The sequence below is a fragment of the Nelumbo lutea genome, chromosome 8 (assembly GCF_056320005.1).
Source record: "Nelumbo lutea isolate HS-2025 chromosome 8, American lotus-T2T, whole genome shotgun sequence".
NCBI classification, from domain to species: Eukaryota; Viridiplantae; Streptophyta; class Magnoliopsida; order Proteales; family Nelumbonaceae; genus Nelumbo; species Nelumbo lutea.
This window is the reverse complement of record NC_142691.1, coordinates 15631601-15775779: the sequence shown is the minus strand read 5'-3', so window position 1 is coordinate 15775779 and position 144179 is coordinate 15631601. Positions and strand designations below refer to the sequence as shown.

The 144179-nt window shown below is 40.1% G+C and overlaps 6 protein-coding genes and 1 pseudogene across 8 annotated transcripts; 5 read left to right on the top strand and 2 right to left on the bottom strand.

The window, feature by feature from the left end:
* The first annotated feature begins 12706 nt into the window (after positions 1 to 12706).
* Positions 12707 to 15504, top strand: LOC148842976 (putative clathrin assembly protein At4g32285 pseudogene; annotated as a pseudogene). The gene is made up of 2 exons (XR_016103736.1): positions 12707 to 13164; positions 13289 to 15504. The product of XR_016103736.1 is annotated as a putative clathrin assembly protein At4g32285 pseudogene (transcript).
* Positions 15505 to 24444: 8940 nt separating this feature from the next.
* LOC148842975 (uncharacterized) lies at positions 24445 to 24804 on the top strand. The gene has a single exon (XM_088959356.1). The coding sequence runs from the start codon at positions 24445 to 24447 to the stop codon at positions 24802 to 24804; it is 360 nt and encodes a 119-aa protein (XP_088815482.1).
* Positions 24805 to 34270: 9466 nt separating this feature from the next.
* On the top strand, positions 34271 to 35641 carry LOC148842974 (phosphatidylcholine:diacylglycerol cholinephosphotransferase 1-like). Its single transcript, XM_088958953.1, has 2 exons — positions 34271 to 34781; positions 34902 to 35641. The coding sequence occupies exons 1-2, from the start codon at positions 34380 to 34382 to the stop codon at positions 35349 to 35351; spliced, it is 852 nt and encodes a 283-aa protein (XP_088815079.1). The 5' UTR covers positions 34271 to 34379; the 3' UTR covers positions 35352 to 35641.
* A 4812-nt stretch (positions 35642 to 40453) lies between these two features.
* PIFI (post-illumination chlorophyll fluorescence increase) lies at positions 40454 to 44646 on the bottom strand. 2 transcript variants are annotated; one of them, XM_088957495.1, is made up of 8 exons: positions 44291 to 44646; positions 43588 to 43802; positions 42061 to 42145; positions 41886 to 41964; positions 41576 to 41689; positions 41379 to 41491; positions 41114 to 41224; positions 40454 to 41000 (listed from the first exon to the last, which is right to left on the bottom strand). In XM_088957495.1, the coding sequence occupies exons 2-8, from the start codon at positions 43638 to 43640 to the stop codon at positions 40881 to 40883; spliced, it is 675 nt and encodes a 224-aa protein (XP_088813621.1). In that variant the 5' UTR covers positions 43641 to 43802; positions 44291 to 44646; the 3' UTR covers positions 40454 to 40880. The 2 variants fall into 2 exon arrangements, with proteins under 2 accessions (XP_088813621.1, XP_088813620.1); XM_088957494.1 differs by having other exon boundaries at positions 43588 to 43708.
* A 4854-nt stretch (positions 44647 to 49500) lies between these two features.
* On the top strand, positions 49501 to 52152 carry LOC148842972 (palmitoyl-monogalactosyldiacylglycerol delta-7 desaturase, chloroplastic-like). Its single transcript, XM_088957492.1, has 5 exons — positions 49501 to 50574; positions 50707 to 50847; positions 50949 to 51089; positions 51522 to 51628; positions 51709 to 52152. Exons 1-5 carry the CDS (start codon positions 50014 to 50016, stop codon positions 51905 to 51907), a joined length of 1149 nt encoding a protein of 382 aa, XP_088813618.1. The 5' UTR covers positions 49501 to 50013; the 3' UTR covers positions 51908 to 52152.
* An 845-nt stretch (positions 52153 to 52997) lies between these two features.
* LOC148842971 (uncharacterized) lies at positions 52998 to 55449 on the top strand. Its single transcript, XM_088957493.1, has 3 exons — positions 52998 to 53131; positions 54067 to 54646; positions 54750 to 55449. Exons 1-3 carry the CDS (start codon positions 53064 to 53066, stop codon positions 54978 to 54980), a joined length of 879 nt encoding a protein of 292 aa, XP_088813619.1. The 5' UTR covers positions 52998 to 53063; the 3' UTR covers positions 54981 to 55449.
* Positions 55450 to 55630: 181 nt separating this feature from the next.
* Positions 55631 to 138956, bottom strand: LOC148842970 (uncharacterized). The gene is made up of 20 exons (XM_088957491.1): positions 137784 to 138956; positions 122768 to 123248; positions 115963 to 116050; positions 115691 to 115872; positions 91981 to 92117; positions 88323 to 88389; positions 87113 to 87278; positions 86873 to 86987; positions 77614 to 77689; positions 77319 to 77501; positions 74277 to 74437; positions 73112 to 73217; positions 72523 to 72733; positions 72127 to 72413; positions 70957 to 71078; positions 63467 to 63611; positions 63264 to 63356; positions 57468 to 57541; positions 56824 to 56877; positions 55631 to 56748 (listed from the first exon to the last, which is right to left on the bottom strand). Exons 1-20 carry the CDS (start codon positions 138785 to 138787, stop codon positions 56448 to 56450), a joined length of 4053 nt encoding a protein of 1350 aa, XP_088813617.1. The 5' UTR covers positions 138788 to 138956; the 3' UTR covers positions 55631 to 56447.
* Positions 138957 to 144179: the final 5223 nt, after the last annotated feature.

The window sequence follows — 144179 nt, the reverse complement described above, 5'->3', positions numbered from 1 at the left end:
CCCCCTGGCGACCCGCCAGAACCAGTTTGACGACCTGATGCAATGTATGTGGGCAATGCAATCCCAAATGCAACAATTCCAGCAACATCAACTCCAGTAGCACCAAGTACTGCACCACCTCTCTCAACATCACTATCAGCAACGGTTTCTCCAACTGCCCCTGAACCAGTCACTGCTTCCACCTCGGCACCCTGCTCAAAAGCCAGTTAAGGCTTCCCCTGAGGGTGGATGCCCTCACCGAGGAGAAGCCTCCCAACTCTAGAACCCCCTAACAGCCAGGCCGAAGGGAAAGAAGAATCACCCCCGCCTCGCAACTCGCAGGCGGGTCAGGAACCTCGCCCACAAAGTCGGTACCTCGTCGCTCCAAGCCTGAGTTCCCGCTCACAGAGAACTGATTCGGCGCACTAGTAGCAGACTACATCAAGTGGTTCAATGAAGCGTGCTTGTAGATACTGCGATTAGACCCCGCGGTACAGCTCGCGGTGGCCAAGAGAGGAGTAACGCACAAGGAGTTCAAATGGCACATGGTAGCCAGCTAGCCCGCGACCGTGGCTGAATTCCTCAAGCTCGCGGACAAGTTCATGAGAACAAAGGAAGAGATCAACCAAAGGACCAAAGGCGGGGTCGAGAAAAGGAAAAGAGAAGGCGAGCCCTCCAACCCAGGTGACAGAAGAAACTCGGCCCGGGAGGCGAAGCCAAGCCAGCCGTCCCGAATTCCCTTAGTAGTTCGAACGGATTATACACCGTTAAACACGAGGCGGACTAAGATCTTGATGATGATCAAAGACGCCCCATACGTAAAGTGGCCACCTCGCCTAAAGGGGAATCCAAATGAGAGAAATAAAAATATGTACTGTAGTTTTCATAGACATCATGGTCATGGTACCAAACAATGTAATAATCTCTGGGACGAGATAGAGAGACTCATCCGTTGTGGATACTTGAGAAATTTTGCACAATATAATTATAATAATAACAATAAGGCAGGTCGGCAAGGGGAGCACAGAAAGGATGCCCCCGAATCCAACAGTAGACCAGCTGAAGTGTTGCAACGACAGCCTTCGGAAGAGAGGCCAGTTCGGGGAACCATCCACGTGATAGTGGGAGGTTCGGTGGTAGCAGGGTGTACTTCGGCAGCAGCCTGGACGTCAGTTCGCGAAGCAGCCTGAGAAGAACAGAACCCTCCAAAGAGGCTGAAGACTGAAGAATCGATCTTCTTCACGGAAGACAATGCATGAGGGGTCCACTACCCCCACGATGACGCACTTGTCATAAAACTAAGGATCAACGACTTCAAGGTCAGGCGCATACTCGTGGATTCGGGCAGCTCGACAGACATCCTCTTCAAGTCAGCAGTTGACCAGCTACAGTTGCAGAAAAGCGAGCTGATGCCCGCGAACACTCCTCTGGTGGGCTTCAACGGAGAGGAAGTCAGGCCCCTTGGGAAAATAACAGTACCTGTGGAACTCAGCACATGGCCTTGTGCGGTCAGACTCAACCACAATTTCCTGGTGGTTGCGACCCCCTCCCCATACAATGCCATAATAGGGTGGCCAATTACGCATATCCTGCAGGTACTGGTCTCCACCTACTATTTGGCAATGAAGTTCCCTACAGACTTCAGTGTGGGGGTAGTGCAGGGCAACCAGCTTGAGTTCTGCAAGTGTTATGTTGTCGCCTTGAAGGGAAAAACCAAGGCGGCTGACAACCTTGAACTGGAGCGGCCTACGGAGCAAGGTGAGGAACGAGCTTCGCCCACAGAGGAAATGGTCACGGTCCTGACCTCGGCCACGAACCTAGCTCGCACACTACAGATCGGTGCTTCCGTCAAGGAACCTCTACGAACCGAATCGGTAAGTTTTTTACTTCAAAATTTACATTTTTTGCTTGGTCTGCGGCTGATATGCCCGGTATTGACCCCAACCTTATAACTCACAAACTTAATACCGACCCTGTGGTCAGACCCATTAGACAGAAGAAACGCAACATAGCCCCAGAACGCTGGAGGGCGGTCGACGAGGAGGTCAGAAAGCTCATCATAGCAGACTTCATAAGGGAAATTCATTACCCGATCTGGGTAGCCATCCCAGTGCTGGTGAAAAAGGCAAACGACAAGTGGTGCATGTGCATCGACTATACCGACCTGAACTGAGCTTGCCTGAAAGATTGCTTCCCCCTCCCCAGAATTGACCGCCTAGTGGACGCGACCTCGGGACATGAGTTGCGAAGCTTCTTGGACACCTACTCGGGCTACAACCAAATCAAGATAGACCAGTCCGATGAAGAAAAAAATAGCTTCATAATCGAGTTCGGCCTGTACTGCTACAAGGTCATGCCCTTCGGATTAAAAAATGTTGGGGCGACCTTCCAAAGACTTGTAAATAGGCTGTTTTACCCTTAATAGGCACGGAAATAGAATGTTATGTAGATGACATGATCGTCAAGATGCAGTTTTCACAGAAATTAATACAAGACTTAGATTCTTTCTTCCAAATTCTGCGTCAATTTAGCATGAAACTGAACCCAAACAAGTGCGTCTTCGGTGTCACCTCGGGTAAGTTCCTAGGGTACATTGTCAACCGGTGCGGTATTGAAGCCAACCCGGACAAAATAAAGGTCATCCTAGATATGAGACCACCCAGAAAAGTAAAAGAGGTTCAGAGGCTAAATGGTCGCATAGCCGCTTTGAGCCACTTCATGTCCAAATCGACAGACCACTGCCTGGCTTTCTTTAAAGCAATCAAAGGAAAAGGGTTCGAGTGGATCCAAGACTACCAGCTCGCATTTGACGAGCTAAAAAATTACCTCGCAAGTGTGTCGATCTTAGCCCGGCTCGAGGAGGGCAAAGTCTTGGAACTGTACCTCTCGGCAAGCGACGAGGTGGTCAGTTCGGTACTAATAAAAAAAGTAGATAGGGTCCAATGACCCATCTATTATGTTAGTAAAATTTTGTAGGGAAATAAGACAAGGTACCCACAGATAGAAAAGCTAGAATACGCATTGGTAGTAGCAGCTCAGAAACTCCGCCCATACTTTCAGGCTCACACTATCATCGTCTTGATTGACAAACCTCTGATGTAAGTCTTACTCAAGCCCGAGGTTTCCGATCGGCTGACGAAATGGGCCATCGAACTCAGCGAGTACGACCTCTAGTACAAGCCACAAACTGCTATTAAGGCCCAAGCCTTAGTAGATTTTATCGCCAAATGCACGTTTAGCCCCGAAGTCCCCAGGCCGGTCAAGCCTGAGATCCCTAGTTCGGGGGAGTACTGAGCTCCCAAGCCAACAAAGGTTGAACCTTGTGAAGTAGCAACTAGTGTGGCATCTCTCTTGGTTAGAACAAACGCGAACTGGGATGAGGAGCCAGGGATCCTTCACATAGATGGCTCATTGAACCAACAGGGCAGGGGGGCTGGAATAGTACTATGCGGCCCGGGTGGCACAAAACTGGAATACGCACTACGCTTTGAGTTTGCAGCATCCAACAACGAGGCAGAGTATGAGGCATTGATAGCTAGACTAAACCTAGCGCAAAGAGTAAGGGCAAAACACATAGTTATCTGCAGCGATTACCAGCTTGTAGTCAACCAAGTTACGGGCGAATACGAAGCGCGCGAGCTAACTATGATTGCCTACTTAGCGAAAGTAAAGGAGGCTTTGCTCAACTTCTAGTCACACTTCATCAGGCAAATACCGAGGTTAGAGAACACTAAGGCCGACGCCCTATCCCGGTTAGCCAGCACGAGTCACAACACCATGAGAACCGTGTACATAGAGGACTTACCTCGGCCTAGCATTCTCGGTGGGGCAGAGAAGGTCGCTCCCGTCCTTGAAGCAGAGCCGAGCTGGATCAACCCACTCTTGAGCTTCTTGCTAGATGGAACCCTCCCTACGGACCGCAATGCAGTCAAGAGGGTGCAGTGCCAGGTAGCCAAATACGTCATAATAGATGAACGACTGTACCGACGGTCCTACATGCTACCCTACCTGCACTGCTTGCGACTTGTCGAAGCCGAGCTTGTGCACCGCGACACTCATGAAGGTCTATGCGGCGGACACTTGGGAGGCAGAGCCCTCGCTCAAAAGGCACTTCGACAAGGGTACTATTGGCCAACAATGAAGGCAGAAGCCGTTGAGCTCATCAGAAAATGTTATCCACCATCAGCCTGCTTACGACCTCAAGTACCTCACCAGTCCATGGCCCTTTGCGCAATGGGGCATCGACCTCCTGGGGCCATTCCCGCCAGAAACAGGTGGGAGAAAGTTCCTAGTGGTGGTAGTAGATTACTTCACAAAATAGATAGAAGCTGAAACTCTGGCAATAGTTACAGCCCAAAACATACAAAACTTCTTTTGGAAGAACATAGTATATCGCTTTGGGCTACCTCGGGTATTGATCTCCGACAACGGAAAGCAATTCGATGATATCAAGTTCCAAGAATGGTGCCAAGATATGGGAATTCGTCAAAACTTCACATCGGTCGCACACCCACAAGCAAACGGTCAGACAAAAGTAATGAACAGAGCCATCCTCTGTAGATTGAAAGCACGACTAGACCAAGCTAAAGGGTTGTGGGCGGATGAGCTACCAAATGTTCTATGGGCTCACCAAACTACGGAAAAAACCGCCACGGGAGAGACCCCCTTTAACTTCACCTACGACACTGAAGTTGTAATCCCGACGGAAATCAAAATACCTACACTGCGACTAGAAGCATATGATGATCAGACAAACGGAGACGAGTTACGTACTAACATCGACCTACTGGATGAGGTAAGAGACATCGCGCACATCTGGACAACGGCCTACCAGCAAAAAGAAGCTCGGTACTACAATGCCAGAGTAAAGAAGCGGAGCTTCCGCGTCGGCGACCTGGTTCTTCGTAAGATCATGGTGCCTGAACCCGGCGTGGGCAAACTTGGACCAAATTGGGAAGGGCCCTACAGAGTAAAGAGAACGCTCGGGGGGCATACGAGCTCGAAACCTTAGAGGGCAAACAAGTACCCCGAGCGTAGAACATCATCAACTTAAGGCGATACTACCTATAGACCACCAAGCGAAGTGGACAAAATCGCTACCAGAGCCTAAGGGCTAGGATACCGAGCTAATGAAGACACTTCGGCATAGGCAAGCAAAGAAAAGTGTCGGCCAAAGGCTCAGGCAAAGCGGAAACAACGAACTAATAGGGACATCGGCATCTTAGAGACTAAGTACTAAACATCAAAATAGGTCGTGCGAGTGACCCGGGCAAGAAACAAATCGAGCATATGATCAGTTCGGCAAATATGGTCAGTTCGGGAGAAAGAACAACCAACACTTAATCAAAAGAAAGTCATTCCATTTCAAAATAAGTGTACATTAAAAAAAAATAGTAATAATAATATCGAGCTCGCAGGCCCGAAGGTACTTATTCTTCATCAGAAGGCACTTCAACAACACCCGAAGGTCCTGCCTCGCCCTCGGAGTCTGGCTCACCAACAGCAGCGTTGGCCATCTCTTGAGTAATGCGCGAAGTGGATATCGCACTAATATCAAGCTCGGGGTATGTATTCCGGATCATCCACTGACTTAGTTTAAAGCCTTTTCTGTACGAATCCACCATTAGGTCATCGAAGCGGGGCGAGGCGACGTATTCATCGACAACCTTCTTCTTAACGTCCTCAATGCCTTGGGAAAAGATCTGTGTCCTCTCCTTAATGTCCTCTTGAAGGTATTCAACCTAATGCTGCAAATCCAGCCTCAGGTCCGCCGTATGCTTCACAATAACTTCCATGGCCTCGACATCTCTCTGAGACCTCACCTGCTTGGTCAGTGCAGCGTGAGCAGCCGCCTCAGCAGCTCGGGAAGTCGCCTCGGCAGCACAGAAAGCCTCTTCGGTATCTTGCGCCTGCCTCGAGCTCCTCTCCACCTGGGCCGCCAAGGCATGGATAGAAGAGTTCACCTACCAAAAGGAAAGAACAAGTGATTAAAAGAACGACAGCGAGAGGGATAAAAGCAAAGAAGCTCGACAAGAAATCTGACTCACCACCATGGCATGAGTGGCAGCACGACAGACCACCTGGTTCAAAGGAAGATCGGTCCACGCCGTGACCTCCTCAGGGAAGGTGGCCTCCCTACTCTTCTGAAGAGCATAATTCAGCGACAACATGCTCCTGAATTTCCCTTGGGCTCCCAAGCCTGAGGACCTAGCTTGCGTATAAGCGGACCCAGAGTAAGTGGGAGCACCAGAGTAGGCAGAAGCCCCTGTGTAAGTAGTCTCGACATAAGGGGCCCCTGCCACTTCTTGCATTGGAGGAGCCACCTCGGGCTCCTTGGGCGGATCCTCTTACGGGTAGTCTTGTACCTCAGACTCCGCATCTTGGGGCAGCTCGACACGAGTTCGCTTGGTGACTCGCTTCCTCCTCTTTTATGCCTTGAAACAGGTGCCCACCATGAGTCCTTTCTGAGTCCATCACACCTGCAAAAAAGAGTTCGGCATTAGAAAAAACAAAAAAACAAAGCAAAACAAGAAACCTCTGAGCAAGGAACCTACCCGAACTCAGGCTGGCCGCAATGAGCTTGGCCTCTGTCAAATACTGATGGCATTTAGCCCAAGCCATGCCCATTGCCGGAGGCCCTTCACCGTCTCTTTATCAAGCGTAACACCGGAGTTAGGGGCGGCCATCCCCCACCCGGTCTGAAACAGCCACCTCGGTACACTTCGCACCCCGAAGTAGTCCCGCTTCCACGCTGGGACCTTGTTGGGAAGTTCATGTAAGAGCTTAAAACCCGGGCGAGGAAATAGGTAATACGCCCACCTACGCCTGAGAAGGGGACCCGCTTGCTTCTTAAGCATTAAAATAGAAGAGAATATCTCCAAGTCTAAAGGTAAGCCCTGTTCGCAAAATAGGGAGATTGTCCCCACCAAGTTAGGAATGGAGTTCAGGTGAAGCTGGCCGATAGTAACGCCGAAGTGGTTCATGACCTCGACAAGAAGGGGGTGAAAGGCAGTCGCAGCCCTACAGTGAGCTGCTCCCGGAATATCATGATCTCTTCAGGACCGTGTTCCCAAGGAAAGCTACCCGATGGTATGAAGTAGGCATACTCCCAAGGCAAGTTGTAATAGGTAATAAGGGATTGGAGCCCCTCAGGCGTCATGGTCGAGGGACCAAACTTGTCTAACGTCTGACCTCAATGAGAGGTGGACGCTAAACTACCCGAGGTGACTCGGCCTACGGGTTCGAACTCTTCCTCGAGCTCTACCTCTGGTTCGCTAGGACCACCAGGGGATGCAACTCGGTTCGTAGAACTTGCATCTAACCCACTTAAAGAACCGTCTGCGCTATCCGAGCTAGACATCGAGGAGAAAAGATGGATTCCAGGAAAGTACTCACCTGGAAAAAGGCTTGAACAGACTACGGGAACTGGAACACGAGCAAAAAACCTTAAGTGTGAAATAAAAGCTTGGACGTGAGCTAAAACTTGGACGCAAGCTCAAGAAGCAAAACACAGAAGTGACAAAAGTAACTAGGGTCCCCCAATATTTATACCCGTAGTAACCAAGAATCAACGGCTCAGATCAAAGCCAATCTGATGGTCCGCAGTCGCGCTGACCGCACGTCTCCTGAGACCAAGACGTGACTGGCCACACGTCTCTCGGAATTGACCGCACGTCTCCTCACATTAAAGGCGGTAGCGACACGTTTTCGCATTTGAAAAGACGCCCGCTGTCACATCTCCCAGCGGCACGCTTTCTGAATTTTGAAATAAGGCACGCGTTGTCACGTCTCCTAGTGGTGCATTTTTTGAATTTTGAAATAAGGCACGCTGTCACGTCAGTTAGCATTTGTAGGAAGATCGGCATGTCTCCCGTCTTTTGGGCGCTCGAGAAACCCAAAAGAATCCTGGCAACGCACCTCGTGCTATCACTCAACCAATTCAAAGTATGAGACAAATCCACCCACCACCTCGCGAACTCCCCGCGCCAGGGCAGGACCCTTAGCACGAGGAGTGGGGGGCAATTGATGAAGGAAGATTTTGCCCGACCTCATAATCACTCAACACGTGGCAAAAGCAACAACTTGGCATTACAGCTCTTCAAGGTGCGAGCTCCGAAGGGAGGAACCAGCAGTCCAAACTCTCCGCAAGGAGCCCAAACTCCCAGTACGGAGCCCGAGCTCTCCCTTAGACCCCGAACGTTATGAACACAAAGGGCAACAACCCGAACTGGCCTACCCCATGGCAGTTCGGGCCACACCTCTCTTCGAATTCAAGACTTCGCCTTGCACACCACTCCAACACTTTGCCTAGGACACCGAACTGAACAAACCGTACCTGACAACGAAGGAGTCCGTATCTAGGGGCGGCGCACCTGACTGACTTGGGATCTGATGCTTGACAGCCGCATTCCAACGGCCACCTGCCACCGCCACCTGACCCCGCCATCTCCAGTTGCAAAGATGGCTCTAATAATGAGCAGTGACGGTTCTGTCCCAATAGAGGGGATGACACCCAAACTGGCAGAAGCAAAGTAATCATACCCGACCTGACAGAAGCCTCGGAGTGAGTGCGCGAAGTGGTTATAAAAGGCTCCCTACCCCCCAAGAACAAAGTATGTGAACTTTGCACCATCTGGTTTTATCTTGCCTTTGAGAGAATACTAACTTGAGCTTCGGAGCAATCTTACTGGGTTCCCCCGAAGTTTCCTCATCCTCTTCGTTTCAGGTTCCTTGTAGCTCTGTTCAGAGGCAAGATCGTTGACATCTAGGACCGGCCGGATTGTACACCATTAGTATTGGTGGAAAATTTTTATTCTCATCAATTACAGGTTGGGGTTTAAACTATGTGAATTTTCATGGTATTTAAAAAAAAAAAAACAATCTAAATGGTTCCTAATAAAAGATGCATTAAATAGGGAAGAAATTTTCCCATTTCTTCAATCCCTACTAGGATCCACCTTGAATGGGGCGGGGATGGGATGATTTTCCCTAGGGATGGGAATCGAAAAATTAATTTCCATTCTTGTTGGTACAAATTGGGTAGGGATGAGGAGAGCACTCCCCTTCCTATAAGGATCCTCATTTACACTTATAATTAGTGATTGTGTTTGCCATTTAGGGCTTGTGTTGATTATTTATGCTTTTCTTATGAATTAGTTAACTATTTTAATTTTTATTGAAGCATAAATAAAATATAAAGTGAATTTGACATCATAAAAAATTAGCACGAATGGGGATCTCGAGAAAGATGGTGTCATATCCAAACTACATATCTTATGGTATCACAATGTGAACGGACTTGAACGCGATAGCAAAGTAGAGGGGATGTGGGGGTGCCATATCCAAACTATAGGTATGTATTAATATTTAAATGAAAATATAGGGGCTTCAAAAAAGAGATATTATAGGGGGATGTCTTAGTAAATGACCCTTAAATAATTTTAGGGCATCAAACTAGTTGATTTTGGTCCATGTCATTAGGAATGGCAACGGAGTAGGGCAAGGCCAAGTTTTGCCTATCTCGTACCCGACCCCAAATTCATATTCCCCACTCCGAACCCTGACGGGGCTAGGTTTTTCCCCACCCCACTCTGATCATTCTTACTTGTATACTAATTAATTTATTTTTTATGTTTTTGAAACTTACCTAGAACTATTTTATATTATGTAATATAATAGCATATATAAAATACCGTACCCACCCCATCCCCAACCCAGAGTTTTGGGTTTTCCCCGAACCTCGACCAGTGATAATAAAAACCCACCCCGATCAGGGCAAGGTGGGGGCGGGGCACCACGGTGGAATTGCCATCTATACATGCCATACAACCCAAGCTTGATCCATTTCTTCCATGATGCAACTTTTGTTTTTCCAAATGTCCCTTATAAAATTTTAAAATATGTAATCTATACATCAATATATCTATATAATGTATCGTTAAATTGTTAATTATTTACAATAATTCCATCATTGTTAATGGGTCGGGTCTATTTCAGGAAAGCCTATACTAGTCCTGTCCCAATATACTTTTATTTGTTCATGTATTTATTTTATTAAATCATATAAATTGTTATCTACAAAATTCTATTTATTTAATTTACTAAATTATTTATTTATTTAGAAATGATTTACTAACAAATTATTATTAGTTCAATATTTAGGATTATCAATGGCTTAGATTTGGTTTGAGATATCCTGTACTAGTCATGTCCCAATAAACTTTTATATATTCATTCATTTATTTTATTAAATTAAATAAATTATTATCTATAAAATTGTATTTATTTAATTTACTAAATTATTTATTTATTTAAAAATAATCACTATTTACGCTCATTTCACTCTATGAAATAAAACAATGTAAATCATTTATTTCTTCTCTCTTACTTTATTCTTTTCGTCTCAATTCTCTCTCTCTCTCTCTCTCTCTCTCTCTCTTCCCCTTGAATCCAATATTTAGGATTGTTAGTGGGTCAGGTCTGGTTTGGTATAGCCTATACCAGTCTTGTTCCAATAAACTTTTATTTATTCATTTTATTAAATTAAATAAATTGTTTTCTATAAAGAAATTATTTACTTAATTTATTTAGAAATAGTTTGCTAATAAATTGTTATTACTAGATAAAACAGAGCCCAATATTTAGAGCTATCAATAGGTTAAGTTTGGTTTAGGATAGCTTGTATCAATCTTGTCCCAGTAATAAATAAATTTCATTTATTTATTTATTTTGTTAAATTAAATAATTTATTTTGTTAAGTTTGGTTTAGGATAGCTTGTATCAATATTTATTTATTTTGTTAAATTAAATAAATAAATAATTATTTATTTTGTACCTGTCATGTCACAATAAAGTTTTATTTATTCATTCATTCATTTATTTATTAAATTAAATGAATTGTTATCTATTTGATTTACTAAATTATTTTTTATTTAGAAATAATTTTGTAACAAAAGTTAGACCCAGGACGGTCTAGATTAATACTCTCTCTATCTACTTTTGATCTAAATGGTTGTAAGAATAACATTTTGCTAATTTCCCAGTGAAAGAGGGTGACAATGGGTAATCGTCGCTATAATATTGCTAATTCCCCATATAAACAACATTTTTATTTTGTTTGTGTAATCGTTACTATATTGCTTCTAAGTATGAAACCTTTTTTTTTTTTTTTGTGTCATTTCCACCACTATCTAAACTTTTTCATTAAAAAACTAAGCCTCAACCTCCAACACATACTAAGATAAAACCAGTCATTCTTATTTAATGTCAGCTGACACCATTTTTGCCTTTGTAGTTGCAAAAAGAATATTCTACGGAAAAGTAAAAAGACAAATAGTGCTTGCCCAACTCATTGTTGCATTTTTTTTTTACTTTATTATAACATTATTTTTTTTTTTAATTTAACAAAAGTGATTATCCACTTTCTACATTTTGTTATTTTTGTTGTATAGTATAAATAATTATGGATTAGAATAATTATCATGTAATCGATTATTCCTTGAAGTTGTAATAATCTTTGTACATTAAGATTATGAAAAAAAATAATCTTTCATAATATGACTTTTCTTCTTGCTTTATTTTAACAAATGATCCTTCATATTAATAATTTTTACTATTATATATTTGTATTTTCACATTAGAAATATGTGTGTAGAACGTATCCTTCTGTTAGTCCTTTCTAAATGGATCAAGGGTCCCCTCTCTAGTGACCCGAAGTAGAAAGAAGGCTGGACCTTCAAACAGACGTTCATTTGGACAGTTAAACCATCAACCCATTTGAACTAGACTGTTAAATCCATCTTTTTTGGCAAAAAAATACTGACTTGGTCAAATACTAGCTGACTCAGATGATTGAGACATTGACTCGTGGATCAATTTTAACTTGAATACTTAAGGTTAGGGGCCACCCTTTATTGGTTCAACCCGAAAAGCGGACTCGACCCAAACGACCCGAACATGCGTGAGCCCGACTTAGACCAGACCCGACCGATCCGAACTCCAGGCCTACTACGGTCTACGGGCGATTTCACCACTATCCTCCATGACCAATGAATCAAAATGGGATGATTATTGTCAACTTCTCAACCTCATCCAATGATCCAACTCAAGCCTCAAAGGCTCAACCGCTCAAACTCAATGTCAATCCTCATTGGCATCGGCACCGGCACCGGCACGAGATCTTCGTTTTTCGCGTTCGCGGAAAAGTCAGACACTCGACTGTATACCAAATTATGTTCCATCACGCGTCCGTACGTCTATTACCATAAATTCGGTCTAGCAATGTCAGCTCTGCAGACTGCAATTGCTTCCCATTCTCTTTCAGCTCACCTGTACACCTGTCATCTCCACCATTAATGAAGAAAATCAATCAAATCAGTGACCGTAGAGCCTGTGAAATCCAATCAACACACTGTAGATCCGACGGCTGAAAGTTCCTCAAGTTTTACAGAAAATACGACCACACCCTGATGTTCCGTATTACGGTCCCTTGACTGGGCTCTAGATCTTTTCCCACCCTTAAAATATATTATATAGCAGGAGTGGACCGAGTGGTCCGAGGCTCCGAGTGGATTACAGGTCCCCCCCCCCCCCCCATTCCAAAAGTCCTAAACTCGCCTTCTTCTTTTAAACATTCTACAAATAGCAAACGATTAATATTCTAATCTCCCCGTGAAATGCACGCGTTGTATGGTGATAAAATAACACGAACTGCATCCCAGTTAAAACTCTCTCTCTCTTCAAAATGTCGGAGACTCGGAGTAGTTCCGGTTTGGACTAGAGTTAGTACAAACCTGATTTCCGACACGCCCCCGACACTTTCGCTAAAGCTGGCTAACTTTGATTCGGATTTCGGAAATCGGAATGCTCCGAAATCTTGATATACGATCCAGATTTAAACACATCCACTGGATTTTATTTTTATGTGTTCCACTTAAAAAGTTAAAGCCAGTTCTGTAGTTTTATTTTATGTGTTGGCTCCATTTCCGCTTCGGAGCACCACCAATGTTATCTATCACACACGCCGCTATGTTATCTATCACTCGCGAAACAACGCTGCTATTGCTATGATTGATCTACTGAGGTTGTAACCATTCTTGTCTGCAGTCGTTGTCGGTGACCTGATCCTGTTCTGATTTGCTTGTGCGCTCGTCGTCGGCCTCTTCGTTCTTTCTCGCTGCTTTTGAGGTCAGTCAATCAACTCAGATTGGTTGATATTTGTTCTGATTCAAAGAGTTCAAAGAAAATAGGCGGAACTAGTGGACTAGTTTCCATTTGATGGTCTATGACTATTTTCTATTTCGATTTTAAGAAGCTTGAGTACAGAAGTAGTTCTTGGAGGTGGTGGGCATGGCGCCAAGCATCAGAAAGGCGATCGGAGCCGTTAAGGACCAGACCAGCATTGGATTGGCAAAGGTCGCCAGTAATACCGCTCCGGACTTGGAGGTAGCGATCGTGAAGGCGACGAGTCACGATGACGATCCTACCGACGAGAAGTATATCAGAGAGATCTTGACTCTGACTTCGTATTCGAGAGGGTACGTCAATGCCTGTGTTGCTACCGTGTCGAGGCGGCTAGGTAAAACACGGGATTGGATTGTGGCGCTCAAGGCATTGATTCTCGTTCACCGGCTGTTAAACGAGGGAGATCCGGTGTTTCAACAGGAGATCCTTTACGCGACTCGCAGGGGAACTCGTCTTCTTAATATGTCTGATTTTCGCGATGAGGCGCATTCTAATTCATGGGATCACTCTGCCTTTGTTCGGACCTATGCGCTCTATCTTGATCAGCGACTTGAGTGTATGATGCATGAGAGGAAACAGCGAGGTGGTGGCAGTGGCCACGGCAGGGATGATAGGCTTGGGGACAGAGACGACCGGTGGAGGCCGCCACCGCGGTCTTATGAGTACGAGTATGGAGAATTCAGAGATGAACCTGGTTATGGAAACTACGGTGGACCGCCACGGCGGTCTAGGTCTTATGGGGATTTAAATGAATCACAAGGACGGGAGGAAAGGAAGCCAGTGACGCCGCTTAGGGACATGAAGCCCGAAAGAGTTTTGGGCAGGATGCATCAGCTGCAGCGGCTTCTCGATAGGTTCTTGTCCTGTCGACCCACCGGCACGGCCAAGAACAGTAGAATGGTGCTCGTTGCGCTGTACCCTGTTGTCAGGGAAAGTTTCCAGCTTTATGCGGATATATGCGAGATATTGGCTGTGTTGCTTGATAAATTCTTTGACATGGAATACCCTGAATGTGTGAAATCTTTTGAAGCATATGCTACTGCAGCCAAGCAGATTGATGAGCTTGTGGCGTTTTATAATTGGTGTAAGGACGTAGGAGTGGCAAGGTCATCGGAGTATCCCGAAGTGCAGAGGATTACCGACAAGCTTTTGGAGACATTGGAGGTGTTCATGAGGGACAGAGCAAGAAGGCCGAAGAGCCCTGAGAGACCCCGTGAGGAGAAAACGCCAGCGCAAGAGCCGGAACAGGATATGAATGAGATAAAGGCTCTCCCTGCGCCGGAAAATTGCGCTCCAGCACCACCACCACCTGAACCAGAGCCCAAACCACAGCAACAGCAGGTAACAGCGGACTTGGTGGATTTAAGGGATGATGGTGCTTCTGCTGAAGATCAGTCAAACAGGTTGGCGCTGGCTTTGTTTTCTGGAGGGCCTAATGGAAATGGCAATAACTCTTGGGAGGCATTCCCATCTGATGGAGGTGCATCTGGGCAGCCTGAAGTAACCTCAGCGTGGCAGACTCCTGCTGCCGAGGCTGGAAAGGCGGATTGGGAGTTGGCTCTGGTGGAAACAGCAAGCAACCTATCAAAGCAGAAAGCCACATTGGGCGGGGGGTTTGACCCATTGCTCCTGAACGGCATGTATGATCAGGGGGCTGTGAGGCAGCACATGAGAACTGCACAATTGACCGGAGGCAGTGCAAGCAGTGTGGCTTTGCCAATGCCGGGGCCAGGCAAGAGTGCAACGCCAGTGCTGGCCCTTCCTGCCCCAGATGGGACGGTCCAGACAGTTGGGCAGGACCCCTTCGCGGCATCGCTAAATATTCCACCACCGGCTTACGTGCAGATGGCAGATCTCGAGAAGAAACAGCACTTACTAACTCAGGAACAGCAGCTATGGCAGCAGTATGCCAGGGATGGGATGCAGGGCCAAGTGAGTTTGGCCAAGATCAATGGGACTGGATTCTACACCCAAGGTCCACCTGCAATGATGCCATATGGGATGCCACAGTATGGAATGCCGCCTCCTGCCACTGGTATGGGACCAGGTGGATACTACAACCACACACCTTACTGATTTTGTTTGACCCATGTATGAGAATAATCATTTGTATGCCATAATGTTCTTGAAACTGCTTCACAGTTTCTTTCTCTGAATTTGAGAAAGAGAGTAATGTGGGTTGGCTTTACATGGGGCTCTTTTCTAGGGTTTAATCAATATTAATCATGTATCCATTATAGTTCTTTACTTGTTCTTCTATAATATAAAAATTATCTTTTAACATCTTTGGGAACCTTATTGAATGTGCCCAAAACTACTCCGCCTATGTAATTGGGTCTTAGTTGCTAAATTATCTGCAGCAGCATGCCCTGATTCCAAAATGACAACAACTTTTAGTTGTTGCAATTGCAAATTCCAAGTTTGTCGGTGTTCAGGGACAGGGATGGGATATTCGGGTTTGGTGACCCATTTCACTTGTTGCGGTTGGCTACTTCTTGGCCCATTTAGAACCAATAATCTTCTGCGGTGGTTTTGGCGTTTTGTTGGGTTTTTGTTAGGGACTTGACCTCTGATGTTGAAACCTATGCGTGGCCATCTGGTTGGGCTTGGGACACCCAGGTCAACTGATTTTATCGTTTTACTCAAACATGGTTGATGGTTCTGTCTTCTATGAACTGTGATAGAGCACGATAGTGGTGGAATAGGAAGGGAATTTTTTTTATAATTAGAACAAGTAGTTGAGTTTAGGGATTGATTGAATTATGTTGGTGTTGTCTTTTTTTTTTTTTTTTAATTTGTAAAAAGTGAAAAAACACTCCCTCTCGTAGGATTGTGGATCTTTTCATAAAGTAAATACTTCATTCATACCTTGAGGAGTGACGACCAAAATAACATTGCACTCACTGAGTGGCCCTACCGCCCTATTATTCCCATGTGGCGGATGATACGACCAATCCGAACCGTCCATCAGATAAGGGCCACTTGCATTCCCAATTAAGTTAACCGTTCAGGTGTGTCACGTGTGCCAATGTATTTTGAGGCTTTCCTTTTAGCTTAAAAAGTGGTGTCTGACATGAGTATTGAGTAGGAAACATCAGGTTCGTTTTTGGTCCCAACTCCCAAACCCAAACATCTTGCCACACGTGGGAGATTCTTGGGCTAAAACATCTTGCCACCTGATCAATGACCCGATCCGACCCGACTACCAGAATCAATTAATCAAATGCCTTGACAATTAATTGCTCACAGAAGCGTCAAAAGAATGGTCTATTTGTTTCCAACATAAAACGTTAAATTGTTCTGCCATTTACGTGGCATTTGGAAGCTTGAAAATAAAACTTTACTACTTTATCTCACTAAATTGGCCCTTCATTGGGAATATCTTTGGAAAAAAAATAGAGATGTTCCCAAATGAGGTGGGTATGACCAATTTTCTGAAGAACAAATGTGGATTTAGAAAAAAAAAAAATACAAATACAGAGATGTTCCCAAATGCACAGTGCAAGTGTTGTAACTTGTAAGGACCGTGTGATGACAAATTTTGTGAGGGCAGAATCTCATCTCTTCAAAAAGTAACAATATAATAGTTTAAAGTTTAAACAGAGTTGAGGGATCATTCAAGCATTGAGACAAAACTCTTATTCCACAGGATGTAATTAAACTTGAGATATCAGACCAGTGAAGAATGTATATAGGTTTGCTGGAATCCTCATCAGAAGTACTGTTGAAAATTGAGACCACATGTACTTAGAAGTTAGAACAGCGGTGGTAGCTTAGCTATTATAGGTGGTTGGGACATATATATTTGCATTCTGAGTTTCTGTCCACAAATACTTCGCCATAAGTTAACGTCCATTTCTGTGTGTTTGTTGCGAAATGAAATTCAGTAATTGTTCCATCAACAAAATGTTGGTGTTAGATATATACATGGCATATGGCAACTATCTGACAGTCTATCCGACCACCAACCACGGTGGTGGCCACCGGTTAGACACAGTTTACCAAACACTACCTATCGAAATCAACCGACAATGGCCAGCTGAAAGCGTCGTGGGAGAATTGAAGGGGGGAACCGGGAAATGAATCATCATCCGTAATCCGATCGACCGACCGACCTACCTCTTTTCTCTGGTAATTGGTAAAGCATCAAAATATACGACTACAAGACCCAGCAACACCACCTTTTCCATTTCTTTTTATCAACTTTCTCCTGATTCAATGTTTCTCGTGTGAGAAGAGACAACCTTCCCAACAGAGTATGGTGGTGTATTCACGCCTTTTTAATAAAATTCAACGTGAATCTGATAGGAAAAAAGCAACAACCAACAATATATATCCGGTTCGCTCGGATTGGACATGTTGGTCAAACCAGTATACCGGTGACCCATTGAACTTTCTGGATCGCAATAAGCTATCGAACTCAAATGGTTTAAAGCCCCGTTCGGGAGTAGTTATTTTTAAGTCCCGTTCGGGAGTACTTATTCGAATAAGTAGTTATTTTTTAGGGACTACACCAATAAACACTTTATACAAAATAAGTCCATTTTTAAGAAATCAAAGTTTTGAACTTATTTTTAAATGCTTGTTCAATAAGCATTTAATTCCTACCTGGCCCGGCTTGGCCCATCGCATTGTATTAAAAATATCTGTACTACCTCTGTTTAAAATAAATGGCTTTCCCACCAAATATCATATTTCATAAGTATTAAACACTTATTTGTGAAATAGACACTCCCAAAGAGGGGCTTAAACTCATTTGTCTGATTCCCAAGCTTTTCAGGCTCATCTGTCCTTTGTGGTTGAGACATGAGGTGGAGATTTTGGGTACCTCAATCAAGTGGTTTCTGATAATTTTTTATCTTCTGCACGACGATCATTGCTTCGCAATTAATTTCTGCCACAAAATGCAGAAACATTATTATGGTGTGTTGTTTTTTGATTTCGAATTTTGGAAACTGGCTGTAGCCAAGAGATTAATTTTCAGTTGTGGTAGGGTGGGGTTAGAAATGATCACCACTTATTTAGGTCCAAGTTTATTTTAACTAACATGCCTACTATATTTTATATACTTATGATGGAGACATTTTAACCAAATAAGTCCAGAATGCCAAATGAATTAGAGTAGTAGTAGGGAATGCCTTTCCCTATCTTTTCTTTCAAACCAAATACAGCCTTACACAAATGCGCAAATTATTAAAGAGCGGTTGCGTTGCTAGCCAATCAGCACCTTGATTGGTGGTTGGCCTCTCAATAAATATGCTTGTATTCGATTTTCTCTTGTCCTATTCTTTGATATTCTATTACGAGGTCCATTATGTTTCAAGGTGATCGAATTTTTCTTGTAGGTTTTTCGCCACTTCCATTCTTTAAAAAAAAAAAACAAAAACTGAAGATGCGCTGCTTCTTTTTGCCATATCCATGAGCTTCCATCACCGCCCAGGATGGTAGTGTCTACTATTCATATTTCTCTATTTCATCTAATGCACCCAAAAATAGATTTGCCATCTTTTCCTTGAAGGACCAAAGTTGGAGCCCTCTACTTGAGCCAAATCCGGCTTCTTCCACTTCTTAATTTGTTGCAATCTACACTTTTATTTGCTAGAGATATTCCATCATGTGCCAAGTCTTCTCAATAATTTGGGGTAGATTTATTTGTTTGCACTTGAATATCACCTCATTTCTTGCTTTCCAAATTCCCAATGAAAATTAAAGCAATAGTAGGTTTTTTTGCCCCACCTTAGCGATGGAATTGCTCTAATTCTATTTTGAGTCCAATTATGGTGCATTTTTTAATATTTTATGGCATGTTACATCAATTTTCAATCAATCGTCTTATAGATATCACGTGATTTGCTTAATTTTAATTGGTATAGGCAATAGAGACCAATTCCATGAGTTGGAATCTTGGTCAATACCATCCATAACCTTTAGATTCAGGTTAACTAAGAGTCTACTCTCTGGACTCTTTTAATTATCGGTTCTCTAGATACCCAATTACTCAATTAGCTTTTTCCTTATTATTTTAAGGATAATCAAATATACAAATCTAAAGATCCAAGAGAATCTGAATTCAAGCTGAGTCTCTGTATATATATCCAATCAAATTTGTTATTGATGAATTAAGGGGATTTCGCTAAATTATGATTCACAATACAGGCATGAATCCCCCATTGAGTGGATTTTTTTTGGAGAAAAGCAATTTCATTCAAAGAGGAAAATACCAACAAGACATAGAAACAAGCCAGACTAACAAAAACCATAGACACACAGCAAGCTTAAGAGAAAAACAACAGAAAGAAAAAAAAAAAAAGAAAAGAAAAGAAAAACAAGACACAAAAACACAAAAATGAATTACAGAATTACAGATTAACAGTCATACTAGAGATGCTAGGATCAGCATTTGCAGCAAAAAAATCCTGTAACACTAGAATTGCCAGCTATTTTGGAAGAGCATCTTTCCGACAAAATTTTGAAGTTAGACCCATCTTGGCTACTACATGGGCTCTCTGATTTGCTTCACAAGTTGTCCATTTAAACAGAAAAATTTTTTCAACACATGGGGCTTTAATGTCTCTGCAGATCAATAAGAGATCCTGGTTGTCACGAGTGACTCCTTTGCCGCGCCATCAAGCACCTACCACGAGACATCAGAGTGCCAACCGCGTGCCTTTAAGGTGTCAGCATGAGTGTCATGGGTGGGCTACGCATGTATTTTGTAAGAGGGGAGGTAGGTAGTCGAGTGAGTTCATGAGCGTGTAAAGGTTAAGCACGAGATCCCCTCAACACTGTACTGTGTGCTTATGCTTACCATTGATTAATGCAATACAAGTTATCTTTTGTCTAATCTGTGTGCATTTTTGTTGCCTGGTGTGTGTTGTTGCTTGCTTTCGTAGGCTTTCTCGACCCCATCGAGCACCGCACGGGGCCTTGCTGATTATCCCCATGACAGTTGGTATCAGAGCAGGTTGCTCCTCAACGCTCATGACCCTTGCATAGCAACACTAGTGGTGGCGCAATGAAGCACAACAAGGAACTCACCAACGAGATTAGGCATGGCCTTGCCCATGCAAGGGAGACTGATGAGTCTCTAGGCGATGAAGCCGCTGTAGAGAAGGCCCCAAAGGGTCGCACATCCAAGACAAGCAAGCCTGACAAGTCAGCTGATATGCTTGCTGCCTTCGACACATGCATCCTTCGTTGTGAAGTGACTGTTGGGGAGATGCGTGACCGTGTAGAAGAAATCCACTTGAATGTGGAAACAATTGAGAGCTCCATGGTGGAGCTAGAAGCCCGTTTAAATGGCATTATGAATGAGGTCCAAGACGTCCTGAATAGAACCCTTAAGGAAGTCCTTGGAACAAAATCTCGACAAGAAGGGAGCTCATCTCGATCCGACATCCAAGACCAGGTGAATGAGATGAAAGCTGAATGGATGGCCATGAAAGTAGCCATGGCCTCTCCTTCCGACATCCAGACTCAAGTGGATGAACTAAGAGGAGACATGTCGCTCCTCAAGAGACTGGTGGCCAGCACTCCAAGCCCCTCCACAACGCTGGCCCCTACTCGTGTGAAGATTCGGGATCCCACACCTTATGCCGGCTCTCGAGATACTAGGGAACTTGACAACTTCTTGTGGCAGATGGAACAATATTTCCATGCCACCGGCATTGGTGATGACCTAACACAAATTCGTACAGTGATCATGTATTTGACTGACATTGCTATGCTATGGTGGCGCAGGCGATGCCAAGACATTGAATGGGGTACGTGCACCATTGAGACATGGGCTGATTTCAAACAAGAACTAAAGCGGCAATTCTACCCAGAGAACGTTGAGTACTTGGCGCGGAAGAAGTTGAAAGCACTCCAACATGGGGACTCACTCCACGATTACGTTAAAGAGTTTTCAGCCCTTACCTTGGAGATCACGGACATGTCCGACAAGGATCTACTGTTCAACTTCATGGATGGACTGAAGCCATGGGCCGAGCTAGAACTCCAACGCCGCAACGTACAGGACCTCGCCACAGCAATGGCAGTGGCGGAGCAACTCAATGAGACCAGCTTGTCAGATGAAGAAGCTCCTAAGCCAGAAAGCCCGCGTTCCCCTAATTTGAGTGGGGGAGCAAGTCGCTCACGCCCTCCGTATGACAACTCTAGCTTCAACAAGCCAGCAAGACAAGACTACGGGAAGAAGCCACAAGGAGAGCTAGGCCCTCAGCACCATTACAAGCCCAGAACCACTGGGTCCCCAATTTCTTGCTTCCTTTGTGGGGGAAATCACTTGGTTCGCAACTGCCCAACCAAGAAGAAGATCAATGCCCTTGTTGCCAAGCTCAGTGATGACGAGCAAAGTGATGAGGAAAATTCTGTGCAGGTGCCAAGAGTGGGTGCCCTTCAACTCTTCAATGCCATGGTGAAGAAAGAGGCCAATCATGGAAGGCCAAAGAGAGCCCAAAGGGGGCTGAAGTATGTAGACATCCTCCTCGGCGAGAAGTCGACTCAAGCCCTTGTTGATACAGGGGCCTCCCACAACTTTATTTCAGTTGCCGAGGCCAAGCGACTCAAGTTGAACACCGTGAAAGAGACAGGGTGGATCAAGGCCGTGAAATCTGGGGCAAAGGCGATTGAAGGCACGGCTCGTGGGGTTGACCTCCAAGTTGGGCCGTGGACAGACAAGATTAATCTTTCAGTTGTACCCCTAGATGACTTCCGAGTTGTCTTGGGAATGGACTTCATGAGACAAGTAGAAGCCGCGCTCCAGCCTCACATCAACTCTCTGTGCATCTTGGACGAGCGCTCCCCTTGCATGGTACCAGTTGTGACTTCTACCCGAGTTCATGGGAAGCAAGTTTCTGCACTACAACTTTTTCATGAAGAAGTCTTGTTCAACGCCAACATGAAGGAAGCAAAGAAGTTCCCCACTCTACAAGCTGAAGAAGCCGCACCTCGAGCCAACAACTACAGCAGCAGTAGGAAACAACAGGCCATCCAGCCGTCTACACCTCTCCAGCAACAGAGTTCGTGTGCGTCGACAGCCATCAAGCAAAGTAGAAGACCCAAGGCCGTGTCCAAGTTCAACATCGCCTATCACCACAACCACAGGGGAAAGTGAGTGCCACCCAAGCTGCCTAGGAGCCTTGTGAGTCACCCTTGGGGAAATATTCATGGGAACCAACACCCCAACAATCCAAACCATCATTTTGACCCTTACCTGGCCCAAACCTACCAAATAACCAAGTCGAATCAGCCATTAACATACCTTGAGGCCGCCAGGAAAGGACTTAGCCCTAGGAAACCACAACAGAGTAGGCCAACCCAACCATGCTACAAGACTATACACCTTGGCCTTGGACGATAGCAGGTTCGGGAGCAATAGAAGAACCTTCCTTCCGCAGTAGTGACTCTAAAGGACCAGCCGAAGCCGATCTCCGAGGACGTAGATCGAATTGAGTGGGGGAGAATGTCATGAGTGACTCCTTTGCCGCGCCATCAAGCATCTACCACGAGACATCAGAGTGCCAACCGCGTGCCTTCAAGGTGTCAGCATGAGTGTCATGGGTGGGCTACGCATGTATTTTGTAAGAGGGGAGGTAGGTAGTCGAGTGAGTTCATGAGCATGTAAAGGTTAAGCACGAGATCCCCTTGACACTGTACTGTGTGCTTGTGCTTACCATTGATTAATGCAATACAAGTTACCTTTTGTCTAATCTGTGTGCATTTTTGCTGCCTGGTGTGTGTTGTTGCTTGCTTTCGTAGGCTTTCTCGACCCCATCGAGCACCGCACGGGGCCTCGCTGATTATCCCCGTGACATGGTGGCAATTGTAGTCCTCTGTTGAGAGAGCATTTATCAACTAAGCCAAATCTAATTCAAAGCATGGTTTTCAAAACCAGACTGGACCAAACGGTCAGACCGGAAAAACCGGGAATCAGTTAGGTGACCGGTTTCATTTTTTTCAAAATCAGGATTTCTCAAAAAATCATTGATTTTGGTCAGCAAACCACTGACCCGGGCAATTAACTGTTTGAATGGTTTTGACCGTTTCTTTTTTTTTTTATTTTTTTATCAGAATGGGCCAACTGTTCGGTTCAAACGGTCAGGACCATTTGACCCGGTAACTGGACCCCTGACCAGTTCGATCTCCAGGTTGGTTTTAAAATCCATGATTCAAAGATAATTTTATCCCAACCTTGCTCCACAGCATAAGCTAGTGCTTGAAGAAGAGCTTTTGTTTCAGCAGTCAATGTAGAAGTTACAACACACGACCCAACTACAGCACCCAACAACGTTCCAAAGCATCTCTAATCACAAAACCATACTGTTACTAAAACCATCATATAAATTAACTTACAAGGTTTTTCCTATTTCTTTCATTAGGAAGCAAACAACTTCCTAACTTCACCACCAAGGTCCGATATGTCTTTAGTGAAAGGATTAGTATTTTCATTTTCCAAGATGAATAAGTTTCTATCCTTCCATATCTCCCATAGAGAGGTAAAAATATGGGCCAGTATTAGCGTAGCTTTATCCTTCTTACTGTATGAGTCCTATCTGGTGTATGAAACTTAGTTGTTATCTTAGTTGTTCTTTGTTTTGGCTTTCATTGTTCATGTAGGAGTTTGTATCCTAATCGCAACAGGGAGCTAACTCACCTCTATATATATCTTGTAATGTTCGGTTGAAAGGAAACACAGAGAAAGAAAATCTTTCCCTTCAAACTCGAGTGTCTTAGTTTATCATGGTATCAAAGCGTGGTTTGTTTGACTTTCGCACCGCCTTCTGAACTTGCTCGTTCGATCTTCTCTAAACCTCTGTTTGTAGAGCAGATCACTGAAGAGTTAGCAGAACTCTACCTTCTTTCGATCGTCAAGACTGGAGGCCACGGTATTTGTTTTTTTTGATCATTGCTCGTGAAGCGGATTCTCTTAGAGGAAACAGGGGTTGTCGTTGGAAGATGCAAAGCCGGTGATGGAACTCGGAGAAGACTTGGAGAGACGATTCCGATTAAGGTTTCGGAGCCGCTGTTGCTTCTTCGCTGGCTCGGTCAGGTTGGAGAGAGGAAGAGAGAAAGAGAGAAAGGGGACGGACTCCTATCCTATTTAAGCCCTTGGGCTTCCTTCTCTGAGGATTCTGCAGGGCTCTCTTTTCAACAACCGGTCGAAGCCGATAGTTATTCTTCGCTAAAACCAGGAAGGAAACACCTTGCTTTGACCAATTGATCATGGCGGATGGAAGAGAAAGGCAGAATGAAGGTGAGGGCGGAAGCAGAAAGGTAGTCTCACCGTACTACCTGGTGGCCAATGACAATCCGGGTAATATAATTACCCAAGTCCAACTGAAAGGAGATAACTACGACGAATGGACTCGAGCAATGCGAATGGCGCTCCGAGCCAAGAAGAAAATCGGATTTCTCGATGGAACCATATTTCAGCCCGCGGACGATTCACTGGAGTTGGAAGACTGGTGGACTGTGAACTCGATGCTGGTCTCATGGATCCTCAACATGATAGAACCAACCCTACACTCTACAATCACATACATGGAGGCTATGAAGGACTTGTGGGACGACATCAAAGAATAGTTTTCAATGGGCAATGGGCCAAGAATTCAGCAACTCAAGGCAGATCTTGCGTCCAACAAACAGGCCGATCTCCCAATCATGGCATATTATGGCAAACTGAAGCAAATCTGGGAAGAACTTGCTAATTATGAGCAAATTCCGACATGCGTCAGTGCAGGATACAACTGCAACATCGCCACAAAACTAGAGAAGAAACGAGAAGAAGAGAGAGTTCATCGATTTCTAATGGGCTTGGATGACTCAGTATATGGAACCGTGCATTCCAATATTTTGGGCACCGATCCACTACTAAACTTGAACAAAGCCTATGCAATGGTGATACAAGAGGAGCGGCTGAGAACCATGACCCGTAGCAAAGAAGAAAGAAAAGAGGCAATAAGCTTTGCTGTGCAAGTACAAGGTGGCACAAAAACAACAGGACACGATACAAAAGAGAAATCTGGAGTGTGCACCAACTGTGGACGAACAGGACATGAGGCCGAGAGTTGCTTTCAACTTATCGGCTACCCGGACTGGTGGGGAGACCGACCGAGATCTATTGGGAGTGGGAAAGCTCGAGGCCGAGGAACACAAGGTAAATCTAGTCATGGACGTGGAGGCGGACAGAAAGCGAATGCTGCACAAGTAGTGGCAAACTTCTGAACCGACCCATGCGACAGAGGGAGATCACACTTCATTCGGTGGATTGATTAATGAACAGTGGTCCACTTTCCTTAATCTGTTGAATTCTTGCAAACCCAACACAACCGAGAAGTTGACAGGTATGAATTGGATAATTGATACAGGAGCTTCGCACCATATGACAGGAAACCTGAACCTCTTGCGTAATACCGAGACCGTGACCATTTGTCAGGTTGGATTGCCCGATGGAAAGCATGTCATGGCAATAAAGAAAGGGATCGTCATTTTGAATGAGCACATGAAGCTTACAGATGTGCTTTATGTTCATCGTTTAAATTGTAACCTGATATCTGTGTCGTAATTATTAGAAGATTCAAATTATAATATCCAATTCACTAATAAATTGTGTTATACAGGACCGCACTTCGAGGATGGTGATTGGTGCGGGTGAACTACGCGGAGGGCTCTACTGCTTCAAAGGTGCGCACTCAAGCAGAGTTCACAAAGCAAAGGTTGAAGCAGCATACGAGTTATGGCACAAGAGAATGGGTCATCCCTTTGAGAAAGTAATTAAACTTCTTACTAATTTAAACATTAGATGTGATAGTAGAAATATGATATGTGGTGTTTGTTCAAAAGGCAAATAGACAAGAAGTGCGTTTGATTATAGTGAAAACAATGCTAAAGGGACTTTCAATTTGATTCATTGTGATTTATGGGGTCCGTACTCAGTACGGGCATCTTGTGGTGCCTCGTATTTTTTGACCATGGTTGATGACTTCTCAAGAGCCATTTGGGTATTCTTATTTAATGACAAAAGTGAAGTAGGAAAAAAACTGTGGAACTTCTTCACTATGGTAAAACGCTAATATGGAAAATTGGTGAAGATAATTAGAAGCAACAATGGTACTGAATTTACTTGCTTGAAGGAATATTTCTCTGAGCAAGGCATAATACATAAGACCTCATGTGTTGAAACACCGCAGTAGAATGGATGTATCGAGAGAAAGCATAGACATATACTGAATGTTGCCAGAGCTCTTAGATTTCAGGCCGATCTCCCTATTGAGTTTTGGGGAGAATGTGTTATGACAGTGGTTATTTGATCAACAGGACCCCCTCCACTCTCTTTTTGGGTAAAACATTGTATGAGATGTTGTATGGGGAGAAACCAAGCTACAAACATATACGCACATTTGGATGTTTGTGTTATGCATGAAACCTAAATCGGACCAGGGGCAAGTTTGCCAGTAGAGCCAGACGTTGTGTCTTTTTGGGATACCCCTTTGGCAAGAAGGGATGGAGAGTTTATGACTTAGAAAATAATGAATACTTTGTTTCTAGGGATGTGGTGTTTCAGAAACTGAATTTCCTTATGCTATTGAAGAAAAACAAGTCGAACGCAAACCCGATGATGGTAATCTTGCTTATGACCAGGAGGACACTGAAGAGTATGGCGAAGAGGATAGTGAGAGAGGAAGGGGTAATGGTACTCATGAGATCATAAGAGAGACAGATCAGGACGACAGGAATGAAAATAATGAAGGGGAGCATGAAGTAAGGGGGGGTTCTATGGAAGAAATGAATGCAGGGAATGGGCAACTTGGACGAGGCCATAGAGTGAAGCATCCTTCCACCCATCTCAAGGATTACGTCATACACCAGATAGGACTCATAATGGCAATGCCATACGAAGATTCAAGGAGTATCTGAGCCAATGCTTCCACATGAAAGATTTGGGAGCTTTGAAGTATTTTTTAGGAGTGGAGGTCGCCAGAAGCCAGAAAAGTATTGTTCTATGTCAGCGGAAGTATGCTTTGGATATCATATCAGAAACTGGATTGCTAGGATCTAAGCCAGCTAAACTTCCCCTGGAACAAAATCATAAACTAGCTCTGGCAGATGGTCCTCTGATGATGAAACCAGAGAGTTACAGGAGGCTTGTGGGTCATTTAATTTACTTAACCATTACTCGTCCTGAATTGTCCTACTGTGTACATGTGCTTGCTCAATTTATGCAGAACCCCTGTGAAGAACACTAGGAGGCGGCTTTATGTGTGGTGCGATATTTGAAAGGTAACCCGGGACAGGGAATTTTCCTTTCGGCTGATAGTGATCTTCGGTTGTATGCTTACTGTGATTCTGACTGGGCCGGGTGTCCATTGACATGACGCTCTCTCACTGGATACTTTGTGTTATTGGGACAAGCACCTATCTCATGGAAGACAAAGAAGTAACTTACAGTATCCAGATCATCGGCTGAGGCAGAATACAGGTCTATGGCAACAACTGCATGTGAATTGAAATGGTTAAAAGGGTTGTTGCATTCATTAGGAGTCGGTCATCCTGATCCTATGCGATTACACTGTGATAGTCAAGTAGCCTTGCATATCGCTGTGAATTTGGTCTTCCATGAGAGGACTAAACACATTGAAGTAGACTATCACTTTGTCCGCAATGAAATTCAGAATGGGAATATACGGCCTTCCTACGTCAGGACTTCCAAGCAACTTACTGATATGTTTATGAAGGCCCTGGGCAGGCAACCATTCGAGCATCTTCTTGCCAAGTTGGGCATTTCCCGTTTACATGCTCCAACTTGAGGGGGGGTATTAGCGTAGCTTTATCCTTCTTACTATATGAGTCCTATCTGGTGTATGAAACTTAGTTGTTATCTTAGTTGTTCTTTGTTTTGGCTTTCATTGTTCATGTAGGAGTTTGTATCCTAATCGCAAGAGGGAGCTAACTCTACCTCTATATATATCTTGCAATGTTTGGTTGAAAGGAAACATAGAGAAAGAAAATCTTTCCCTTCAAACTCGAGTGCCTCAGCTAGTAAATTTAAGGTTGTTTTTCATAGTCTTTTAAAATTTGATAGAACCAACCATTGAAGTCTGTTGAAACATCTTTTGAAGGTTTAAACCCACATCCAACACCGAACCAGATACATCTTGTTTTATCACAAAGGAGTAATGCACAAAAGATGGTCTCTTCTTCTACATTACACCTTGGACATAAAGATGAGCTAGTTAACTTTCTTCTAAACATATTCTTCCTCATTGGAATGCCATTAAGACAACAATTCCACAAAAAGTTTTTGATTTTTGGTTCAATAGGGATCTTCCAGTGAATATTCCATAGCACTCTTTCTCTTCCATACCTATTTCTACTACAGTCTTATGAATTCCACTCCTAAACTGCTACCCAATAAGCTGATTTTTCTGTAAACCTCCCTTTTGGATTATGAATCCAAATTAATTCATCCTCGCATTGATTCCTTGATAGATCTATTTTTAGGATTTTTTCCTCTTCTAAAGTAGAAAAGGAACTTCTAATTTTCTCCACATCCCAACTTCTTGTTTCTTGGTTTATAAAGTCCCCCACCCACACATTGTTTTAACATGGTCTAAGACCTATTGGTATGAAACCTTTAATGCCCCGAATCCAAGGATCCCTCCAACCATCAACTTTCTCCCTTGTGTTAATCTTCCAAAAGATCCCTTTCTCCAGTAATTTCCTTCATTCCATTATACTCTTCCAACCCTAGGAAGCATTGCTTCCTTGCTTTGCTTGAAGAAAATGAAAATTGGGAAAATACTTTGCCTTCAACAAGGAGGCACATAAGCTAGTTGAATCCATACAAAGTTTCCATGCTAGTTTAGCCAATAAAGCAATATTGAAAAGGTGGGGATCTGTGAAGTTCAATCCCCCATTTGATTTATTTCTATAGATCTGAGCCCAAGGGATCCATCTAACCTTTTTACCACTATTCGAATTCCCCACCAAAGTTTCCTTTGAGTCTTTGCTATCTCTTTACATATTTTGCAAGGCACCAAGAAGCATGACATGTAGTGTGTAGGCATTGCTGTGAGCACTGCCTTTTTGAGCACATCCTTACTAGCCTGAGACAACAACACTCCCCTCCAACTCTTGGTCTTATTTTCAACTCTTTCATTTAGATAGTTGAAAATTTGGCATTTTCTCCTCACTATATACTTGGAAAGACTTCAAAGTATAGAAAGGGATTGAGACTTTTTTTTTTTTTTTAATTCTAAGTGCTTGAGTGATGATCTTTTGAAGCCTACTATGCATGTTAGAACTAAAAAAAAAAAATCCAGATTTCTCAAAATTCACCTATTGAACTCGATGCCTTTCCATAGATTGGTAAGGCTTCTAACAATTTGTTTCCTTCCACAAGGTTTGCTTTTGAGAATGGATAATTGTCATTTGCAAAGAAAAAATAAGATATCACTAGTGCCTGTCTACAAATTTTGATTCCTGATGGCTCTTTCCTTTCTATCATATTGTTTAAAATAGCAGAGAGAACACCAAAGCAGATTAGAAAGATGTAAGGGGACACAAGATCTCCTTGCCTAAGTCTCCTCTAGGGCCAAAAATTTTTTGGAGAGAACTCTATTCACTAAGATTTGGTAGGAGACAAAGTTTACACAATTCATAACCCAATTTACCCACATTTCTCCAAACCCCATTTTAATCATTACCTTTTCAATGAATTTCCACTCCACCTTGTCATAGGCTTTACTCAGGTCCAATTTGATGGTCATGAGACCATTCTTTGCTTTGGTTTTGTTCATGTAATGCATGAACTCATAAGCAACCAAAATGTTATTAATAATTGACATCCCATGTATAAAAGCACTTTGATTTAAGGAGATGACCCTATTGAGAATAGACTTTATCCTATTTGCCAGAATTTTTGAGATTATTTTGTAGACTGTGTTACACAGGCTAATAGGTCTAAATTGAGCCGCACACTCTGACGTTTGACTTTTGGAATAAGAGTAACAAAGGTGGAATTTAAATTTCTATTTAGTACTCCATTCATTAAAAAATTTACTTCACTTACTACTCCATCATTAACCACCTCCTATTATTTTTGAAAGAAAAAAGGGGAAATCCATCTAGGCATAGGGCTTTTCTAGGGGTCATCTGAAAAATGGCTTCTTTAATTTCCTCCTCTATGATTTCTCTCTATAATTCATCATTACGTTCCTCCCTAATTTTTCTTTCCACATACTTTATGGCTAGGTCAATTTCTAAAGGGTTATATGAGGATAGGATTCCCTAGAAGTAATTTGTAAGCACACTAGTTACCTTCAATCCACTCCCCTTCTCTATTCTTGATCTTTAGAATCATATTCCTTGCCCTCATTCTTATGGTTGCATTATGGAAAAATCTTGTGTTCTTGTCCCCATGAGTCAACCAATTGATTCTAAATCCTTAGGCCCAATATACTTCCTCTTTTTTTTTAAGACCTTATCAAGCTCCCCCCCTCCCAACTGTTTAATTCTATTATAGTTGAAATTTGATCTAGCTTTTGTTTTCTCTTTTGCTAGTTGTTTCTTAAAGTTTTTTATTTGCTCATGGATCTTACCAAATTCCTCCTTTCTCCACTTCCTTAAGACATTCCTCATGTGATTACATTTATCTTTGCTCCATTCTTGATTTTTAGTATCCATCCAGTTTTCTTTAATTATCTCTTCACATTTTTCATGCATCATCCACATCTCTGAAAAGTTTCTTGAGATCTTTCCTTATAGGATCTGTGTTCAAATAAATTGGCAAGTGATCTGAACCATAAGAAGACAAAGACATAACTATTGCATGCAGGAAAATCTCTTTCCACCACATTACAAACTCCCCTATCTAATTTTGCCTTGATGTTATCCTGACTCTCTCTATTGTTTAACCAAGTGTACCTTGGTCCACAATTTGGGATTCTTTTACTTTCCAACATCTCAACAACTCTTTATTTCTTCTAATCTCCCTTAGTTTTGGATTTCTTCCTCCAATTTTATCATCCAAATTGAATATCAAATTGAAATCTCCTATACATAACCATGGCTCCCTTGTCCTTTCTACTAGACTTTCTATCTTGTCAGAAAAAAAAAAAAAAGAAAAAACTTCTTTGCTCTTTCAGGCTCCCCATATACCAATGAACAACACCAACTTCTACCCGTATCCTCCACAATTCTTATATGGATTAAGTAGATATCTGTTGCCAATATATCAACAACTTTTAATTGATCACTCCAGAACAAAGGCAGACCTCCAGAGAGACCTCTAGAATCAATCCTCCAACAGTTTCAATTATTTAGCATTTTGAGATGTTTCCTACATTTCATTAGGCCGCACTTCATTTCACTAAAAAAATACAATTTCAGGCTTCTCCTTCCTTAAGGACTCTTTCGCTGCTTAAATTGTCAGGGGGGGTGTCCTATCCCTTGGCAATTCCAGCACCAAACTTTCGTTTGTCCAAAGTGAGTTGTTTAGGGCCAACTCCCGCAAGCCCTCTCAGAAAACTATCCCCATCTTTAAATTTAGATAATGAACCCATCCTGAAATTTTCTTTTGGAACTGATAAACCACTAACATTAAGTTTTGAGCACTTCTAATCTTGCCCAAGTAAGTTTGGGTTAAACTTAACGAAAATTTTGTAGCTTTTTGCCACCCCCAATGTTTGCCTTTTCTAGGCAGAGGCTTAGCCTTCCTTAGTTTCTTCCTTATACCTCCCAGCAAGCCTCCAAGAAAGCAAAATGAATATGGAATTTCCTTTAGTTCAATATTTTTTCCATGTTAGCGCCAATCTTGAGGATTAAGATAGTCTAAAGACTCAAACAACATGTTATTCTTTTGAAAGCAGACTAAAATACTATTCTGGTTTGTTTCTATGGTGGGAATTTTTGCATGGGGAGAGGTTCTGTAAAGAAGTTGAATAACTCCTCCCCAACATTTTGACTTCTCCCACATTCCCTTTCAAGGGACATATAGTTTTTCCCATTTTATTAACGGCAAAGGCTTTTTTTACCACATTTACCCCAAATAAATGTTTTTTGAAGTTTATCTATACTTTTAAGATTTTCTTTGGAAAATAAACAAATCTCATCGGGAATTTCAAGATTTTATCTTGCTAGAGAAAAATAGTTTTGTTTCCACTCCCTCAACTTAGTTTAACTTGATTGGGTAAATTAATTGAAGCCCTTATAAAAATTAGGTAGTCATCAATAAATTTTAGGGTAGGAACCAGAGCACCCCTGCACCTATGCAATCTAGACTTTTCTTAATCATTGGAGTTGATCAAAATATCAATGTTTCCAATGCCAACAAGTGGGTATTAATGCTTAATGATATGACGAATACTCTGAAAAAAAAAAAAGACCAATACCCCAATTTGTTTTGTTTATTTTTTATTTTATCAACAATAGAGCGATGAATTCTATCATCCCAAAGTTTTATACTTCAAAAACCTTGTATGTATTGATGTATTCATGTGTTCCACGATCATTGATATGGACACAATATGCTCCATATGAGATGTATCATATTAATATATTGATCTTTGATCATTAGTGGTTTCATGGCAAACAAGCCTTATTAATGCTTGCTTGCATAGGACAAAAAGATAGAGGGATAAGGGGTCCCCTTGTCTAACTCCTCTACCTCTAGATGGGGTAAAGGTCCTTGATGGAAAGCCATTATCAGAGTCTAAAAAGATATTGAAGTGATGCACTCCACAATCCACCTGATCCATTTGTCATTAAATCCAAATTTAGTGAGAATTTTCTATGAACTTTCACTCAAGTCTATCATAAGTTTTCTCTATGTAAAATTTGCAAGTCTTTAATCCTAATTTTCATTTTATTTCCTTCTCACATTATTAAAGAGCTCCTGAGCAACTAAAATGTTTTCAGGTATTTGCCATTTTGGCAAGACTATTTTTTTAAAAGGTTTAACTGTATTTACTAGAATTTAGACAATAATCTTATAGATTGCATTACAAATAGTAGCCTAAATTGATGCAATCAAAATCCCTTAATAAAATGTGTACATGCCAACATTTGCAACAATTTCAAGAAATCACATCAACTAATTTTTATTTAACATTTGTCTATTCACATTTCATTGGGGTTCACATGTGACATGATCCAAAGAAATGTTTTCCCTAAAATGATGGACCGTCTTTGGATTTTGTCCTTTTTGGGACTAAGTGAATAATCTCTCTTCTAGGAATAGCAACTTGGTGGCTGGTGGGGAACCCCCTCCTCATCCTCGCCTTGAAACCAACATGCTTTATCCCGTTTTTTTTATGGTGGGGCAGGGCATCCATTCTCCATCGTGGACAGGATTCCCCAAATTTTTGTTGTCTCAAGGCAATACCTTTTAAGAATTGGATTATGATAATTTAAAAATAATTTAGAAATAGAATTATAAAATCTTCAGATTTTAAGATTTTAGGAATTTAAAGAAAATTTAGAGATGTTATAAAAATTAATATTAAAGGTAAATTCAGAAAATTATATACAAACCCCGTCAATAATTCAGGAGAAAAATATCTTCTCCATCCCTGTTAAGATCGGAGAAAACCTGGCCCATTCAGGGTGGCTCCGATTTTACGGGGACAATTACAAACATCCTCTTACTTAGAGGGGTCATTGACAATTAACCCCCTGGACAATGGACATTCATTTGCCACAAAAAAAAAAAATACGTTTTCATTTACCCCCTTCGTCAATGGACACGTTTTCATCACCAAAGCACATTCCATCGCTTTGACCCCTCTACCTTGGAAAAACCTTCCCAAATCCCAACTGATTTATACCGACTCATCTTGATTTGCGTGTTATGTATTTATCCTATTACATTATTGTACTCCCATGTCCAATTAACAAAAGGCGCCTTTGATGCTACTTTCGTGATTGATCTAATCCAGTGGTGCTCGGTGCATGCGAATTAGTGGGCCTCCAAAGCTAAGTCCAGATTCCAGCCCATAAGCACAAGGAAAATGGCAAATCCGTGGCAATACATTCAAATCTGTTGTCACCCATCACTTCCGCGCCTGTATGTGTTTGGTATTTCCGCCTTCCCTCTCTCATCATATATATAACGCGCTCTGGCATTTTGTCCATGGCGATTTTCGTTTGCTGCAACGACGATGGATGCAGAGGGGAGTCGTTTTCATAGCTACACCAACCTCAGGAAGAGTAGAGACCGGAAATCCATCAACGGCGTCACCGTCGGCAACCTCCACAGCCACAAGAAGGGTGACACCAAGATGATGAAGAAACCGTTCAAAGCAGCAGCGATGGTGGGACAAAATAGGAAGGTCTTCTTCCTGGGTTGGTCGATGGAGGACGCGGTGAATGTGGTGAGGTACCATCCCATCCCCTGCATATTCGCGGTTTCTCTTCTCTTCTTCATGGGCGTTGAGTACACCCTCTTCATGATTCCTCCTTCCTCTCCACCTTTCGATCTGGGTTTCCTCTTAACTCGTCCCCTTCACCGAGTTTTAGCTGCTCGTCCTGCCCTCAACACCGCCTTGGCCGCTCTTAATACGGTAACCCAGTTATCTGTTTTCCTTTTTCTTTCGAGTTTTGACGTTATTTTTCCAAAATCCAAATTCGTTAATTTATCTATGCCAATGAAATCTGATCGAGTTTCGCATTTTGATGGTTAGGTGTTCGTGGGAATGCAAACGATGTATATACTGTGGTCATGGCTCGTAGAAGGCCGACCAAGAGCGACCATATCAGCGCTATTCATGTTCACGTGCAGAGGAATACTGGGCTACTCGACCCAGCTGCCATTGCCTGAGGGATTCTTAGGTTCAGGCGTGGATTTTCCGGTAGGGAATGTTTCCTTCTTCCTGTTCTTCTCCGGTCACGTGGCGGGATCGGTGATTGCTTCTTTGGATATGCGACGAATGCAGCGGCGAGAGTTGGCATGCTTGTTCGACACCTTGAACGTGTTACAAGGGGTGAGGTTGTTAGGGACCCGGGGCCACTACACGATCGACTTGGTTGTCGGGGTTGGTGCGGGCTGGTTGTTCGATTCTTTAGCCGGAAACTACGAGGAGGACAAGAAAAGAAGAAGAGCAGCTGCAACTACCCACCAGATCCTACTTTAATTTAACCCGATTCATTCTAAACGAAAAATGAAAGAAGAAAAAAAAAAAACATAGTCCGGTGGGATAAAGATAGATAAGCAATCGCTGATATGTCTGTAATCCTTTCTGACTTTTCTTCTGATTTCTTCCCATCAACAGTGAGAACAAAATCTGTACCGAATTAAAGACTAATTAGACTAAACGCTGTCTTTGCTTTACTTTCCACTTCTTCTGGATTTGGGATTCTCTGTAGCTGGCACGCGTTGGTTAATAGTGAAGATCATTGCTTATGCTGCGAACCTACTACAATTCAGATGCTGTTATTGACTTTTTCATTCATGTTTCTTCTCTTCCTCTTTCTACGTTATTCGCACGTACGTAACTATGTATATTCAGGATGAGTTGCAGTATCTGACATTCAAAAGGGTTTCATACTGCTCCTTTGGATAAGCTTTTTGCTTTTATGTTTTCATTCAGCTTGTAAAACAAAATGAACCAGAAAAAAAAAAAAGAAGTGTTTGGTAAGAATTTGCTTTTGAAAACATAATAACATAAAATCCAAAAAACACTTTTAAGCCCCAAAGTACAAAAATTGGGTCTGAACTCTGAAAACCTTAAAATTTGGAGTAGTACAGTGAGACCCACTCGGGCAAGTAGATCTGTCTAGTATCACTCAAGCCTGCCAGTATGGAGAGACTGCAGCCCTCTTTGGTGTATTCTCTTGGACATAGATGGTATCCCACCCACTCAATCTTAATAAGAAGGGAAAATTCCGCTTTAATATCCTGAATTTTGGAGGTAGTGTTAAGTTAGTATGGAAATTTCAAATGTGTCACTATATTATTTAAACTTTCATAAAGTGTTAAGTCACTATATTATTTAAACTTTCAAAAAGTGTTAAGTTTGTCCCTGCTATTAATCAACTGTTAGTTGCCTATTAAAAATATCAACTGAACCATTTGAGGTATTCGAGATTCTAGACTAATAAAGTCATTGTCTTCTACCTTTAAATCTAAAGCATATTCTTATCTAGTAATTTCTTTGCTTTCAGTTATTATTTCCCTCTATCATATTTCATTTTTTTTCTCTCTTTTTCTTTGAGAAAAACTAGTTCAGTCTCAAGGTAGAAGACAATAAACAATGTCTTCTTTTGAAGGGTTGCTTTGACATTTTCAACATATAACTAACAGTTTATTAATGGCAGGGACTAACTTGACACCTTTTGAAAATTTAGATACAGCAGTGACAGATTTGAAAGTTCAAGTACTAAATTGACACTACCCAAAGTTCAGGGTACTAAAATAGAATTTTCTCTTAGAAGAAAATATTAATGGGTTTTGTTGGGTATCTCACACAGCCATGCTTGCCAACCAAGACAGCCATACCCACAGATCAGTCTCAATGTTTTTTGTCAACCTTTCCATCTCTTTTATCTCATATTGGCCTATGTAGGCAATAAGTCAATAGCAACTGTTTGATTTAAGTCTCTAAAGCTTTTTTATCAACTGATGGTCGGTTGACGAGATCTCTGACGAGATAGGCTTGATTCAGAACAGAGCATATTTACTGCCTTGCATTTAAAATATCTACATGGGCAGATATTTTCAATGCAAAATTGCAAAAGGCTGTTGTAGCAGTAGCAGAGACATGGGATGAAAACGTTGAACTTTGGTATATTTTGAAGTTAGGATACTAAGGTGAAACTAGCCTCAAAGTGGAATTTACCCCAGAAAAAAAGATAATTTTTAATAAAGTATTTAATAATTTAAGTCTTGATCTTTTATAATTTTGAATTTGTGAGAGTCGTTAATACACGTCTGGAATGGTTTTCTTTTCTATATCCTTTTTTTTTTAATTCTATATTCATTATATACCTTACTAGTGGGTCCTATTATATTTGATAGTTCAATTCGGCTATTAAGTGCTAGCCTTTCATGTTACTGTCAATGCATCTCACTTAGGGCCCCTAAGGACTAAGGAGCCTAACCTCATTAATTCCCATCTTGCCATAAAAAACAAGGGATACCTTCTTTTATTGGCTAATAAATGAGGGAAATCAATGTTCTTACTTTCTTGCTAACAACGATATAGATGAGGAAGTACATTTGAGCTTCAATTCATAGAACCAAGTTCCAAGAGATCTTTCTAACCCCTATCTGCATGACTGCATGTACAATTAGTGTTTCTTTTCTTTTGTTGATGTATTTGGGTGGGGTTGAGTGATTGAGGGAGTCCTTTTGTACTTTGGATTTTGGGGAGGTGGCCGCCCCAAAGTAAGGATTGGGGTTAAAAAACTAAACTTGGTTTTATTATCATTACCTTGATATCATTTGTCTTTTAATTCCTTGTCCTTTCAATCTTACCTGAGAGATTTGTCAACCAAGACGAGCCAATCTCTCATTATATTTTCAAACTTCTATTATGTTAGCATTTGGACCTAAAACCTTCTGTACTTCCTCATATTGCTATTGACTTCAGTGACCATAGAATTATCCTAAGTTCTAACAGTGCTAATCATTTTTCCTCTACTAATTTCTAAGGCTCAATTTGGGAAGAGTATAAATATATACGAACAGTGTAATTAAAGGTTTAGAAATATCATATACAAAGTTTTACACTGAACATATTTGTATTTGCACTCTTCCCAAATGTATGGGAGTACAAATAGTCAGTGTAATTCTTAGTTTGTTTTTACATTTGGTTTAATCTTGTGTTATATATTTGTGAGAAGCAATGTTTTCAAAACCAAATTGGATCAGATGGTCGGACCGGAAAAACCGGAAATTGGTCATCTAATCGGTTCTGTTTTCCTTCAAAATCGCATTTCCCCCTAAAATCGTTGATTTTGGTCAGCAAACTGCTGAACCGGCCAGTTAACCGTTCGAACCGTTTGAACCGTTCGAATAGTTTTGACTGTTTTTCAATTTTTTAATTTTTTATTTTTTTTGTCAAAACGGGTCAGTCATTCGGGTCGAACAGTCGGGCCGTTAGAACCGGTAACCAGACTCCTGATTGGTTCATTTTTAAAAACCATGGTGAGAAGTAAAATGACATGTGCCCTCACCTTAAATGAAAAAGAAAGGAGATAGGATGAGGAGGGTCATTTGTTTGGGAGTGTGGTAAGAAACAAGATGATGTGGTTCCCCACTTTATATGAAAGAGATTCATGTAGGGAGTTCACATCTCCGCCCCACAAGGAGCCTCCCCACATTGCCCCACAGCACATCTCCATCGTGTATTAAGAACATCTCTCAATGATGACATCATCAGAACTGATACTATCATCATGTAGGAGGGTGGTGGTGGAATTTTTGAATTAATTTTTAACAAACACATCCTAAAAGGTTCTAACTTCTAAATTGCTTAAGAACATTCTCTCAACTTTTTGTTTCTCTTATTTTCTGTCAAACCGAAAATAGCCTATATCAAAACATCGATGTGATTTGATGCACCTAGATACACATGCCTATACCAATACATACATCATTTAAAAGTTTTAAAACTTTGGGGGTGGAATGAGGGATATATATAGATCCCATCCCTACAATCCTTATAAAATGAAAAAAAAAAAATGGAACATTGGATCACCGATAGCCAACTTTGGTTATCAAGCATATCAATATTTTAATCTTTGAGCCTAAATTTAATCCACTCGAACTCAAATGCCCCACCCCATCCCCGGACAGGGCTAGAAATCCCAATCCTATCTCCCTTCTCGCGGGGAATGGAGATCCCTGAATTTGCTCCGTCACAACTCGATCATTCCTATTGTGTACTTAAAATTTTATTTTTTATTTTATTGAAACGTACCTAGAACCCGTCCCCAATCCCAGTGTTTCAAACCCATCCCAAACCCTGATCTGTTGTCAAAAAACCCAACCCAACTAAGGCAGGGCAGAGCGAGGCCCCACTGAGATGGGTCAAATTTCCATTTCCATGGACTCCCCACTAAGCACGCCCCACGGGTGCCCCATAGCCCATCCCCCTCGTGCTTGTTGTGGGAAGATGTTCCCAGTTCATGGGGAGGGATGGGCTGTGAGGCGTGCTCTATGGAGAGCCCATCCCGTCTCCTATTTAGGGGGCATTCTTTTTTTGGATTTGGAGAGGGGGAAAATTGGTCAATGGAATTTTGATTCCCATTGTCTAAGAATCTTATGTTCTTTTTTCAGCTTTATGTGGGGATCATGGAAAGTTTATTTTCCTGGGTATCTCTTACCCAAGAAAATGATATCTATCTCCTAGGTGGATAAATAACCTTCCCACATAGGGAAAAAGTTGTCAATATTTGAATGAGACAAAAATACCCCTTTTAATAATGGATTTCTATGGATAAAATGGCCATTGCCTTATTTACCTTGGAAATAAAAGAACATGGTAAATACACTTACTTGGATAAATAACTTACCAAAAAGCGAACGAGCCTTAGGGTTATCTACATACGGGCCATTCCACCATCATGATTTTCATTTTATTTGTATCAAATGACGTAGCCAAATTCAAACTATTGGATGGATCAAATAAAACAATAAAATTTGCGTTCATTTTTGTGAGTTAATTACCATTATGTTATTTTTTTTTTTCAAGTAACATCCAATTACATCTAGAATTCCCATGCGAAAATAATCTTTCAAGTAACATCCAGTCAGACCAGCGATAACGATCACTAGTAAAACTTTAGATCATTTCTCCCTGAAAATAGTAACACAAACAAACCATTCATCGATTAAGGAAGTTCTGCCCTACTTAACTGCGTATTTGTTAAAAGATAAATTGATAAGCAATTCAGTTTGGCCAATTCAGATGATATAATCATATAAGACGCCCCCTTAGAGTAGCTACTTAAACTCTGTGTTCTCGTGTTGGGCATTTAATCATTGACCTCCCTAAAGCCTATACCTGCATAGAATGCACAAATACGGAAACTTTGTGTACATCCAGGTTAGAGAATGCTTTCTTGACTATTCCAAGTTATGGATATGCCCCATGAAAGAGAGAGTCCACACTAGCAGTATGTACCGTATCAATTAGCCAGCAAGTAGCTATTTGCCTCATGAGTTATGATGAGATGCAGATTGCCTTATAATGTAACACATAAATTGAAGCAAAACTGAAACATAAAAGTGTGAAATAAAGCTGATTCCTCCATTTTTCACTAAATCACCAGTACTTTTTAAGCACCGAGTACAGAATAAGCTGCTTTAGGACCTGAGGCATTTAATGGTTTAGTTATACAGTTAAATACCCAGTTGGATAAAAAGAATGTACCTGGACAGCTGGACCTATAGCTTCGTACACCACCTTGGATTCACATTTCTTGGTGATTTTCAGACTTATCTCCTCATGCCTGCAGTCTTCACTCATGACTCATGAGCATGCTCCTAGGGAATGTCACAAGGCACGAGCCCTATGCTTCTCAGTTCTAACCATGCATCATAGAAATGCATGGTAAAACCCTGTTACAGTACGTGGATATAATCATATAATTGTATCATTTTTTTTTCTTTCTCTTTGATATACATGAAAAGGGTGGAAAGTACACTATTGAATATGCTATTCATCAGAGTCAAGATCTATTTCACATGACCCATCATCTACATTAGCAAGTGGGTTAAATAAGGATGAGCTTGGATCGGTGCATCCTGGAACAAGGTCAAGATTGCAGCGGTCACCCTGCAGCAGTATGCCATTGTATCAACAAATGTTGTCTTACAGTTCTGCACTCAATTAACTTGGGATTTTGAAAGACAGAAAATGAAAAGAATAAGAGAAACCTACATACTTACCCCTTCAACAGATAAATTACCAATCATGGAGCAGCGAGTAATGATAGTATTTGAATCTGGATAGATTGCTCTTTCACAGGCACCTTCCTTGCTCAATTCTTCTGCCAGACCCTGCGTGTAGGATATGGTTGTTATACTTTCATTAATAGGATTGAATGCTCAGTTCAAGAGCAATGTTCAACCAATTCCAAAACTGGTAAATGTTGTAACTAGTATAAATATAGCCCAATGCTGCCTGCATCATAGGTTTCAGTATTCATGATACCTCATTGAAGAAGTCTATTGGCTTGTTTCGCCATGGCTTAGGAACTTGAAATTGTAATCTATAGGGACCATCCCATTCAACACCATTAGTGAATGAGAAGATCAAATTGACAGCTGCCAAAGATGCAAAAAGTTAGCCCATAAGAAACTAAATGAGCGCCAAGTAGCATGTATAAGCATTGATGAAACCTCACTAACCATGCTTAGGAACAAATATCCTGATTGTGTATATTGGTGGATCAGCTTTTCCTCGAATTTTCCTAAGCATTACCCTGGGCTCACCACCACACATAATGGGCTGATTAAACCCCCCTGGAAAACAAATTGATAAATCAAACAGAAAAATGTTAGAAAATTAAGAATATAAAAATATTTTATTAAAAGGGATGGAACTTCTGATCAAGTAGTTTCCACAGGCCACTTTTCTGTTGAGCTGGATATCGAACTTCATAATGCACTGAACAATTCGTAGCAAAATTTAGAAGTTTATTATGATGAAGGAAATTACCATTAAATGCAATACCAAACTCTTCATTTTCACTAATTTTGTTTGCTGCCGGATTGTAGAAGAGTGTTAGTTTCTCTCCCTGTCAAAGGTCAAACCATCAAAGAACAGATTCAGTGGAAGAATTCAACAAAGCAAAACACAAGCATCTTAAACTCAGAAGCAGTGCCCAACATACAGACGAGGGTGGAAGACCATTCATAGTTTTCCAGAAGACAGGAGCTGTTCCTAGGTCAAATTCTGCCCATGTAGGAAGTGAATACCTGAACAAGGAATTTTAGAAGCTGTTAGATCAAGCAATGTTTCAGATTGAAGATGCTAACTGGCCAGTTGGTAGAGTCTGGGTAGGTTTGTTCCCCAGACATAAATCCAGTCTTCAGTACTAATGACTAACTGCTGGGCTGCTTTGCCTACCAAAAAGAATTATTACTATCAGATTCACAGAAGCAACAGTCAGCAAAATCTGAGGATTTCTCTTGAGATTGTTATGCTAAATTTCTTAGGGAGGGATAAGGGTGCAAGCTTCAAGTACAGGCCATGGAAAGATCCAGAACACAAACTGTATGACTAAATAGATAATGTAAGGAAAAAGAAGACAAGCACCCCTCCCTGCATGATAAACAGGTTATATATCCATGGTAAAATATCATAGGCAACTGCATTGTGTCTGTGATTTTTGAAGAATGATAGCATATGTAGTTTTTGGGTTTGAATATGATGCCAGAAAGACGATACTGGAATTACTTATAACCAATCAACTGGCATCATAAAAGTGGTAACCAATCAGGTGGGTTTTCATCAAAATTCACGGGGGGGGTGGGGGGTGGGGGGGGGGGTTTGATTGGCAAAATCTTTCTGGAATCATTCTTTCTGGAATAATAGATTTTTCCATTAGTTTTTATAAAAGAATTACATGTCTCACAATACTTAATATTGATAAATGAAATATTTAACTCATTGGCATTTTTCTACTTCAGAACAAGGTTCTTTTGTCTGTGGTTGAGAATCTTGTTGAAGGGTCCTAATAAATTAATGCTCTATGAAAAAATGACTTGATTGGATAACAAAAAGGGCCATCATGTAAGAGATGATGGTTACATTTCTGTTTGGGTAATTTTTTGGCCTATGAGATATTGCAAATTCGAAACATTAGAAAAAGGTCTCTGCCTAGCAGCTTGGTTGCATATGCTAACCATAATCTTACTTTGCATGAGTTTGGCAGTTTGCACCTCTTTTGACTTATCATCTTGAATTTGAACTATGCAGTAGCTGAGATGATCATAAATCAGATAGTCGCACTCATCCAATTTATCCTTCTGACTATTAGGAGATTTAAAAACAAAGGTGGTCCAAATAGACAATAAGGATTTAAAAACAAAGGTGGTCCAAATAGACAAATAACGGTTCACAATCATCCAACTGGACCAATTTTGGATATAGAAAGTCTCCATGGTTAAAACCATAGAGTGAATCCCAAGTTCCCAACCTGACTGCATGCTAACATCAATGGCAAGAATGACCTTCCATAATTGAAGAAGGTTACATGGACAGGAAATGAAAGACTGGAATACCTTCTAGTAAACCCAGTACTGGCAAGAGTGGAAGGGTCATGCCATACAAGTTCCTTATTCAAGATTACATATGGGGGTCCCAAGCCAAGCATTATTAAGTCATTAGAGGCAGAGACATCAAGGAAGAGACATACTCATTGATTTCCTCTGTGGCAGTTGTTGCAACAGCAGCAGCGCTTATTTTCATTTTGGTCTTGTTGGCCCTCCGCTTCTCTGGATGATACCCTCGCAAAGGAGCCCCAATGAAATAACTACCTGCTTGAGAACTTGTTAAGTTCCGTAACAGAACAATAATTTTTCTTGTATTATGCGCCTTGATCTAAGAAACTTTTTTTTCCAGTACCTATATCTGGGATAGAATCAACCATTTAGATGATATAAAAAAATATGAGTTTCACGCTTGTAAAATCAACTTGTATCAGGATCATGTTTGGAAAATACACTTTCAGAGCGAAATTGCGAAATTGAATCCTTGAGGAGAACTTTTATGGCAAGATCCTAATCGATGGTTACTACCATGTTGTTTGAATGAAGAACATGAAATGATGCAATGTCTATCTTCATATGACAATAACACCAACAAAACTAAATCCCCTTATACAAAATTCATATTATCATACATTAATGATCTAGAAACATGAATTCTAGGAAGCGTAATAAGAACAGGGCATCAATAATTAAAACCCTGTTGTCTACTAAATCATATCACACCAAACAGGCTAGTAAAATTGAAGTGGCAAGAACGAATTCGAATTTATCTAGTATCTACCAATTCTGCTTCTTGGCTTCGGTGCAATAGAAAAGTGAAGAGGAGGAAGTAAAACAAGGGGCGCGCACCATAAATGTGGGAAACAGATGGACCGACGTTGAAGCTAGAAACAGAGCTACGTTGCGACGGAGAAGACAAGATTGAAGAAGTGAACAACGCCATGGAAGCCAGTTCTGTTGCGTAGAAATCGCTAGATGTTTTGGCTTTTTTGTTGCTTTTCCAGCCAAATGAGTTCAACCTAGAGAACAGAAGTGCGGGTTAGAGAGAGAGAATGAAGTCACTGAACTGAACTGCAGGCCTGCAACTGCAACTAATCCAATAATAGAAAGAGGAACGTGGAGGAAGCGAGATTTAACCACAAAAACCAATGAAAAAAAAAATCTCCTCATAAAGAGAAAATATCAGGGTGAGATTAAAGAATATCTGATATAAAAAATCAATATATGGATTTTTTGCACTCCTAATCTCTTACCGACTATCTCTTCCCACATAACACTACAGCCATCCAAATAGAATATTTTTTTGTCATTTATGAGGAGATTCCCAATGCGCAACTGTAGTGTCATGTGGGAAGAGTTTGTAAGCAGGAGATACATAGGCCTCGTTCCTTTTTTTCTTGAAGTGAGGGTGGATAAGTTGGTAATTACAAAGGAAATTAAATATATCTATTTTATTGGGAAAAAAAGGATTCTTAAGCGACTCATTTAACTGAATAATAATACATTTCTCGGGTAAATTATTTATTTTTGCGTATAAAAAATGATTAATACTTGATGCAATAATAGTCCTTTCAAACACTTTTTTGAATAAATTGGTCACTTTACATCTTTAGTCCTTTATCTAGTATGTTGATGGGTCGAGTAGCCTAATTTGGCTTGGCCTAAACCCATTTTAAATTGGGATTGGACATGATTTTAGGTCTACAATCTTGAATTCAGTCTTGGGCCCAAAACACTAAGTCTGACCTTTTTTAGATTGGGCTTAGAATTTTTCAAAAAAGCGTAGGCCTGAGCATGATTTGATAATATTATATATATATATATAATGTCTTTTCTTTCTCTCATTTTTTCAAGTAGTAGTGAAATCTTTCATTATTTTTAACTTTTGAGGTCTTTTAATATAAATAAAATAGTGTTTATTAAATAAAAAAAAAATCAAAATTTTGGTCGGGCCCAAACATGAGCCCAGGCTTTACTGGGTTTTATATGAGGGCTGGGCTTAGGTTCAATCCTAAATGTATTCTATTAATACAGAGGCAAAACCAAGCCCAAACTAACAAGTCTAGGGAGTACTCTTATCTGAAAAGTGTTCATTAAGTGTGTTTACCCAAATAAACCATTTACCAAGACGTGAATGAGGCCATAACGCCAGAAAGGAAGAGCTTTGACCAATTCAAACTCATGGCGAAATTTGATGAATACTACCTGATCTGATTTGTTACCATGATGTCATTAATAACCGCTATTGCTATCTATATTATTATAAAAGCGGTACTCGTCTTGATTTTGATGCAGGTCATGAAAGTTAAAGTAATTAAGGTGATTATAAGGTAAAATCAATCTTAAAAATAAGGTTATGTTTGGATAAGTTTCTATTTTTCTGTTTTTCAAAACATAGAAGCACGAAATATGTTTTAAACATAATGAAGTGTTTGTGTTTGGTTGCTTTATCACAGAAAGGGAGGAACCCACCAATGCGGGATCTAAGGGAGGGGTTTTATCACAGTTGTTGCTTTATCATATATGACATGATAAATTCCACCAGTTGTCTCATAACCTAAATTTTGTTATGTAACATATATACATTTGTACTTTATGCATTATGATTTGGCTCAAAGTGTAAAGTAAAAGAGTTAAATAATCCAAAACGACTTCATGCTTTTCGTTGCACAAGTATTATTGCTTTTGATTGTTTTTGTTGGAAAAAACACGCATTACCGAACACTGAAATTTTGTAACACCTGTCAAGCTGTCTCACAAAATATCCTCAACCTACCCTTAAAATGATTTAAACAAAATTCTAAAGTAACTGTCAATATTTATTGAATGTGGTCACTGGTCACAAATATAAGCGAAACAAAAGAAAAATGTAATTTCGGAGGCACTAAAACGCCAATTCCCATATAATCCTCCTTGGTTCATTCATTGGTGCTGACTACTACTAATAAGTTCAAAGGTTTCATATAATCAAATCCATCCAATTAACTTATTACAAAAACACAACCAAGATTCTTCACCCAACTACAAGATCATCTCTCCTTCCACTTGTTGATTAGGCTTGTTGATTAGGTTGTATTTGGTTGCAGCGCAATTTTATTTGTATTAGTACAAATATATAGGAGTGCAAATAAAAAAAAATGCAAATTTTGGTTTAATTTTGTTTTGGGTTTTACTTTATTTTATTTTGGGATTTATTTTATTTTATTTTTATTGCAACCAAACAAGGTAGGGTAAATTTTGAAACAAAATAAATCAAAACTTGTATCTAAATCATTTGCACTACCATAGTTTTGCATCAGTGCCAATGAATTTGTACTGCAACCAAACACAGCCTTAAGAGATAAAGCTTCAGGCTATGAAAATTTGTTCATAATCAGATTGAAAAGGTTGTTACCCAAAGTGGCAGCTCATACTCGAACCTGCATTTTCATGATTATCATAATTAAAAAATAAAAATAAAAATATTTTAGAAAAGATAGAAATTTTGTAGGGAAAAGATAGATTTTCTAATGCTCAATTAACTTAGAACATCTCAAGTGAAGACCCATCGGACCCACCACCAGTATTTTATTTTCCCCATAATATTATTATAATATAATATTATAATATACTATAATATTCATATTATATTATTATTATAATAATAGTTCATTAACTATATTATTCATTATCATTTTATAGTGCTATTAATAATTACTTATATTAATTATTATAACTAATTATTTAGAATATTATTTACCAATTATAATATTATAATGAAACCAATAATTATTTATATTAAATAGTATTATAAATTATGAATAGTAATAATATAATATTAATAGAATATTCGCAATACTAATATTATAATATAATCATATAATGTTACTAACATTATAAATTAATGGTTAATATTATAATATGTTATAGTAATATTATAATAGAAATTAATTAATTACAATATTAATTATCATCGTACAGTTTCATTAATTATTAATAATATTTCATTAATTAATAATAATAATAATAATAATTCATAATTAAGTAATAATTAATTATTAATCAATAAATCAATCAATCAATCATTATTAATAGTAGTTAATTAATTATTAATAATAGTTATTAATTAATCATAAGAATAATTAATTATTATTACTTATTATTAATTAATTAATATAATAAACTACTATTAATAATAGTTAATTAATTGTTAGTAATAAATATTAATTATTAATAATAAGTATTAATTAATTATTAATTATTAATTAGTGATTAATAATTAATGAATTAATCATTAATTTATTATTAAATAATTACTAATAATAATTAATATTAGGTAATATTTATTATAATAAATTTTAATATTGTTTCTTTATTGAATTATATAGATAAATAAAAATTCTCTTATATGGGGTTAAATTGGACATTTGACATTTTTCAGAATTCATAATTCAGAATTCAGAACAATATTCTCTACATTAAGAGTTCAAAGGAAAGAAAAGTTCGCCAATACCAATATACCTCTTAATGTAATTATTGCACTTCCAGAGGTCAAACGTCAGATCAAACAAACAAGCCCTTAATATCTAATGTGTGACCTTGTTGATTAGTTCAAATGGTCCAATGATTCAATTTGTTAGGTCACCATTTGTTGATTAATTCAATGTTTTTTTTTTTGTAGGCAAGAAGTGTGGTGGTGAAATGGACCTAGAATCTTGGTCAGGTGATGGGTCAACTAGTTCAAATGGCAAGTAGTGTGGTGGTCAAATGGCCAATTTAATGATAAGATAAAAAGCATTAATAAAAGACCAATGCTTTAAAAACTAACCGGAATTGCATTACATTATTCTCTAGATCAAATAAATCAAGTTGTGATGTCATAAATCAAATAGTAAAAATGAAAAATACAAAAAAATCATAAATTTTGTAGAAATTTTGGGTGTCTCTCTAATATTACATATTCATCATATTAATATATATATATATATATATATATAATAAATGAGAATTATTGTTATTATGATGGAATGACTAAAAATGAAAAAAACCAAAATAAAAAGAGAATTATTGTTGTTGATAAAGTCAATAAATTTTTTTTTTGCAGCAAAATTTAGATTGAAACCGTCTCAGAAATCTATGCAAGTCGATTACAAATTACAAACATTGATATATATGAAGATAGTAAGACTTGAAATTCTATGGATTCTAATAAAAACATTGAAATTATTATTATTATCTAAAATTGCCTTATACAATGCATGTATACTTTACTCATAAATAGATCTTCCTCTGTTATTTGCTCTAATCTAACTTGATGTGGCAAATATTTCCATCAAGAGTTTTTGTGCTTATTAAATGCCCCAACTATCAATATACTTTCATATTCACATTAAATGATTGGATCCAAACAAAGGTAGCAACTTATTGAAAAAGTTCAATCTCATTTCATATATTTATCTATACTATATAAATCACATACCTATCATAATGTCAGTGCAGTTCCCAAAATTTAAATCCAAATACTATATATAAGGGAGAATGACCGTTCAGCACACCTTAAGAATTCTTAGCCTCACAATACCATTGGTAAGTGAACTTGAAATTGATGTCAACACACGGGCAGGTATTGATATTTTAGGGTGAGGTATTTATCATTTTGAATTGTGTAATATTGAAGTAAAATTCAGATCCGCAATATATACACTTTTCCATTATATATAATATTTACTTGCATATGAGGATAGCACGTACTATTACTAGTTTCAGCTAAACATAAAACAAATTTTTATCTGTCTCCAACAACGGATGCTCATGGTGTGAACAACATATGTGCCACCCTGATTCACATGTCCCAGTCCCCCCCAAAAAATCTAGAATGACCACAGAAATTTTCATTTTATTTTATTTCTTTTTGAATTGAACTTGCCGTAATTTTCTACTTTCTGAAGACCATATATAGAAAGTGAATGCAAAAATACCAAACTCAGCTGCTGAAAGGCTGATAAACCAACTTTCCATTCCATTCCATGTGTTTATTGAATTCTACATTGCTTTTTAGGTTTCCTTTTTGATTGTGGTTTGGACTTGGCTACTGATCTGATCTTATCATCAACCCAATATTCCGGCCCACACCACATGAATCCATTCAAATGGGCACTTGCTCTCCGATCTCTCTCTCTCTCTCTCTCTCCATTTTTCTACGTTTTTGATGCGTCATGGGCTCATGGCCCACTTCTTATTCACTCCACTCCTCATATTTATCTTTTTGATTGATTTCATGGGCCGAAGTCGAGTGGCACCACCTTATCGCCACTAGCGCCACGTTGGTGTTGTTTCCTCACCTCCAGTCTCCAGCTCTGCCATGAAATAAACGTATCTCGCTCGCTCCGCTCCGCTCGTCCTCCTCTCTCTCTCTCTCTCTCTCTCTCTCTCTCCCACTCCCACTCTCACACGTCTGGGATGAAATGGGGTTTTTGAAAAGAGACCCTCCCTCCAGCCTAGCCATGAATCCGTTCCTAAAACAGTAAAACCCATTATTATTATTATTTTTTAATTCAATCTACTCACCGATACAACCGTACTTATAGCCGTTCATGGCTCTCTTAGCAGCACCATCCAATGCCAGATTCAATCTCTCTTCTCCCTCCGTCCCTCCAACTGCGCTGCCCAGGCCATCTTCAGTATGTGCTTTTGGTGGGGCTCTACGTCTCCAATCCTTCAAAGTATCTGGAGGGGAGAATGTGGGGAACAGGAGGAGGAGGACCCTCTTCGTCTCCGACATTACCAGCCACCGCCGGAGACACAGAGAGACGAGGCCATTACTGGTTGCGGCGGCGGCGACGGCTGGGGATAAATTTGGGAGGATTCTGTTGTCGGATGTGGTGGTGAAGCAGAGGAGGAGAGTCTACTTTGGAAGGAAGTGGAATTCCCTGGATGTGGCCACGGCAGGGGTAGTGTTGGCGATGCATGTTCTGTGCTTATTTGCGCCTTTCACTTTCAATTGGGGAGCGTTCTGGGTGGCTGTGGCGCTCTATGTGGTGACTGGATTATTCGGAATCACTCTTTCTTTCCACAGAAACCTTTCCCACAGGAGCTTTAAGCTTCCTAAATGGCTTGAATATTTCTTTGCCTATTGCGGAGTTCTGGCCCTCCAGGTGAGAGAGTGACGCTCCGAGCATATTCAGTGACTACCTATTTCATTTTTAAGCTCTTCTCTTCTGCTTTGAAAAACGAGTTATGCGGTTATGCCTTTCTTTTCCCTAGTTAATGTATTTCATGGGTCGCAGGGGAATCCAGTGGATTGGGTGAGCACGCACAGGTACCACCACCAGTTCTGTGATTCAGATAGAGACCCGCATAGTCCCATTGAAGGGTTTTGGTTCAGTCACATGAGCTGGCTCTTCGACACCAGGTCTGTTGTTGAGAGGGTAAGAGATTCTCTCTTTCAATATCTCTGTTTCTTTCCAATATAACATATGATTTAACATATGATTTGATGGATCTGCTAATTCTAAGAAGAATTCTGCAGTGTGGAGAACTCAATAACGTTGAGGATTTGCAGAAGCAACCCTTCTACAGGTTCCTTCAGAGGACGTATATCGCTCATCCGATTGCACTGGGGGCTGTCTTATATGCAGTGGGCGGATTTCCCTACCTAGTCTGGGGCATGGTAAGGATATCACCACCTTTCTTTCTGTTTATTCAGCACTTAAGCCCATCTTGTATGAAAAGAGCAATTCTAACTTTGTAAACCTTTATCTTCCCTGGTCATACTCAAACGTCATACCTTGAAAAGATTGCTTATTTCTACTGTTTAGTGAATCAAGGCCCTGTTGGCCTGGTCCCATCTCATTCATGGTGTGCCTCTAATCCTTTATCTCTTGTATTATTAGTCCAGACCATTCAAATTGGGGGGTCAGCTCCATTTTGAACCCTAAATTGAGTTTTCAGACCATGGGCTGAGGGTGTCCTCCACTGATTCAGCATGTGAGTTTGTGGGTCTGTCTATCGTCCACTAGTTAGGACTAGACATTGTTGGTTTAACTGTTAAAGTTCAAAATGTGAAGATATTTCCTCCAGATAATTTCAGCAAATAATGCAGGGTGTGAGGATTGTGTGGGTTTATCACATCACCTGGCTAGTGAATTCAGCTTGCCATGTTTGGGGACAGCAGGCTTGGAACACTGGAGATTTATCGAGGAACAATTGGTACTGGATCGTCAACCAACTTTGTTCATTCTCAATTCATTTGAGTTCTCCTTCTCATTTGTGAGCTTGGATGTGTGCAGGTGGGTGGCCTTGCTAGCATTTGGAGAGGGATGGCACAACAACCACCATGCCTTTGAGTACTCTGCCAGACATGGACTAGAGTGGTGGCAGCTCGACATGACTTGGTATACGGTGAGACTTCTGCAAGCTATTGGATTAGCAAAAGATGTGAAGGTGCCAACTGAGAGTCAGAAGCAAAGAATGTCTTTTAACAATTGAAGTAATGTGATCATATGAGGCCGAGCTTTGCATGTTTCTATGACCTGGTTCACCACGACATTGGATGAATCTCTTCAGGGGACAGAACTTTGGTTTTGTTTCACTGTGTTTGCGCATCTCTGCTCCCCAAGTTGGTTATAAGGATTGTCGATCATGTAATGGAAAGAAAAATAATAATGAAGTAAAGAAAAACGTATGAATTTTACTCTTTTTCCTATCATAAGTGGCAATGCCTATTTCCTGGATTTCTGGGTTTCTTGGTCCAGGTGCTTGAATTTCTTTCTGGATTCAGTTTGACAAAATCCCATTCCGGATTAGAAATAAAGTTGGAACTTGGTTTAAGTGTTTCTGGATTACAATGTTTGGGTCCAGTATAAGCCTTCACTTACTGAGTGTCCGCATCATTTGAATTCTGAGAAATCTGGGCATAAACAAAACTCGGTTCCATATCTTCTCTGCTCAGCGATCCAAAAATTGCAGGTTGTCAAAGTCAATTAAGATGATTATCCACCACCCCCAGCATGATCTGACCTCTTGTTTGGTCCAATTCCACAAGCTTAAAATCCAGATCAAATGCTTTATTGACATACCGAAACTACAGTATGATTATTTGTCCTCTCGTTGCAATTAGCAAAGTCGGGAACGGACTGAAACAAGTTGTTGGGACTTGGGAGAGATGTCGAACATGATGGTGATGAATTCAGGTCTCTGCAACTGCAAGGTCGGGATAGCGAGAGACCCATTGGTGGTGGTTCCTAATTGTTCTGGCTACCCGATCACCTCCATTAAATGGCTCATCGCCGACCATCTCCAAGCTTGCGAGGACCTAACTTCCGTCTCCCTCCGCCGTCCCTTCAACAGGAACAGGGGCTACCTTATCAACCCTAACCCCCAGAAAGAGATCTAAGACCGCGTCTTCCGCTTACTCTTCCGCGTAGACCCAACCGCCTTCTCCATACTTGTAGAGCCTCTCGTCAACCTTCTTTTCACCCGACTCTCCACCGGCGGAGTTTGTCATCGAGGACTTCGGCTTCCGATTTCTTTACGTCGGCCACTCACCCTCCTCCCTCCTTCGAGGCAGCTCCACTATAACGTCCTGGACGACTTCTCTCATCGACGATGTGAAAGGAGAAGCTTTGTTCCGTCTCTCTCATCGATGTTTCTCGCGAACTCCAGAATCCAGATTTCCAGGAACCGGAAAGTCTTTCCTTGGCTCTGTTACTGGTAATTTATTATGTATATAATAAATTTCTGTTATTCGGTTTTTTGTTTAACTGAATTTTCAATCCTGAAAATCGAAACTGAAACCGAAATCTAAATTTTTTAAAATCGAATTAATTAAATAAAAAAAAATCAAAAACCAAAAAACCAAATCAAATAAATCAAAACCGAAAATTTTGGTACGGTTTTTCAGTTTTAATTTAACAATGCTCGCTCCTACTTAAAGTGATTAGACCAGGTAAATCACCTACATGTTTCCATGTACACCATGCAAGAGCAGTAGAAATATTCAGTGCTTGTTTAGGTGGTTTATCTTTAGGGTAAAACTAGAAGAGATCCGTGTGATGCACGGGCTTCTGTTAAGAGATGCCCCTCGGATTCAATCTTTACAAGACCGTGATCACACCACTCTGTCCTTTACAACCATACATTTAGAATATCTCCATACTTAAAATGTTTTTTTTTTCAATGGGAGATATTACCAATGCAAGTCTGTAAGGGAATGTGCCACCGGTGTGAACACGGTCTTGAGAACTGAATGCTATTATATTCAGATTCGGTTGTAATTAGTTCCTGCTTTTTTCTTGGGTAAAATTATAAAAACCCCTGTACTTTGTTTTGTGACAAAGACCCTCTTGTACGATGACTGTGAGACAAAGAACCCTTGACTATTAAATCAGATGATGGAATGAGTTAAATTTCCAAAATACTCCACTAATTTTTTTCTATTGTTTTTTGTCATTTTTCTCTTAAAACCTATTTAACATATTCATTGACTGATTTGATTTAGGCAACTGAAGCCTAGATACAGATTTTATATATATTGTTATTTCTGTTTCTGATCAATTCTCTATATCCTATTTTGAGGAGTGTATCTCTGCTCTTTCTTTGATCCCATTTGGTATGCCTCTTCTACATTGCAATCTTGAAATGGTTAGTTTGATTAAGAGTGGAGCAATGGAAATTTTCCACAAAGCCAAGGTTGTTCGTCTCCGGAGCCACCACGAGAAGTACCTCTTCATCGAGGAAGACAAAGAATCGGTGTCCCAAGACCGCAATGGTTCGTCTTGGAACGCCAAGTGGGGTGTTGAATTTGTTGAAGGGGGGAACTATGTTCGTCTCAAGAGCTGCTATGGTAGAAATCTCACTGCCTCTAATGAGGCCTTCCTTCTTGGATTGACCGGGAAGAAGGTTCTTCAGACTACACCCAGAAAGTCGAATTCCTCCGTCGAGTGGGAGCCCATCAAGGAAGGGTTTCAAGTTAAGCTCAGGACTCGCTACGGCAACTTCTTGCATGCAAATGGTGGTGTTCCTCGGAGGAATTCCATCACTCACGACATCCCTCACAAAACTACAACTCAAGATTGGATCTTATGGGATGTTGATGTCGTTGAAATCCATATCAATTCCCCCGTTCATCCTACACAAACTGTTCCCCAATCTGATGATACCTCTGATTCCAAACCAACTCCGCCTTCATCCATCTCGATTAAGTCCAATAAATTATCAAAATTAGAGGTTCGTCTTATTTGATTCTTGCAGCATGCAGTATATAGATTTAGTACCTTCTGCAATCGATATTGACTTGTTAGTGGTTTTCTGCTTATTTCATTGCTTTCAGTCAAGTACTTCTTTTGATAATTCACAACCAAAGCTTGATGGCCGGACAATTTACTTCCATGTTATGGATGAGAATAGAAATGTTGACGACACCATTGAAGGTTCTTCATTCATTTTCAAGGGGACCGGAGTGCATGAATTGAACCAAAAGTTGAAGGAAGAAACAGGGATTGAGGACATCACCGTATGCTCTCACAACCCATTACAAGGGGAATTGGACTGGAGTGCATGAACCGCCGCTGCTGTTTGTGTATCGTGAGGTTGGGGAAGATGAACAATATTTTTCCCCTTGTTCGAAAAGTTATTATAGGGGTAATATGGGGATTACAAAATATTATAAGGGCCTCTTTGGACAGAAGGCTAAGGAAGGGGGTTTTTGTCTCACTGTCATAGTACAGGGGAGGTCTTTATCGCAAAACAAAGTACACAAAGGTCTTTCTCACAGATCCCATAGTACATGGGAGGTCTTTGTAATTTACCCTTTTGTTTTTAGTTTTTTTATTCCATTCAAAACAACCAAGGGGTTAGGAAGCAAAAGAGAGTAGGCCCATGCGGACAACCGCACTTTAGAATATGGTATTTATTTCGGTCGTCATGACCGGATATCATGATTTGGTTACTTTTTCACTGTTCAAATAAATGGTTGCAAAAATGACCGAAAAAATAAAGAATTGCCAAAATACAATGTGGCGTTGATCTGATTGTTCTGAGTTTTGGCCTGTTTAATCTCTTAATTGAGCGCTAATCAGTGTCAGTGGTGGATGCTAATCATCTGAACATGGAAATGTGACATGTGAGGACGTTTAGGTGGGCAAGGTCATTCTGCAGTTGCTGTCGACCTAAAACGAAGAATGGTTTAACCAACTCATAAAAGAAAAGGAATTTCAACATGAGATAGAAGCCCACGTTCTCATTATTATCGTCAGTTTACATCAAAACTCATTATTTCAACGAACAAATAAACATTCAAATAATATGAAATGAATTGTACATTGGTGATCTTTACAGAATAGAAAAACTTACAAAACCCACCAACAAAGCCATTGGATGTAACCGGACCACCAGTACGATTGATATAAATAATCAACCGTTTTAACTTTCAAACAGAAAAAATAAAAATAAAAATAAAATAAAAAAATTAACAGCCATAAATTGATCATCTTGCCCTGTCCAAAACTGTTCCAGCAACATCCTTAGGGTCATCAGGGTACATAAACCAGTAATACCTCTTGCAAAACCAGAAAACATGTTAACTAGGAAAGTCAGACTTACAACTACAAAACTGCACGGGCAATTATCTCCTTTGATGAATACCTGCAATACATCGTTTCCAACCTCTAAATCATGAATCGATAACTGATCAATGATATTACTGCACCTGGGACTCTGTAGCTGGCAAGTGGCATAATTTGGTTGGGATGTTATTCTCCCCAAGTGCATCCAAGGACTGATTTTCTGGTTTCTCCAGTTTAGATACATAAAGAACATTACATAATCAAAATGAAAATCAATCGAGTTGATGCTGTTCCCATTCTCCATTAACTATGAGGCCTTTAGCTGGTACCAAAAAGCCAGTAACCAAGAAATCCTTGATGTTAGAAGGAATCTTTGAACTAATTGACGTGTTTGGAATTATAGATGTTAGCTCTACTCTGGTGGAATCTTTTAACTGAACCAATGTAATCTCAACCTAATCCTGCTAGTCAAAAGCTGGTTGTGAATCCATGCAAAGATGAACCAGTTTCCTCTGGTACTGCCCAAAATATTCACCGACTGCAATTACATCTACATGCTCAGGATCCAGATAAGGCAAAACCGACTTTTGGTTTTCAACTGATGACCTTAAGAGATCATCTGGATTTTCTGATTTGGAAGCAATTTCTCTGTTGATTTCATGGCAAGCGAGTAAGAACATAGCAGCTGTGTCTGGCTGCTGTGCATCACGAAGTGCAGCTAATGCCTCTTGTAATGCACCAGCTGCAACATACAGTATCAAAGCCCTGCATATTTAGATTAGAGTAGCTGTTTAGCTTTATAGTTACAATGGCACAGCTGAAAACTTCATAATGCATTACCTCCAGATGTTATGCTCTGCATGAAGGACATGATCAGCCCATCTCTGCAACACCCTGTAAGATCAAAATATATCAAATAGTCACACTACTACCAATTGTCAAAGGATTAAATCAATCTTATGAATTTGGTGTCATATGCTGAGATTGCAATTGACAATTTTATCCAGAAAGGAGTTTGCTGGCCTCAATGTCCAATAGATAAGATTGAAAACCCTATTTGCTAAAGCATGAACAACCAATATAAGAAAAATGTTTAATTACATGTATATAATTTATAATATATCTACTGATTCTTCTGAATGCCCAACTGGTTACTTCTAAGACTTAAACATGCCAAACTTTGCAGCCAAAATCTTAGAATCTTCTCATTGTTATTCAACTGAAAACTACTTCATGATGAAAGGGGAATACCTAAATTTCTTTTTCCTGGAAAGTATCTTCCAAGCCTGATGGGCTTTGTACAGCATATAATCACAGTGTTTATAAATTGAAATGGATGCATATATTGCGCTTCCATTCAAGTGACAACATTTTCAAATTTCCAATGCACATAGAAGTTGCAAACCAACAACAGAAAACTTGAAAAGAAGATTGTTACATAGAACAACTTATCAGTATAAATTGAGAAAAAAGCAGAAACAAACCTTGCATAATCAGATCCCTGTAAATGGGTAGCAGCTAAAGTTGCTGCATCTGTCCAGAATCCGGCATCTTGTAGCTGCAGAAAGAGGTAAGATTAATTAGAAACCAACTATATAGGTAATCCACAATGGCAGCAATAACACAAAAAATAATAATAAATCCCAGTTTGTGAGAAGGTTTAATATTAAAATATTTATATTCTCAATGGCCACAATTGTTAAAGAACTATAAAAAGTGACATACAGGCAATGCTGCATGGACACAAACACAGGAATCAAAATCTAACAGATTTCCAGGAGTCATGCTGTAGGATACATGGGCATGATTCACATAAATAATGTTTTATTAGATAATTAAGTATCATGATTTTTAATATTATTCACATAATTCATAGAACTATTTCATTGATAAAATGGAGACAATTTGCATGATTCTTATCTGGTTCGAAGAAGCCTTGGGTTTAAGAATTAATATTGACATAAGGAGGGCCTGGTAGTCATGTTTTTACCAAAAAAACTCAAATGGTTAAAAGGGAAAAAAAAAAAAGAACAGAAAAAGGAAAGATCTTCAAAAGACAGGAAGAGTGCTTAAAAATTATTACAGATCTGAACTTAAAAGGATGAAGGAGAAGATTTGAAGGAAGGTCTCAAAAGGAAGAGGGTGCTGGCAAAGAAAGAATATGACTCTCTAGTGTTTCAAGAAGAGGTAAAATAGCAGTAAAAGTCAAGAGTCACTTGGTTAAAGCTTGGGGATAACAACACAACTTTTTTCCATAAAATAGCTAATGCCAAAAGAAGGGTTAATTCCATTAAAAAGTTGCAGGTTGATGAGAGGCTGGTAGAAGATTAGAGAGAGATTCAAAGAGCCATTGTGAGCTTCTACAAGCAACTGTATAAGGACCCCTGTCAGTTCAGACCCAAGTTAGATGGTCTTAATTTTGCAATGCTAACAGAACAGCAGGCAGTTGAGCTAGAAAAGCCCTTTTCATAGGAGTAGGTCAATAATGCTATTGATGAATTGGAAGGGGAGAAGACACCTGTTCCAAATGGTTTTACAATTTTATTCTACAAGAAATTCTGGGGTTTAATCAAGTCAGACTTGCTCAAGGTCCTGGAAGAATTTTACAGTTAAGCAGCTTTGGAGAGAAGTCTAAATGCTTCCTTCATCTCATTAATTCCCAAAAAAGGTGGGGCAGCAAATTGAAAGATTTTTGCCCCATCAGCCTAATTGGCAGTGTCTAAGATCTGGGCCAAGATTTTAGCATCAAGACTATCTCTGATTACCAAGGAGCTTTTGTCCACAATAAACATATCCATGATAGAATCCTAATTGCAAACAAAATCATTGATTCAAGAAAGAGAAGTGGGGAGAGAGGTCTAATTTGTAAAATTGATCTGGAAAAGGCATGTGAATTGGGCCTTTCTAGACTATATGTTGGCAAGGATGCACTTTGGATCCAAATGGAGGAATTGGATGAAGGTATGCATTACAACATCCAGCGTTTCAATATTGATTTATGACTCTAAATGACAAATCAAACTTTCAAGAGGACTAAGGCAGGGTGACCCTTTGTCTCCAATCACTCTTCCTCATTGTAATGGAAGGTTTGAGCAGGATGGTGGAAAAAGCCTCGGATTGAGGATATTTAGAGGGTTTTGAGATTAGCAACAATGGAATGAAGGTGCCTGTCTTGCAGTTCACAGATGATACACTCTATTTTTGTGATTCCAAGGTGGAACAGGTAAGTAACTTAAAACACTTTTCTGGTTTGAGGTGGTATCAAGCCTGAAGGTTAATCTTTCTAAAAGTGAAAAGATGGCAGTAGGGGAAGTGCCAAATGTGCAGGACTTGGCTGATGTACTAGGATGTAAGGTGGGAAGACTCCCTTCCAAATATTTGGATCTTCCTCTTGGTGCAAAGTGCATTTCCAAATCTTTGTGGGATCCTGTCCTTGAAAGATTAGATTCAAATCTGGCTTCCTGGAAGGCTCATTACCTATCCAAACGAAGTAAGGTGAATTTAATCAAAAGTGTCTTGGATAGCCTTCCATCCTACTTCCTATCCATCTTCTCAATTCCTTCTGGTGTGGCTGATAAAATAGAGGAGAAAATGAGGAACTTCCTCTGGGCTGGATGGAAGGACTCAAACAAGTATGACCTGGTTAACTGGGAGCAGGAATGTAAACCTTTAAGCCAGGGAGGACTTGGAATCAGGAAGGTTAAGTTGTTCAATATTGCTTTGTTGGGAAGATGGTTCTGGATGTTTTTGGCCAAGACAAACAGCTTGTGGAGAAAGGTTATTGAGAAGTATAGCTCAAGAAGCAATGGGTGGGGCATGATGGATTCCAATCTTTTCTATGGGTGTACAGTGTGGAAAGGCATTTGTAGAGCTTTTGGTAAGTTCACTGAAGGTTTAAAGCTCAAAGTGGTGGATAGGAGGAGGCTATGTTTTTTTGGTTGGACCCTTGGCATGGGGTAGTGCTCTAAAAGATGTTTTCCCGACTCTTTTTACTATGGTTGTGGACAGGTCAGCCTCAATGGCAAATTCTTTTGTGGTGGAGAACAATAGGATTATATGGTTACCTTCCTTCAGGAGAGGGTTCAATGATTGGGAACTGGATTTGGTAACCCATCCTTCAAAATCAACAGTTGAACTTGCAAGTTCGAGATACAAGATGTTGGAAGTGGATAAATTCTGGAAAGTTCTCTGTAAGTCCTATTTGTGTCTTGTTGGAGAGTCAAGAGATCCATTCCCTAGAAAATCCATTTGGGGGATAGAAGCTCCCTCCAAAGTTAAATTCTTCCTTTGGAAGGCTATTTTGGATAAATGTTTGACAAAGATCATGCTGGTGAAGAAGGGCTTCAATGTCCCTGACCTGCTTTGTGTTTTCTGTAACCATGAGGTGGAGACGTCCAGTCATTTATTTCTGCACTATAGTTTCAGTGCTTCAATCTGAAACAATTTTCTTGATGCTATAAACTTGCATTGGTGCACCCCTGGGTTGATGCAGGACCTGTTAAAAGGCTGGCAGGTCCAGGGTATGTCTAGAAAGGGAAGGTCTTTGGTCCTCTATTCTGGCTGCAATTTTGTGTGCCATCTGGCTGGAAAGAAATTGCAGAATTTTTTAGCAGAAGATGGCTTCAGAATCAATGATGATTAAGCAGCAGTAGGGTTCTTAAAGAGTTGGATGTCTGTCCAATGTATTTAGATTTTTTTTTTTTGAGAAAAGGAAAAGTATAGTTCTATTAAAGAAAAAAAGTGCTTTGTACAATGAGAAGCTGTAGAAAAAGTTGCCATGCAGGACTCAAAAAAAAGGCCATCCTCAAAAAGGTACTACCAGAAGTATCCTCTTTAAAATCAGTATGTATAGACAACCAACTCCTAATAACCCCTATAGCTGTATTGATGATGTCAGCTTCAGAGGAAGCTTTGTGTTCAAAAGTCCTGTTGTTCCTTTCTAGACCCACAGCCCACAGAATTGCCAAAGGAATGGAGGATCAGCAAACTTTCCCTTTATTAGTCAACCCAGATATGTGCCGTTCCTCAAATAGAGCTTTCACTGAGACAGGCATGCATCAACTTGGTTCAGGGCCTTCAAGAAGAGTAACTCCAAATTTCTAAAACAAACTTGCAATGTAAGAACAGATGTCTAACAGACTACAGCTCCACATTTCAAAGACAGCACCTCAAGTCATTGCAGATAAAACCTCTCTTCATCAACATTTATTTGGAAAGACATTTCTCTAAAGCTGATGCCCATACAAAATACTTGACTTTTGAGGGTGCTGCTGTCCCCCAAATGGCCTGGATAGGAAAGGAGAATTCATTTTCTCCCACTAGAAAGCTGTAAAAGGATTGACTGAGATCCCTCCTGACTTGTTCCACTTCTACACTCTTGTGTCCTGAGTTTGTAAATTTAAAGCCTGGTTTTGGAGTAGAGTGAGGTTATTTTCTACCATCTGAATCTCCAAATCATTAAAGACCCTTCTAGAGGATGGAGTCCAGCAAATGCTATTGTCAATCAACACAAAAGAGTCAGCTGCCAACGCCTCCTTGTCTGTTGCCACATTGTACAGTGCAGGAAATAGCTCTTTAAGACTGCTCTCACCAGTCCAGGGATCTAACCAGAACCTGAGCCTTCTACCATCTCCAATTTTATATCTAATACACCACCTGAAAAGTGTGGAAGCTTTAAAAATTCCTTCAAATTCCTTTCCACATGCTGCACCCAAAAGCTAGAGGGTAATCCAGCATCCCACCCATTACTGTCTAGTCCATATTTCTTGGCTATTACCTTCCTCCAAAGTTTATCTGACTCAGCAGCAAACCTCCAAAGCAAACTACCAGTAAGGCTAGGCTGAAGGACTTTAAATGTCTTATCCCCTAACCACCTTGGGATTGGGGATACCTTTTCTTCTTCCTTTTTTAGGATGGACTTTCTTGGGGGTCCCTAATTGGATGTTATGTACAGTTTCTCATTGTACAAAGGGCCATGCTTTTGATATCAATACAACTTACTATACTTTACCTTTCTTAAAAAAAGAATTGATATCGACAGAAGTGATCTGATTACAGTGAGAGAAGGAAGAGATCTACAGTTTCTGGTAGATTATTTTGGGTGCAAAACCAGTAAGCTGCCCACAAAGTAATTGGGAATGCCTCTAGGAGAAAGGTGTATTTCAAAGAAGATTTGGGAGCTGGTGATGGAGAGGATAGAGAGAAAGCTGGCTTTGTGGAAAGCAAGAGACCTCTCAAAAGGAGGGAAATTTGAACCAAAGTGTGCCATCATCGGTGCCAACATACCTACTTTCTTTATTACCAATTCTAGATGGGGTAGCAAGAACAATTGAGAAGATGAGAGACTTCTTATGGAAGGGATGGAAGGACGAATCCAAATTTCACTTAGTTAAGTGTGAAGAGAAGATGGAGGGTAGTTATGTAATTTTACCTTTTCTTTCTTGTAATCTAGTAGGCATGTACATTGGTGTACAGCTCTTTTCTTTTATTTATTTTGTAAGGACAATCTTGTCCTTAGACAGTTTGGGAAAATACAAATATTAGCATCCCCTATTAGACAGTTTAAATGGTTGGATTTTTGTTACATAGAGGCATTTAAAGTGAGCACTCATAATTTTGGAGAGTCAATGCGTGGGCAATTTGGTATATCTGCCTGGTTCACATTGTAGCCACGTCTGACATGCATTTTGTAGAATCAGACATGAGATGAGTTAACTCATAGAATGAGTCATAAACTCACAAATCCCCTCCAAAGGTGGGGTCTCCATGCAACACTGCATACAGGATGATGTGGATTGCTGGATTGACTAGGTGTGCAACCCAAAGGGTCCACTACTTGGTAGATGGCTTGGATTAGTCATGTCATCCCTTTACATAGAAGAAATGTGGCAAGTTGAGTAGAGAAACTCCCTACTTGAGTCAAGTTACCATAATAAACAATTTTTATACTTCACATGATCAAAGCAAGCACAAACTTATCTGACAACATTGTGCTACTTAAGACACTTTCATTGTTTGACATTTTAATAGTCTTTTTTTTTCATAAATAATTTTAATAGTCTAAGTTCAGTACTTAGATATATACAAGCACAAACATACTCATTTCTAGATTAGTGTATAAATAAAATTCGTAATGACTTCTGAAATAAAACATGAAGCAGAACCCATTGAAATAAAAATGTTGCAAATTTATAGCAGTTATGGTATAGAATTGACCACAAACAACACAAATAAACACTGTAAATGAAGTTTAGATGAAAATTTGCTTAAAGGGAACTCACCTGAGAACAAGCCTCCTGGTACCTTCCAACGGCACAGAGCAAGTGTGTGCCAGATAGCGACTTGTCAGTCCTCACCATATTGGCTGCAACAACCTAGATGATACTACAGTTTAAGCATCTCTGAAATACATGTAGATAGGTAGAGAGACTAAATCACATTTCAGATGTTAACACTGAAACATCAATAAGCTATCCATATTCACCTTAACAGCAAGTTCATGCAGAGACCTTGACACAGCAGAGGAAAGAGCAACCGCACGTAGAGCATTGACATAGAAATAAGAGCTTTCAGGAGGAGTGGAAAGAAGTAAGCTAACAGCAGCTTCTAAGTTTCCAACAGAAACAAGCCTGATCATCACGTAACACTAGGTCATTAAAATTGATTAAAATCCATAGTAAAGCAACAGATTGGAGTGGCAAAAACTCAAAAGATTACTAGGGTACAACATTTTTCTTTTACCAGCAAAAAGAAATTTTATTGAGGAAAATATAAAGAAACATCAAGCTGGGAAAATTCTCCATCCTATATCAAACAAAATATTACAATTTTTCCCAAAACACTTGATGTCTAAAAGTCCTTTGTTTAGCTAGAGTATCCACCATCCCATTAGTAGTTCTCCTCACCCATTTAAAGGTGACAGTTAGCTCCCTTATTATACTTTCAATCTCCCGAAAGGTGCCTCTATGGATCCAAGGGATTTGGATATTACATTTTGTCAAGGAAATGACCACTTCCTCCAACTAATGGAATCCAGGTTTCTTTGCAAACTTTACACCTCGGAATAAGGCCAACAATTTTTCTGCCAATGAATCACCATGCTTAGCGGGTCCTGAAAATAAAGTTAGTACCTTGCCCTCTGAATCACAGAAAACCCCTCCTAGTCCTAACCTAGCCACACCTTGGTTGCCTATAAAGCTTCCATCAACGGTAAGCTTTATAAAGTTGGTCACCAGAGGTCTCCAATCCATGATTGTTCTTTCCTTTACTTGATCCGAAAGTGTCATTTCCTTCCAATTTCTCAAAATGTCATTCAATGAGAAGACTTGAAAGTCTTCCAAAGTTTTCACCCAATGTGCAACTTTTATTTTTATTTTTTCCAGGACTTCCATTTCAGATTGGCTCTTCTCATTGAAAATCCTTCCATTCCTTTCTTCCCATATGATCCAAATCAAAGCTGCCCTTACTGCCCTCCACAAAATCCTTCCTCTTTTCTTTGGCTATTTCAAGAAGTTGGGATCAAAGAGACCCACCACATCCAAAGGGGAAAACCACTTGCCCCCAAGGAGAGAACAAAGATGCTCCCATATACAAAGCACAAAAGGGCAGGAAAAACAGATATGGGAAATGGATTCACCACTTCCTTTGCAAAAGGATGCACATATGAGGGGAAAGGCATTTGTTTGGCCTCCTTTTCTGCAATTCATCATAGGTGTTTATCCTCCCAAGGAAAGTCTCCCAACAAAGGGCCTGAATTTTAGGAGGGATTGGCCTACTCAAAATTTCTTTCACCATTTTTTTTTGATAAATGAGGTTGTATTAAAATATTAAAGAAAGAAGAGCAAGTTAACAAGCCATCCAAAGATATTGACCAAACCCTAGTGTCCTCTATGCTTTGGTAAAAAAAAACTGAATCAAGCTTGGCCAAGAGAAGGATGAGAGATTCACACTCCATCTCCTGAAGACCCCTTCTAAACCCAAAATCCCAATTTAAACCCAAAGAGGAGAAAACCACAAATTTAGCAGTGGGTTCATCCTTGTGCTTGGAGAGTGCATAGAGTAAAGGAAATTGGACCTTAAGTAGATTTTCACCTACTCAAAGGCCCTCCTAAAATAAGACTCCTTAGCGCATTTCCCACATCAAACCAAATATGGTTAATAAAAAAGGATATATCTCGTGTATTGCTTTCCAAGGAGAGGTAGAAGTTGCATTGGGAGCTACCTTTGCATCCCATCCATTCTCAGATCATCCATGTATGCTTGCAATTACCTTGTGACAAAGCCTTTCTCTTTCTAAAGGAAACCTCCAGTCAATTTCCTAGGAAAGCTATGTTCTTCTAGACTATGTTGGCTAACCCAGGCCTGCCCTTCTCTTTAGACCTACAAATCTGTTCCCATTTAACTAAGTGGTCTTTCTTCTAACCCCTGGTTCCCAAAGGAAGTCTCTCATAAGCTTACTAGGGGACAACATTTCACAGACACCATAACATCCACCTTTTCTTTTTCTTTCATTTGACAAGTAAAAGCTCAAGGGATCAAAGAGCAAACCCATGTAGAAAATCACTATTCATTAACAAATAAAAAGCATCTACAAAGTAAAAAGGATGGCATAGCGACTCCTAAACAATTAACTATGGCTGTTTAAACTAAACAAAACCACTCATCCAACAAAGCATTCAGATAGGTGGAATGGCAACTGTTTCAAAAGGACTTGGTTTACAACACTTCATTTTAATATTTCCTCTTTACATGAAATTATTGTCCATTGCAAATTTAGAAACTTGAAACTTTTTCTGCCAATATATGCCAGACTCCTCCAGTATCATGGGAGTGCATATCATGATCAAATTGTGAAAATTGACCACCTTTTTTGTGACTGATAACAAGAGGTTCTTGTATGAGATGAAAAAGAAAATACAGAGGATCGACACAGCCTTTTTTTTTAGAAAATTTAACCAGAATTCATTAAGATAAAGAGAGGGAACATGGGAAGATATACAAAGCAGGGGAAGAACCCCTACAAGTTACAAAGGAGGAAGCTTGTCACTATACAAATGCTCCAAATACACACCAAATATAGCTAGGCCATCTGCAGTATGATTGTGTTCCCTGGGAATCCAAACTAAATTAACATTTAAATAGTCCAAAGAATCCCAAGCCTCTGTCAGATAATGATTCAGTCTCCAAGGACCCCCCCCTTTTTCTCCTAACCATTTTATCGTATTTGCTGAATCACCTGGAGTGATCAAATTCTGAATTCCCAAATTTTTTATTATCCTGATTCCGGTGAGAGCAGCCATCACTTCAGCCTTTGTGGAGTCAGCCAGGCCAATTGGACCACTAAAAGTCCAGCATATATTGCCCCTTTCGTCCCATACTGTACCTCCAATACCAGCTAATCCAGGGTTACCTAAGGCACTACCATCGAAGTTAAGGGTCATCACTCCTTCACTGATGGGGACAGGGTGCCTCAAGGATGCTTGCTAGGGATGAGGGAGAAACAGAAAGGGGTAAACATCTCTATTAAGATCATTGACTGAAAGTCCTTTGAACAGATCTGAATTCGCCGTCCAGAGGTTGCAAAGGTAAGTAATATCTGAGATTAATTCCTCCAGGGTTCTGCTTTTATTGTCAAAGATGCGATTGTTTCTTTCATCCCAGACACCCCACAACACTGCATGTAGCACTTATTGCCAAAAGACTTTACCCCTTTTACTTAACCATGTTCCTTGCCATTGATGCAATGTGTCCATAATGTGTTTTGGAAAAGCCCAGCTATAACCTGCCATTTTCAGGAAGTGGGACCATATCTTTTGGGTGAACCTACAGTGAAGAAGGATGTGATCTGCAGATTCACCTTCGCTGAAGCATAGAATACAAACATGAGGAGATATGGAATGTCTTCCCAAAAGCTTTTTCTGTAGGAGATCACAAGTATTTACTTTCTGGAGACAAGCTTCCCAAACAAAGAAGAAAATTCTTGAAGGGATGTGGCTACACCATATTTTCTTATAAGGAAAGGAGGAATGCTGATCATCAGCGGTCAAAGCCTTGAACATAGACTTAGAAGAGAATTCGCCATTTGGGTGTAGGGTCCAGATTCGGGTGTCAGAATAAGAGGGGGAGATGTAGGCTTCTTTGAGGGTCTGAATCAGGGCTATTAAATCAGAGATCTCCGAGTCCCTTAGGGGTCTGCTGAGGTGGAGGTTTAAGGAGTTTTCGGCAGTTTGGTTTGGAAGGCAGGAAGAAATAGTGGCTTCTTGGTCGAGGGTAAGGTCAAAAAGCCTAGGGAAAGAGGCTTCCAGAGTGGATTCCCCCCACCAAAGATCTTTCCAGAATTTAATTTTAAAACCATTTCCCACTTTATACCTTATAAAAGGAAAGAAAGAAGTATGAATGGAACAAATACCTTTCCAAGGATTTGTGGACTTTATCCTATTCAAATGGAGATTGCAATCCCACCCATTTGCATTTAGTCCACATTTGCTTGAGATGACAGCTGTCCAAAGAGCATTGGGTTCTTTCAGAAATCTCCAGAGCCATTTGCCTAAGAGAGAAGAATTTTTCTCTTTAAGTTGTCCAATTCCCAAACTACCTTCCTCTTTAGGCCTGCATACTTGTTTCCAGCTGACTAAATGGCTTCTCTTTTCCCCACCACCTTCCCAAAGAAAGTTCCTTTGAAGCTTCTCAATCTGATTTCTGACTTTGGTCGGAATTTGGAAGACTGAAAGAAAGTAGACTAGCAAATTTGATAAGGAGGCCTTTAAGAGAGTAAGCCTACCCCCTTTTGAGAGACAACACTTTTTCCAAGTCGATAGTTTCTTCGCACATTTCTCTACCACTAGCCTCCAGAAGTTGAAGAATTTTGGATTCCCTCCAAGAGGCATCCCAAGGTAGGAAATAAAGAGGTTCTCCTCTTTGCACCCCAACAAAGATTTGAAATTTTCTAGAAGTTCCACTTCCACTGAATTAAGAGCTACAATACTACTTTTGCAAAAATTAACCCTCAAACCAGTGATAAGCTCGAAACATTCGATTACCATTTTAGTGTTTGTGATGTTGGTTGTGGAGGCATCCAAGTGTGAGATGTGAATCTTATCCCTACCCACTTCAAATCCTTTCACCAAGTTAAGAAAAATGGACTTATCAAAAAGATAGTTAAATACATCCATCACCAAAGTGAAAAGTAAGGGGGAAAGAGGGCAACCTTGTCTTAGACCCCTACTAGCCTTGAAATAACCTTTCGCTTCACCATTTATCAATACTGAAAACCAAGGAGAACCAATACAACCTTTAATCCACCTGATCCATTTTCTACCAAAGCCTCTTAGCCTTAAGGAATTAAGAATACAGTCCCAATCCACTTTATCGTACACCTTTTCCAGATCAAGTTTCACAAGGACCCCCAGGATCCCAGAAGATTTTCTGTCTTCCACACACTCATTTGCAATAAGAATGCCATCCACAATTTATCTTCCTTTTACAAAAGCAAACTGATTTGGGGAAATTAGATCTTCAAGGACTTCTTTAAGTCTGTTGGCCAGTACCTTCACCAAAATTTTATAGATGCTCCCTATCAGACTTATAGGTCTAAAATCTTTAACTTCCAATATTCCCCCTTTCTTCGGGATGAGGCAAAAAAAGGTAGAGCTTAGACCTTTGTTAACAATGGCAGAAGAGTGGAAATCCCTGAAAAAATCCATAAGATCTGACTTTACAATTTTCCAACACTTTTGGAAGAAAAGAATAGGGAAGCCATCCGGCCCTGGAGCCCTATCTCGATTCATGCTGAAGATAGTCTTTTTAACTTCTTCCTCATCGAAGCTTCTTTCCAACCAATCCCTCTTTTCATCATGGGAAGAAACAACACTGTACATAATATTTAATATAAAAAATGCAAAATACAAAGGGAACACACAGAGTTAACATGGGCCAATTACTCTAACAGAATTCTCACCATAGATTGCCTGACTTTGTACATAATAATCAAGATTATTAGCAAACCTAAGCACTGACCAGAACAAAATGTTCAAGCTGGATTCCAAGACATCAACCTCTCTAGTATGTGGAATGAGATGTTCAATATGTAACTGAGGGAATGTTTCTTTATCAGTCTTTGATCTTCTGTTAAGCTTTTCTACTACAAACTTTTCTAAATAGCATGAGAAAGGCAAGGTGCAGCTTTCTTATTGCTGCCTCTGTTGTTATTTTCTTTTGTTTGGGACTGCTTGCCTGAATATATATGCCTTCTTATTTTTACTTTAAATATTGTATCCCATTACCTATCAGTCAAAAGAGAACCAACAAGGATCTTCAACAATAAACCTACTTTTTCCTTCCCTTTTCACTATTTTGGGTGATGTGTTGGGCAGATTAATGAGTAAAGCTCAGAAGTTATAATCTGATGAGAGGGTTTAATGTAGGTTTGAGGTGCCTCTCCTCTAATTGCGTGAAATGGCCAATTCATACCATGCAAAATACATTTGAAATACAGCTTCCATGTATTAAGTTCATGAAATGTCCATGTTTTGACTAAGTCCAAAAGTCACATGGGAGGAAGAAGTCAACTTGTAGTTTACTTGTCAGTAACTTCCTATGGATGTCCAAAAAAAAAAAAAACAAAAGGACTGGTCATTTTGTCTGAAAGCTCTGTCATAAGGAGTTAAATCTCAATAATGATCCAGGAGACCCATGAATTCACTCCCACCCTCCTCTGGTGGCCTGGTGGGCTCCTTTTTACAGGAAACTTGTTCTCAAGGACAATAGGATTTTTTTTTATTAGTACCTGTAAATTTTATTGACTTTTCTGATACATATATATATATATACAATATATATATATATATATATATATATATATATATATATATATATATATGTGTGGCTTTACAGAAGAGACTGTAACACATTAGAACACTTGATTAGAGGCAGCCCATAGCTGCTCCCCCTGCACCAAGGAGAGCAATAGTTGCCTAAGGAACAATTTTCCTACTTCAGTAGAATGTCCAAGTAATACATGCTAATTTCTAAATCTACCCAAAACAATTAAAGAAACCCAAAGAGAAAAACCTAAACACCATCCTCCTAGGGCTGCTAACAGATCAGGTCAAATTGGATATACCTAGAACCAAATTTGATTTGTTTTCGGATTTGAATCAAATTCCATCTGTCAGATTTATATTGGATCACGATTGAAATTGGATGTTGAATAGCATTAATAAATTAAATTAGAAATGATCAGAATATAATATATGTAACAAAATGAAATAAAAGTAACTTTGATATTGTATATCATGAACTGAATGAGTTGAAATTAACTTGTATGAAACTTGAACCAATAACTCTTTGGTAAACATACAACATTCAAACCAATCCAATAACTACAATATAATTTTTAAGCATATATAAGTGTGTGTGTGTGTGTGTGTTATCAGACCAAATCAGATCTTAACAGATCAGATAAGGGTGGTCCATATTCAATCCAATTATAAATGAACCAAATTAGGTGACCCTTAACAACATCGAATTTGGATTCAAATTCAGACAAATAGATACCATTTGTAGTCCTACATCCTCCATATCCTCAATTGCTAAAATGATAAAACTTCCATTCCTAAAGAAATGATAGTGATATCGGCCTTTGACATCTTATGGTTCATTTGATCACCAAAATAGTTTTAAAACCTGGACTGAACGTCAACATTGTCAGAGGATGTTCCACCTGTATTGGACTCCTAACTGGACAGGACAGGACTCATAACATGGCAATATAATATCAAACTCAAAGTGTTATATTTACTCATAAAATTTCCTACATTTATATAGTGTGTCTGTGCCACTGAGAGAGCAAACATAAGAACAAAAAATCTTTTGATCATTGAATAGTATGATTTATTAAATCATAGCCAAAGAGAGTACAAATCAGGGAGAGGCACGAAATAGCATAAGAACAAAAATTTGGTGGAAGAGACTTACTCATGTACATGGTTCTGAATTGCCTCTTCTCCTTCTAATTTTTCATGCCATGGAATACGCTCATTAGCACTTTCCCACAACTCTTCTTGATCAAAGGCCATTGATTTAAGTTGAAGATATTTCTGTTGGAAAAACATCTATTTTAGAATATAGAAAACCACACAAGTACAGGAAATATGCCCGCTTGATAGCACTCAAGAGATGGAAAAGTTACACAGCTTTCCAAGTTTTGGCTTCTGATGCTCGTATACTCCTTGTATACTTTCCCCTTTCTTCATTTCTTTCTTGTTTTTATCAGCTTTCTTCATTCTCTTTCCAATGATTTCTCTTTTCTTCAATGTTCTATTTTCTATAAAAGAAGAGTCTGACGTACCACTAGTCACTATTTCTTTTTTCATCAGTAAAAGTATTTCATTAAAATTAATTCAGAAACTTAGTACAATTATTATAGCATCCCAGCCTAGGGTGTCTTGGAGGTGGACTGTCTTGCTTAGTACAATTCAGAAACTTAGTATAATTTTTATAGTATCTCAAAGGAGGTGGACTGTCTTGTGTCTGGTGCAGTGGGAAAGCTAGTGTCTTGGACTGAAGGTGTGAAAGGCTTCCAGCCTAGGGTCTTGGCGTCTCAGTTAAGATCTGTTAGTATATTTGAGATGTAATGTAAGCTGAGAGGCTGTTTTCAGCCTTTGCTCCCTTCTGGGAGTTCCTTTGTATGGTTCTGAATTCTATCAATAAATTTACCTTACCTTTTTCAAAAAAAAAAAAAATATATATTATAGCATCCCAGCAGACCAATTTACATCAGATTACAGCTTTGCCCAAAACAAAAAGGCCTATCAACTCCTTGTTTTTCTAACACATCTGCCATCCCAATTGCAGTCCTTACCCAGCTGAAATTAGAATTAAACCTCTTTGCTAGGAGACAATCTCCGTGAAAGCATGCATGTATTTCTTGCCAAGTCTAGTAACTGATTTGCAAGCTGAGTTCATATATGTATGTATTAGACCTGTTCACGAGCCAAGCTTCAGGCTCAATTTTACACTGTCTTGGGCTCGGGCTTCAGGCCAGGCCCATTAGAAGTTTGGAAAAGGTCAAGCCCGAGCCCAGCCCATGAAACAGGTCTAGTATGTATGTATGCATATAATAATGACTTGCTAGTATATACTTACAGTCGTGTCCCTATTTTCCTTTCCTAACACTGATCTTCCTCTTGATGTTATTCTACTTAAAGTAGATGGCTCTCCAAGCTCTGGAGCTGATGTTGATACAGAAGCTTTCTGAGGAAATCTCTTAGCTGATTTGTTCATAAAATGGGGAAGAGCACGAGGCAAATGTAACCAAAAAAGTGCTTCTGAATATTCACCAAAGACTGCAGCAGCAAAAGCAAATCTTGCAGCAGAACCTTTATTGACCACAGAAGCATATATCTTAGCTGTCTCATCATCAAGAATGCAGCCTTGAACAAAGGAAAAATAGAATTGGTGTGTAAGCCATAGGCAAATTGAACAGAGTCTTCAGGAAACTAGAGTCAAATAAACAGCACAGAGAAGACACAGAAAGCACACCGTCTTTTCGATATGGTTCTAGCACCTTAAGAAGCATTTCTGGCACCACTGAGTCACCAATGTTGGGAAGGTGTGAATCAATCATATAACCACGAAGATCACCTTTGGATGAAACAGCTCCATGAATTTGATAAGGGTCCTTATCTTTAGTCATACTGAATGTATTGAACCAAGATGGCTTTACGCCCAATTGCAAGACCATTCTCAGTGCCTGCAGTTATAAAGACATCAATTACAACCCAACTAGTGACCAAATCTATTGGCCCATTTCTAGCCTGCAAATTCTGCATCAAACATGTCAAATTCTATACTTGCATATCTGCAAATGTGTCACTTTACCAGCAACACATGCATGTTCTACATCACCCCTCCTGCCATAAATGGTTAGATCAAACTCTGCTACTTTAAATAGCTGTGAGTGACTAATAGATAGTCATTGCAACTATTAATTTTTATTTAGCTCCAACCGAGTCCTTGACTGGAAAGTTAACATGGCTGATCATTGGACATAGATCATTAAACTATCAAACGTATGTATAATAAGATGAGATGGTGTACTAATTCATTGAAAGGCAAAAAAAAAAGTTACCAAGGCATGTGGTGTAGGAAGCAGAATGGGAGAGCACAAGGGCATTGGCCAGAATCTCTCTTTGATGGCTCTAGGCTGGGATCCAAAGCCAGACCTCTTATCGCTACTGTATCAAAAGAAAGAACAGGAATCATACCAAACCCCAACAGACCATCTATGAAAAATAGCTTGTATATGAGGATCTAAATGAATAGAGGCATTTGAAGAAAATAGTAATGCTAAATAGGTCAGAAGTATGTATACGAAATACCAGTTTACATAAACGCACATTAATATGTAGCTGAAAAATATTGAAAATGTTAAATATTAGGTGCTATGTATGAGTTGTTATCAAACTTCCCCTATTTCATCACGTATAAATATGTCTACAAAATGATTCCATGTCCAAATTAGTGATTAAAAAGTTTCTGCATGAGTGCTTTCAATCAGATTTTGGATAATCACAGATTAGAAAGTAGGCACTAGAAGAGAAAATATTAATGGGACTGACATTATGAGAGAGATAAGAGCAGTAACAAGGGAAATGAGAACCAACTTTTTCCAGGTTCATAGATCAGCAAACTGTTTGGCTGAGGCCATGGCCAAACAAGGGGTAAATAGGATTTAGAATTCTTGGGGGAATATCCTAAGAGCTTGTTATGTAAAAAAATAAATAAAGGACTAGGTGGCAGATGCTGGCTTAATATGTGGGATGTTTTGCATGTTTGTAATCAAAACATTTTTTATTTATTATCTAATAAAGGTTTATAGTTACCAATAAGAAAACATTAACAAGTCTACACTTTCAGATTACAAATATAATGCTACAAATTTGAGGCAAGAGAGTAACTGCACTAGTCTACGAGGACATTAAAACACAATTTGGTTTGCATATAAATACTAAGCTACCATATATCTTTAAAAATCCATTAATCAGAATTTTTCCAAAACATATTATAACATAAAGGATATGCATTAAGAAACTTTTTATGTACTAATTCATACAAGTACCTGGTTCCTGTTTTTTGGGATCAGGGTCAATTTATATAATCCTCATCATATTGGGCTCTTTGTGCCCTCTCTGCTTTGTTTTGTATCTTTTGTTTTATCAATAAAATTTCATTCTTTCATCAAATAAATAAAATGAAAGATATAAAAGTACCAATGACTGAATGTGAGGACATACATATTAACCTCAATAAGGCGAAAGCTACTATCAGCTCCAGCAATGCACAATACAAGTGGTTCATTTTTATCTGTTCGCAAAGACAACCAATCAAGCTCCAATACAAGGGTTCCAGGAAATTGTGGTTGTAAAAGGGAATTAGCTAATGGATCTTGTGAATCCTGCAAATAAAAAAACATAATAGTCAGTTAAATTTCATTAAAAAGGTATTGACCAGAAGCATACATTTAGATGAATTAACTTTGGGTGTAATTACACCCCAAAATATGCTACATCTATTACTAGGCTTTGGCCTATTATAGATAAATTTTCCACTTTATGCAGGAAACCCTCCCAATCTAGATATAAATTATGGCCCATCAATAAACCAAGATAAAATATGATGAACATATGTCCTGGATATTTCTTTCGCTGATTTTGAAGAGATAGCTACCTAGCCTGGACTATAGGATTGGTTGACCCACCACTGAGTCCCCTTTACAAGTCTAAAATCCTCCAGGTTTCAAAATTTTAAAAAGCTGCCAAATTCAGCCTTCACCTACTGACACATCCAGTTGAATCACTAAACTGTTCAAGTCTGAAATGGTTTTCCTTGACCTGGATGGATCTAACAAATTTTCAGTAAGACATTATTAATAGAAAATAATACTTTTTTCATCTACTATGCTTAAATACTTTCATCCATTTACTAATGCTAATATTACAACTATTATTGATTTTTATGATTTCTGCAGTGTAATTTAATGATAACATCACAGGTCACTTGGTGACCCAGTGGTTAGATCAGTGAACCATTACCAAATTAATGGTCGATCACATAAATATAAGAAATGAAGAATATTGGGAAATGTTTTGAAAATCATAATCATATCATAAATAGTAATTTTTTTGTTTTTTTACAAACTTGCCAAAAATTTAAATAGATATACTAAAAATCTAAATGTATATATAGAAGAAGTATTTTTGCCTATTTTTAATCCATACTACCATCTGTGTATCTAAAACAATAGGGTTTACCACTCCTACACTTCAGGCCTAAGATGAAATAATTAAGTTCAACTTGAAAGTCAAATGATCCATATAGATGGCTCTTTCACCTACATATGATGGAAAATAAACTCAATAAGGTTTCTAAAAGGTGTTAAATAGCATGAAGAAATCATTTTCTAGTAAAGGATTTAAAACCGCTTCTTCGTAATTAAAAGAAAAAAAAAAAAAAGAGAAATGACAAAGTAGAGAACTAATTCTTAATTGAAATGATTCTAATTGCATGAATCATATAAATTGTAAGATTCATGAACCTAATTGTAGGATTCAAACAAAAAATGTAAGATTTTCACAGGAAAAGTAATCAGACATTAAAAAAATCAAATTGCAACCCTCAAAACTCACAATGCAAACCGTTGAAATCAAGGCTTTCAAGGAAGAGGAAGTGTGTGGGCAACTGGGCATGCTTGTAATATGTACCCTAACATAGAGATAGGGTTTCAAAGGAGGCTACCCTATCTATGATAGTATGCATATTACAAGCATGTCCACATGCTTCCTCTTCCTTGAAAGCCTCACATCAAGGCAAGTCTCAAGGTGTAAGTCTCATATACATTTTAAAACACTGCCATGATCTCATCCCTTTACAGGTTGAGGAATTGCCGATGTCAGGTTTCATTGATTTTATAATAGATATGAAGGGCCCGGATTTAGAAATGATGTTAGCATAAATTTCTAAATTTCAGTCCACTTGGGTCATCACAAGAACTAAAACCATGAGGAAAGAATTTGCAACTTAGAGAAGCATGCTTGCAGGATTCCTCCTGTGAATGGATAAAAAAAACATGACGTATACAGAAATTTGTTGTCAAACATTACTTGTAGTGCCATTTCAAGCCCAATAGGAATTAGGGAAAATTTGTGATTAGTACCCTGTACTTTGGACCTAGTGCCACTTTAGTCCCCGAACTTTAAAATGTGACAATTCAGTACCCAAACTTTGAAAACATGACAATACAGTACCTGTTGTTAACTAGCTGTTAACCAGCCATTAAGAGGCATTTGAAAAAGACATAAATGCCCTTCAAGTGTCATCTCAACCATCCAAACATTGACAAAAAATTAAGTCTCAGATCCTTGCCTTTTCTATTCAAGAAAGTTGGGGTAACCAGAATGCCCACTCAAACATGACCCCAACTTTCTTGAATGGAAAAGGCAAGGATTTGGAACTGTTAATTTTTTGTCAACGTTTAGATGGTTGATAAAGAATATTAAATAACACTTGAAAGGCATTTGTGTCTTTTTCAAATGCCACTTAACAGCTGGTTAACAGCTAGTTAACGGCAGGTATTGGATTGTCGCGTTTTAAAAGTTTGGGTACTGAATTGTTGCATTTTAAAGTTCGGGGACCAAAATGACACTAGGCCCAAAGTACAGAGTACTAATCGGGAATTTTCCCTAGGAATTATTACTCTGTAAAATCAGAGTGAATGGCTGTACTACAAGATTTTAGGTTGGCAATGAACATGAACTTGGAAAGGATTATGCAAGAAGGTGATTCAATAATGGTGACAAGTTGGCTTAAGTATAATGACCAGGGCTGTGCTATTACAAGGAAGAGCTTAAGTAAATCAAATGGACAACTAGGAACATAGAGGTTACAGTCCAGTGGATTCCAAGGTCACCACATAGATGGCTTGCTGATGCTCTAGCCAAACAAAGGGTGATTAAGAGCAGTTGTTTTGGGCTCAGATGTGAAGTATATAATTGAAAGGGGCTAGGCCGGAATGTCTAGCCTAAAAGTGGACTGTGTGTAAAGTTTGTAAACATTCTGTCTTATATTAATAATTGAGTTCCAATTACCGATAAAAAAATTCATTACATATAGCAAACCATAGAAGATGGAGGAAGAGAAGATGAACATTGTCTTATAACCCGAATGGTTTAAACAACGGTATTATTAACCATTGTTGAAATCTGCGTTGAAAACATATTGGAAAAAAGTAGCACAAAATAAAAATTAAACAATGTAGTGCAAGTTTATCCTAAGCTTACAAGATCAAAAATGGAGAATGTGTTATCATAAAATAGTACAGCAATACGTCCTCTGCTTCGATCTCCAGCAACAACAGGTGAGAATTTGATTCTTCGGATTCCTTCCCTGTGAGTGTTAAATGATGAAGAAAGGCCACTTGTTACATCCCACCATCGTATGTTCCCTGACCTGTCCCCCATAACCTGATAGTTTTACAGTTCAACAAGGACAAATTTTGTAAGACTGAAGGATCAATTTCTATAAAGAAAAAAATACCAATTAAATGCAAGAATGTTCAAAACATCTGATACATACTACATGGGGAAGGCGATAGGCCATTGCAGTAACCAATCCATCTGATGAAACAAATGATGTTGATGGCCACTTTGGTCTGAAGCCAGAAAAGGAAAAAAAAGAGACAGGTTTCATGAGATGACACAGTAAAAAATCAATTATTAACTTAGGAAAAAGAAGTTGACACATACTTCATAACAATCATATAGCAGAAATTCATTTTTAATGAAAATTATGAAATAAGTAAATGAGAAGTTCTTATTCTCACTAATGTAACACATAGAATAAAATGGTGCATGTATTGAAAAATATGATAATCAGTCAATCTGAACAATCATTTCTACAGTAATTGCTATCCTTGAAAAGGAGATATGTCCCCGAAGTCCTTGGGTATGGCAATCAAAGAAGAAACCATGTGTTGATGCATACCAACTTCTAAGGCCGCTTCAATAGGTAAGGTTCAATGATTAAAAAGAAAAAGAAGAATAAGGAAAAAAAAAAACTCTAGCATTTCTTCCACCCCATGTCAATAGCACAATGAATAATATTCCATAGTGCTTTGCCAATCTTATTAATTGTAGGAAACACCACCTTATGCCAAAAAACTCCAAAGTGAGCTAAGAGTAAGGTCCAGAATTTGCAATGGATAAAAAAGATGATTGAAAGTCTCAGCTACTACATGCATAGAGCATCTGCCAATCTGCCTCTATAACTCTCTATACCTACTAATCCTTGGGTACTTCCCTGAAGTGGTAGTCCAAACCATAAAGGCCATTTAGGTGGATGCTTGGGGGTCTCACATCCGTACAATAAAAATAATCCCCCTAACTTGAGCAAGAAGGTTTGAGAAGGACAGTGATGTGAAGCTTTCAGAATGGTCCAAAAGCATAACCACCGTGGGATTTGCTTTCTAACTTTGGCATCAGCATTGTCATGTCTCTGATCTCCCACAGATTGATATTTCTCTGGAGTTCATGATGTTATATGGCTGCCTGAAAACCTGTGACCACCATATCTCTATCAAGTGCAATAGCATAAAAAGTGAGGAAGGCATCTTTAGTTGGTCACTATTCACACTAGGGGTCACTTTAAAATTTGACTCTAGAGCCAAAACCCAGACTGTACCGCATGATTATGATCAAGGATGGATAAAAGCCTTTTTAACACCTCTGCAATTGTCCATTCATCCATAGAAGATCTTGACCTCATTTGGCTGCCATATTTTTCTAAATTAAGTGAGCAAAATTCCTCTCCTCTCCTTTTGTATAGTAAAATAAAAACAGCAATAATCCTCACTGTTTAATTAAAATCTTAAGTAGAAAATAGAAGAAGAGAGTTCAGATCAAGGTTCGAAGTATCAATACTCTCAATATGCAGTTTTGCTTTGACCAAAACTCCGCTTTTATTTATCTTTTTGGTGTCAGGCTTTGATAGGGTTATCACATCAATGCCTTTAACTAAACAAATCTGAATATTGAGAGTTTTGTTTTCACCAAAATTCCACTTTTATTTATCTTTTTGGTGTCAAGCTTTGACAGGGTTATCACATCAGTGCCTTTTAACATAAAAAAGAACATTAAAAACCTCTAACTCCCCTTAAACAACATATCAGTGATCCTAAGATACAATACAATACGCCCAACACAGGGTGTATCGTATTCGTATCAATACTTTGAACCTTGCTTCAGATCAATAGAGAAGGGAGAAGAAAAGAGAATGGTTTTGAGAGAAGGAATCATGAGTATATCCCAGCCCCCAAACCAGGGAGAAAAAATTTGGGAACTAGTGTGTGATTTCTTTGAGGACTTGCTTAAGAATGAAGAAACAGGGGAAGCATTAGAAAAGATATCGGATAAACAGGAAAATGATCAGATGAAAAGGAGCATGGATGGGAACCTCTGGTGGAATTAGTTGGGGAGTTGGGCCTTCAGGTGAAAGAGTTAGGACGTTAAAGTTTATTCCAAAAAGAAGGGAGAGGAGGCTCAAAGAAAGAGAAAGTTGACTGAGGTAGAAAGGTTGAAATCTGATGTAGCAGAGGAACTAGAATTCAGTGCAAGGGGGGAAAGAAGGAAAGGTCAAAAGTAGAGGAAAAAGGTTAAGTGGTGGTTCGATATAAGTTGACAAGAAGATAATTAGCTGGAATGTTAGGGGGTTGGGCTGTGCTAGGAAGAGGTGAGTAATAAAGGATCTACTTAGACTGATCAAAAAATAAATAAATAAAGGATCTACTTAGAAAGGAGAATCTTGATATAGTGTTGCTACCGGAAACAAAAGTTGCAGATATGGATAAAAGATGGGTGAGAAGTGTGTGGACATCTAGAGATATAAGAAGGTCCTTTATACCATCATTGGGTGCTTCCGGGGGCATAGTAACATTGTGGAGGACTGAGATGGTGGAGCCCTTGGAAGAACTAATAGGCCATTTCCCACTATCCCTAAAATTCAAGAATGTGGATGATGAGTTTACTTGGGTATTGACAAATATCTATGGGCCCAATAGATATAAAGAAAGAGGTGAAATGTGGGAAGAACTGTTTGATATTAGGGATCTGTGGAATGACCTTGGTGTTTAGGGGGAGACTTCAATGTCGTCAGACACTAACAAGATGAACAATCCCAATTAAATAGTCTCTACTAATATGAGTAGGGGCAGAGCTAGGATTTTCTCTTGAGGGAGGGCCAAAAAGTAATAAACACAGATAGGGGGGCCAAAAGTTAATAAACATGGGTAGGGGGACCAAAATATAGGTAAGATTGAAATGGCTATTGTGGGGATTGTCAAGACATAGGGAGGACCATGCCCCCCCCTCTACCACCCCCTAGTTCCGCTCCCGAGTATGAGGAAGCTTAATGATTTTATAGAGGAGTGTGAGCTAAAGGAATTTCTCACCCAGTAGAGTTTATTCACCTGGTCTAATTTACAAATCCTCCCTAGTTGCTCAAAGCTAGACAGATTTATTTTCATTTAAGAGCTTTACTATGAGTTACTTCTAACAATTGCCGAATTAGCATTGGAACTAAAGACTTTTTGAGTGGCCAAAAACCTTTTAGGTTTGAGAATGTGGCTTACGCACCCTAACTTTGTCCATAAGATAGACGAATGGTGGGGAGCTGAAATGCAAGGTGTATGGTGGAAAGGTGTAAAATTTCATAGGAAGCTACAAAGGCTTAAATGCAAAATCAAAGAGTGAAACAAAGATCATTTTGGACGAATAGAGGAGAGGAAATTATAGGCAACTGTTTTCAGCCGATGTAATATAAGAAGAAGAGAAGAGAAGAAGAAGAGAGAAGAGAAAAGAAGTTGAGAGAGACAAAAACCATGGCTGGCAGTGTCAGCCTTTACATCTATACTAGTGCGACCATACAACTTAAAAGGAGAAAAGACAAAAGTTCCCTTGCGGAACACATCTAATATTGCATCAGTAACTTCTCAAATTGAGCATTTGGATGCCAAGGAAAGTCAAGGTTCAAGAAATGAGGAAGAAATCGAGGCAGAAATCGGTTCGATCAAGAAGAAGAAAATTTGGTTGAGGTAAGAAATCAGTTGGAGGCAGAAATTGAGGCACCTATGGATCAAAGAGGGGGATGGGAATACTAAATTTCTCCATGCACTTGGTAACGGAAGAAGAAAAAATTTTGTGGAGAAATTAGAAGTAAATGGAGAAACTCTGTTCGATCAAGAAGAGATTCATAATTGTTTTGTGGTTCATTTCAAATCAGTTTTTAAAAGACAAGAGGATGCAGGTGCTACTCAAGAAGGACTAGATTGGCCAAAACTGAATCCGGATTTAGCAAGAGTGTTGGAAAGGGATTTTGATTTGGAGGAGATAAGAGGAGCTGTCTTTTCAATGGATAGATCTAAAGCTCCAGGACCAGATGGTTTCACTATGGATTTTTATCAGGATTGTTGGGAGATAATTAAAGCAGACCTTTGGTCAGTCTTTGAGGAGTCTGCTAGGGAACATTTTATTAGTCCAGGAATAAATTCAACTTTCCTAGCTTTGATCCCAAAGAAGGGAGGTACCAATCAACCGAGAGATTTCAAACCAATTCGCCTATGGTAACAAGTATTTATAAAATCTTGGCCAAAGTGTTATCTTTAAGATTAAAGCCAGTCCTTCCCGGTTTGATAAGCCATTCCCAAGGGGCATTCATTTAAAGGTAGATAGATCACAGATCAAGTTTTGATAGCTAATGAATGTGTGGAGAATTTTAAAGAAAGGGAAAAGAAAGGTTTTGTGTGTAAATTGGACTTGGAGAAAGCTTATGATATGGTTGATTGGTCCTTCCTCTTGAACACTTTGAAAAATTTTTGGTTTGGAGAGAGATGGTGCAGATGGTTAAAAGGATGTCTGAAGACATGTCATTATTCAATCCTAGTTAATGGAGTGGCCAGAGACTTTTTCCCAGCAACTAGAGGTTTGAGGCAAGGGGATCCCCTTTCTCCTTTCCTATTTACCTTGGTAGCTGAGGTGTTCAATAGTCTTATCATAAGAGCTGATAGGTTGGGAGAGAGAGAGCACAGTTGTTACACATTTGCAGTTTTGTGATGATACAATTATCTTTTCTGAGAGTGTTGATCCTCAGAAGGCAAGTAATTTGAAGCAGGTGATCAAACTGTTTGAATTTGTCTCCAAATTAAAGATCAATTTTGGAAGGAGTTGTGTAGTGAGATTGAACTTGGGAGAGGAGGAGATGGCTGGGGTTGCAGAAGCCTTAGGTTATCCTACCGCTAGGTGGCCTTTGAAATATCTAGGTATGCCTTTAGGAGCCAACCCATAGGAAGGAAGCTTTTAGAGCCCAATTATTGAAAGATGTGCCAGGAAACTGTCAGCTTGGAAGAGGAACTATGTGACTCTAGGGGGCCATATTACTCTGGTAAGTCTATTTTAGCAAACCTTTTAGTTTTCTTCCTCTCAGTATTCAAGATGCCACACTAGAATAAAATAAAATAAAAGAACAAAACTTGTTCTGATGTAATTTAGGAAGAAGAAAGAAAAGTCAACTATGCTTCGAAGAGAAGAAGAGGAAGAGAGAGAAGAGAGAAGAGAAGAAGAAAAAGGGGTTTGGTTAGATAGATCTGCCGCCCCACTAGATGTTATATATATTTATGTCCTTACAAAGGTAGGAGTTACTCTAATATCCCTACTTAAAATAAAAGACAAATAAACAAAAATAAACAAGGCCCAATTGGCCCAACTGTAATAAAAAGAAATAAAGAATAAAATAAAATAAGTGTGGGGCTGGAACCATACACACACACACACACACACACACACACACACACACACACACACACTAAAGAGCTACTAACTATCTCTACAGCCACAAAGGGTGGTATTGAAAGTAGAGAAGATCATGAGGAAGTTCTTCTGTGAGCTTGGTGAAGGAAGGAAAGATCACCTAGTAAGATGGGATCTAGTTTGTAGAAGTAAGGACCAAGGAGATAGCCATTAGAGAGAGAGAGAGAGAAGCTTTGGCATAAGGTTGTGGGAAGTATTCATGGTTATGCAGGAAATGGTTGGGATTCTGGAGTGTCTCGGCGGGCTACTCTAAACTCCCCGTGAAAGGCTATTCGTGGTATCCTTCCCCAATTTCTCAGCCTTATCAGGTATGATGTGTGTACTGGTGATAGGATTCCCTTTTGGGAAGAGACCTTGATTGGTATTTCCACCCTTAAGGACCTTTATCCATCTTTGTATCCCATCTCCCTTTTTAAAAGCGAACACCATTCAAACTTTTGCTTCTTTCTCCCAGTCCTCTGGCTTCAGTTGAAATTTGGGTTTCAGAAGAGATCTAAGAGACTCTAAACTTGATCAAGCTACTTTGTTACTCAAAACCCTAGACTTTGTTTGTTTGGACTTTTCTAAACCTGATGCTAGAATCTGGACTCCCAATTCTCTGGGTCTTTTTTCCTGTGCCTCTTTTTTCTCCCAGTTGTGCTCAGTCCCTAACCCTCAACCTTTCTCTTGGAAGGAAGTCTGGTTTAAGCCCATTCCCCCTATGGTTGGAGCCCTTTGTTGGGAAGTCTCTCTTGGGAAAATTAAACACTTTGGATACCTTGAAAAAGAAGAGGCCCAACTTTTGCATCTCCCCAAGCTGGTGTTTCCTTTGCAAAGCAAATGGAGAGAGCTGTTACCATCTTCTAATTTCTTGCCGTTTTGTTGTAAATCTTTGGGAAAAATCTTTTGGTCCTTTTGGGTGTAGGTGGACAATACCTCTGCAAATCAGGGGGCTTTTCGACCCTACAACTTTCAGGTGGCCTAAGAGAAGGGGTAGAGCTTTATGGAGATGTGTTAGGGCTGCTTCAGTATGGACAGTTTGAGAGGAAAGAAATAACAGGATTTTTAATGATAAAGATATGGATGTAGCTACTGTTTAGGACAAACTGGGAATCTGTTGATGACATATGGAGATGTGTTAGGGCTGCTTCTCCTTTGATGACATATTGAGAAACTGGGAATCTGTTGCAAACTCTTCTTCGGTTAAGGACAAACTTCTTGTAGGCTGGAAGCCCCCAGAAGAAGGCTTCATAAAGCTCAATTTTGATGGTGGCAGCCTTGGCAATCCAGGACCTTCTGGTATTGGAGGTGTATTTAGGAATGAAGAGGGATAGATTGTTGCCTTATTCTCTGGCCCAATTGGAGTGGAGGATGTGGTTAGTGCAAAGGTGCAAGCTGCTGTACAGGGAACACAAGTTGCTAAAAGAGTTGAACTTTGGGAGGTTGATCATTGAAGGTGACTCTAAAGTGGTAACTGGGTGGCTAAAAGAACCGGAGATGGTAGCTTGGTCTTTTAGGGGAGAAATGAGGAGATTCAAGTGGCTTCCTTCTAATCTCACAGTGAGAGTTCAGTGGGAGAAAAGAGGTCAGCAAATGGGATGACTGACCCACTAGCTAAGCAAGGGGTGAACAGGGATCACTTATTCTGGGCTCAATTGTAATTTTACTTTGTTTTTAAGGCAGCAACCCGCACCTTCTAGGAGAACTCTATTTTGTATCCACTTGTTAGTTTACTTTATTTATTCATCTTAATAAGATACAAAACAAAAAATCCCAGCCCCAAACCAAGGTTCAAAATATCAATACAGGCCGATACGCCAGTTGGGGCATATCAGCCTGTATCAAGCATCGCTTTTTTTTTCAGTTTTTTTTTCAAACTGGTTTAGAAGGGTCGGTTTAAGGCCCACCTATCCCCCAAACCAGGCCACACCCCGAAACATCCACTATAGGGGTATATCGGGAGGCGACCGATACATTCAGATATTTTGAACCTTGCCCCAAACCTTGTTTTATAAGATAACATAATATAACAACCAAAATGGGTAACAAAGTACGTTTCTGGGAGGATATCAAGCTTGGGGACAATCCTCTCCAAGACAGATTTCCACCTATTTATTCTTTGTCCCTCAACAAAGGGAGAGTGATTTCTTCAGTGCTTGTTAATGAGAACTCTTGGGATATAGGATTAAGGAGAGGGTTAAGGGAATATGAAATGGGCTTAATAGATGAACTAATCTCCCTTCTTAATACTGCTTTCCTGGACCTCTCTTTTCAAGACAGCAAGATCTGGTCAGAGTCCCCCTTTTGCTCCTATACCTGCGCCTCTTTTTTCTTCGCCCTCCTTCAATCCTCACACCCAGGAGGCTCCTTTCTTATAAAGGAAGTCTGGTGTAGTCCTGTACCCCCAAAAATAAGAGCCTTTTGTTGGGAGGTGGTGCTCCAGAAAATTAATACTCTGGATAATTTACAAAAAAGAAGGACGAATCATTGCCTCTCCCCTCATCTTTGTTGCCTTTGTTTGGGAAATGGTGAGACAGTAACACATCTTTTACTTTCTTGTCCCATTGCTTCTTGTGTGTGGAATTGGTTTTCTTCCTTATTTGGCTGCAGTTGGACTCCTCCCCCGGATGTGACAAGTCTTTTCAACCCAAGTTTCTTCCTACTATCAAAGAAAAGGGGAAGAGTGATGTGGAGGGCAACAAGAGCAGCCATTCTTTGGTCTTTATGGGAAGAAAGGAATAACAAAATATTCCAAGGGGCACAAAGACCAACAGAACAAATCATTGATTGCATAGCCATTAAAGTCATGCATTGGCTGAAAGTAAGTGACTCATTTAAAGACTTTTCAGTGGATGATATACAAAAGGGTTGGTCAGTAGTGGCAAACTCTTCAAAGGGTAAAATTAAATTTTGATGGAAGCTCCATGGGTAATCCAGGACCCTTGGGAAATGGGGGAGTCTTTAGGGATGGGGGGGCAGAATGGTGGCACTATACTCTGGTCTCATAGGAATGGGAGACTCTACGAGAGCTGAAATTTTGGCTTTCCTACAAGGCCAGAGATTTGCCGAGCAATGAGAATTTCAGAACTTGGAGGTGGAAGGGGACTCTAAATTGTTAATAGGGTGGCTGCAAACAAAGAAGTTGGGTGTATGGATGTTTAGACAGCAAATAAGGGAAATAATCTACTTGGCAAGGGAAGTTGGAGTAACATTCAAATGGGTAAGGAGATCAGCAAACTCTGTGGCAGATAGCTTGGCAAAACAGGGGACTTTCATGGAAAACTTCTTTTGGGCTGTACTGTAATTCTTGATGTTATTTTGGGGTCAACACTCTTTGTCTCAGTGGTTGACAGTGTAAGATTTTTATTTGATATCCTTAATGAAAGTTACCGTTTCCAATAAAAAAAAAAGAAGCCAAAATGCTATGGCTGATCCCATTGTATCCTGTTAAGAGTATGGTTATGTTCTCATCTCCATGGGGAGGTAAAATCTCGTGCCTCCTCTTAGGGTGAATATATACTTCCTTTTATTAATAAAATCATCATTCATTTATCAAAAAAAGTTTTCTTTTTATATACTTGTGTTTGACTATTTTTTATCAGTAATAGTTGTATTTGACTATTTTTTTATCAGTAATAGTTATGTTTGACTATTCATCAATTCCAATCCACAAGGGAAAAGTAGATGGGAACTTATAAATGTCTTTACATTCCATAGTCTAGCTTGTTTTTATAATAAATAAATAAATAAATAAATATACAAGATCTGTTTGTGATAACTTAAACCCTTTTTAGACAAAATGATTGAACAAACAATTAATAGTATAAGAAAAATATAAATATAATTAAACAGTAAACAAAAAAATGAAAATAACTTGTTCAACCAGTTAATAGTATAAAAAATATAAATAATAATTATGAAAACAAGCATAAAATTATGACAAAGAATATGAATTTTATGATGAACTCATCCCCACTGAGGAGGAAAAGAAAATTTACCTGAAATCTCGAATTCTTCTCCCGTGAACCTCAAAAACTCCAAGCGCACCATTGACTAGTGCAAATGAAAAACTTTCAGCGGTATCACCAGTGGATGCCTCTAAGCTTGTTGCTTCTGAAAACAATAGTCACATTTAAGTTGCAAGATATGTGAAACTGTAGCAAAGTATAGGCGCAATAAACTGGAAACCAACTAGAGAATTTAATAAAGTCCAAGCTCATCAAACGAAACAAACTTACTAGAATCTGAGGAAGATGCTTGTGTAGGGGAAGCTGCAGGTGAGACCACATCAGAGTGCTCTTGGGAGGAAATAGATGATTGCTTAGATGGTCCATTATGAACTGGGTGTGGTACTGTTGGAAGTGTCCACTCCAATACAGTGAATGGAAGAGCCAATGATCTAAGCTACATGGGGATATAAAGGATAATAAATTTGCAGAAAGAGAAGATGAGTCGAATAAAAATAAATTGTAAATGATGCAACTAAGATCAGAGCAAGAATATTGAGATAATAGGAAGAATGCATGTTGACCTGAATGATCAGGGAAAATATGCATTCAGATATACATGGATTTGTACACTGAACAAATATATATTTATGCATCAAGATATGCATGCATGCAAATATGCGCACTCTTGTGTGTTGGATATGCCTGTTGTTGCATATTACCCACAAAGAAATATCACCATATGAGACTTAATTAAAGCAAAAGATAGTATAGCATCCTCCAAGGAATCTGGATCTGCTAGTAACAAAAATCGCTAGGAATCTAGATCTGCCACCAGCCCTCAACACATGTGATTTTTTAAAAGAAGAAAGAAAAAACAATGTGCTGAAGTACATTTTCTCACGTTTTGAGGACAGGTGGCACAAAATGATGATGTGCCTAGCATTGTTTTGTTGCTAGCAGATCCAAACTCTCCTCCAGCAGCTAAATTAGATCTATAATTTCAGTGTTTGAGATGATCCCAACTTTTTCCAGCAGTGGGGAGATTCAGACTTGCACAGTAGATTGTTTAGTTGTTTGGATTTTAGTGTAACCTTTTTCAGGATACTTATTTTTTTACCCAAGGCTTCTTTTAGGCTCTCTAGAAGTTGGGGCATCTCTAGCAGTGCCAAGTGTTGTAATAGGACCAAAAATTTTCAAAGCTGCAGTAGGATAAAATATAAAGAATTTATTATTTATTTTGAGGAATTCTGTGACTACAAAGGAAAGAGTATTCTGAGGCCCAAAATTCGACCATGGTACATAATTTATGTGACACTTCCAGAAGACACCGTTGAAAATCTTTCTTAGATTATTACAGCACCCAGATGTAATTATCCTAAAGCCTGGGAATAGAAAGTTCACAAACCACTTCCAGGGGACATCACAACAATAGTTTGAGATAGTTTGGTTAGTTACAGAAACAAGAAGTTGACAAAAGAAGCAGTGGGAGTTAAAATACCATAATAGGACTCTTAGTCATAGCCCACACCTCCACAGGAGCATCACGTAACAAAATAACAAGATACCTGCAACAAAATAAGAAAATACATGCAATTAGCTCAAGGCATAAAAGTGGACCAAATAGTAAACCATCATAAAATCTCAATATAATAGCAGAATACTCTCTCCATGTTAGAGGAAAAAGCATGTAAACAAAAAAGAACAACTGCCCTGAAAGAACACTAGCAAGTAATCTATTAACAAAATCAGCATTTCAATAGTAGAATACTCTTTCCATGTTAGAGGAAACAGCAGTGTTTAGGAAACCGAACCAAACCAGCCAGTCGGACCAGTTGAACCATGACCTGGGGCCCTGGCCGGTTCAATCACACCCCCAGAAACCGTATTTGTTAAAAAACCAGTGAAAACCAGATTACCGGCCGGTTTAACCGGAAAACTGGTGACCCGGTCCCAGTTTCATGAAACCACCCAATCCATTAAATAATTGAAATTTTAAAATGTGTTTAACAAGACTTGACCCATGACCAATTATTTTCATATAATGCTTAATTACCACTAGTCCGAATGACTCTTTATTTTGTGTGTGTGTGTGTGTCTATATATATATAACATATAACATATAACTTCATTAAACTATAGGGAAATTTAAGTACAAGCAGGGGGAGGTAAATTGTCTTAACTCCCCCACAAGCAAAACAAAAAAAACAAGATTAGAAATGAGCCCAAAACAAAGAATCCCTACTCACCCCTTGCTTGGCTAACCCATCAGCAAATGAGTTAGCAGTTCTCTTCATCCAACTGCATTTTATCTCAATGTCCTTAGCCATCCATTAGAATTTTATCTCTTTATTGCATTTATACTTTATTACACATATTTTAAAGAAAATGTAAACTAAGAGGCTTGAACCCTGGTCATTTGCTTTAAAAATTAAAGAAATTACCATCCATCCACCATATTTAATTATATAAAAAGTTGTAAAATATATTATATATAGTATTTTATGACCCATAGTATATACATATATACCACATTATCATGGTCCAACCTCCGGTTTGACCCTGGTTGAACCTCTGACCTGTGAACCTTTCTCCCTTCTCCAGTTCTATAACTGGTCTGGTTCTCTGAACATTGGGAAAAAGCATGTAAACAAAAAAGAATTGCCCTCAAAGGAACACTGACAAGTGATCTATTAACAAAATCAGCACTTCATTCAAAGAAAGTGCCGATTTGAAATTTTCATCATGTGAAAAAAAACCTCCAACACAAGCATGTGAATACAAAATATCATTCATTAGTGTGTCTTTTTTTTTTTGAAAAAAGGCAAAGTATAGATGTATCATCATTATCATCATCCAAGCCTTATCCCAACTATATGGGGTCCGCTACCCAGCCCCTGTTTCTTTACAAAAAGATTTCCATATACAAAAAAATAAAATAAAATAAAAATTACAATTTCTATCTGTAAATAATCTATAGATTGATAACCAAGAGAACATTTTCCCCAATATATTTTTTTTAATACAGAATCTACAGAGCCTCCCTTGTTTTTTGAAAATCCTGTCTCCTCTCCTGCCAAATGCACCCAAAAACCATTGCTGGGATAAAGTTCCACACCAATCTTCCCCTCTTACTCAAGCCTTGAATTTTTTATAAGTGGTAAGAAGTGTACTGTATTAATAATGAAGAAGAGGGTGAGAAACCCTCAATCATATACAAAAAAAAGTGTGCCTTTAACCATGTAAAGATCATGTACAATGAAAGCTTGTATAGCAAAAAAAATAATAATAATAATGGTTCATCAATGACTGGAAAATTAGCTGGCAGGCACACCCACAAAAAACTTTGACCATCTGGTCCAACTCAAAACCAATATCTCCACCTTCCCTATAATAGCCTCCACTGCAACGGACTTAGACTCAAAAATCCTTTGATTGCACTCCTTCCACACCACCCAGAAAACTGCAAAAGGCAAGCTATTCCACAGAAAACAGCCTTTGTCCGAGAAACAATTATTCCTCCATCCTGAGATCAAATCAGCCACAAAGGAGGGGGGACCCAGACTAAGTGAAATAGCTTAATGAAATGGTGCCAAACCTGGTAAGTGTAAGGGCGATGAATCAAAAGATGGTGGATAGATTCAGGGCATGTCCTGCACAAACTACAGGTGTCACCCGTTCCAATCCACGTCTCAGGAGGTATTCAGCAGACTGAGCCTTATCCCTAGTAAATAAGTCTACCAAAACTCATGGCCATGGTTTCAAATGTCACCAAATGTCGCCAATGTCGCCCGACATATGTCAATGCCAAGGCTCACCGACATGAAAATGGATGGTAATATAAAAATTACATTATTTCGGTCGACATTTCCTATATTTCGGAAATGTCAACCAAATCGATTCAAATAACCAAAAAAAAAAGATAGTTTTTCCTATTATGTCAACAGAATGTCGACTGATGCACATTAGTAATATTAATATAAATTATTCCATTAATAATTTCTATTTAATATTTCAAATAAAATATTTATAAAAAGAATTAACAAAATATAAAACAAAAGAATAAATTAATTACTTTACAATATAAAACATAAAATATTTCTCAAGTAATAAAATATTAACTAGTTAGTATTTTTTAAAATATTTATTAAAATCAGAAAATGTTTATTAACTTTTATAATAAATCATATTCTACATTTAATATAAAAAATCAGAATAAATTTATTAAATTTTATACTAAATCATAATTTATTATAAACTTAGTATTAAACATCATAATAAATTCATTAAGTTTTATAAGAATTCAGAATTTATCATAATCTTAATACTACAAAAAGAAGAATCAGTTTATTAAATTTATAATAAAACATAATGTATTATAACTTTAATATTTAAAAAATCAGAATAAATGTACTTCTATTTACTAGTGTGAAATAAATATATTAGAATTTATAATAAATCAGAATTAAAAATAAGAAAAGAAAATATCAGATAACTTTGTAAAAACATCAAAATGCATAATAAATCAGTAAATCGTCATTTACTAATTTGTTATTGATCTTAGTTTCTAAATACCTGGAAACTACCCACAACAGTGCCCATAAGGTTACAAATCAAAGCTCATACTTAATCCCCTAACTTGCCAAACAGACAAACCTGTTATTACCCTCCCAGTTCACCTACCCAACAACCAAGCCTAGAAAATCCACCCAGAGAACTAAGCCCCCACTTCACAATTATAAGAAACATTGCCCACTCACTCCATATCTCCAACAGTTGAACATTAACCTCTTTCTTTTTCTTCAGAACTCTTTTTTGTCTTTTTTGCCTCTCTTGTTGAGTCCAAACCCAAATAATCGCCTAACAAATGACATTTGATGTACTAGATATACATTAAGATCATCAATTTGGTGAGAACAATAATACTATGCTACAAACATTTCCTTCCAGTTGATTGAACCATTTATAATGCATCATGAACAACATAGTAATTGGGTCCATTTTCATAAAAAGGAAATTATTCTATGAAGGAATCCATGTTACATCCAGAGAGAATGTTAGGAGCACAAACTTATACAACGAGAATATTGCATTTTATTAGCTATAAGTTTATCCAACAAATAAATTTATAAATACCATGGTTATGATCCAAAAACAACCTTCCAGAGGAAGACGCCTTTAAAGCTCTTATTGGAGCACGTTCTGGCTTTTGTAGGACCCGAAATGCTCGATTAAGACCACTTCTAACACAGGTCACAACAAGTCTATTAGTATAGCCTCCAGCTTTTTCATTCACCTGAATTAATCAAAGTATTCAATAAAGTAAATAACAAGATTATGGAAATAACATATTATAAAACTAAAGTACCAATTAAACATAGAGCGATATGAATACTTTGAACTGAACGAAATGCATAAACCATTATATTAAGTAGTTAGGAAAATTATCAGTTATCCTTCTTTTTATAAGCGAACAAAATTTCATTAAAAAGTTATCCTTGTAAGATAAATACAAGTAATGGGAAAGTCAAAATTAGTACGAAGGCATCAGAAGCAATGCCAATGTGATTTTGGCCTTCTAACTGAGGTGCAACCTAAGCAGTCATAAGTCAACATATTTTATTTATTAAAATTTCAAAAATTTTTAGCCAATCAAACAAAAAAAAAACTGTCATAGATATTCAAATAAGCTAAAACCTTAGTTTACAGAATCATACATAAGGTTTTTTTTATTTGATAAAAACAAACAAAAAGTGAATAAAGTGCATACCCTATTAAGTGGATTATTTTATTTGCGAAAAAAAATGATGTGTTCCCAAATAATGAAAAGAGAAAAAAAAAAAAGAGCATGCATGCAGTATAGCAACCTGAAAACTGAATATGTACATGATCTTCCTTTGACTTGACTTTCAAGTCCAACAGAGAAGAAAAAGATGTACAACTCTACATTCTATAAGACTCACAAATCCCAACCCCTCATACTGACTCTTTTTTATTAAAAGGAAAACCTGAAAAGCAATCACGTACATCTAAACAAGCTTTAAAGAAATTATTTGATATAAAATGTAAAAGAATGTTTCCCATTTTTCTTTCACCAAGTAAACAGTACAATCACCTCACTGCTTAGTATTTAGCACCCTCCACTTAAGGAGATGCCTGCACAGTGTGCTAGGGTTTGTGCAGTTTTTAGTGATTCGAAGGGGAAGTGTTCCTCAAACAGTGTGGTGAAGTTTCAGGTAGTCATGAGGTAGGATTTGTGGTGTAAAGAGTGCAGTTTACAGCAAATAGTAAGTGCTGAAATCAGTGTGTAGTGTGGTCTAGTGTGCCGAATTCAGCAATGGGTGACAGTAGTGATAGCAAGACTAGTGTGATGGTTCCCACTAACTACCTGAATGTTCAAATGACCTCCATTAAGCTGAATGGAGAAAATTATGTACCTTGGGTTAAATCTGTAGAAGTCTTTCTTAAGGCAAAGAAGAAGGTGAAACACACAAGGGACAAAAAACGCTCCACCGATTCTCATGAGTATGATGATTGGGAGCAAGTAGATGCACAGATTATCACATGGTTATGGAATAGTATGGAACCCAAGATTAGTGTAAATTTCATGTTTCTTGATACTACCAAAGAAGTGTGGGACCATGCTAAGAAGCTGTATTCAGGCCAAGACAATACAACCAAAGTATTTCAGTTGTATCAGGAAATACTTTAATCTACAACAGGGTAATCAGAGTCTTGAGGAGTACTATGCTAGTATGGGAAAGATCTGTAATAGAAGAAAAACAGTCCTTGAGAGTGTGGGACTGTTTAGAATAGATGCCGAAATCAAAAGAAATTGAAACAACAGCAGAAAATACTTCTTCTATGGAGTAGAAGGTGAAGAAGGAGATGGTGGCAATAAGGGTTTAGAGTATGAGAGTTTCGAACCTTACTCTCTCTAACACCCTAACACTATTTTATTAAGTTAAATTTGAATAATTACAATGAGGCCCTTAGTTGGGCAAGAAATTACAAAGATCATAACATAGAAAGGATGGGCCCAGAATAAGGCCCATTACAGAAAGGAACATAAACAGTAAGAAAGGATAAATAGCCTATCGGCCATTCAGCCCATCTTCTCTACATTCCCCCTCAAGCTGAGCATAGATGTCAATCATGCCAAGCTTGCCAGTATCATGCAGAAGTTTTGCCTTGGGAATGCCCTTGGTGAGAAAATCTGCTAACTGTCCTTCAGATGTGATGAAAGGAAGACATACTTCACCCAAAGAGACCCTTTCTCGAATAAAGTGTCCATCGACTTCAATATGTTTAGTTCTATCATGTTGCACTAGGTTGTGAGCAATGTTGATGGCGGCCTGATTATCACAGTACAACATCATTGGCTTGTCATGCTCAACCCCTAGTTCCTCCATCAATGATTTTAGCCACAATAGTTCCGAAACTCCATGTGCCATGGCCCTGTATTCTGCTTCTGCTGAAGATCGAGCAACAACCGATTGTTTCTTGCTTCTCCAAGAAACAACATTACCAGCCACCAAGCTGCAATACCCAAAAGTAGATCTTCTGTCTTCAATGTTTCCAGCCCAGTCAGCATCAATATAGGCTTCAAGTTTCATATGACCATAATACTTGGCAAACAGAATTCCCTTTCCTGGGGAGCCCTTCAAATAACACAGGATTCGCTCTGCTGCTGCCATATGAGTGTCTCGAGGAGCATGCATGAATTGGCTAATGCAACTGACAGCATATGCAATATCTGACCGAGTCATGCATAGGTACAGAAGTTTCCCAAGAAGTCTCTGGAAGACTCCTTTGTCTTCTAACAACGTTCCATCTGAAGCAGAGAGTTTATGACTCATATCAATAGGAGTAGCAACCGGTCTCGCACCCATCTTCCTAGTTTCAAAGAGCAAGTCAAGAACATACTTCCTTTGGGAGATAAGAAATCTCATCCTTGGATCTAGCAACTTCTATGCCAAGGAAGTATCTCAATTCCCCCAAATCTTTAATCTCAAACTCTGTATAGAGGAAAGATTTGAGATCATGAATTCCTTAAACATCATTACCAATCACAACAATATCATCTACATACACAATGAAGTATACTACCAGAGGTCCACTCCTCTTCACAAAAAGAGTATGATCAGACTGTGTCTGTACCTTTCCTTTCATACTACCAGAGGTCCACTCCAAAGTTAACAAGTGTCGTTCTAAATCTCTCAAACCATGCTCTAGGGGACTGTTTTAGTCCATAAAGAGATTTCTTCAGCCTGCATACCTTTCCTTTCATATATGTTCCATACATCCCTGGAGAAAGAGACATATAAACCTCCTCATGTAATTCACCATTCAAAAATGCATTCTTTACATCCAATTGATAAAGGGGCCAATCAGAGTGAACAGCTAGAGATAGAAGAACTCTCACAGATGTCGTCTTGGCAACAGGTGCAAAGGTCTCCAGATAATCAATCCCATATGTTTGTGTATAGCCTTTTGCAACCAGCTTGGCCTTATACCTCTCAATGGTGCCATCAGCCTGATATTTGATGGTAAAGACCCATTTGCAACCAACTGGATCCTTCCCTTCAGGAAAATCAACCACTTGTGTAGGGCATCAATTTCAGATCTCATAGCATCCCTCCATTCTGGAATATTAAGAGCTTCTAACACATACCTGGGAATAGGGTTAGAGGCAACAGAAGAGAGATATGCAAAGTATGAAGGGGAAAGGGGAAAGTAGACTGTAAGAAAGGTATTTGGAAATGCAATGTGCAACACACTTCCGTTTTCCTTTCCTAACAGCAATGGGAATATCAAGGTCAGGGAAAGATGGCTCCAAGGAGGCTGAAACAGTACCTGTTGTCTCATTTGTGACTGGAAGTGCATGAGGCTCATGTATTGTAAGGGAAACAACCTGCTCATTTCTGGATCTTCGCCTTTGATACACCTTGGGATTGAGGATAGGACGAGGAGGTAAAGGAGGAAAAACACTGGGACAGGGAGAATGGAACGACTGATCCTTCCTTGATTCATTTGAAGGAGAAGCTGACTCATCAAAAGACTCAACTAGGACAGGAAGTGGAAGAGCAAACACCTGTGGACAATCTACTTCCAGAGAGGAACCATAAAAGGGAGAAAGCTCATCAAAGGTGACATCCGTTGAGACATACCGAGTGCCAGTCTTTGGATCAAAACAACAGTAATCCTTCTGTGTGGGGAAATAACCAAGAAAGATACACTTGTGGTCTTTTGGTTCAAATTTATGCCTTTGGACACTTGGAACATGTGCATAACAGGTGCAGCCAAAGACACGAAAAGGAATAGGAAAAAGGTCATTGTTCGGAAGAAGGAGATTGAAGGGAGACTTAAACCCTAAAACCTTGGATGGCATACAGTTTATAAAGTAGGTAGCAGTGAGAACAGCATCACCCCAAAACCTTGTAGGAACATGTGAGGCAAACAAAACACTTCTTGCAACTTTAACAATATGCCTATTTTTTCTTTCAGCAACTCCATTCTGTTCTGGGGTCCTAACACAGGAAATTTGATGAATAACCCCCATGTCAAAAAGATAGCAAGATAAATTCTTCTTAAAATATTCTTTTGCATTGTCAGATCTGAAAATTTTAATCCTGGTACCAAACTGGGTTAGAACAAATTCATGGAATTGTCTTACAAGTCTTGGAACTTCATCACGGGATTTCATCAGGAATATCCAAATGAACCGAGAAAAGTCATCAATAAACAAGATAAAATATTTGTAGCCACCCATACAGGGTAAGTGGTAAGGCCCCCACACATCAGAGTGCACAATATTAAAAGGAAAAGAAAATCTTTTGTTGCTCAAAGGATAATTGTTTCTATAATGCTTTGACAACTCACAAGATTCACAATGAAGACTGGACAAACTAATTCCCTTGAACAGTTCAGGGAATAAATAACTCAAAGCAGAAAAAGAAAGACGAACCAAACGAAGATGACATAACATAATTCGACTAATAGACTTTGAAGAAACAGTCCCAAAAGCAACATTCCCAAGATGATCAGGGCATTGTCTCGGAGTATCAAGTAGGTATATTCCGTTCGCCTCATGGCCGCTCCCAATCACCTTCCGAGACTCCAAATCCTGAAAAACACAGTAGGAAGGAAAGAAGGTTACACAACAGTTTAATGACTTGGTTAGACTACTTACAGATAGCAAATTTGAATTTAGTCTACGTACATGAAAGGCAGAAGGTAGGAACAAGGAATCTGTAGCCTTGATGGTTCCCTTGCCAAAAATAGGGGCAAGAGAACCATCGGCTAAGGTGATTTTATCACGTCCAAGAAGCAAATCATATGAAACAAGCAAGGTAGAAAGGTTGGTCATATGATCAGAAGCACTTGAATCAATAATCCAAGTGATCTTAATATTACCTGAAGTGGTTGCATGATTGGCAGAAGCCCTTATACCTGAATGAGCAAATGCAGAAGAAGTTGAATTTCCTGAAGGGTTGGAAGAAGTCACACCCTCTAGATGACTGATCATCTTCCCAAACTTTTCATATTTTGTTTCATTACTGCCAACTGTGCACAAGCAGACATCTCTTCAATATAGTATTTGTCACTATCTGGACCAGTAGCCCCATTTGCACTCCCTGTCCTTTTATTATCATGCTTTTTTCTGAAACCGAATGGGAAGTTAGGATGTAATTTCCAACACTTGTCTTTGGTGTGGTTTGGCTTCTTGCAGTACTCACATATAACCTCTTTCTTACCAGAGCCACTAGAAGTCCCTGCAACTCCTTTGGGTTTAACCCCCATATCGCAAAGTGATCACTAATACCAGCCCCTTGAACCTAGACATTCCTTCTGCTCTCTTCATTGCTCACCAATGCATATGCTTGTGACAATGAGACACTCTCCTTGGATAAAATATTTTGTTTTGTGATATCATATTCTGGGTTTAGTCCGGTTAAGAACTCAAACACCTTGTTTCTTTCAACTAGTTTCCTATAGGTCTCTGCATCATTGGTGGTGTCCCAAGTTACAGCTTCTATTAGGTCTATTTCTTGCCACAGAGACTTCAGGGTTGAGAAGTATACAGCTTAAGGTTTCTCCCCCTGCCTTAAATTCTTCACATCACTTCTCAATTTAGAGGCTCTAGCCACATTTAGTTTTTGGGAATAGGTTTCTGCAACACTGTCCCAGATTTCCTTTGCTGAATTCATCCATAGATAGTGTTGGCTAATCTGTGGCTGCATTGACTTCACAAGCCACCCAATAACAGTGTAATTCTCTTGCATCCACTTCTCATAGGATGGATCATCCTCTGGGGGAGCCTTCTTGCTCCCGGAGATAAAGCCCCACTTTCCTCTACTACATATATAAATCTTTACCGATTGTGACCATGCCAGATAATTAGTTCCATCCAGCTTGACTGTGGTCACAGTCAATAAAGAATCAATTGGAGTCCCCTGAACTTGTCCAAATTCAGTAACATTCCTGTTTTCAATCTCTAAGGAGTCCATCATGTAACCACTTCAAATAGGATTTCAGCCGACTTTTACAAGTGTACTGAATGAGGATGAAGCAAGAACTGTGTTAAACCAGCCTCAAAACAGCAATTCACAAAGGCAAACCACACCCGGAAGCTGTGAGAACCAAGTCTGAAGCAACACCTTGTTGTCTACACGAGACACCAAACAACTTGGTTCGGCTTTCAAGAAGTAATCAGAAAACCTCTAAGCACTGTGCACCCAGTCAAAGCACCTTTTCTAATCAGAAATTCTAGGTACTCATCAAAAAATACCCCAAAAGGAGCAAAGACCAGTCCAAATTGATCAAGAGGCCTTTTTACAAACACAGTGTGGGCAATAGAGAAGACCCCACTGTCAAAGATGAGAAACACCTCAGGAACAGTCCGTACAAGGCCCAAAAACAACCAAATAGAAGCAACAACTCGCAGCACTGAATCCAAAGATGTTTCAGCAGTTTGATAGTCCAAAAAAGGAATGAAAACAACCCAGAAATCTCTGGGTTAAACCAGATTAAAAACAGCCGAATAGTTGTACAGTTTTCAAAGAAACTTCGGACACTTCAATAGTCCAAAAACAGAAAAATAACCCAGAAATAACTGAGCACAACTTACAATCTCTGACTTAAGCTCCAAATCAGAAACCGAACTGTTCTTTTCTCTGATTCTTCCAGCCCTAGAACACTCTCATGTAGTCGACTGGACTACACCCACATGAGAGCCCAAGCCAAGTTCAGGCCTGCTTTGATACCAAGAAGAAAAACAGTCCTTGAGAGTGTGGGACTGTTTAGAATAGATGCCGAAATCAAAAGAAATCGAAACAACAGCAGAAAATACTTCTTCTATGGAGTAGAAGGTGAAGAAGGAGATGGTGGCAATAAGGGTTTAGAGTATGAGAGTTTCGAACCTTACTCTCTCTCTAACACCCTAACACTATTTTATTAAGTTAAATTTGAATAATTACAAGGAGACACTTAGTTGGGCAAGAAATTACAAAGATCATAACATAGAAAGGATGGGTCCAGAATAAGGCCCATTACAGAAAGGAACATAAACATAAGAAAGGATAAATAGCCTATGGGCCATTCGACCCATCTTCTCTACAGTAATGAATTGAATGTTTATCACCCCCATTTCTGATGTCAAAATTCAGCAACAGAGGGAACAACTTGATGTGACTCGATTTTTGGTGGGGCTGAAATCTGAGTATGAACCAGTGCGGGCTCAAATACTAGGAGGATCAGCTCTCCCTTCCTTAGAAGAGGTATTTGCTCGACTTAGGAGGATTTCCATTGGATCTACCGAGAACCCTAATGTTTCTGATAGATCAGCCTTTGTGGTATCCAGAGGTCGTGGTGTTAGAGGTGGAGCTCGAAGAGCTCAGTCTAGCCGTATTGGCAGCAATGGACCGGCATATGGCCAGAGTGGTGGTAGTGGACCTACATATAACTGTGGTGGTGGTCGTACTGGAGGTTGAGATTCGGGGAGAGCCTGTGGCAGTGGACATAGTTCGGGTCCGAGGAGGTGTACACACTGTAGTATGGATGGACATACCATTAATTATTGCTATGACTTGCATGGTCCATCCTCAACTTGGGCCAATCATGCCGTGTCTAGTGACAGTAGCTTCAGACAGGAGAGTCATTCAGCTGATCAGATACCTTCTACATCCACAGATGTTACTAGGAAGGAGATGATGAGTGTTCCCCATGATGAGTATGAGAGGTTTGTTCAGGCCACATCTCAGCAGAACACGACCACTCTCGCACACTCATGTATGGCTTATTTGGCATCCACACCCAATCCCTAGATTATTGATTCTGGAGCCTCCGATCACAAGACTGGAATTCCAGGTGTGTTTTCTTCCCTCTCTCATTACCCAACATCACAATCTGTTACCCTTGCTAATGGTTCCACATCTTCCATTTGTGGTGTTGGTAATGTTAATATGGACCCTGTATCCTTATTCTCAGTTTTGTATGTCCATAAATTTCCTTTTAATCTTATGTCAGTTAGTAAGTTGACCAAGTCTCTTAATTGCTCCATTACCTTTTACCCCTCTTCGTGTGTTTTTCAGAATCTCATGAAGGGGATGAAGATTGGTGGAGGGCATGAAGCTGGTGGATTGTATTATCTTGATGGTGGTGGAAGTACGTCAACAGCTCTCCAATCGTCTCTTTCTCCTCTCCAGTGGCACTGTAGATTTGGTCATCCTTCACGAAAGTTTTGAAGTCTTTGGTTCCTTCATTGAGTCATATTTCTATTTTGGATTGTGAGTCGTGTCAGTTGGGTAAACATCATCGTGTTCCCTTTTGTCCTAGAGTTGATAATCGTATGTCGAGTCCTTTTTCTTTGGTTCATTCAGATGTTTAGGGTCCTTATAAAGTAATGTCATACAATGGATATAAATATTTTGTCATTTTTGTTGATGATTATTCAAGGATGATGTGGCTCTATTTAATGAAAGAAATGAGTGAATTGTTTACCATTTTCCAAAAATTTTATGCTAAGATTCGCAACCAATTTGGTGTTCACATTAAAATTTTCCGTTCCGATAATGGTTGTGAATATTTCTCTTCATCATTTCAAGAATACCTAGACCAACATGGCGTTATCCATCAAACTTCGTGTACCTACACCCCACAACAAAACGGGGTGGCTAAGAGAAAGAACCGTCATCTTTTGAAAACAGTTCGATCCCTCATGCATCACATGAATGTCCCCAAATCTTTTTGGAGCGATGCAGTGCTTCTTGTTTCTTGATTAACCGGATGCCCACATCTATCCTTGATGGTCATTCTCCATTCACCACATTGTTTCCTACCTTGTCTCCGTTTTCTCTTTCTCCTTCGATTTTTAGGTGCGTTTGCTTCGTTCATAATCTGGGGCTAGGAAAGGACAAGTTAGATGCACGATCTAGTAAGTGCATCTTCCTTGGCTATTCCCGAACTCAGAAAGAGTATAAGTGTTATCATCCCAGCTCTCGACGTTCCTTTGTGTGTGTTGATGTTACCTTCTATGAGTCTACTCCATTTTTCTTGGGGTTCGGTGATGTTTCTTCCTCTTCATCACCTCCTCCCCTTACTCTTCCAGTTGTGGATTATGTTCCTCTTGTTCCAACTATGACCAAGTCCTTGCCTCCAGTGCCACCACCCGTTGAACGACCACCAATCCATCACGTGTATACACATCGCCCACATGTACCAGCTCCTCTAGTTCCATCATCGTCGATAGATCCAGCAATTGTTCCCACACCAGCCCCAACCCAGTATCTGATCTTGATCTTCCCATTGCCTTACAGAAAGGTAAACGTAGTTGTACCCTTCATCCTATTTATAATTATGTTTCACTAACTCACCTTTTCGCTTCCCATCGCCAGTTTATCTCTTTGTTATCCTCTGTTGTTATCCCTAAGGATGTTCAGGAAGCCCTTGCCTCTCCAGGATGGTGTTGTGCGATGGAAGAACTCTCAGCTCTGACCCATAATCATACATGGGAACTCACCACTCTTCTCCTGGTAAGCAGGTTGTTGGTTGTAAGTGGGTTTATACGATTAAGTACTTACCTGATGGTAGTGTAGAGCGGCTGAAAGCTAGACTGGTTGCCAAAGGGTATTCCCAAACCTATGGTATTGATTACACAGGGACTTTCTCCCTGGTTGCTAAGATTGGTTCAGTCCGTGTTGTGGTTTCTCTTACTGTGATGTATGATTAGCCTCTCTATTAGTTTGATATCAAGAATGCCTTCTTGCATGATGATCTGCTCGAGGAGGTCTATATGGAGTAACCACCATGGTTTGTTGCTCAGGGGGAGGATGGTAAGGTGTGCTGACTACTGAAGGCCATTTATGGGCTTAAACAGTCTCCTCGAGCATGGTTTGGCAGATTTAGTGAGGTGGTAAAGAAGTTTGGTATGAAACAGTGCCAAGTTGACCATTTAGTCTTCAGCCATAACTCTCAGGCAGGAAGATCCTATTGGTGGTGTATGTAGATGATATTGTCATTACCGGAAATGATAAAATGGGCATTGACAGATTGAAGACTTTTCTACAGGAACATTTTCAGACAAAGGACCTTGGTAAATTGAAGTATTTCTTGGGGATAGAAATAGCAAGGTCTAAGCATGGTATTAACTTGTGTCAGAGGAAATATGTTCTTGATTTGCTTAAAGAAAAAGGTTTGTTAGGTGCTAAAATAGCTGAAACACCTATGGAAACAAACACTAAGCTGAGCAGTGATATGGGTGAAGTGTTTGAAGACCCTGGTAGATACCGGCAACTGGTAGGTAAACTGAACTACCCAACCATCACTCAGCCAAACATTTCGATCACAGTTAGTGTGGTAAGTCAGTTCATGCAGAAACCTCTGGTTCCACATTGGGTTGTGGTTCTAAGGATTGTAAGGTATTTAAAGGGGTCTCCTAGTCGTGAATTGATATACAGAAGTGGTGGAAAACTTGAAATTGAAGAATATACTGATGCTGATTGGGCCAGTTTTGTATCTGATAGGAGATCTACCACAGGCTATTGCACTTTCTTGGGGGTAATCTGGTGACATGGAAAAGCAAGAAGCAAACAGTTGTGGCAAGAAGCAGTGCAGAGGCAGATATAGAGCTATGGTACATACTATTTGTGAATTAGTGTGGCTAAGGAACCTTCTATAGGAGATGGGATACACTGTTGATACTCCGATGAAGCTCTACTGTGACAATCAGGCTGCAATAAATATTTCCTCTAATCCAGTGTTTCATGAGAGAACCAAGCACATAGAGGTTGACTGTCACTTTGTTAGAGAGGTGCCGAGTGGAGTGATAGACACTGCATATGTCAACACAGGGAACCAGTGGGCAGATTTGTTTACTAAAGGATTGAGTCGGGGTAGAGTGGACTACATATGTAACAAGCTGGGATTATATGATATATACTCTCCAGCTTGAGGGGGAGTGTTAGTGTTGAGTATGTAGGGGTATTTGTCTTTGTGCTCATGGTTAGGTGCTGATGTGTAAGTTTATGTTAGATCTCCCTAACTTAAGTAGGGGCACATGTGACTTTTCCACAATATTTTTAGTAATATAAAACAGATCCGGCCGAATGGGACGGTTGACTTTTCTCTCATTCAAACCAGACCTTTTCCTCCTTGTCCTCTCTTCTACTCTTCTCCTTTCTCTCTTTCTCTTTCTCTTTCTCTCTCTCTTCTCTCTTTTCCTTGACTGCTACCAATCTAACAGGCAAGCCGAACTCTAATACATGGCATATTTCCATTTCCATGGGTACCAACATGGCAATACATAAAATTACTAGAATCAACCAAGGTTCAAAATTTCGATATGTATCAGGCCATATCGGTCGATACGTATCGTATCGGGGGCTTCCCGATACGCCCCTCCAGGAGATGTTTCGGGATTTCGACCGGCTCAGGGGATGGACGGACCTTAAACCGGCCTCTCTGAACCAGATTTGATAAAAAATAAAAAAAAAAGATATCGATACTGCCCGATACGCCTCTACTAGCGTATCGGGCATATCAATATTTTGAACCTTGGAATCAACATGTTCATCAATGAACACTATCAGTGCTACATGGAATACTAGAGATAGTATTATGATGTAAGTTGGTGACAATATTTTAGATATGTTTTGTAGCAGTGTCACTGCCCACCCAACAGACATGATTACCACTTTGAGTCAGCTCAAAATTCTTTTCAAACTTGAAGTTAAATCATAGTTTCTATTGTATAATAAATTATTTGGTTGAACTATTAGAATCATTTACACTTCCTATGAGTTTAAATTTTTCTTGAACTCACTTGATCATGTAGTTTTGACTATATCATGATTTGGAACAAGGTTGTAGTTGTTCAAGACTACTATCAGTCTTGATCACTAAGAAACTTCAGGTTCAAAGAGAAGAGAAAGTGGAGGAGAAAGAGTGGTGAGAGAGCAGTAGAACATGGTTTTGAGGAGAAGAACAAAATCTCAATAATCTGCCGCCGCCACTTTAATTTAATATTTATATGTTATGCTAGTTACATGAAAAGACACATCTGCCCTTGGTGTTTACATCATAACACATAACAATATAAAACTAAAAAGTAAATAACAACTAGAATAATAGAATCATAAATCGACCACAGTTGTGACTAAATACATTCGACCCTACGGATAGAGTGGGACCACAGCTGTGGGCCCCACATCAATGTGTTTGATCCTGTCATGTTGCACTGGATTATGTGCTATATTAATGGCTGCTTGATTATCACAATACAGCATCAAGGGCTTCTCATACTCAATGCCCAACTCCTCAAGTAGAGATCTTAGCCATAGGATTTCAGCCACTCCGTTGGCCATGGACCTGTATTCTGCTTCAGCACTTGACCGAAAGACAACACTTTGTTTCTTACTTCTCTAGGAAACAAGGTTTCCTCCCACAAGAGCACAATATCCTGAGGTAGACCTTCTGTCATCAACACTCCCAGCCCAATCAGCATTTGTATAGACCTCCACCTTCATGTGGTTGTTGTTCTTGAACAATATACCCCTACCCGGGCATCTCTTCAAGTAGGCTAAGATCCTTTCTGCTGCAAGAAGATGTGTGGTTCTAGGAGAATGCATGTACTGGCTGACAACACTAACAGCATAAGTAATATCTGGCCGAGTGAGACAGAGATATAGGAGCTTTCCTACCAAATGCTGGAACATAACTTTGTCTTCAAGAAGCTCCCCACTCTCGGCACTAATCCTGTGGTTCTGTTCAATTTGGTGTATCTACAGGCTTGACACCTAACTTTCCAGTTTCTACCAACAAGTCTATGACATATTTCCTCTGAGAGATAAAGATCCCCTATTTGGATCTAGCAACCTCAATACCCAAAAAATACCGGAGTACACCAAGGTCTTTCACCTCAAATTCTTGATGAAGGAGCTATTTAAGGGACTAATCTCATGGTTATCATTCCCTGTGACCACAATATCATCAACATATACTGCCAGTAGTGTAAAGGAGGACTCCACCCTTTTGATGAATAGGGTATAATCTGACTGGGCCTGTACATAACCAAACTTCACAAGGGCTAATCTGAATCTATCGAACCCCTAGGTGACTATTTCAAGCCATACAAAGCCTTGTTGAGCTGGCAGACCTTCTTACCTATCTCTGCATCATAGAATCCAGGAGGCAAATGCATGTAAACTTCTTCCTACAGATCTCCATTCAGAAAGGCATTTTTCACGTCCATTTGGTCTAAAGGCCAAGTGTGACTTGCTGCAAGGGATAATAGGACTCGAATAGTGGTCATCTTGGCTACCGGTGCAAAGGTCTCCAAGTAATCTATGCCATAAGTCTGTGTAAACCCTCTCGCAACTAACCGAGCTTTATACCTCTCAATAGATCCATCTACATTATGCTTCATCGTAAATACCCATCTGCATCCAACTGGTTTCTTTCCTTTGGGCAGATCAACTACCTCCCTAGGTGACTATTTCAAGCCATACAAAGCCTTGTTGAGCTGGCAGACCTTCTTACCTATCTCTGCCTCGCAACTAACCGAGCTTTATACCTCTCAATAGATCCATCTACATTATGCTTCATCGTAAATACCCATCTGCATCCAACTGGTTTCTTTCCTTTGGGCAGATCAACTACCTCCCAGGTGTTGTTTTTCAACGGGGCATCCATCTCAGCTTGCATTGCATCTTTCCATTCCGGGACGATAAGGCTTCTTGCACTGTTCTTGGAATAGGGACATTGGAAATGGAGCTAAGGTAGGACTTGTTGGTAGGAGATAGACGATCATAGGATAAAAAATGGGAAATACAGTGGACTGTAGACGTGGTACAATGTCGTTTCCCTTTACGGACTGCAATCGGAAGGTCAAGATCATCTGTAGGAGGTGAAATGACTAGGACTGTAGTACCTGGACCTAGAGCTGGAGGTGAGATTGGAGCTAGCCTGGACTGCTGATGATCAGGATCAACCTGCCTACATCGCTTGTGATAGACCCTCAACTCCCGATCCCTCTGACCACCCTCACCATTGCAACTCTCCCTCAACTCCTGATCCCTCTGACTACCCTCACCATTGTAGCTCTCATCACCCAATGGAATAGGTAAAGGAACTGCCCCACTCTCACTGCTCTCCCCCTGAAGACAAGGACTCAAACCCCCACTCTCACTTCTCTCCCCCTAAGGGGAAACCCGAGGATAATAGGGTGTCCCCTCAAAGAAAGTGACATCCATGGATACAAACTTCCTCCCTGAGACAGGATCATAGCAGCAATAACCCTTTTGAGTTTGTGCATAACCAAGGAAGATGCATTTGGAGGCTTTGGGTTCGAACTTGGAGTGGTGGGGTTCGAGAAGTTGAACAAAGCATGTACAACCGAATGTCTTAAGGGAAATAGAAAACAAGTTCTCACGTGGGCGTAGAAGGGAAAAAGGAGATCTCATATCAAGGACCCTGGAAGGAACCCGATTAATAAGGTATACCGCCGTGAGGATAGCATCACCCCAAAAGCAGATAGGAACATTGGAAGTAAACATGAGACTTCTAGCCACTTCCAAAATGTGCATATTCTTCCTTTCGGCAACTCCATTCTGCTGAGGTGTATGAGGGCAAGAGCTCTGGTGGATAACCCCATGATGAAGAAGATAAAATGTCAATGATTTAGCAAAGTATTCATTTGCGTTATCAGATCTGAGAACTTTGATCTTGGCATTAAACTGGGTTAGGATCATTTGGTAAAAATTTTGGGTCAGGGAAGGTACCTCATCTCGTGAACGCATGAGATAAACCCAAGAAAAACGGGTATGATCATCAACAAATAACAAGAAATATTTGTACCCACCCATGGTAGGGATATGATAAGGCCCCCAAACGTCAGTATGCACAATATCAAAAGAATTATTACTCCTTTTATTACTCAATAAATAAGGCTTTCTACAATGCTTAGCAAACTCACAACTTTCACACTATAATTGAGACAACTCAATAGACTCAAATAAAGCAAGAAACAGACTCTGTAAAGACCGAAAAGACAAATGACCTAATCGGTTATGCCAAAGCATAACCGAACTCACACTCTGAGAAACAAAAGACATCTTCCCAACTGACTCTCCCTGATGGAACCTCTCCCCGAACAGATAGATCCCATTCGTCTCACAGCCAGTCCCAATCACCTTCTTCGTCTCTGTTAGAGTGAGTCAAATAAGGGTAATTTAGTAATCTTATGTCAGTTAAGTACTTTGCTTATGTGGCTGTTTTATTACAGTACTCTGCCCCACACTTAAGTGAGGGCAGTTTAGTCTTTGTAAGTGTAATTAGAACCTAATAAACACAAGGGGGGTCGACTGAATGAGAGACTAATCAGTTCGACTAAACCCTCCTGTTCTCTCTTTCTCTTGTCTTCTTCCTCATCTTCTTCTTCCTTCTTCACTGGTTCGGACTACTGTAGCTGCTCCAAAACATGGTATCAGAGCAAGGTTTCTGACCTGCTTCCGCTTGCAAAGCATCTCAGCTGTGTTCGTGACACCCTCCTCTTCGTTTCTAGTTGGTTAATGGAGAGAGCTGGTTCGCCCTAGGTCTGAGACATCACAGTTCGTTGCTCTCTGCTGCGCACAGTTTTCTTCATCAAGGAAGGCGATTTCAGCGGTGAATGGTTGGCTGATACTCTCAAAGGAAGGTTGGTTATTTAGTCCTCTTGTGTTGCTGGTATTTCTGGGTAGGAACCCTTCAAGAATCAGTTAGTACTAATTAGAACCTAGAGAACTAGGTTCATTGTTGCCCTAAAAAGGGCTGTGTGTGCAGTAGCCGAATGGTGTAGGGCTGCTGTGAGTTGTTGAGTGGTGTTAGGGCTGCTGTAGGTGGCCGAGTGGTGTAAGGTGGAATGCAGTGACCTTGCCAAGCTCCTTGTGGTCGTGTAATGCCCTCTTAAGTGTGTTAAACAAATCTGAACTGGGTGTAGCAGTTTGACGGTGTTGTGGTGCTTGTGATGCGCAATTTTTTTTATTGAGTGGTTGTAAGAGGGCCTACTGTTGTGTTGTGGTGCTTGTGATGCTTATGTGGGTCGTAGGTGTGTGAAGTCAGCAGTAGTGTAAAGAAGAACAAGTGTGTGCTCCCACTATTGTGTTTAGGGGCTGCAATAGGTGCTGAAGTATCAAACTGTGAACAACATCAATCAGCTTGTAGCTGAGAAGTAAGGTTAGAGGCAACTGTGAAAAAGTACAATGGCAGCAATAGGAGATGGCTACAATGATCAGAAACCTAATGTGGTAATTTCCTCCGACTACCTAGGGGTACAAATGACCTCAATTAAGCTGAATGGGGAGAACTATGTTCCATGGGCCAAATCAGTGGAAGTGTTTCTCAAGGCAAAGAAGAAAGTAAAGCATGTAAGAGATGAAAAGCCATCGGAGGACTCTCCAGGGTTTGATGATTGGGAGCAAGAAGATGCTCAAATCATGACTTGGCTGTGGAATAGTATGGAACCTAAAATTAGTGCCAACTTCATGTTTCTTGATACGGCTAAGGATATATGGGAGCATGCTAAGAAGCTATATTCTGGACAAGATAACACAACAAGAGTGTATCAGCTTTATCAGGAGTATTTTGATTTACAACAAGGAACCAAAACACTAGAAGAGTAATATGCCAACATGAAGAATATAAGGAATGAACTCAATGTCTATCACCCCCTTACTCCAGATATTAAAGTTCAGCAACAGCAAAGGGAGCAACTAGATGTTACAAGATTTTTAGTGGGGCTGAAGTTGGAATATGAACCAGTTAGAGCCCAAATATTGGGAGGCTCTACTCTTCCTACACTTGAGGAAGTATTCTCAAAGCTTCGTAGAATCTCTTTGGAACAGACAGAGAACTCCACACAGTCTGATAGATCAGCACTTGTGACAGCTCGAGGGGTTGGATATAGTACAAGAGGGGGAGGTCATACTCCCCGAGGAGGCCGTGGCAGTTCCATGATTAGTCGGGGTGGTCGTGACTCAGGGGGAGGCCGTGGCAGAGGGAAAAATAACTCTACAAGGAAATGCACTCATTGTGGTAGAGAGGGACACACAGTGAATTTCTGTTATGATCTACATGGCCCTCCCTCTAAATGGGCTAATCATGCTGTAGCGGGTGAGGTTGATATCAGTGACAGTAAACCGGCAGACCGAACTCATCCCACATCTACATCTACCTCTGGGAGGGAAATGGTGAGCGTACCGCGTGATGAGTATGAACGGTTCCTTCAAACTACTTCACAGCATACCACTGCCACACTTGCCCAATCAGGTATTGCTTGCATGTCATCTAAAACCTCTCCTTGGATTATTGACTTTGGAGCCTCAGATCATATGACCGGGACTCCAGGTGTGTTCTCTTCTCTCTCTGAAACCTCCACATCACAAACTGTTACACTTGCCAATGGGTCCTCATCTCCCATATATGGTGTTGGTAATATTGACATGGCTCCTGTGCCCTTATCATCTGTTTTATATGTCCCTAAGTTTCCATTCAATCTTATGTCTGTTAGTAAAATAACCAAAGCTCTTAACTGTTCCGTTACCTTCTTTCCTTCCACCTGTGTTTTTCAGGATCTCAAGACGGGGAAGAAGATTGGTGGGGGGCATGAAGCTGGTGGACTATACTATCTTGACGGTGGTGGATCTTCAATTGCTCTTCAGACTTCGCTTACTCCTCTACAATGGCATTGCCGACTGGGACATCCATCTCTCAAGTCTCTCAAGATTTTGGTCCCGTCATTGAGTCATTTGTCAGTTTTGCAATATGAGTCATGTCAGTTTGGGAAACATCGCCGTGTGTCCTTCAGTCCAAGAGTTGAGAGTCGTATGTTGAGTCCTTTTTCTTTGGTTCATTCAGATGTTTGGGGTCCAATCAAAATAGAGTCTTATAATGGGTACAAGTATTTTGTCTCCTTTATTGATGATTGTTCAAGAATGACATGGATTTACTTAATGAAAGAAAGAAGTGAATTGTTTTCTATTTTTCAAAAATTCCATGCTGAAATACGCACACAATTTGGTGTTCCAATCAACATTCTCCGTTCAGATAATGGTTGTGAATACTTTCTTACTTCATTTCAACAGTATTTAGAACAGCATGGCATTATTCATCAGACATCATGTGCATACACCCCTCAACAAAATGGGGTAGCTGAACGGAAGAACCGTCAGCTTCTTGAAACTGCTCGGTCTATTCTTCACCACATGAATGTTCCTAAACGTTTTTGGAGTGATGCTGTACTCACTGCATGTTTTCTCATTAATCGGATGCCCTCCTTCATTCTTCATGGTCGGTCCCCCTTCTCTATCTTGTTTCCCACTTTATCTCCATTCCCATTAATTCCTCGTGTCTTTGGTTGTGTGTGCTTTGTCCACAATCTGAGCCCTGGAATAGACAAGCTAGATGCACGCTCAATTAAATGTGTCTTCCTTGGCTACTCACGGACTCAGAAAGGGTACAAGTGTTATAATCCCATTACCCGGAAGTGCTATGTCTGTCTTGATGTCACCTTTTTTGAGTCAGTCCCCTTCTTCTCAAGTCCTGAAGCACCCTCATCTCCACCCACACTTCCTCTTCCTCTCCCTGTCAGTGATCCAGTTCCAGATGTTGTTGTTGGAGTAGACTCATCACCTCATCCCATGCAGATCACCACCGAACGTCCACCAATCCGGCAAGTGTATACACGTCGAACGGCACCGGCCCCTCCTCCAGCTTCTACCTCATCAGCGGATCCTCTCATGGCTCCTATTGTTGAACCCTCAAACCTTGATCTACCCATTGCCTTACGGAAAGGTAAACGCAGTTCTACCCTCCATCCCATTTCCAATTTCGTTTCATTATCTCGTCTTTCTACATCACATCGCCAGTTTGTTTCCCTTTTATCCTCTATTTCCATACCTAACAATGTCCAAGAAGCTCTCAGTTCACCTGATTGGCGGCAGGCAATGGAGGAGGAACTTTCTGCTCTTCAACATACTCAAACGTGGGAACTTACTACTCTCCCACCTGGTAAGCATGCTGTGGGATGTAAATGGGTGTATACTGTGAAATACTTGCCAGATGGTAGTGTAGAGCGTCTGAAGGCCAGACTTGTTGCTAAAGGTTACTCCCAGTTGTATGGAGTAGACTACATGGAGACATTCTCTCCGGTGGCTAAGATTGGTTCTGTTCGTGTACTAATTTCCCTGGCAGTTATGTATGATTGGCCTCTGTTTCAACTTGATATCAAGAATGCCTTTCTCCATGGTGATCTTGTGGAGGAGGTATATATGGAGCAACCACCTGGGTTTGTTGCTCAGGGGGAGGATGGTAAGGTATGCAGATTGAAAAAGGCAATTTATGGGTTGAAACAATCGCCGCGTGCTTGGTTTGGGAAGTTCAGTGAAGTGGTGAAGAGTTTTAGAATGAAGCAGTGCCAGGTAGATCACTCAGTGTTCAGCTATGACTCAGAAGCTGGGAAGATTCTGATAGTGGTCTATGTGGATGATATTGTCATTACTGGCAGTGATAAATTGGGGATTGGCAAATTAAAGGTATTTTTGCAAAACCATTTCCAAACAAAAGATCTTGGAACATTGAAATATTTCTTGGGAATATAGGTTGCCAGGTCAAAACAAGGTGTAAATTTGTGCCAAAGAAAATATGTTCTTGATCTATTGGAAGAAACAAGACTGTTAGGTGTAAAACCGGCTGAGACCCCTATGGAACCAAATGTTAAGTTGAGCAGTGATACAGGAGAAGTATTTGAAGATCTTGGAAGGTATAGACGACTAGTGGGGAAGCTGAACTATCTAACTATCACGAGACCCGACATATCCTTTGCAGTCAGTGTGGTGAGCCAATTCATGCAGGACCCTCGTATACCTCACTGGGATGCAATTCTTAGAATTGTGAGGTATCTGAAAGGAGCTCCAGGCCGTGGACTATTGTATAAACCAGGAGGAAAACTTGAAGTAGTGGGGTATACAGATGCAGACTGGGCAGGCTCAGTGAATGATAGAAGATCTACTACGGGCTATTGCACATTTCTTGGAGGAAATCTTGTGACGTGGAAGAGTAAAAAGCAGACGGTTGTGGCCAGAAGTAGTGCTGAAGCTGAGTATAGGGCCATGGCACATACTACCTGTGAGTTAGTGTGGTTGAGGAATCTTCTACAAGAAATTGGGTTTCACATGGATAAACCTATGAGACTGTATTGTGACAACCAAGCTGCACTCCATATCTCATCCAATCCTGTATTTCATGAGAGAACAAAGCACATAGAGGTTGATTGCCACTTTGTGAGGGAGAAGGTCCTTGCTGGAGAGATAAACACAGAAGATGTGGGCTCGAATAATCAATGGGCAGATTTGTTTACAAAAGCTCTAAACTCAGGGAAAGTGAATCATCTATGTAACAAGCTGGGATTATATGACATATATTCTCCAGCTTGAGGGGGAGTGTTAGAGTGAGCCGAATAAGGGTAATTTAGTAATCTTATGTCAGTTAAGTACTTTGCTTATGTGGCTGTTTTATTACAGTACTCTGCCCCACACTTAAGTGAGGGCAGTTTAGTCTTTGTAAGTGTAATTAGAACCTAATAAACACAAGGGGGGTCGACTGAATGAGAGACTAATCAGTTCGACTAAACCCTCCTGTTCTCTCTTTCTCTTGTCTTCTTCCTTCCTCACTGGTTCGGACTACTGTAGCTGCTCCAAAACAGTCTCCAAGTCCTGAAAAACACATTAGTCAGGAAAGAAGGTTACTGAGCAGTTCATATGTTTGGTAATACTACTGACTGAAAGAATGTTAGTATCAAGCTTAGGAACATGCAAGACAGATGACAGGGAGATAGTATATGATAACTTGATGTCACCCTTTCCAGAAATAGGAACAAGGGAGCCATCAGCAATAGATACTTTATCCCTACCAGAAGACAAATGGTAGGTAGTAAACAGTGAAGGCAAGCTAGTCATGTGATCAGATGCACCTGAGTCTATTACCCAACAAGGTTCAGTAGTACCAGGAGCTGAGGCATGATAGGCTGAAGCTCGAGTACCTGAATGTGCGAAGGCAGATGTGGCAGGTGCTGATGAAGACTGCGGTGGCTGAGCTGAATTTCCAACTTCCTTTTCTAACTGTATTAGGGCAGCCCGAACTGCCGCTAAGGTCTCTAAAGATGTTCCTTTTGTGCCAGATGAGGATGCTGAATTAGTGTTCACGGCTACATGAGCAGTGCCCTTCTTGGTTCTCAACTTCGCAAGAACCAAGTGAGGGTGCAGTTTCCAGCATGTCTCTTTTGTATGTTTGGGCTTCTTACAATGTTCACATACCACATCCTTCTTGTCTTCCTTCCTCCTGTCCTTCTTTGAATCACCCCCTGATTTGGGTGTGACCGCTACAAAGGCTGGTGTGGGGGGCTGAGGTTGCATCATAACCGTCCTTCTAGTCTCTTCACTGTGTATAAATGAGTATGCCTGAGAGAGTCACACTGTCTCTAGTCAAAATCTCTCCCACTCAAGAGTCTCTAAGTGATCAATCTCACGCCACAGGGACTGTAAGGTAGCGAAATATACTGAAACCGATCTCTCTCCTTTTTTAAGATTCTTCACTTCACATTTCAATTCATATGCTCTGGAAACATTATGGGGTTGAGAATAAGTTTCTTTCATAACATCCCATATCTCCTTAGCTGTCTTTGCCCACAAATAATTCCGGCTAATATGAGGCTGCAAAGAATTACACAGCCATGTCATAACCAAGTAGTTTTCTTGAATCCACTTGGTATATGGCGGGTCTCCCTTGGGAGGTTCCTTCATATCTCCCAAGAGGTACCCTAATTTACCTCTTCCACCAATAGCCATCATGGCTGATTGGGCCCATTCCAAATAGTTTGATCCATCAAACTTAACAGTTGTAATCTGACCACCCATCTCAGAAACATTACCATAACTGATGTTCCCAAGGCTGCCTTCTACCTGATTTTTAAACTCCATTTCTGCCAAATCTCAAAACAGCACTTGGACTACCAATCACAATCAAAAAACAGTACGGGCCTGATCTATCTTCACAGTGTATGTGCACAAAACTGGGATAATTCTGATCTGAAACCAACTAGCCAACACAACAGTAGCTGTCCGTAGAGCTCTAACCCCTTAGGACTCTGAAAAACAGCTTAAAAGAGATCTGATATGCTTGGGATGAGTCCTTAAAGTGAACAATTCAGTTGCACAATCCACTCAGTACTGTATATATAGACTTGCAGTAGGGCTAATAAGAAACCCTAGAATATGTATATATAAATCTCAAGGTTCAGTCAAACCCTAGGACTTGCCGCAAGATTACTTTCAAACCCTAGAGTAGAGAGAAACACAGTTGAGACAGTTCGGCCTAGGGTTTGCTGTAAAACCCTAGTGAATCGCAGAGGGAAAACCCTAGGATGGTTCAGCCTTCCCCTCCAGATAGGTCCAACCTATCTTCTCTGATCTAACTTCTTTTAGAAAGTAAATAACTTACAAGAAAAAAATGTTCGCTGCCTTCTAGGGTTACCTGAACCCTAGTCTTCTCTGATCCTTCCTGACCACCAACAATCTGCAACCCTAACAAGTTTCCAACAGCTGCTAGCACTTCTGGCGATCTCCAAGAATCAGTCTGCAAACTCCTTTTCAGCTCCCAGTCCTAGGAGATTCTCATGTGGTCGACTGGTATTAGACACACATGAGAAACCCTAACTTGGCTCTGATACCATGTAGTTGCTCAAGACTGCTATCAGTCTTGATAACTAAGAAACTTCAGGTTCGAAGAGAAGAGAAAGTAAAGGAGGAGAAAGAGTGGTGAGAGAGCAGTAGAACACAGTTTTGAGGAGAAGAACAGAATCTCAATATTCTGCCGCCGCCACTATAATTTAATACTTATATGTTATGCTAGTTACATGAAAGGACAAATCTGCCCTTGGTGTTTACATCATAACACAACAATATAAAACTGAAAAGTAAATAACAACTAGAATAACAGAATCATAAATCGACCACAGCTGTGACTAGATACATTCGACCCTATGGACAGAGTGGGACCACAGCTGTGGGGCCCACATCAATGTTCTCTACAAAGGTCATAATTTAAAATAGTCTTCCTATGCATTTTTTTATTATTGCACAAAAAAGAATTCTATATTTTGCACATTGCACAAAGTTTGCACCATGTCTATAATTTTTACAATATTTCCATATGATGTTTCCAACATATTTACTATATTTAGGTGACTGACACTTTCATTGGTATCAACATTTTAAACCTTGAATGGAAGTATTGATGCTATCAAGAAAATGATTGGAGAAGTCTTAGTTTAACAGCATATACCTGGACATATGAAAATGAAACAAGCCGAGAATTCCCAAGCCATCTTAATCCTCTAATAGTACTATTATGAACAGAAAAGCTCGCTGCTACAGCATTGGCAGAAACATCAATGACCTCAATTGCCCCACTTTGAGTTCCTAAAGCGATCAGTGATACAGCTACAGCAGGATTGTTACCACCACCTTCACAAAATCATTCAATTTAAAGGCTAACAGAAATCTGTCGTAAACATAAGATGAATAGAATACAGAAGCTACATATACTGGACTTACGAGCCAAGGTAGCTGTTAAAGAAGGGGAAGGTACAGCTAGCGTTGTGACTGTTGAAGAAAGAAGATGAAGCTGGCCAACTAAGTCGATCTGTAACAAGTGAATTAAAAACAGAAACAAGCAACTTAAAAATATAGAATTGCAAGTCAGTAGATAGTTCATTACCACAAGAATTTCCTCATCCAACAACAAAAACAGCAAAAACTGTTAAAAATAGTAGTATAAACATGGTGATAAAATTTGTGGACCAGTTGAAAACCAAGTGATATGAAAAAAGGGTGCAGAAACATCACTATTTGTATGCAATCTTGACCAGGAGGAAGAACACAAAAACTTTAAAAAAATGAGTGTTTCAAAAACCAAAAATAACCATAAAATCAATGAAAACAAAAATTTGATCAAACTTGTAGTCCTGTACTCAGTCCTCACCACTATACTGGTGATCATAGCCATTAACACATAAAAGATCAAATTTCGGAATATGAAAGAGAAAAAAAAATAAAGCTCTAGCTGGGGATGGTTGAAACTTGAAAGTTAAATGTTAATTACACATAGTAGGTTTGGGCCTCGCAAGAAAGAGCCCAAGTTATGCACTAGAGGCTTCTGCATTGTTTGCATAATCAACATCCAAAGGAGCCATTATGTTGGACTGACAAATTAGGGATGATCATGGGCCATGCTGGGCCAGGCTTTGGGCCTCGCAAGAAAGAGCCCAAGTTATGCACTAGAGGCTTCTGCATTGTTTGCATAATCAACATCCAAAGGAGCCATTATGTTGGACTGACAAATTAGGGATGATCATGGGCCATGCTGGGCCAGGCTTTCGGCCGATGACTTCAAACATAAAATATTATACACCTGGGCTTAGCTTTTGCCAAAATTTGAATGGGCCCAGACCAAAGCCCAAGCCTAAAGAAGCCCAGCCCATGAAGAGGTCTACACACACAGACAAATGTATTATATTGCGGGCCAGGCCTGGCCCAGAAATTTCTGGGCCTGATGCAGGCCCATGCTGAGTCTGGACACAAAATCTAGGCCCAAGCCTGGAAATTTCTGGGCCGGGCTAGAAACGATCACCCTTGGCACAAATAACAGCCAATCCTAGCTTCATCACTTTGAAGAGAGATCTAGACCTGACAAATAAGATTGGCACAAATAACAACCAATCCTATCTTCATCAACGGGTTGGTTTCAGTATGGTGATGCAGGCCCAGGCTGGGTCTGGACACAAAAAACAGTCAATCCTAGCTTCATTACTTTAGAGAAAGATCTGGAGCTGATAAAAAAGATGGGACCCAGTAGGTCCCTTAGGTCTATGTCCGGATCAAACTGCAAAGATAGGCATGCATTCTGTATAGGGATGTCAGGTATGGGTTTGGCTCAACTCAGACCTAATGCAAAGTAACTCCAACTTGAACGTTACCTGAACTGACTAAATGAAGAGAGGGTATCAAACCTGACCCAAGTGTATAATACAAATATATTACACCTATACTCAACCAAGTGTATAATGCAAATATCTCAATGCTGCAATGTCATAGGGTCGGGTTTAGCATGGGTTCACCTCATCCCAAATCCAACCAAAAAAACCGATAAAGGATGACCCAACCCTAAGCTGATAGGGTCAAGTAAATGTGGGTTTTACCACTTAACCCAAACCACTGACATCCCTAATTCTGTAGTTCTCCAAGTTGTGGCAAAGCACATAATTTTGGGAGACCAATTCTATTTCTGCACCCGCAAATCCACCAATCCAAATGCAAACCAATAAGTTTCATATTGACTTCCCTTTATGTTAAAGCTCATGAGTTGAAGTAGTGAAAAATGATTTGGGAGATCATGGATTGAAGTATTAAATACCACTTTATTACTCAAGTTGTTAAAAGAATGAATTATGAAGAGCTAAAAGACTAGAAACCCACATATTATCAGCTTCAACAATGTGTTTTTTTATCGGCAGAAAAGTGATTTTATAAATATTTGGAATGGAGAAATGATAAGTATAACTTTTTTAACTCGCTTTGCTATTCCAAATTACATGGATGCCCAAAACAGTTCTTGCCTCATAGCCCCTTGTTTAGCTAGGGAGTCAGCTAAACTGTTTGCACACCTTCTAGCCCATTTAAATTCAACCACTATTTCTTTTGCAATAGTTTCCACTTCTCTTAGAATATACTTTGGGGACCAAGGAATATGCCTATTGGATTTAGCCCAGGACAATGATTACTTGTGAGTCTCCTTCCACCTCAATCATCCTAAATCTCAATTGCTTAGCTAACCTGAGGCCTTGCAATAAAGCCATCAGTTCAGCCTTCAAAGAATTTCTGAAGCCAATTGGTCCTGAGAAGATAGCCAATATCCTTCTCTCTGAATTTCTCTATTCCAGCCACACCCGGGTTACCAAGAGAGCTCCCATCAAAGTTCACTTTAAATCTGAGGCCAATCAACCTAAGGATTTCCAACCCATTAGCCTGGTGACCAGTACCTATAAAATTTTAGCTAAAGTCCCGTCTTTGAGGCTTAAAGAAATCCTCCCCTCTCATAAGCCAGTTCCAAGGAGCCTTCGTCCAAGGGAAACAAATTATGAATCAAATCCTGATAGCTAATGAATGTGTAGAAGAAATGAAGAGATCTAGGAAGGAAGGATTTGTATGCAGGTTGGATTTAGAAAAGGCTTATGACTTGGTGGATTGGAACTTCCTACTAGAAGTAATGCAGCAAAGGGAATTTGGGGAGAGGTGGTGTAATTGGGTATTTGGTTGTGTTCGGTCTTGTCATTTTTCCATCCTTCTTAATGGAGTGGTGAATGATTTCTTTCCAGCCTGTAGAGGTTTAAGGCAAGGAGATCCCCTCTCTCTTTTCTATTTACCCTACTGGCGGATGTTTTTAGTAGGCTACTCTCTAAGGCAGATGGGGAAGATGAAGTTAAGGGTTGGAGAGTGGGTAGAAACAGGGTCTTGGTGTCTCATCTCCAATTTGCAGACAATATCATAATTTTTTGTGAAGGGGGAGACCCTAGGAGTGTGAGGAAGCTAAAAGAACTGGTTCAAAGGTTCGAAAAGGTGTCCAATATGAAAATCAACTTGGACAAAAGTTGTGTAGCAAGGATTAATATGGAAGAGAGTGTCTTAAGTTTGGTCACGGAGTGCTTAGAGTGTAAAATTACCCCTTGGCTTTTGACCTATTTAGGACCACCCCTAGGAGCCAACCCTAAGGAGAGTAGATTCTGGATCTCAGTTGTAGAAAGATGTAGTAAGAGATTGGCCACCTGGAAAAAGAGTTACATCTCTTTGGGAGGGAGGATTACCTTGATAAGATCCACTTTGGCTAACTTACCTATCTACTTCCTCTCCGTTTTTAGGACCCCTCCAAGGGAAGAAAAGAAGTTAGAAAAGATTATGAGGGATTTCCTTTGGGAACTAGGAGAGACAAGAAAAGACCACGTAATCAATTGGAGTGCTGTGTGTAAAAGTAAGGAAGAGGATGGACTAGGTCTTGGGAATTTGAGAAAGAAAAATACAACTCTTCTAGGAAAATGGTTATGGAGGTGGCCATTGGAGCGGGAAAATTTGTGGACTAAAGTAGTGGATAGTATTCATGGGACATTGGAGAGCGGCTGGGATGTTGGTGTATCACATCGGACTACTTTGGCAACACCTTGGAAAGCAATCCACAATGTGCTTCCTCAGTTCCTCAATTTTATCAGGTATGATGTTTGTTCAGGAAACCTAATCCGTTTTTGGGAAGATGTTTGGCTTGACGACCAGTCCCTAAAGAACCTATTTCCTTCTTTGTACTCCATTTCCTTACACAAAAATAAGGTGATTTCGAGCTTTGTAGTCCTTTTTTTTATCAATAACACTTTCATTAATTCATCAATATAAAATTTACAAGTGGAAGACAAACATACTTATCTTCCAAGAGTCACAAAGGGCTTCAAGAAAGGAAAAAAGAAAAAGACAAAGACACTAACGTTATAGCTTAGCCCAAAACAATGAATCCTTTTCTGCCCCTTGTTTAGCTAAATCGTCAGCTAGGGAATTAGCTGATCTTTTAATCCAACATGTCTTAACTTCCATCTCCCGCACCAGCCACTTGAATTTCCTCTTCTCATTATTATACTTCCATAAATCATTTTGTTCTTTAGTCATCCACCCTATCACCATCTCTGAATCCCCTTCAATTATGAGTTTCTTGATGTTCAATTCCTTAGCTTTCCGGATTCCTTCCATAACTGCACAGATCTCAGCTCTAAGAGAGTCACCCACTCCAATTGGGCCTGAGAACATAGCAGAGACGACCCCATTTTCATCCTTAAAAACACCCCCGATCCCCGATTGTCCCGGGTTTCCCCTACTACATCCATCAAAGTTTAATTTCAAGAATCCACTAGGTGGGGGGGACCAAGCCACACTCATTACTGACTTGGTCTGTGTGCAATTTGCAATTTCACCCCATTTTCTCAACATGCCATCCACAGTGTAATCTGTGAATATTTCCAAAGATTTCAGCCACTGTACCGCCCTAATATGTATGATAGCCCTCAAATCTGTTGCTCCTCTCTGAATTTCTGAGAATATCCTGGAGTTTCTTTCTTCCCACAGTGTCCAACATACTGCAGCCCTTAGTCCTCTCCACATTGTCCTTCCCCTTTTTAACCGCCACCTGAAAAAGGAAGGGGAGAAAAGGCCATGCATGTCTGATGGGGGATTCCAGCTGCATCCAAATAAGGAGAAAGCCTAATCCCAAAATGACCTCGCGAAGTGGCAAGACACCATTAGGTGAAAACCAGTCTCCCCATCTGCTTTACACAAAACACACCACCGAGGTGACAAACAAGTATTTGGTCTCTTCTTTTGGAGTAGATCACCAGTGTTGATTCTTTCCAGATAGGCTTCCCAACAAAAACTACCAACCCTAGGAGGTATAGCTCTGCACCAAACCTCACTACCAGGGAAAGGGGAAAAGGTAGGACTAGTGGACTGACTTAAGACTTTGAAGAACGATGCACAAAAGAAAATGCCATTGGGGATAGGTGTCCAAATTCTAGAATCCACCCTAGTGGGGTCTAAGACAACGTTATCAAGAAGTGCAATAAGGCTCGAAATACTGTCGAAGTTTGAGTCCCTCAAATCCCTTCTTAGACCCAAGTTCCACCCAATCCCAGATGTGGAAGAGGACGAGGTGGCGAAAGACGAGATCGGCTCATTTTTCAGATCAGAAAGAGCATACAAAGACGGAAATTGATCCTTTAGAGGGGCGCTCCCCACCCAGGTTTGTTCCCAAAATTTTATGGAGTTACCGGAATTCAAGTCATACCTGATATTAGGGAAGAAGACTGGTAGCAGAATTGCTTGTGGTCCTAGCTACTTCACCTTTGAATCTTAACTGGAATTTTGGGTTTCGAAGGGGGCTGAGGGCTGAAGAAGCCTCTTGTTTGGCAGAGCTTCTCTCACGTTTGGATATTGTTTGCTTTGAATCCTCTAAACCAGACAGGAGAGTTTGGTCACAAATCCTAAAGGTCTCTTCTCTTGTGCCTCTTTCTTTAAATCTCTTTGCCAGCCCTCTTCCTCTCTGTTGTTTCCCTAGAAGGAAGTTTGATTTCAGCTGATCTCCCCTAAAATCAAGGCTTTCTATTGGGAAGTGGATATGGGAAAATCAACACTCTTGACTATTTGCAAAAGAAAAGGCCGTTTCTGTATTTCCCCAAATTGGTGCACTATGTGTAAATCTGATGGTGAATCTTGTTTTCACTTATTTGTTTCATGTTCTTTTACTGCAGAAATTTGGGAGTGGATTTTCTCTTTATTTGGATGCAAGTGAAATATGCCAACGGAGATTAAATTGTTGTTTGATCCATCTACATTTACTTGGCCGAAGAAAAGGGGAAGGATGATGTGGAGATGTGCTAGAGCAGTAGTTGTTTGGACATTGTGGGAAGAAAGAAATGCCATAATCTTCCAAGAGAAGGAGAGAAATAAGCAGCAAATTATGGACTGTGTTTTGGCTAGAACTATACATTGGCTACAAACGGTGGATCTGTTTAAAAGTTTCTCCTTTGATGACATGTGGAGGAATTTGTCTGCAGTAGCTTCTAGTTCATTGCAAAAGACTAAGCTACGATTGACTTGGACGCCACCCATGGAAGGATTCATGAAGCTGAATTTTGATGAGAGTAGTTGAGGCAATCCGGGACTTTCTAGAATTAGAGGAACCATCAGAGACAAGGATGGGAATCTGAGAACACTCTACTCAGGAGCAATGGGGATTGGAGACTCTATAAGGGCAGAACTATATGCAGTCCTACAAGGTGTACAGATTGCAAGGGAAATAGGGGTGGAGTGCTTGGTGATAGAGGGGGACTCTAAGGTGGTGATGGGTTGGCTTAGAGATTCAGATTCAGTTATATGGTGCTACAGAAATGAATTGAAGAAATTCAAATGGGAGAAACAACATATGAATTTAGTCATACAATGGGTGGGAAGGGAGAACTCATTTGCTGATTGCTTAGCCAAACAAGGAGTAACTAGGGATCAGTTGTATTGGGCCCAATTGTAATTTTGTGATGGTTCTTTTCTTTTCAAGGGTGAGGCTGCACCTCACGCTTCCCATTGGGATGCTTGTAACAGTTTTTATTATACCCATAATGAACTTTTAATGAAATTTTATTTATCAAAAAAAAATCAGCTTCAACAATGTTCATGTTACACATGTTAGATATTTCTACTCATTCCCCCTTAAATACCAAAAGAGAAAGACATGGAAGTAAGACGCAAAACTGAACTAGAAAAGAGTTTCTTTACCAACCTTAAAAGACAAATCTCCAAGGGTATGAGTTGAGTTGCACATGTGACCAGAACTACTTTGTGCAGACTCTGATTCCTTATTTGCATCTGATACAGGTTCATGGATGGAAGTATCTAGTCTGTTAGTATGTATTTCTTCAACTCTCACTTCACCAGCATCATTAAGCCCTGGATTCATGATAGGCTTCTGAGCATCTCTAGCCCCTTCAGCAGTCAGAAGCCAGTTCCATATTTTCCCATCATCAGTGATGGATAACAAATGTGCCATAAAATTGAGAATAGACTTGCTACAACGATCTAAATGGGTGTCATAATCCCGAAAAGGTGAAGTGTGAGGTGAATTAGAATAGAGCTCAACAACATTTTGTAGTGTTGACACTGATTGACAGCGAACGACAGCAAGAACAATGGGAGAAGGAACCGATGTGCCAATTGAGGGCATTAGTTCTTCCACCACACACATTGTATATGCCTGTTCTCCCCTGCAACAAGAAGCAAATAAGTATACCCTGAGTCCAGGGAAGGAAAAGACATTAAAAATATGCCAGTGCCTCAATATGTTTTTTAAAAGGAAAAAGGATGCACAAAAGAATAAATTAATCATACTATATCTCCAATTTAGGAAAAATGCAACCTCATTTAAATATTATCATTAGAATTCTATACAACATATAGAACAGGTACTCTAGTTATTAAATACCAAAATAGTTTCTCAGAAATAGAGTTGCAATGCTGCATATATTCACCTTTGAGATTTAAAAAACCATGTATTTTAAGCAAGCACCATGAAAGTGATGCAATGTCTTTAGAAGAAGATCTACAAAGATAAAAGGTTATATGGAAACAAAAAAAAAAACAAAAAAAAAGTTAAAATTCTGGCTGTACTTAACATGTAACCACGCTTTTCCATAGGTTAGAGAGCCCTGCAAAAAAACAAAGCTAATGAAAACTGAAAATTAGCTCGTTGGGCAATCCAGGAAGAGCAGGCATAGGGGGAGTATTTAGATACAACTGAGGAGTGGTAGTGACCTTGTTTTCAGGACCAATTGGCTTTGGAGACTTGGTTCATGCTGAAATATTGGCTCTTACAAGGAATAACATTTGCAGTACAGCTTGGAGTTAGGGAATTGAAAGTTGAAGGAGATTCACAATTAGCCATTTCATGGACCAAGAAAATCAATTCACTCCCTTGGAAATATAGACATGATTTCAGGGAAATTGATGGGACCATGTTTTCAAAAGAGGGGATTATGCAAATCTTGAAAGCAAGGGGCTGAATGGATCTGAGTACAGTTCCCCTAATAGTGAAGCATAAGGATGGAGTTTGCACCAGTAAGGAGATGGAGAAGAGTTCTGAAGATTGAGGCAAAAAAGTTTGTCTTGGAAGAAGTTTGGACAAGAAGAGGAGTTGCCCTGAAGGTAGTGGAAAGCTTCGCTGATTCTAGAAGAGAAAGCAATATCCTGGCTTCAGGGATTCCTGGAGGGAGCGAAGAGAACTTTGAGAACAATAGAATGGAAGTGTAGTCTTGTGGAAGAAGGAAGAAGGTATGCTGCTGGAAGAAGAGAAAACAAAAAGGGAAGATTTGTGGGTATATACGAATATTATGGAGATGGTATGAAACAGTTCACTTGCTTCCCTGAAGGGAGATCGAGTTGGGAAAAACTAATACAAGCAATGCAGGATTTTCTGGTGTTAGTATACGAAAGACGAAGTTCTCCAATCAGAAAGGAAGAGGGTCAGAAGAATCTTGAAGAGAAGATGGAATTAACAGACTGGAAGGAAACACAAAATAAGGGAACCAATACAGATAAGGATGTTCAGATTGATTAAAGATTAGGGTCAATGAGAATGTGGATCAATAAAGCCAAAACAGAATGGGAGAACAAATTAGTATTATCCATGAGTAAGGGTGTTACAGATTGGAAAACCCTGGGTGAAGAGATTCAACAAATTTTGAAGGTATCAGAAATGCTGCAGATTATTCCTATTGATGGGCAGAAGGCTGTGATTTTCTGTGAAAATCCCTGGCCAGACTTTGAAGCTGTGTCGGCAGTAACAAAGCAAGGAATGGCAGTGGTAGGAAGATGGTCCCCAAGTTGTAATGAGAAAACTGTAAACCCAACAGAAAGCATTGAGATGAGAAATCTGGGGCTGCCTTATCATCTATGGTCGGATGAGGTTTTTAACAGAATTGCAAAGTTGTCTGGTGGGGAACTCTCAACTGTGGATGCCTCAGATCTCCGAGCTGTGCATATAGAGGTGAATGGAGCAAAGCCAGAACTCATCCCACATTCTGTAGATGTTTCCTCAGATGGTCAAATGTTCAAAGCCTGGATAGCCTCCTCTGTGGAAGCTCAATGGTGGAAGGAAGGAAGGAAGGAAGGACTGGAGAAGATGAAGCTGGCGTGGCCAAAATCTGGTCTCGAGGAAACCTTGGAAAGAGAGGAGAACAGAGAAAATTAGGAAGTTTCATGAATAAGGAAACTGAAAAGACTGAGAATTGAAAGGTGTAAATCAAGCTACCTCTCAGTGTGGTAATTCGAAGCAGCAGGTCGGAATTTCAACGGGCAGGTGCAAAACCTTCGGTCAGGCTTTAATGAAATCAAAAGGAGGTGGAGGCGTGACAGGTTCAAATTCAAACAAAGGACCAGGGGTGGGGGGACAAATGGAGAGAAGTAACTCCTGGTGGGCCTTCAAATGGTTTGGCCCAGTCACGAGAAAAACTAAATAGACACGTGACTTTAGTAGATAATGGGGCGCTGCTGGGCTGATTAGGCCTGGCCCATTAAAAAGGAAGTCATGTGATCACTTAAGTGATCACGTGACTATAACAAGAGGTCGAATTTTGGGGAACCATTGTTTGGGTGTATCATCGTCCCAAACTGAAGTTGCGGTGGCGATTTCTTCCTCCAAACACAATTCTCCAGCTGCAGGCTCGATGAGAAGCTCTAGTTTGGGGCTTTCTTGGGTGCCGAGACTGGTTTCCTACTCTACTAGTCTAGAGAAGCTGAACCCAAGGTACAATAGAACAAAGAACAGAGATGAAACATTAGATTCAGGGTGGATCTTTAAAGGACAGTATGGAAGGAGAGAATTCTGAAGGTTTTAGCCTTGGAAGTATTCAAAGTAAGTGCCACTCTCGACTTGGGGAAGAAGTGGAAGAAGGCTTGAAACTATTGTTTGATGACAATCTCTCTACTACACTTCCTAGACTCTCAGTCCAGTCCAACAAAGGGGAAGGAAGATTAGGCACCACCTCGGGGGAAGTAAAATCTAAGACAAAAAATAGCGGAGATCTATGTTCAGAACAAGACCAAATACAGGATATTAGTAGGGGCTGTAAAGTCAACCCAGAAACTCTTAGTAGAGCTATAAACTGCCCTGTTCCCACGGCTAACTATCTAGAGGGTGATTCTGAAGGTAACACCTCTGACTTTAGCCCAAATATTGGGGTTAAAGGGTCGCCGAATCCTCCGGTAAATCCTACCTGTTTACAAAAGTCTCTTTTGAACCCGATTTTTGTTGCTACTAATGTTTCTTCCAGTCCTGTGTATGTTGTGCCTACAGGGGAGACTAACCCAACCTTGCAGTCTGCCAATCAAAATGATCAAATGCAGGGAACAGAGGTGATTGGAGATTTATTTTCAGAAACTGTAGACATGGAAATCGGGGATAGAATTTGGGAGATGATTATGGAACTGTTTAGAATTCAGATGGAGGAAAAGAGATGGCTGAACAGATTGAAAGGGATGAGGAGGGTAACACTCCTAATCCTATTGTTGAAGAGGAAGTAAAGGGTGATGGTAGATTAAATGCAGAAGCTGGTTCAAAAAAAAACAAATGGGGAAAACAAAGAAAAAAGGTCCAAATAGAAAGAAAGAGGGGAAAGAGAAGCTAGAGGAGCCTAGGTCTAAAGGAGCTGGTGTAAAAAAGCAGAGAAATGAGGGGGAAAAGCTAAAATGTTAGATGGATTATGATAAAGGGGGTGTTTGAAAAAAGGAAAAGAAGAAGCGGTGAGTGGTTTGTTTGGTTAAGGGGTATTTTGTCACGGTCTCCACGAAATTGATAAGCTGGAATGTAATAAGAGGGTTAGGAAGCTCAAGAAAAAGAGGAGTGATTAGGGATCTGTTGAGAAGAGAAAAACCAGATATTATGTTGATTCAAGAATCTAAGTTGTCTGAGTTAGATAGGAATTGAGTAAGAAATATTTGGTCAGTGAGAGACATAAGTTGGGCATACGCACAATCTTGGGGAGCTTCAAGGGGAATTATAACTTTGTGGAAAAATGCTGAGATGGAGTGTACTGAGTAGTTAATTGGGAAGTATTCAGTGTTCATTAAGTTGAAGAGGAGGATGGATGACTGGGAATGGGTTTTAACTAATGTATATGGACCCACCTCTTATAAGGAAAGGGAGGGACTTTGGAGGAGTTAGCAGCAGTGAGAGGTCTATGGGAGGGCCCCTGGTGTTTGGGAGGAGATTTCAATGTCATAAGATTTTTAAGTGAATCAAACAACCCAAATCACCGGGTTACAACGAGTATGAGGAAGTTTAACCTCTTCATAGAGACCTTTGAGTTGCAGGATTTACCTATTCAGAGGGAAAATTATACTTGGTCAAATTTTCAAGAGGTTCCCACTTGTTGTAAGTTAGACAGATTCCTATTCACAACTGATTAGGAAGTGGATTGGCAGGGATTAGTAGTTACAGCACTGCCAAGACCTGTTTCAGACCATTGCCCAATAAGTTTGACCCAAGAGAGATTAGGGGGTGGCCCCTGCCCTTTTAGATTTGAGAATATGTGGCTTCTGCACCCTGAATTCTTGCCAAAGGTGAAGGAGTGGTGGAAGAAAGATCAAGTGGATTTCGGATGGAAGGGTTATAGATTCTATAAGAAATTGCAATTGCTGAAGGCAAGAATTAAGTTGTGGAATAAAGAGAGTTTTGGAAAGACTGAAGAAAGAAAACAGGAAATTCTCAGTAGAATAGAGGAGCTAGATGGTGAGGAAGCTAAGAGAAGTTTGAGTTCAGAAGAGAGGAAAGAGAGATGGGGGTTAAAGAAGGATCTGGAAGACATTCTAAGAAAAGAGGAGGTTACTTGGAGACAAAAATCTAGATGTCAATGGTACAGGGAAGGGGATGGCAATACCAGTTTTTTCCATATGTTGGCAAATGGTAGAAAGAGGAAAAACTCAGTGTTGAAATTGGAATGGAATGGGCAAGTATTGACAAGAGATAAGGACATAGCCCAAGCTTTGTGAATCACTTCAAAACACTCTATGAGGGTCCAAGGAGGTCAAGAGAAAACTTAGAGGGCCTAGACTGGAGGGTTGGGAATAGAGAGTTGTTGGATTCCTTGGAAAGGAAATTTGAGGTTCGGGAAGTGAAAAATGCAGTCTTCTCGATGGAAAGATCTAAAGCCCCAAGACCTGATGATTTTACGATGGCTTTCTATCAAGATTGTTGGGAAATAATTGAGAGTGACTTGATGGAGGTGTTTGATGAGCTCTACGAGAGGGGCAAATTTAACTCAGGTGCAAATGAAACCTTCATCACTTTGATACCAAAGAAAGTGGATGCAATCCAACAGAAGGATTTTAGGCCCATAAGTCTAATAGGAAGCATGCACAAAATCATTTCCAAGATTTTAGCCCTAAGAATAAAATATGTTCTTCCCTCGATGATTTCTCCAAATCAAGGGGCTTTTGTGTTTGGGAGACAAATAATGGATCAAATTCTTATTGCCAATGAATGTGTAGAGTTTAGAAGAAGGAAAAAGCAAAAGGGACTACTTTGCAAGTTGGACTTAGAGAAAGCTTATGACATGATGGATTGGGAGTTTCTGTTGGAAATTCTTAAGAGTAGAGGTTTCAAAGAGAGATGGTGTAAATGGGTGACGGGTGCATTTCTTCATGTCATTTTTCAATTCTGGTAAATGGAGTAGAAAGAGATTTTTTTCCTACCAAAAGGGGCCTAAAACAAGGAGATCCTTTATCTCCCTTCCTTTTTACTCTGGTAACTGATGTGTTGAGTGAGTTGATCATAAGGGCAGATGCCAACAACATGGTTAGAGGTTGGAGAGTTGGAAGGGATGAAGTGGTGGTTACACACCTACAATTTGCAGATGATATTATTTTGTTTTGTGAAGGGAAAACAGAAGAACTCATGAACCTAAAAAGGATAGTCTATAAATTTGAGAGGATCTCCAACCTTAAGATTAATTGGGGCAAGAGTTGTGTGGCAGGAGTAAATTTAGGGAGTGAAGAGGTGATTCGACTAGCTGGACTATTGGGGTGTGAAGTAGGGGATTAGCCATTACAATATTTGGGACTACCTTTGGGAAGAAATCCTAATATGGATAGTTTCTGGTATCCAACGATTGAGAGATTTACGAAGAGACCTGCGACTTGGAAGAGAAACTACATTTCTTTGGGAGGTAGGATAACCCTAATAAAGTCAACTTTGGCTAACTTACCAGTGTACTTCCTATCTACCTTTAGGATACCGGTGAAAGTGGCAAACCAGCTAGAGAAGATTATGAGGAACTTCCTTTGGGATCCAGGAGACACCAAAAGACCACATAGTGAAGTGGGAGGTGGTTTCTAGAAGTAAAGATGAAGGGGGCCTAGGAATAGGAAATATTAGGCTAAGAAACACAGCATTATTGTGGAAATGGTTATGGAGATTGCCATTGGAACAGGACAGACTTTGGCATAGAGTGATTATTAGCATTCATGGATTGGCAGACAATGGTTGGGATGCAAGAGTCGACCCAGGGCTTCCCGATGCTCTCCCTAGAAAGTTGTTCATGGTATTTTACCTTCATTCCTTCCTTACATCAAATTTGATACTTGTGCAGGAAATAAAGTGTTGTTTTGGGAAGATGCTTGGGTTGGAGACATTCCCCTTAATGAAAGGTTCCCTTTTATTTATTCACTTTCTGAAAATAAAAGAAAAGTGATCTCTTCAGTTTTTTTTTTGTTTGTTTTTTGATCAATATTGTTTTGGGAAGATGCTTGGGTTGGAGACATTCCCCTTAATGAAAGGTTCCCTTTTATTTATTCACTTTCTGAAAATAAAAGAAAAGTGATCTCTTCAGCTTTTACTGATAACTCTTGGGACTTGGGTTTGAGGAGAGGTCTAAGGGAGTTGGAAATGGCAATGGTGGATGAATTAATTAACCTTCTAGGGTTAACCTACCTGGATCAATCTTGTTTGGACAGTAGAATTTGGAAACCTTCCCCATCTGGCATGTTCACTTGTTCCTCTTTTTTTTGTCCTCGTTCAATCATCAAACCCTATAAGGAGCTTTCCTTCAAAGGAGATTTGGTGCCAGCCTGTACCCCCAAAAATTCGGGCTTTTTGTTGGGAGGTGGTTCTCCAAAAAATCAATACTCTAGATATGTTGCGAAGAAAAAGGCCAAATGTATGCCTATCACCCCATGTTTGTAGCCTATTCTTGGAATCTGGTGAGACGATCACACACCTATTAATTTCTTATTCATTTGTGTGCTTTATTTGGGCCTAGTTCTCTTCTATCTTTGGTTGTAGGTGGACACCTCCCCCAAATGTGGCAAGCCTTTTTGACCCAAGCTTTTTCAGGCAACCGAAGAGACATGCAAGATTAATGTGGAAAGCCACAAGAGCAGCTATCTTACGGTCAGTTTGGGAAGAAAGGAACAATAGAATCTTTAAAGGAGTGGAGAAATCCAAAGAGGCAATTGTAGAAAGGATAATTATTATGACTATTCAATGGTTGAAAACTTTGGATTTGTTTAAAGAATTCTCAGTTGAAGACATTTATAGGAATTGGGAAGTGGTGGCATCTACAACTTCCATGAAACCTATTGTGCAGGAATTGTGGTCCCCACCAACACAACAAAGAGTGAAATTGAACTTCGATGGGAGTTCTAAAGATAACCCGGGCCCTTCAGGTATAGGATGAGTATTCAGAGATGAAAATGGCAGAATTGTGACTTTGTTTTCAGGACCAATAGGAGTGGGGGACTCATTGAGAGCGGAGGTGATGGCCTTGCTTCAAGGTGTAAGATAGAGGGAGACTCTAAATTGTTGATTGAGTGGCTGCAATCTAGTAAGTTGTGAGCCTGGATTTATAGGCAGCCCATAAATGAAATCCTCAACATAACAAGGGAGATCGTGCATGCTTCAAAGGGACAAGGAGATCAGCTAATGGTTTAGCTGACACATTGGCTAAACAAGGGCTGTGAGGAAGAGAATGTTCTGGGCAGTTTTGTAAGAGATTACTGGGGGCTCAACACCTACTTAGGGGTTGACAGCTGTACTTAAATCTGGAAAGTTATTATTAAGTTATATTAATGAAGTTATTGTTTCCAATCAAAAAAAAAACTGAAAATTGACCAACTTATCTTCTCTGAACCATGGTTTGCAATATCAACAATATTTAGCAAAAGCTCCCTCATGAGAAAGTTTCTACAGACATGACATGTCATGTCATGGATAAAAGACAAGCTGCCTATAGACAACCAAAGAGGTCACTTAATGAGTTGGTCATGTCATGTCATGTCATGTTTCACTATTATATCTGGTTGGCTGCATGTCAACATCATGCTATGACAGAATTCATGTAGCCAACCAAATTTTGGGACATGACATGTCATGGTTAAAAGGCGACTGTTGATATTTAGCAATATCAATGATATCCACAGTGTTAGCGTAGGGGTATTTCTGTCTTTATACCTTGATTGATGTTGCTGATCTGTAATGTTGTGTTGAAATATGTGTTCTTAACTTAAGTAAGGGCACATAGGTCTTTTCAGTTATGTTTTAATATTAATATAAATTCTTACTGGCCGAATGGGAGAGGACATGTTGACTCTTTCAGTTCGAACCAGAATTCTCTCTTCTTCTACATAACTGAACTCAGTCAGGCCAAACTCTAAGGCAGACCTGAATTCTAACATGGTATCAGAGCAGGTTAAATCTGCCTAAATTTCTGCTTGCCTAGGGTTCATTCTCTACGCACCCTATCTAGGGAAAAAGCTGAAAAGGAGTGATCGCCCTCTTCCCTTGGGGGTCTCTATGCCTCCAATCAGGTCGTATGTGGTCGGTTGCTGTGATTTCTGAGATCACCCTCTCCTAGTAGAGGAGGAAATAGAGGGCCGAACTGTGTGTGGCTGTTGTGTGTGAAACGGCTGTTGTGTGTGGACTGCTCTCCTGCTCGCATGGGTGTTACTTCAGCGATAAGGTAAGAGATTTCAGTTCTGATTTATGGATTAAATAGGAGGCGTGTTTCAGATCATTTGCTAGTGTTTCGGCCAGTCAGTGCTAGGGTTTATGCTAGTTTCTTTGCGCATGTTGAAGGAAGAGATATGATCATATAGTGGTGAGATTTCAGGTAGTTGTAGGAGCAGGGTTTGTGGTGTAAAGAGCACACATTCCAGTTGCTGCAATCAGTGTGACAGGTGTGACCTAGTGGTGTGTAGTGTGCAGATCTTAGTGATAATAGAATTCAGCAAGTGTGCAGTATTGGTGATAACATAATGGGAGACAGTTATGATTATAAACCTAGTGTGATGGTGCCTACAGACTACCTGAATGTTCAGATGACCTCCATTAAGTTAAATGGAGAGAATTATGTGCCTTGGGCTAAATCCGTTGAAGTCTTTCTAAAGGCAAAGAAAAAGGTAAAACATATCAGAGAGGAGAAACCTTCCTCTGACTCTCACGAGTATGAAGATTGGGAGCAAGAGGACGCTCAGATCATCACATGGTTGTGGAACAGTATGGAACCCAGGATTAGTGTGAACTTCATGTTCCTTGATACTGCCAAAGACGTGTGGGACCATGCGAAAAAATTGTATTCGGGGCAGGACAATACAACCAGAGTTTATCAGCTTTATCAAGAGTACTTTAATCTACAACAGGGCAATCAGAGTCTTGAGGAGTACTATGCCAACATGAGGAACATACGTAATGAGTTGAATGTCTATCATCCTCTCACTTTTGATGTCAAGATTCAGCAACAACAGAGAGAGCAGCTTGATGTGACTAGATTTTTGGTGGGACTAAAGTTTGAATATGAACCAGTACGGACTCAGATATTAGGGGGATTAGCTCTTCCGTCCGTGGAAGAGGTATTTGCTCGACTTCGGAGGATTTCTATCGGATCTACTGAGAACTCTAATATCTCAGATAGATCGGCCTTTGCTGCATCGAGAGGCCGTGGTGGTAGAGGTGGAGCTCAGGGAGCTCAGTCTAGCCGTGGTGTTGGTAGTGGTTCTGCATATGGCCGAAGTGGCAATGGTGGGTCTACTTATAATCGTGGTGGTGGTCGTACTGGGAGTAGAGATTCAGGGGGAGCCCGTGGTAGAGGACGTAGCTCAAGTTCGAGAAAGTGCACTCATTGTGGTATGGATGGACATACCATCAACTATTGTTATGATTTACATGGTCCTCCCTCAACCTGGGCCAATCATGCCGCGACTGGTGACTCAAGTTCCAGATTTAAACAGGAGAATCATTCATCTGACCAGTTGCCTCCTACATCCACAGATGGTCCCATGAAGGAGATGGTGAGTGTTCCACGTGATGAATATGAGAGGTTTATCCAATCACAACAGAACATGGCAACTTTTGCTCACTCAAGTATGGCTTGTCTGGCATCTACACCCAATCCCTGGATCATTGACTCTGGAGCCTCCGATCACATGACTGGAACTCCAGGTGTGTTTTCCTCCTTGTCTCATTGCTCAACATCACAATCTGTCACCCTTGCTAATGGTTCCACATCCTCAATTTGTGGTGTTGGTAATGTTGACCTAGATCCTATATCCCTCTCATCAGTTTTGTATGTTCCTAAATTGCCTTTTAACCTTATGTCTGTTAGTAAGCTGACCAAATCACTTAACTGCTCCATTACCTTTTATCCTTCTATGTGTGTCTTTCAGGATCTCAAGACGGGGATGAAGATTGGTGGAGGGCATGAAGCAGGTGGATTGTATTATCTTGACGGTGGTGGTGGTAGAACTTCAACAGCTCTCCAGTCATCTCTTTCTCCTCTCCAGTGGCACTGCCGATTTGGTCATCCGTCGCTCAAAGTCTTGAAGTCCTTGGTTCCGTCCTTGAGTCAGCTTTCCGTTTTGGATTGTGAGTCGTGTCAGTTTGGGAAACACCATCGTGTTCCCTTTAGTTCTAGGGTTGATAACCGTGTGTCGAGTCCTTTTTCTTTAGTTCATTCAGATGTTTGGGGTCCTTATAAAGTAATGTCATATAATGGATACAGATATTTTGTCATTTTTGTGGATGATTTTTCAAGGATGACGTGGCTCTATTTAATGAAAGAAAGAAGTGAATTGCTTACCATTTTCCAAAAATTTTATGCTAAAATTCGTAACCAATTTGGTACCCATATCAAAATTTTTCGTTTTGATAATGGCCGCGAATATTTATCCTCATCATTTCAGGAATACCTGGACCAACACGGCATTATACATCAGACCTCGTGTACCTACACCCCACAACAAAACGAGGTGGCTGAGAGAAAGAATCGCCATCTCCTTGAAACAGCAAGATCCCTAATGCATCGCATGCATGTTCCCAAACCTTTTTGGAGTGATGCAGTGCTTACCTCTTGTTTTCTGATTAATCGGATGCCCACGTTCATCCTTGATGGTCAGTCTCCGTTTCAGGTCTTGTTTCCCTCTTTGTCTCCGTTCCCTCTTACGCCGAGAGTTTTTGGGTGTGTCTGTTTTGTCCATCATCTAGGTCCTGGGAACGACAAGTTTGATGCCCGTTCTCTCAAGTGCATCTTCCTTGGCTATTCTCGGACCCAGAAAGGGTATAGGTGTTACCATCCTGGTTCTCGACGGTCCTTTGTGTGTGCTGATGTCAATTTCTTTGAGTCTACTTCATTCTTTTTGGGGTCTGGTGATGCTTCTTCCTTCTCATCACCTCCTCCCCTTCCACTTCCCGCTGTCGATCCTCAGTTTGTTCCAGTTGTGACCGAATCCTTGCCTCCAGTGCCACCACCTGTTGAACACCCACCTATTCGTCACGTGTATACACATCGCCCACGTGCACCGGCTACTACTCCTCCAGCTACATCTCCGTCGACGGATCCGGCACCAGAACCCCACTTGGCATCTGAGATTGATCTACCCATTACTTTGCGGAAAGGTAAACGTACTTGCACCCTTCATCCCATTTCTAATTATGTTTCTCTTATTCACCTTTCCGCTTCCCATCGCCAGTTTGTTACCTTGTTATCATCAGTTATTGTTCCTAGAGATATCCAGGAAGCCATTGCCTCTCCAGGGTGGTGCCGTGCCATGGAAGAAGAACTCTCAGCCCTTCATCATAATCATACTTGGGACCTCGCTGCTCTTCCTCCTGGGAAGCAAGCTGTTGGTTGTAAGTGGGTTTATACGGTTAAGTACCTGCCTGATGGTAATGTTGAACGCCTGAAAGCGCGATTAGTTGCAAAATGGTACTCCCAAACCTTTGGCATTGACTACACAGAGACCTTCTCACCGGTTGCTAAGATCAGGTCAGTTCGTGTTGTGATCTCTCTTGCAGCCATGTATGAGTGGCCACTATATCAGCTTGATATCAATAATGCCTTTTTGCATGGTGACTTACTCGAGAAGGTCTACATGGAGAAACCTCCAAGGTTTGTTGCTCAGGGGGAGGATGGTAAGGTGTGCTGACTAAGGAAGGCTATATATGGGCTTAAACAGTCTCCTCGAGCATGGTTTGGTAGGTTCAGTGAGGTGGTAAAGAAGTTTGGCATGAAACAATGCAAGGTTGACCATTCTGTATTTAGTCATGACTCTTCGGGAGGAAAAATACTGTTGGTGGTGTATGTAGATGATATTATTATTACTGGGAATGATAACATCGGTATTGATAGGCTGAAGACTTATCTGCAGGATCACTTTCAGACAAAGGATCTGGGTAAACTAAAATACTTCTTGGGGATAGAGGTAGCGAGATCCAAGTATGGGATTAATCTGTGCCAGAGGAAGTATGTGCTTGACTTGCTAGATGAAACAGGCTTGTTGGGTGCCAAACCAGCTGAAACACCCATGGACACAAATACCAAGCTAAGCAGTGATATGGGTGAAGTGTTTGAAGACCCTGGCAGATACCGACGACTTGTGGGCAAACTGAACTACCTAACCATTACCAGACCAGACATCTCATTGCAGTTAGTGTGGTAAGCCAGTTCATGCAAAAACCTCTGACTCCTCACTGGAATGCGGTTCTGAGAATTGTGAAGTATCTAAAAGGGGCCCCGGGTCGTGGTCTGATATACAAGAGTGGGGGAAAACTTGAAATAGAAGGGTATTCTGATGCTGATTGGGCCGGTTCTATGTCTGATAGGCGGTCTACTACAGGATATTGCACGTTTTTGGGAGGTAACCTGGTGACATGGAAAAGTAAGAAGCAGACGGTTGTGGCAAGAAGCAGTGCAGAGGCAGAATATAGGGTTATGGCGCACACTGCTTGTGAGTTAGTGTGGCTAAGGAACCTTCTACAGGAAGTAGGGTACAACATTAACACTCCAATGAAGCTCTACTGTGATAATCAGGCCGCAGTTCATATCTCCTCGAATCCAATGTTTCATGAAAGAACCAAGCATATTGAGGTTGACTGTCACTTTGTGAGGGAGAAGGTGCTGAATGGAGAGCTAGACACTACACATGTTAATACAAGAAATCAATGGGCTGACTTATTTACAAAATGTTTGAGTCGGGGAAGAGTGGACTACATATGTAACAAGCTGGGAGTATATGATATATACTCACCAGCTTGAGGGGGAGTGTTAGCGTAGGGGTATTTCTGTCTTTATACCTTGATTGATGTTGCTGATCTGTAATGTTGTGTTGAAATATGTGCTCTTAACTTAAGTAAGGGCACATAGGTCTTTTCAGTTATGTTTTAATATTAATAAAAATTCTTACTGGCCGAATGGGAGAGGACATGTTGATTCTTTCAGTTCGAACCAGAATTCTCTCTTCTTCTACATAACTGAACTCAGTCAGGCCAAACTCTAAGGCAGACCTGAATTCTAACACACAGCTTCCCTCATGAGCAAGTTTCTTAGATTGGTGCAATCATTAGTTGTCTATAGACATGACATGATCAAACCAACTCAGTCAACTTTTCCTCATTTTGCCAATAAGTGGAGCTACTCCTATAGTCTTGCCACTCATCCATCTCAACATCCTCATTCCAGCTACACTAATTTTTTGAAAAATAAAGTAGAATAGTTAAACAGGATTCATGCCAACCAGACATAATAGGAACAAAGCATAATTGAATTGGTCCTTGATCGCTCAGCACTCTGCCCCATGGTACACACCATTCATCCTCATCTCAGCATTCATTCATTTTAGTCTTGGTGGTATGTGTTAGTCACACTGAACATGGATGCATCTCTCCACTCCAACCACCCTGCTCTGATTCTATGGGCAACATCCTCTTTATTCTCTCTCTCCCATTATGGATGATTGACCCAAATTACAGAGTAGTTAGTTTGAGCTTCAAGGTATTCCCTGATCACCAACCTTAATAGCAAAACCACTGTTACTAGTATTTTCACCGGAATTGCAATACATGTATTCTATTTTAGTCAGATGTACAACCTTTTTATTTTGGTGGTCAACTTACAACCTTTTGATTTGAGAGCATCTCTCCATTGTTCTAACTTTGCATTCAGCCTATCTTTAGTTTATCAGTTCTAAATATTTATTAAATAGATTTCCTTACATTTGAGTTTGCATATCTCAACTTAGAAGTGAAACACCATTCAAATGGAAGAACAATATCACAAGACTTGCCACATACAAACAAGAAAACGGCCTAAGTTATAGAATGGAAGCATTGGGGAAGGTCGGATGATAAGGGAATATAGTTAACCTTCTTACTTCATAGTTACAAGAATAATTCAATCAGAAGCAAAATCATTTATAGTAATTGGTATTCTGAAATGGGAAACAAACAAGACAATGTATGTCCAAGCGTGGGCACTCACTCTTTCCGCCTCCAGGTGCTGAGCTTCCCATCAAAGTGAGCACAGTAAAGCCAATCATTGTCTGGATCCGGCAAGACATCAAGAAACTTGCCGCATTTGCGGGGCAGAGCAGCAGATGATAAAGAAGTCTCGTACTGCAAATCAAATACTATCAACTCTTTGGGGAAACTAACAAACAAAATGTGCCTCCAATGCGGTGAAAACGAGAACCTCACGCGAAATAGAGGAAACACTGCAAGCGCAGGAGAAGTTGTTGTCGAATTAGCACCCCCATCTTTTTCAACCTTGTGCAATTCACTGAAGTCAGTAGCAGTCGGGACCTTAAGTTCCTTAATTACTATGTCGCCCTCCTCATCTCCATGGACCATAACAGATAGAAGAAATCCCTTCAGACCCAACGCACAGAAATGCCTAAAATCAAAAGGATCGCGCTGAATGCAGGAGAAGAATTCAGGGGAGGCGTCGTATTTCCATATACAGCGGCCGGTAGACGTGTTCCATAGAGAAAGAAGAGAGAGACCACTAATGGAGGCGAGAATCCAAGAGTCAGCTTTGGCACGAATCCAACAGATATCCTGAATTCCGAGTTTAGATTTATCGGAAGAAGAAAACGATGAAGGAGGATCGAATTCCATCCAGACGAGGACCTGCCGGAGACGGAAGTCCCAGATAGCAATACGGCCTTGTCGGTCACCGACGGCGATGAGGAGGTGAGAATTGGAAGGTTCCTGGGTGAGGAGGTCGCGGCGGAGGGGTTGCGGGGTCCAGTGGACGGAGGTGACGAAGGGGGCGAGGGCAATAGGGGAGGTAGAAGGAGCAGGCATAGGGAGAACAGAGACAAGTTGCATGGTCCGGGAGTCGACGATGGCGACGCTGCTGCCGGCGCCGTAAGCAAGAAGGCCGCTGGTGCTACAGTCGGCAGATCCACCGTTGTTTCGGCTGGGTGGGCCTGGGAGCATGTAGCCACATGTGTCCTGAGGCGGGCGAGTGACGGCGACGGACATTATTGCCGGAGCAGGAAGGGAAGGGAGGAGAGAAAGGTGGGAGATCCAGTTGGGCTACGATGGGAAGACTAAAGACGACTCAGCTAAGCTGTCCGTGCTGCTGCAAGCTGCAACCCTGCTGACTTGCTCTGTGTCTTGCTTATTACCCGCCTTTTCCTGGATGTTAGTCAATTGGTCCGGTTCGCATCTGCTGCACTTATTTTGCTGAAAATTTTACTGTATAACCAATCAGAAACAAACACGTCAGCTAACGGGTCTGTATTTTTATTTCAAAATTAAGAAAAATCCAATCAGAAAAGGGAACAAAATTACAAAAAAAAAAAGGTTATGGAGCCCGTTAACGTTAACGTGACGTGCCTTCGATGATCTGGACGTGCTTTGTAGCTGATTGGCAATATAACCAACGTGTTAAGCGAAATAAGTGGTGTGGCAATTACGTGCTTGCAAGTTTTGAGTTGTAACCTTCCCTCTTCGTCTCCACGTGATCGGACACTAGAGGAGAGGCGATCTAGGGCATGCTAGGGTGGTTAATGACGGTTATGATCCTAATTAGGACTTTTAAATGGATTGGATTCGAATCGGATTCAGCAAAATCCGAATCTAAATCCTATTAATGAAAATTGATGCAATCTGATTATTGGATTTTGAAGAACTCAGATCGAATTCGAATCCCATTGGGCTAGATTGGGTTCGAATTTAATCCATCTCTAAGTCATTTTTTGAAATAAATAAAAATTAAATAAGATAACTACTTTTTAACTAATAAAATAATATAAATATTAAATATTAAATTTATTATATATTCAATATAATATAAATTGCATATTTATAATATATAATTGGACAAATTTATTAAACTACCTTTATGGTTTTGCTAATTGACTAGTTCTACCCTTAATATTTATATATTGTCTTAAAGTACCCCCAAGTTCTCCTTTGTCAAGTGCTAACAAAAAAATAAAATGTTAAACTTACCCTTAACTGTTTCTCAAATTTTCAAAATAAAACCCAATGATCAAAATTTGCAAAAACTACTTTCCTCTTTCAATCTTCCTCCTAGCCACTAGATAGTTCTTTGCTGGTAGCATCAACAACTTCCCACCAGGGAAGTGGAATGTAACAGTCTAGACTTTGACGCTTGTCTTCAAAGTGTGGATGATATGAAGAAGCTAACTATGCATCTTCAAACCCAATGCACAAAAATGCCTAAAATGAAAAGGATCGTGTTGAATGCAGGAGAAGAATTAAAGGGAGGCGTTGTATTTCCATATACAGCGGCTCGTGGACGTGTTCCATAGAGAAAGAAGAGAGGATCAGAGTAACAACTTAAAACCCAAAGAAAAGAAAAAAAAAAAAAATATATATATATATAGAGAGAGAGAGAGAGAGAAACATAACAAAGAGTTTCTGAGTAAAGAAAGGTCTGCGTGAGTTTTTTTTACTCAAATTTCTCCAAAAAACATCTTCTCAACCAATCAAATGGTTGGATATGCCAAAGAGCTCTAGTGGTTGTAGCGACGCCCCAAATTGTCATGGCTTGAATACCAGTTGACTGAGGACGAAATCCAGGTTGAAGAAACTTGAACTACTCACGAGCTGTTCGAGCTCAGTTTGGTCTAAACTGAGCTTCGAGCTGAACTCAAGCCTAATATATAGGCTCGTTTGCTAATTGAGCCAAGCTCGAGCTTAATAAAGCTTGGCTCGTGAGGCTTGTAAGCCTATGTCACCTTGATTACTAAGTGAGACCTCGGCTCGGAACCTTGGCCACTAAGGGTGACCTTAGCTCGGCACCTTGGCAACTAAGGGTGACCTTAACTCAGCACCTCAACTGCTAAGAAAACCTCAGCTCAGCACTTCAGTAGTTAAGGGAGACCTCGACTTGGCACCTCGACAACTGAGGGAGACCTCAGCATGGCACTTCAGCAACTAAGGAAGACCTACAATCAAAGGTAGCCGAGCTTGAGCCGAGCCAAGGTCGAACTTTCGAGTTTTTTACTCGAGTCGAGCTCGAGCCGAAGTCTCTAATTCAATTTGAGCTCGAGCCTAATAGTTTATGAGCGAGCCGAGCTTGAATAGCTAGATATTCGACTCAACTTGGCTCGAATCCACCCCTACTTGCCGCCATTCTCGCTTTGCAGACTGAGAAAATGTTGTGCCTACACGAGCTTAAAGAAAAAGGGGAAAACACGAGCAAATCTGATGGGATTTGTTTTAGAAACTCACTCTACTTGAACACCTACAAATCTTTTCAGTTGCCATATCTGATGAGATTTCTTCAAGTCCATGATGGCAACAACAACAACGACGATGATTAAGATTTGATGAATGGGGCTAAAGTGTTTCCTATGCAACAACTTCTTCTCGGCTAAAGTCTCCCCCAACTACTTTAACCGAGCTACATTCTTCCTCTCCAACAAGATGCCCTTGGAGGGATACCCAATAATACGACCTTGGCAGTCATCGACAACAATAAGGAGGTGAGAATTGGAAGGTTCTTGGGTGAGGAGGTCGCAACTAAGGAGATGCAAGGTCTAATGAACGGAGGTGACGAAAGGGGTGAGAGTGATAAGGGATGTTAGTGCACCAGTCCAAGAGGATTCTCATTGCTGAATATAAGACTTAAACTATGTAAATCCCAGATAAGACAGGACTGTAATTCTAGATAAGCCAAAATTGGTAGCTATTCTTGTATAAATCAAACTCCTAGTAATCATGTACAATTACAACTCTCAATGTATATATACATGACAACAATAAGATCATCAACCTTTACTATAGAAACATTATCTTCCTCATCTCTCTCTTCTCTCTGTTTGTCTTGTTTACATCTAACTGCACATTCTCTCTCTCTTCTCGCTTGTTTACATCTCATCGCACATTCTCTCTCTCCTTCGTTTGTCCTATTTACTTCTAATCACACATGGTATCAGAGCCAATGGCGACAAAAAAGATCCTCAACCAACATTCCATCAACAATAATTTCTTCCAATACATTAACCAAAATAGCAATCCAAATGCAGTACAATGCCAACTCGGCAATAAGCTCTATCACAATGCTCTATAGTGTTATCATCGCTTTGATGTTTTCTTCACTGGTGAACAACCATCTATCTCAGCTCATGCTTTTCAAGCAAGTAACTCTCAATCCTCCACCGATTCAGCATGGTATCTGGACTTTGGAACCTCTCATCATGTCATAGCCGATTTGAACAACCTGTAGAGCAAATTTGAATATACTAAGGCTGATCAAATTCGTATTGGTAATGGTATAGGTTTGGCTATTTCTCATATCGGTGATTCTTCTTTCTCTATCAATAATAGGCTCTTTCATCTTATCAATGTTCTTCATGTTCCTAATATTACCAAAAACCTTCTACCAATCAGTAAGTTTGCTAAAGATAATAACTGTTATTTTGAATTTCATCCTTCATTTTTCTTGGTGAAGGATCAATCCTCGGGGAGCCTCCTCAGGCATAGTAATGGTCTCTATGAACTTTTTCCACCGGAAGCACCATCTCCCACTGCTTTATCTCACACTATTGCCTCCTATGATTCCTGGCACTATCAACTAGGTCGCCCAACATTCAAAATTGTTCAACAAGTTCTTTCTACTATTGGTTCTTCAGCTACAACTTCTTCTACTATTTGTCATCATTGTCTTATTTCAAAAAGTTATCGCCTACCATACACTAGTTTTCATCATTGTTCATCATCTCCCCTAGAATTAGTTTACCCTAATATTTGGGTTCCTACCCCTATAGCTTCACATAATGGTTTTCGTTATTATATTATGTTTCTTGATGATTATAGTAAATATTGTTGGGTGTTTCCTATAGCTCACAAATCTGATGCTTTGTAAACATTCTTGCGCTTTAAAACTTTGGTTGAAAACTTGTTCTTTTGCATGATAAAACAATTTCAATCTAATTGGGGGGGGGGGTGCGAATTTCGCTCCATTGATAATTATTTGAAACAAAATGGGATTCATCATCCTGTCTCTTGTCCTCGTGCTCATGCCCAGAATGGTGCTTTGGAATGCAAACATAGGCATCTTACTGAAACTGCATTGGCCTTACTTTCTCATTCCTCTATGCCTTTGTCATACTGGGATGAAGCCGTCCAAACAACTGCTTTTCTCATCAACCGCATGCCTACACCTGATCTACATGGCTCTTCACTGTATCAACTCTTGTTCAAACAATGACCCGACTATTCCATCTTGAAAATTTTCGGTTGTAACTGTTATCCATGTCTATGCCCATTTAATAAACAAAAGTTCACGTACTAGTCCTCTCTTCATATCTTTATTGGATACAACCAAGCTCGTAAAGGATTTTGATGTTTAAATCCACTCATGGGTCGTGTTCTCATTAGTCGGGATATTGTTTTTCATGAAACGGTATTCCTGTTTGCTACTAGTGCATTTTCATCACCTCTCAGGCTCCCTTATTTCCCAAGGCACTTACATTTCTGCTCCCTCTATTTGCCACCCTGCACCCAATCCTTCTTCTCTAGTTTCTTCTTTACTAGAACCATTGCTAGACAACCCTCTTCCACCAAACTCACCCACTCCCTCCCTTGAGCCTAGGGTGAGATCGATGTATTTCATCATGGGAGATGCCCAATCGACACCTCCATTGGTTCGGTCTTACTCTATGACTACAAGATCTCAGTCTCATGCATCTACACAACATCCATTATCAGAGGCTTTACTAGCACATTATTCTACATTACCTACTCGACCAAGCTATTTTTCTCTAGTGAATAAACAAGTTGAGTGGCACAAAGCTATGTGTGAGGAGTTTGATGCCCTCATGGCAAACGATACTTGGACTCTCGTACCATATGAGTTCCATATGAATGTTATTTGCTCCAAGTGGGTTTTTCAAATTAAGAAAAATTCTGATGGCTCCATTCAATGTTACAAAGCAAGGTTGGTCGCTCAGGGGTTCTCTCAACAACCTAGCATTAATGTCGGGGATACCTTTAGCCCGGTTGTAAAATCAGCCATTATCAGAACTATTATTGGAATTGCTCTAAATAGGGGCTGGTGGATTCGACAATTTGATGTCAACAATGCTTTCTTGCATAGTGATTTACATGAAACTGTTTATATGCACCAACATCAAGGCTTTGAGGATTTGCAATACCCATCTCATGTTTGTATGTTGTAGAAGGCTCTTTATGATTTGAAACAAGCATCCCGTGCTTGGTTCTCTAAGTTAAGCTCCAAACTGGTTGAGTTTGGTTTTATGGCCTCTAACTCTGATTCTTCTCTCTTTATTTATAGTCATGATGGCATTCTCATATATTTGCTTGTTTATGTTGATGACTTGTTGCTCATTGGAAATGATGAATACACTCTCTCATTAGTCATAAATCACCTTGCCTC

What these genes read in the sequence shown, in the direction of transcription:
- LOC148842974 (XM_088958953.1), top strand. Translation starts at nt 34,380, where the DNA reads ATGGATGCAGAGGGGAGTCGTTTTCATAGCTACACCAACCTCAGGAAG. An exon ending in CCTTGGCCGCTCTTAATACG is followed by an intron (nt 34,782 to 34,901) that starts GTAACCCAGTTA and finishes TTTGATGGTTAG; the next exon opens with GTGTTCGTGGGAATGCAAAC.
- LOC148842971 (XM_088957493.1), top strand. Translation starts at nt 53,064, where the DNA reads ATGTTTCTCGCGAACTCCAGAATCCAGATTTCCAGGAACCGGAAAGTC. An exon ending in TTTCCTTGGCTCTGTTACTG is followed by an intron (nt 53,132 to 54,066) that starts GTAATTTATTAT and finishes TGAAATGGTTAG; the next exon opens with TTTGATTAAGAGTGGAGCAA. An exon ending in ATAAATTATCAAAATTAGAG is followed by an intron (nt 54,647 to 54,749) that starts GTTCGTCTTATT and finishes CATTGCTTTCAG; the next exon opens with TCAAGTACTTCTTTTGATAA.
- LOC148842975 (XM_088959356.1), top strand. Translation starts at nt 24,445, where the DNA reads ATGGCGGATGGAAGAGAAAGGCAGAATGAAGGTGAGGGCGGAAGCAGA.
- LOC148842972 (XM_088957492.1), top strand. Translation starts at nt 50,014, where the DNA reads ATGGCTCTCTTAGCAGCACCATCCAATGCCAGATTCAATCTCTCTTCT. An exon ending in GCGGAGTTCTGGCCCTCCAG is followed by an intron (nt 50,575 to 50,706) that starts GTGAGAGAGTGA and finishes CATGGGTCGCAG; the next exon opens with GGGAATCCAGTGGATTGGGT. An exon ending in GATTTATCGAGGAACAATTG is followed by an intron (nt 51,629 to 51,708) that starts GTACTGGATCGT and finishes GGATGTGTGCAG; the next exon opens with GTGGGTGGCCTTGCTAGCAT.
- LOC148842970 (XM_088957491.1), bottom strand. Translation starts at nt 138,787, where the DNA reads ATGTCCGTCGCCGTCACTCGCCCGCCTCAGGACACATGTGGCTACATG. An exon ending in AGCACCTGGAGGCGGAAAGA is followed by an intron (nt 123,249 to 137,783) that starts GTGAGTGCCCAC and finishes TTCTTGTTGCAG; the next exon opens with GGGAGAACAGGCATATACAA. An exon ending in CAGGGATCTGATTATGCAAG is followed by an intron (nt 56,878 to 57,467) that starts GTTTGTTTCTGC and finishes TTGATCTTACAG; the next exon opens with GGTGTTGCAGAGATGGGCTG.
- PIFI (XM_088957494.1), bottom strand. Translation starts at nt 44,384, where the DNA reads ATGGCGTTGTTCACTTCTTCAATCTTGTCTTCTCCGTCGCAACGTAGC. An exon ending in ATCTGTTTCCCACATTTATG is followed by an intron (nt 43,709 to 44,290) that starts GTGCGCGCCCCT and finishes GTTCTCAAGCAG; the next exon opens with GTAGTTATTTCATTGGGGCT. An exon ending in GTAATTTATCTGTTGAAGGG is followed by an intron (nt 41,001 to 41,113) that starts GTAAGTATGTAG and finishes ATACTGCTGCAG; the next exon opens with GGTGACCGCTGCAATCTTGA.